At 37.7% G+C, this 125412-nt stretch overlaps 1 protein-coding gene across 9 annotated transcripts; it reads left to right on the plus strand.

The window, feature by feature from the left end:
* The first annotated feature begins 1332 nt into the window (after positions 1 to 1332).
* Positions 1333 to 99514, plus strand: ntrk2a (neurotrophic tyrosine kinase, receptor, type 2a). Of its 9 annotated transcripts, none has more exons than XM_041999443.1 (21): positions 1333 to 1859; positions 4254 to 4328; positions 5371 to 5442; positions 5973 to 6041; positions 6820 to 6968; positions 12293 to 12426; positions 14878 to 15010; positions 15526 to 15597; positions 15756 to 15983; positions 16274 to 16303; positions 16484 to 16492; positions 16771 to 16782; positions 28145 to 28188; positions 28485 to 28584; positions 68800 to 68988; positions 77758 to 77888; positions 83227 to 83399; positions 83523 to 83678; positions 84144 to 84234; positions 92347 to 92505; positions 94550 to 99514. In XM_041999443.1, exons 1-21 carry the CDS (start codon positions 1606 to 1608, stop codon positions 94733 to 94735), a joined length of 2466 nt encoding a protein of 821 aa, XP_041855377.1. In that variant the 5' UTR covers positions 1333 to 1605; the 3' UTR covers positions 94736 to 99514. The 9 variants fall into 9 exon arrangements, with proteins under 9 accessions (XP_041855377.1, XP_041855379.1, XP_041855378.1 ...); XM_041999445.1 differs by having other exon boundaries at positions 84144 to 84228; XM_041999444.1 differs by having other exon boundaries at positions 16771 to 16777; positions 28140 to 28188.
* Positions 99515 to 125412: the final 25898 nt, after the last annotated feature.

A 125412-nucleotide genomic window follows, 5' to 3' on the forward strand; every position in this document is an offset into this window, starting at 1 on the left:
CATATTTGAGCTGCACACGGGGACAGGACATTGAAGAGGAGAGGAGAGCACTTCTCACATGTTGTAGTGTGCTGGGATTGTTGCTGCTCACAGGCAGATGTGCCGTCATTCCCTGCCTCTCAGTTGCAAGGTGAAAGATTGAGACGTACTGTATCGCTGTCCTTTAGTGGCTGAGCAGTGTTAAAGAGAGATCCACCCTTGTTAGAAATGCAGCCAGCAGAAGGAGATGCATAGCTGAAGATTGACTGGCTTCCAGTTTTGCCTCTACCCTGAGATGACATATGATTGATTCAGGTCTAGTTTGGCTGGAAGCCCCATATGATTATAAAAAATATGGCCTTATGATTTAATAAGGTGACGCATTGCCTAGTACATGCCAGCTAAACACTTGATGATTGGTGATTACTCCATCTTTCTCAGTTTGTCAGCCTCTCTTACCTACTGTGTGCATTAATTTAAGCTTGGGTAAGCTCAGATACTGATGAGGATCTAAATGGATTTAACAAGAAATTGCAGGCATTTATATAATTTATGTATCTTCTTTCTCTTCCAGCTACAAGACTTCAAAAATATGCTTAAGTCAATAAACAATAAGCCTCCTTCAGACAGCTTTAATTTTCATTGATTAATTGTATACAGGTTTAGGGATGCCCAACATGGCAACCTTTATAATTATAATAACAACCACAGTCTTGATGAGAATGATTATGACAATTAGAGCCTTCAACATCTCATTCAAGCAATGATTTAAAGGCAGCGGCCAGAAATATGAGGTAATCTCTTCAAGGCATCATTTTCCACCTCTGTCAGATAAGGACACTAACACCTTGTTAAGGACTCAAGGCAAGGCCAGCACAGCCTGTCAAAATGGAGAGCAAGTTAAACCCTTCATGGTACAAACATTAGGCTACAAATTGCTGGTAGTAATTGTCTTTCAAAAAACATGACAATTTACCTATTGCACGCGATTTGTTGATGTGCCTTTATGCACAAAGGGCTTGGGATCTGCACCTGAATCCGACTTCCTGATTTATGAAAGCACCCTAATGAAGATCAATGATGTTTCGCGTTATACATGTTCTGCTTTGACGCGGTACCCGTCTTCTTGCTCTTCTCTACTCCCCTCTTATCATCGCAGCCTTTATCCCTGTGAGCCGCGCTTTTTGTCCACCCACCCAGCACCAGCATCCTACAATCATCCACACACAGAGAACATTGTGTTGAGGAGGTTCCAGTCAGTGACATCTGAAAGAGAGAGAGGGAGAGAGAGAGAGAGAGAGAGAGATCCTCCTTGGCACACACCGCCTCTGAGGCAGAGATTTTGACTGACTGTCTGCCTGACTGGAGGATTCTGGAGGGAGCGCACGGCTGGGACAACGCACGCTCCTATTTTGTGTTTTTTCACCTTTCTTATCGTCTTGTCATTCAACTTGGAAAGGCGGCCAATGGTTGTTTAGCCTTGCTACACCGCGTGTATCCACCTCAGCATCGGATTTGGCTTAATTTCTCCGCTTCTTGACTGGGTTTACCGGGGCTGATTCTAGCCAACCTGGGCCGGGCCGTGGGGCTATTCCGCGAGCCTTACAGCTGAAGTTGGCACCGAAGATGAACGCCTTGAGACCCGGGAGCTGGGTTCTCTCCTCACTAGGGAGATGGTCTGGGTCGTGGCGATACTTTTGGTGGTGGGTTGTAGCAGTCGGGGTGACAGTGGGCTCTGGAGATCCGTGGATGTCCGCGGAGGCTTGTCCATCGTCTTGCTCCTGCAGCAGCACCAGGATCTCTTGCGTGGACCCGGAGCGGGGTATCAGTAGTTTCCCCGTCCTGCAGAGCGAGGCGGAGATGGAGAACATCACCGATATGTGAGTATCTCACGTGAACATGGCTTTGCAGAAGATGGGTTGTTGAAATTAAACAAAATAATTAAATAATTTATCCCGCTTTCGACATATTATAGAGGCTACGTTTTTACTACAACACTTAAAGAAATGTCATCCTCCATCCTGATGTGTGAAGCTGATAGACAGTGAGGAAAGATCCAGAAGGAGTGCGCATTTTATTTATTCTTTGCAGTCAGTCATAATCTAATTTTTAATTTCTAAATGCTCCTCTTTTCAGAATCCCAAAGAAACAGACCGATCGGCACAGTTTGGCTCTGACGAGCATCATGTCTAACCTACATTGCATAACACACTCATTGCCATCATGGGGCACATCAGTCTTTTAGCATTGGCGTGGAGACACTCTATAAAAATGAAAACAGCAGAAACTGATAGACTTTATACCGGGGGAAAAATACAGAGACAGTAAAACTCAGATTGTCTACTGGCACGTGCACACGCGTGTGTATCCCCCGTGTGTTCGCTTGAAAGTGTGTATAACCGCGTGTACTCTCATCAGACACCACAGTCCAAATATTAGCACAGACACTTCCCAAGATGGCTTGTGTGAGTTGGTTTTAATGAGCCAGAAGACAATCTATGCTCTAGAAAAATCAAGAAACGTTTTTTTTTTCTATAGAGTCAACAATTTGCTCGCACTTGAAGAATGGTTCGTCCTTTTCGGACTGCAGATGATCACGCAAGATGACACAAGCCTCAACTTGCATGTGCACCCCCTTTCCCCCGCTTACAATAAGGTGTCATTTGCCTTGAAAAAGTAGAGACACGTTTTTGGATGACCGAAATGGAAGAGGAGATTTAAAAAACATGTACTTGTGACATCTTTGCTGGCAAAGTTAAACGTCCTTGTTGATAACGACTTTTGTCAGAGATAAACAGCATTTATCACCGGCCTTGGAGAAACCTTGGAAGCGGTTGTAAATGAGCCAGCAGTCCGCTAAAAAAACATTAATCGAGCGCTTGACTAATATAAACAGACAAATTACTGATGATCGTGCGAAGTCTAATTCTTAGTATCCCCCTGAAAAACAGAGGAAATTGGTTATCTTGTCTTGTGCTTCTTTTAATTTCTGTATATTTTATTAGACATACATCTGCACTAAAGTTTCAAGAATTAGTCAGAATTAAATGGTTGTCTACGCAATTTAATGTGAGATAAATGCTTAGATACACTTGATTTTGATGTAGTTTTTGCCTTACAGGCTGATGTGTAGTATCAGAGCTGAGTCAAAGATTTTTATCTGCTAATCTAACAAGATTTTAATCTAAAGTAGCCTAATCAATACAGTGAGAAATCTCCCTCCCCCTCTCTCTCTTTTTTTTTGATAAATCAGAATTAATTAATGACTGAAACTAGTACTTTCATCACAACACTCTTAGAGTTTCTCCAGCTTATTTCAGTAGGGTAGTGTCCTTCTCGTTAAAAAAAACATCAAGTAAAGAGTTAATCAAGCATATATTTATCAGTTATCAGTGTTTCTACCTGAGACTGGTAACACTAATTCACTCATGTAGGCAGATTTTCATCATTCTACTAACATTTTGTAAAATGTAAAAATTGTTTTGCATTTTTGTTTCCATTTGAAAGATTTTTGAAAAAAAAAAAAAAAAAAAAAACTGTCCCAAATTTAACTTTGGGTAAATCTAAGCACTTAATTTAATAATGATGACATACATCTGATGGGCAATGAAACTGGAGAGACAAATGTTTTCTATCACACTAACTCAGAATATATGTTTTAAGAAGTAATACTAATGAACTAGCTGGATATCCATTCATACATACATAATTTAAGATGTAATTATTGTTGAATAAACTCTGAATACAGAGATTTGGAATGGTGAAAGGAAAGGGTCCTTAAATTTGGTGAGAGTTGTAAACATGCAATAGGAATGAGGGTATATGCCACACAAAGAGTTCTGCAGTGGCTCTTACAGTGTGTTCCCCAAACAGAAGATATTGTTCTCTCTTCTCTCCTAGGGGATTGCTTATCTTTAAATGTTCCCAGACATCTGATCCCAAAGCTGGAATATTTTAGAAATACATATAGTGCTTTTTAAAATACTGTATGCTCATGCAGTTCTTTTCATTCACACCAGGGAATTGCTTGCAATCATCTCCAGCTGGCCTTTTAACACAAATAGGTGCTTTGCTCAAGTGCTGAGGAAAAAGAGGCTAGAACTGTGCCTTTTTCCTCCTTTGGAAAACTATAACAGTATAGCTACACATATGCAAACATAATTCAAAAATATATCCATCCTGAATGGGCTTACAGCTTAATGTGTTCTTGACATGTTGATGCTTCATTCTGTTAAGAAATGAGCCTACTGACACAGTCTTGTATCTCCTGACAGTTACATTGCAAACCAGAGCAGCTTCTCCTTCATCAATGACAAAGACCTGAACTACTACAAGAACCTCAGGAACCTGTGAGTGTTTCTATGGCTTGCATTACCAGAAAATGACCTAGGATACACACTGAGCTTCTCTCAATAAGTGTATTTAAAAAACCATGTTATGTTCTTGCTCTGTTAATGACCCTAATAAACAGGTAGTATTTTTACATTACAACAGTATTATTCTACTTATTTGTTTTGTTATGACTCAGAATATGAGAAATAGTGATTAAACTCTGCTTTTCATTATTACTTTTATTGTGTGTCTAATTTTATTTGTAACAAAATCGTTTTCTTCAAATAAGAACTTCACTTACAATGTGAAAAATCTTTTATGTGGTCTCTACCTGCTTTCGCAGCAAATATTCAGTTTAGTTGACAAATTACTACCAAACACATGATGCACTGCTAGTATATGCTTTTAATTGTGGTTGGACCAGTGGGAGCAAAACTCTAAATTCACAAAAGGTTCAGTGTCTGAGATATGATACTGCTTCAAATTTTGAACATATCTCAGTCCTTAACAGGCACTGATCAGTAACAATCCAACATCCCAACTTCATGTCTCACTGCCTCATTTCTAATAGCTGATATGGAGCAAAATTCCTGTGAGCTTCTGGTTTAAGTAATGCTTAAAAATGACAGTTTATAGAAATAGTAAATGTTCCATATTCTTTAAACGTAAAGTTAGACATTCTCTAAACTAAAATATGGGTCCAATGAAGGATAATTTGTTTATGAACTTAGCGACAACCCAGTTAGACTGATTATTGTGATTTTGTGTGTTTATTCTACAGGATCTACATACTTATACAACATTAAAGAAACAAAAAAACTAATTACAAAACTTTTAAATGATATTTAAAGCATTTGTTAAGTTGTGGTTTATGCTATGGTATTAATGAAAGCATAATTTGGGCTGTGCTGGGATACGTCTTGCTTTAGGATAAGTTGATCTGAAATAACTAGCCCTCCCTGTGACCTGATGTCAGGCTTTTACTGTTGTTGATCATTTTGATATTAATGCTATAATGTCCATTAAGACTGATTGTGCTGTTGTGTTATTCTATGTCAGAACGGTGACCAACAGCAGGCTAACACACGTATCAAAGCTGGCCTTTGAGAGCAACATTAAGCTACAATACCTGTGAGTAGAATTATTGTGTTTCTTTTTTTTTTCTATTTATATAACAGTGACTAAAAGATTATTGTTGTTTTTTTATGTACATTTTCTTATTTCTTTGCCTCAGCTTGGTAAAAAAACAAAACATTATCATCATTATAAAAACTATAGCTAAGCTTTGATTATCATTAATATCATCATAGTGATTGAGGAAATTAAACATATTTTGTTAAATGCACAATTGTTATTAATAACATTACTACATTAGAAAAAAAATCATGTAATGGCCAAGAGACTAATGGACAATAAAATACATCTCAGGCTAACAAGTTTATTATTGATTGTTAAATCTTGATAAATGATGATGATTATTCAATTTTAATTCTACTAAATATTAAATGAATGTATTCTGCAGCAGGGAACTTTTCAATCATTAAAAAATATTACAGATTTGATAAACAAACATGTGACTTAGATTTTGCAACAATAACACAATACTTTGTTGTAGTGTCATGAATCTAACCTTATTCCTGTATATTCAAATTCTTTTTCAGGAATTTTAAAGATAACAACCTGTCATCCCTGTCCTGGCAGATATTCAAACACCTCAACATCTCATATCTGTGAGTCCAGATAAATCTTCAGTATCACTGTCTCTCAATTTCTGTCTGTCTGTCTACTTTCCTACCAGCCTTACACACACAGATACCTATAGTGTCTATTATGTAACGGTTTATTTTATCACAATCTTTCTATTTGTACAAGAAAACAAAGAAGGAGAAATATTATTTGCTCTCTTGTGGAGAGTTTGATGGGAAAATTAATACAATTTTTACATTTTCTTTTAATTATGTACAAGTTTAGCTTCTGGCATATAAAATCTTATTACACATTTGGACAGTGCTAGAAAATGGTGAACGTATTATATAGTTTTGTATACAGTGAGTGATTAGCTTAGCCTAAAAAGTAGAAAGAAGATGAAACGTGTATGCTACTTAAGTGAGTTGAGAAGGTTTTGCTTTTGACCTGGAAATAGTTTTGATTAACAGGTACAGTACAATCATTTTTCACCTCTTTGGGCTTGTCTATATTAAATGAACAAGAAATAATGTTCCTATTAGTGAGCTTTACAGATGTATGGGGCTTCCAGATTTTACCCCAGTAAAAATAACATACTTTTGGCTAGAGCCTTGTATAACACTTACAGACAGTTAAAACGGTATCACCTTATTTTTCTGGCCATTGACAAGCATCTGTCTGAAATGTTGAACCATTTATTTAAGGCGCTTTAAAACCAGAGACAAGAAAGCTTATTGTGTTAGATTCTCTTGCTCGGCCACTCACTGCTCCTCACAGTTCTTGACTCTGTGTGTGTGTGTTTGTGTGTGTGCGTGCATCTAGGATCCTGTCAGGGAACCCTCTACACTGCTCCTGTATGAACATGTGGATCAAGCTGTTGTTAGGAGAGGAAGCAGACACTCAGGAGCTGCGCTGCATTGAGGATGGAGGAGCACGTAAGCTGTTGTCGCAGCTGATGCTGCCTAACTGTGGTAAGAGCACACAAACACATGCACACATACACAAATATGCACACACATTAAGGAGCTTGGAAAAAAACATTCAGAAGATGTGCAGAGTACAAAGTATTGAAGCATCTAGAGGAAATAAAATTATGTTAATGAGTTAACCAGCAAATATTTTTTCAAATCCTTGATTTGATTGTGTGTTCATGCAGAGAATGCTGCATGCACTTTGTTTCAGGTACACAGAGCCATGCTTAGCCTGTGACTTCTTATGTCCCTACACACCATGCAGTTTAGACAGCCAGTCTTACACATTAACAAGCAAACAAATGACTAAATGAAAGCATGCATGCACATGGAGAGTCCTGCTTTATGAGAGAGGGCTTAAACACAGTTCGGTGTCTACTGTGTGTCACTGAAATGCCATAAACGCTAAAGAGGTTGACATATCTTTGTGCTGTTGGGATTTTCAGGATAGAGAAATCTGCGATAGACATTGCAGTATTGTCTGTGTATGTATGTATGTATGTATGTTGGGATCTTATAGACTAGTTATAACCATCTGAGACAGTTGCTTGTTAGGATAGAAAGGTTACTGTACATGATGTTATAGAAGCAGCAAGAGATTGGGAGGGATTTGGATGGATGGTATATTTTAATTCAAAACATAAATGTGTCTCAAAGATGGTGAAAATGAAGAATTAAGTAGAATAAAGACCATCTGCAATATGTCCTAAAACACCAGTGGCCTGCTGTCATGAAACAGACTTCATTTCCTTTTTCTTTAGTCATCATGTTTTGTTCATCAAAGAAATTCTCACAGGTGAATGGAAAGCTGCACAGAAATATTCATCACCAACAGCAATAATCAGTTTCTGAGCAACGACAGACGTTTTACACATGCATAGAATAAGTTTGTTATTACTCCAGGGCAGATTTCTGCACAGAGATGCCTTATATGTATGTCTGTAAGAAAGTGTTTCCCAAGCTGAATGTAAAAATGTCAGCAGTTAATTGACATTTTATTCCTCTCTTCTTTTTATCCACTGCATTAATTTTTCATGAATCTTCTATTTTGGACTCTCTTCTGTTCATAAATGGGGTCACATTACAGCTTGACCTGTCTCTGAATGTCTGAGAAGGATTTGCTCTTGTTTTTTTGTGTGTTTGTTGGCTTTTAGCTGGGTATGTATATCTAGGTGAGACTGATGTTTAATAATAATTTAGAGTTTGAGCTTCATCCAAGTACACAAAAGAAATTTGTTGCACACTTTTGGGGGTGAAGTCAAAACAGCTTTCCCTTATACTAAAGTCTAATCTGCTTATTAAAACAATAAACAAAAATATTCATTTCAAAGGATTTTGCCATCTCTGTTGTTGACAGAGCAAATGATGTGCTCAGAAATAGCTTGGGGCAATAGGGGCACTCAGGATGCAGGCAATGACTTAGCTTGGAGGAAGCTCACAATGTCATTGATAACTCCTATTGATCTGTCCCCTCTGCCTCCCCTCCATTAGCAGAGGTTATTTTTGGTAATAACACAGTTACAGCAGGGCCCCTGGAGAGGTGGGCAGGGGACCCCCTGTCGGAGTGACATATGAGTGGGAGGGCATGGTGGGGCAGCGCAGGGGTGCCAAATGATGCCCTAGGGCTAACAGTGATACACCAGAAGACCTCTCAGTCTGGCCAAACTGCTTGTCGTCACGTCTCATCTGTATTTCTCATTTTCCATCTGTCTGTCTGATTTGTGTGTGTTCTGAGGGTCTGAATATTTCTGAGTGACATTATAAGGGAGGCACAAAGCAGAGGAAATGCCCAGCGAAGCCCTGAGGCTGACACTGATCTCTCTATCCGTTGTTGTTGTCAGACTGCTGAAGCTCCACCCAAAAAAGCATGATAAGCAGATTGTTTCTACTGCTGACCAGTACAATACATTACCCAATACTGCCTCTCTGATGTTAATGCAGTCCCACTATTCCAATACAAATTTGTCAACTATGTCACTCAGAAACAATAAAAGAGTCATGCAAAAACATATCAACTTGTCACATTGCATGATTTGCTTTTATAACTCTTCCTTAAACTGAAAAACGTCTATGGAGCCTTGCATGTCCATGTAAAAATCAGGAAATTTAGGCTCTTTATACATATATATATATATATATATATATATATATTCATGCATATAAGAAGAGTGAACATTTCTCTAAACATCCACGGGGATGTGTGTATTGTGCCCTATAACAAGAGCCGACAACAATGACACTTTCAACAATGATGCTTAAGTATGTTGTGGCAGATTGTGCGGAGGTTTCAACCCAGAGGGTAGATGATGTTTTCCTTTTGAATATGAGTTGTGAGCAGTTATTCAGAGTCATGTCACCTGGACATATCTTTTATGCTGTGCTTGTAATTCAGAGTAGATTCACAGTACACACTCCAGGTGAATAATGACAATATGGTTTAAAAGAGTAAGTAAGTGTTTAGGAATTATACTTTATACATGATTCTATTCATATTAATACCTCAAAGTTTGATGGGTTAGGTGTTATGGTTTCAGTTTTGCACATTTCTCTCCTGTTAAGTCATTAATGAAAGACGGGGTACTCCTTCTCTGCCAGTGACATTTCTGTAAAAAAAAAAAAAAAAAAGAAACAAAAATCTAAAGATGGCAACCAGCTGTTTTATTACTTGGTTTGTGGTTCATTTCACTGATCTTGCAAAAACAACCTGGAAATGGGAAAAAGGAAAAGCAAAAGCACCAGAAAAAACAGTCGACATATAAAAATCCCAGATAAATAACAATAACAAAAACTCCATTGAACTGGGGCAGTGATTGGCGCACCACTGCCACATATGCAACTGACAAATCTGCACTTCGAAGAATGGATTGGGACACAGCTGTGGTCTCAGTTTTGTAGTGATACTTTAAACCATGTAGTGTTTGAAGAAAAGCAAAGTAAAACACACATACAGTGGTTTAAAAATCATTATTATAAAATTAATGTATTATATTTTTTATATTACATTTTAAATTATATCTTATATTTATAATATACTTTTCTTTTAACATTTGGTATATTTTCCGTATATTTGGTATATTGTAAATGAATATTTCTTTATGAGACTGGCAAATCATTCCATTCTGTATTTATTTGTTTATGTTCCTGGAATTGGATCGGGAATAGTGAAATGTATAAGCTAGTTGGTCAGCTCCTACTTCTGTCTGCAACTGCACCAAACAGAACATGCCATGGAGTGATGCAAGAAAAGAATTAGATACGCTATCTACAGCTAAAGAAGTATTAGATAGCTAGTGTGAAAGCCTTTTGGATTTTATCAGAACGTTGGCCCAAATTTGCAGAAACTGCTGGCCGTACAGACAAGTAGCAAAACTTTCAAAATACAGGTGGTAAAAATCAAGTTTTTAATATTGTTAAAATGCCCATATAATATTTGTTTACTTGGAAAAACTCTATCATAAGAAAAACATTCAATTTACCACACTGGTAAAGCTCTTTGCCTTGGAGAAGCAGTGTACGAGTAGCCCTAAGCAGACTCAAAACGTTACATGTTTTTTGAGGGTCTGGAATACCTGGAGAAAAAAAGAAAAGCATAGATCCACAAGGAGCACATGCAAACTGCTTAAAGTCATTATAACCCATCACATTGTCTATATTTCCATATTTCCATAGTGAAAATATAAAACAAATTCCACTTGTAGTCAAACATGTTAGAAATGATTAACTCCATTTCCAAACGAAGTTGAGATTATTAAAATACAAATCAAACACAATTGTTAATTCAATAGTTCTTTTTGTTTGTTTTTGTAAAGCAAACACAAATACTGAGGTAATGATTTCCACTAGCCCACTTTACTGTATTTGAAAATGTAAACAAATCTTAAAAATCTCAATGGCATACTTACATGTCAGCAGTTATACCTCAGTTACCACTGAGCAAACTCCATTTCCAAACTCCAAATTGATTTATGAAAAAAGCTACAGATTTCTCTCATGTCTGGCAACCTTATAACTGCCACGAATGTTGTGCATTAGTACAGTTCTGTGTTGCTGATTGCCCCTTTGCAAACACTCAGCAGTCAGTGTTCTCCATATGCTTACAACTGGCTGCAGATGAACTGCAGTGCAGGCCAAACACTGAAGGACATACAACTGAAACTTCTCCAAGACTTTGTCACAGACACTGGCTATTCTGCTAATTACAAGAAATTCCCTTTCAGTTCCACTTGTTGTTTTTGTGTACATCCACGCAGTGAAAGGATTATAACTGCAGAGGGTCTTGGGTAGTTTGACTGCCAAAGCTTTGCTCATAAATAATTGACATTGGAATAATTTTCTTTTGCGCACTGGTTCACAACTACGGCATTCAAACCAACACCTTTTGCATAGATTACGTTCATATTTTCAAAGCTCATTGCAGTGGGAAGTGTGTATGTGTGTGTGTGTGTTTGCATGTGTGTACTTTGATCTGCAGTTAGTGTCAGTAGAAAGTTGATTAACTGGGAGCCTGTTAAGATATGGGATTTTGATATGGTAGCTGGCTTGCCACCACTGAAATGACTGTTTTTTTTTTCCAGCGTCACACAGTGATTGAGTGGGTTGCCGTAGTGATAAGTGGGTTGCCCTGGAGATAAGCATTCTGCCTATGGACAGAGAAGGTTTGAAGAGAGGGGGACAGTTGGAAAGAGGAGGGTTTGATAAGAAATCTGGCCACTTTTATCAGCTGTAACTGTTGACATCCTTCTCTTCTCTTCTCTTCTCTTCTCTTCTCTTCTCTAATGTTATTAGATGAGGGACGATGGTGGCAGGGTTCAGACTGAGTCTGATTGGTCATGCTCAGGTCACCTCTTGGTCAGCTCTGTAGACACACATTGACACAAATGCAGACACACACAGAGTCACCAGTGTCTTTGCTTTGACAGAGGCTTTAGACTGTGTCCAATCAATTTAGTGCTTGGGCTGCTGAAGACATGCACTGGTAATCAGTGTAACCATCACTGTGTTTGAACTCTGTCTCTTTGTCTTACTGTTTGATTGGAACGAGTGTGCTATAATGGTAGTGAAAGAAGAGAGTGGGGGACAGGGAGATTGAATTTGAGGTGTTTCTTTGTGTGCCTTTATTTCACTCTGTGGTGTGTGTGTGTGTGTGTTTGCCTGCCTTTCCCCTTTCACTGTTTAGGTTGTTACGTGCCTTGTATTTTAACTGGAAGGACAACCGCTGGCCATGAATCCTAAGTTTGCTTACTTCCTTTCCGTACCTCCTTCCTCCTCTCCCTCTCCCTGTCTATACTCTGTTCTCTTTCTTCCTGCTCCCTGGTTGTATGTAGAGGTTCCTATGGCAACGTTGAGCCCAACCAAAATGACTGCAAAGGAAGGGGAGGACATGGAGCTGTCTTGTACAACCTCTGGTGTGCCTTCGCCTGAGCTGAACTGGAAAATGGTTCTGGTCACTACCAATGAGGTTAGATTACACCAGTCACACACATTTTAAAGCTGAATGTAGTTAAAAATTAGTTGTTACACATAAATGCAGACCTTTTTCATGATATTTACAGGGTTTTATAAGATATATGCAAACTTAAAATGATTTTCCAAACCTTCAATAAATGGCATTTAATATATTTTCTTTTTTCAAACAACATGGAAGTTATAAAGATTATTTATAATGTTTAAATTTTTATCAGTTTAATTTAGATTTTTAGAACCATAGTTTGTGGTGCTTGAATTGTATTGCATTAAATCAAATGGCCTAAATGTGTCTCATTCTAGGCTCATTATTGTCTATGGATCAAATAAAATATGAATAGCATGTACAGTTAGGACATCTCAGTTCTCAACCGAGCTTATCTCATTAGAAATAGGGCTGGTCAGTGATGATACTTGTACTCAGCCCAGTCAGTTTTATAATCAAGCAATAAGATGTTGGCTCAGACTAAAGGAAATTCTGGTGCTTATGTTCAATAGGCAAGGCAAGGCAGTTTATTTGTATAGCACATTTCATGTACAGGACAATTCAAAGTGCTTTACATAAAACAAAGACATTACAGATATTTAGAATAATAAAAGGCATCAACACATAATCACAATAAAATAATAAATTACATTAAAATGATTAAAAGCAAGATAAGTTAAAAAAAAGTTTCCGTGCAGATTTCATGCATAGGCGCACGAGAAAAGACATGTTTTTAACCTGGATTTAAAAATGTCTATATTTTGGTGAAAATTTAATCTCCACTGGCAGTTTGTTCCACTTGTTTGCAGCATAACAGCTAAATGCTGCTTCTCCATGTTTAGTCTGGACTCTGGTTTGGACTAGTTGACCAGAGTCTTTGGATCTAAGAGCTCTGCTAGGTTTATATTCTCTGAACATATCACAGATGTATTTTGGGCCTAAACCATTCTGGGATTTGTAAACAAGCAGAAGGGTTTTAAAATCTATTCTGTGACTGACAGGAAGCCAGTGTAAAGATTTCAAAACTGGTGTGATGTGTTCAGATCTCTTAGTCCTGGTTAAAACTCTAGCAGCAGCATTCTGGATGAACTGCAGAATACTTTCTAACATTTGCAGAAAACACCAAAGACAAAACAGAAATTAATATGTACAAGTCTCACACCATTTACCAGTATGAAAAATTTGGCTCCAAAAAGTGGTGATGAAAAAGTCAGTTTTCTGATAAATTTCTTTCAATGTATGTTTACAAAACTACTTTATTCTACTGCCTGTTTTTTCAGCTGTGATGCTTTCTAAACATATTTAGATTTGATGCCTAAATCTATTTAAATAGTGACTGAAAATTAAAATAATGAAAGCCTTACAAACAGCAAATAAGGCAGTGATTTCTACAAATTAGGGCGTAACACGTTTATTAAGATTAATTAATTGCAGAAAAAAATGTCTAAAAAAATAAAGCATTTAATTGCAGTTTGTGTTCCAAACAATGCGGAACGTTTGTTAGTGCACGATTTCCCAGTAAACCGATACTGATTGATGCACTCGGCAGAGCTCGGCTAACACAATGTTGCCATGTTAGCTACTTTGGCATCGACTTTATTTAAAATAGAGACTACTGACAAATCTAGTGACTTTTTTGGTGTTATCTGAGGCTTTTGTAAACTGATGTGAAAGCATGTACAATTTACTCTTCTCATTGAGCCGCAGGTGCTGCTGCAGGCCCTTCCCCCATCCAAAAGCGCTCACTAGAGGTCCTCACACAGCAGCAGCACCCAGCTCCAAGCTGCATTCAGACCTCCATGACCAGACTGAAAATAAAACGTGTAAAGTTTCAACTGACTGATGGCTTTCTGTCAGATATTAATGCCTATTAATGAAAAGTGTGGACAAAACATTTAAAAAGTTAAAAGTGCTGTAACATGTTGTAGACTCTTAATTAGAGTTTACAACAGAACAGCCAGAGCTGTTCTTTTTGTGCATTTTTCCAGACATTACTAGAGCTTGACTTTACAATAAAATTGTCAGTGTTTATTATTTGTTTCAAGCGTGCACTAAAATCCCTTTAAATAAAAAGAAAATGTTGCTTTTTCAGGCAACAGTTTTTGTACGATTGAAATGCCATTAATTGAGATTAATTAAGTATAAAGCCTCTAATTAATTAGATTTTTTTATTGAGTGCCACCTCTACTACAAACAAAAGTCTCATATAAACCATGAATTCTAATATTCTGGGTAAAAGTCCTGTGACTGCACCTGTCTTACCTCCAAATTTGTATGTTATTGGTCTGCATCATTTGAACCATGATCACATGTCCATTGCTTAAAAGCTGAAAACTGACGCTCCATTTGCATAGTTTCTGTGTTACTTGTACATTATTTTAAATATCATGTACTGCCACGATGTACTGCATTGTTAAGAGGTCATGGGCTTATTTTCATGTATTCTGTTTCACCTCACAGATTGCGACATCAGGCCAAACTTCAGTGTTGCGGCTGTACAACTTGTCATCATTGGATCACAACAAAAAGATCAGCTGCATTGCTGAAAACATTGTAGGAGAGAAGGAGTCTTCTCTGCAGCTGGATATACTATGTATGTATACCCTCTGGCAAACAGCCATAATTCAGTGTAGATTAAGTGTCCATCCAAGCAGCAGTACTCTTAAAAACAGATAATTAAAAGCTCTAGAAAACAGCAGTCACTCTTATCTTTTAACTCCTTCTTACCAGACATCCCATGAGTGAGACATGACAAATAAATATGTATTTTACTCAGTCTCCCTTCCAAGGACCTACACATGTTATACACCATTGGAATGCTAAGATTCTTAAGATTTGATTTATGTATACCATTCTAAGTTATAATCATAACTGTAGATTCAGTAAACACTTAATTCAGACCTGTTACATATAGAATTTATATTTGAAGCTCTACTGTAGCCTACTTCAGTAGCACATGATACTGCAATAAAAACGTTCTTATTTTAGCTGAGAATGGAAGAATTAAGTTGATTAGTATTTTTGCATACTTTGCTTGTTTAGATTCTGCATTTTCTCTTGGAATTTCACATACTTTCTCTAAAACTCAAAATTCTGTTCTACACTCAGTTTCACCAAAAATCACGAAGTTGAGCGATGCAATCTCGGACCATCACTGGTGCATCCCCTTCAGCGTAGAAGGTGTGAGACACATCCATGTACAATAATCTCATTTTTTAATTTTCAGAGATCTCAGTGTAAAATGCCTTCCCTAAATCAGAGCAATGACCCTGCAAATATGATAACAAAATTTGTAAATATGATAATGAGTTTTATGTTTTGTTTTGTATTATTTCTAGGAAACCCAGCGCCAGTTTTTCAGTGGTATCACAATGGTAGAGAGGTTACAGAGGGGGAATACATCATGACCATGATCCACGACTACACTGACAGAGAATTTCATGGCTGCCTGCAACTGGACAGCCCCACACACGTCAACAATGGGCGGTACACACTTGTGGTTAAAAATGAATATGGGTCTGATCAAAAGGACGTGGACGCTCACTTCATGCACAAACCCTGGGACGGTGAGGAGCAACACTGCCATATTTCACCCTGTTTTCACACCATTGTGATCGAGTTGCAGTTACACTGTTGAAAGGCATGGAAACAAATGTGACTATCATTTACATACAGAGCTTAAACTGATGACATGAATTTACTAGTAAGAGATTTAACTAGTCACTGTTGTCATTCATTTCTTTATTTCATTCATTTTTAAAGAAAATTTTCTATTATCTGTGTCCACGTTACCATCATGTATTGAAATACTATATTTAAAAAATGACCAAATCTAACTTTTTGCTTTTGTCCCAAGATGCAGAAGGAACTGACTCCACCTATTATGGTAAGTGATCTTTTTCTTTTTTATCAAACGTAAAACTGTTAAATGAAACATATCAGCTTGAATTCGTAGTCTGTTCTTTGTCTGTGTTTTTAAATACATATTTTATGTTTAACTTTGTCCTTATCTGTTCAAACAAATTACATTTTAGAAATCTTTCTCTTTCTCTTTCTTTCTGTCAAGTTGCTGAGGGTGCGTTATATACCGACACAACAGTGCAGCTCTTTTACATTCAGATGTTATTTTCTTTCAGATGTTGCATGCTAAATATGTATTTTCTGTTGGCTTCTGTCCTGTGTGCTGTGTTTGTGTGATGATTGTGTCTTTGAAAGAAGCTCAGAGAACAGGCATGGCTGACATTATTAGGTGTAAAGAGCTGCATGTTGAAAATTTGTGAGTGAAATAGGTTTTTGTTTGGATATAATTTGTCTCTGTCTATCTCTTCCTCCAACACACCATCCCACTGGCAGAGCTAGTTACAGGTACAGTGACATCTTTACTTTGCTCTTTCTGTTATTTACAAGCAACCCAGCTTTGTGAACTGTACACAGTCGTTTCAGTCAATTCTGGCTACAATGTCAGATTTTGTTTTTTTTTACCATATATAGTTAACAATAAAAGTGGATCTATTTTTTCCAGAAATTAAAAAAAGAGAATAGTTACTGAATTTTAGAGAGTTCAATAAAGCAGATCATTTAATGTTAAAAGCAAAACATTTGTTATTAATATATTTTAATAATAATTTTTTTGCAAAGCTCTTTCTAGATGATTAGATAACCCCTTCCATTATACATTCTGACCAAACAAGTTTTATACAACAGACAATCTTCCATTAACACATGCAGACTAATTAATATTATAGACTACTCCACCATTAATAATTTGGAAACAATAATTATTTCTTTACATGCAGAAAAAGCATGACAGGGTAAATTGGAATTTTTTATGGACTGGATAAAGATACTATATAGCTCTTCAAAGGCCTGTATGAGGACAAATGATCAAACTTTTCCAAGCTTCGGTCTACAGAGATACCAGACAGGGTTGTCCACTTTCACTATTTGAATTTTTTTTTAACTTCTTGCAGCTGCTTTTGGGTATAATAAGGATATTAAAGACTTTCAGGGAAAATGTACAACATAAGTTGCAAGCACTTTGCAAGAATCTGAATATTACAAATTCAGATAGTGAAGACCTCTGCAGACCTAACCTTGGTGGAGGTAATAATTGTTTTAAAAGCATCAACATTAGCTCCTCTCTGACAGCCTGGTGGAGATTCCTTAAAAATTCCTCTTCACTCTTCCCATGCAAGGGTACACCCATCTGGAACAATCCTGACATCCTGCAAAACAAAAAAATATTGAACTTTTCTCAATTTAGCACCAAGGAATAACATACTTACAAGATATGATTGTTAACAGAACATTCATATCATTTGACATGCACACTGTACAATATGGAATTAACAAATTTGTAGAATATCAGCAACTAAATTTTGTAATAAGTAAAAACAAATATACTGAACCAAACAGATTTGCAACATCCTATTAGGATAACAGAGTTTCTTAATATTAGCACCCTCAAATTACTATAAAAAATATACAGATTAATGTCAAGAACAGATGAGACACTCTCTTTACCAACTGCAAAATGAAAGTCTGAGTTATCCATCAACCCTAGTCAAAATTTCTGGTCACAAATATGCTTAAAGACCTTCACAATGATTAAACATCTGAATTTACAACTTATACAATGTAAATTTCTTCACAAAACACATTATAGTGGAAAAAGAGTGTTCCAGATGGGTCTTGCACAAGCTAACATCTGCCCACCATGCACTTATAAAACACCTGATGACTATATGCATGCTCTGTGATTTTGTGCACCAGTACAAACCTTCTGGCATGAGGTGTGCAAAGATTTATCAACATGGCTCAAGTTTACAAATCTGGTGTCTAGGAGATGTGGAGCTCTTGTGATCTCTCGGGGTGGGGTTCTGGGCTGGACACTGTGGGGTATTGTTTATCTGTTTTGGATGTTGGTGCTGCTTTGTGATGGTGGAGCAGGGCTCCTGGCGGGCCAAGTCGGCACCGGCACTGGCTCCGGGCTGGGGTCCTCTGGCGTAGGCTGGGTGGGGGGTCCTGGACCCTGGTAGTGTAGGGGTTGCACCTTCCCAGGGTGGAGTTTTCCTACTTGGGCAGAATGAGCCAGGGGGAACTGGGTATGGGGTTTGGTGGGTTGGGCTGTGGGGGGAACCGGTGGTGGTGGGGTATGTGAGAAGTGGGGTAGATGTTTGTGTGTGCCTCTTAAGGAATGGCCTGGGTAGCTGGTGGGTCTTGGGTTCAGGATTGCCCAGTGGTGCTGGTGGCTGTCATCTCTGGCCCCCTTGGGCCTATGTTTCATGGCTGTCTTCTGGGCAGATGTGTGGCCGTTCCTGTGGTGGGCTGATTGAGATTCATGCTATTGGGTGGCTGCTGGTTTAGCTCGGTCTTGGGTGCCCCCTGGTCTGCCTCTGACTTTTGGAGGGGTCCGGTTGCATTCATCACTTATCACTATTCATTCCTGATATTTTGCCCTACATTCACTAACCTGCATGTTGATAGAGTTACTGTGTTGTCCTGTGGGCTTAATCCCCAATAACTGCAGTCATGTTCATTTTTCTTTGTGTTGCTGATTTTTGTTGTAATTCATGATTTTTTTTCAGCTTGTCTGTATTTTCACTGGTGCTCTCAGTGATTGTCGGCTTTGATTTTCTAGCAAATGCTGTAGGCTGTTTTCTGTTTCTTTAAGGGTGTAGCTGTTGTCTGGTTTTTCTGTTGTGATTGAACAGCTGAGGCTGTTGCTTTCTATTTGGTGTATCTTTGTCCCCCTTTTCTTCTCTTCACTCTTTTTCTCTGCTGTTTACTCTTCTTTCTTTTGTCCCCACCCCCCTTGTCAGGTCCAGCATTATACTAAGGCCCTGTTTACACGAAGATACTGAGACAATAAAAAGCAAATGTTTTGTTAAGTTTTGGCCTCTCATTCACATGGTAAAAGAGTTTTGGGTAGACATTACCACAAAAGTTTGAGAATGGGCTCTAGAGGGAAATTTTCTTAGAACGCAAGGTGAGCAGAAACTGGAATCTTTTGGTGACAATGACGTACGTCATCTTGCATTTGTGCACTCAGGTCCTGTTTACACTCGACAGCACAACAACAACAATGGCAAACCTTTTAAATCTTTTAAAATTATCTTCTTATATCTTAAAGCAAAACTGGCTTTTTTGTGCAAGATTTATGGTGTCAGAAAAGATAAATAGATTACATGCGTTAGATCAGTGGTTCCCAACATTTTTTCCTTGGGGACCCCCTTAATGCATATACTAAAATTCTACGGACCCCCTGCTCCACCCTGTGCTGAAACCATGCTTGGTTTTAGGCTTTCCAAAGTGAGATAATAACCATAAATAAAGTATTCTGGTTGAGCCTGTTCTTTGATAAAGTCAAAGTTAGATGAACAACATACAGCTTTATTTTTATTAATTAAAATAGGGACAATTTGTGGCCATGAATCACAATGGCTCTAATGTTCAAAGCCTCAGGGACCCTGCGTGCTCTTTGGGTGATCCCCTTGGGGGTCCCGGACCCCAGGTTGGGAACCACTGTGTTAGATGACCAATACACTTCTATACAATCAGTTCAAATCAAATCAAACAGCACAAAGTACTTTACATAATAGGAACAACTATTTAAACAACAAAAACACAAGGACACCCAAAGTTTATCACAAAACAAATCAAAGCATACACACTTTATCATATTCTCTCACACACAAGCTAAACGGACATTCAGTCCCACCCCCACCCCTTGACCCTACTCTAAAATAAACTGTCTCTAACTAAAAAATAACAGTATAAACAAACATATGTCCTGACACCAGTTGAAGAAACTATATCTTAGGGGTCCATCCACACCAAGAGCCAACCCAGCCTGTGACCAAAAAGGCCGTCATCATGGGAATGACCCAGATCATTGCAGACTTGACCCACACCACAGCCATAAGGCTGCAGTGCAGGGCCCCGACTACCTCGACAAGTACAATCGCCACGATAACAACCAAACTGTCAGAGCAGGCATAGCTCCCAATGCAGAGAACCCCTATAAGGAAAACACTGGAGTGGAAAAAATAAATGAATAAAACAAAGCTCAAATCAATCTAAAACTGTAACAACAAATAAGACCAATAAAAGCCGAATTAAAATAAATAAGTAAACAAATAAAATACAAAGTTAAATAACTAAGTAAAAGGTAAAGATAGATTCATTTAAAGTGAATAATAAAGTAAAAATTAGTTATGAGGTAGGTCTTGAGCCTTTTTTTATAAACATCAATAGTTTCTGCAACTCTGAGGCCCTCAGGCAGGCTGTTCCATAGATGAGGACGGTAGTGATGGAATGAGGCCTTGCTGGAAGTTTTAGTTCATACTTTAGGAACAACCAACAGGTCAGTACCAGAGGACCTCAGGGTCCGCGAGGGTTCATAATTTAAAAGCAGGTTCATCAGAACACATGCAGCAGAGTTCTGGAGAAACTGTAACCTTGAAAATATTATTTTTAGGAATACCAGAGAGCAGGGCATTGCAATAATATATTCTATTACAATCAAAAGTAGGCATCAGCACCTTGGTGCTGGCAAAAGAGAGAAATGGGCGGACTTTGGTGATGTTTTTAAGAAGATAAAATCCTGTTTTTGTTAAATTTTTAATGTGTGGAATAAAATCCATCTTAGAGTCAAAAATGACACCCAGATTTTTCACACACTTAGAGGATTTGAAATTCTGCAGTTTGGATGAAATGATAACTCTTGTCTACAGGATCGATAATTAAAACTTCAGTTTTGTCCTGATTGAGCTGTAAGAAATTCTCTGCCATCCATGACTATATATGTAAAATACAGTTTAAGTTTATTGGGCTCTAGGTCATCAGGAGACAAGGCAATGTAAAGCTGCATATCATCAGCATGTGAAAATCAACACTGTGTTTCCTGATGACATCTTCAACATGTACAGATTAAAAAGTAGTGGGCCTAAAATTGATCCTTGGGGAACCCCGCATTTTATTTCATGGATTCTTGAGAAGTATGTATCCATACTTACATAAAACCGTCAATCTGTAAGATAGGAGTAAAACCAGTACCTGAGAGGCCCACCAGACTTCTAAGTCTGTTTAATAAAATGTAGTGATCAACTGTATGTGCTCAGATCCAGTAGAACCAGGACTGAAAGTTTTTGTTCGTCCAAATTACATTTGAGGTCATTAACAGTCTTAAAAGGGCCATCTCTGTACTGTGGTTTGTCCTAAAATCAGACTTACATTCTTCCAAGATATTGTTTCTGTTTAAGAACTCAGTTAACTGAATAAAAAGTCAGTAATTATTAAATGATTAATATTAAATTCCTCTTCTTCAGGATCACCATCACAGTTTTTAAGGCTGATGGGAAAACACCCGTCTGAAGAGAATACTTTTTAATATGTATGAAACCATAAAATGTTTTTTAAAACATGGGAATTGGATCTAAAAAGCAGGTTGTTGGGTTCAGTTGGGATACAACTCGACCAAGCATCTTTGCATCAACCAGGACAAAACTTTCCAGTGTTTCCTCAGGTAAAAACAACAGTTCAGGGGCCTTATTTTTAAAGCTTGCGTAAGAACAAAAACCGGCGTACGCCAAATATAGTCAACTTTTGCAATTTATAAAAACCAAACTTGCCGGGAAAATGTTCCTACCTCCACGACAACTCTGACCCAGGCATACGCACATAATCTGGGAGAACGGGAAACTGCTACAACAATGGTACAGAATAAAACATTTGTGCACAATCCACTATTACCTTTCACATCACATGTTAGATATTAAAGCTGCAGAAATTAATAAAGACGCACATTGGATATTAATACTCCTAAAAGCGCATGCTCAGGGGAAAAAAACAGGATGTTCAGGCAAAAAGGGAGATGATATTAATAACAACTTCAACCACGAAAATATGTTCCTTTATTGTGAAACAAAACTTCCATTTTATAAAGTCCATCCAGCTAAATAAGGTGGACAGTCTGCTGCCAGCATGTAGCAGTCAGTGTGAAGAGTAGCTTTGGTCCTTTATTTTAGCAAAGCCGGGACACAGACTGGAGGCTGGACGTCTAGAAGTGATGCAACACTATTGAAACACTTAAGAAGTGGATTTCCTTTTATTTATTTATTCTTACACAATGCATTTTTAAAATTGTTGTCCCGATTTCAGTCCAGACAGTCTTTATTTCCTGCAACTCCTTGTCCAGCATTAGTGATTGTGTCCCTCTGCTCCGCCCACCCGGCTGGAGCTCCCAGCGAGAAACAAATATTACTTAACACTAAATAAACTGCTACTAATCTCAGATGTATCTGCACATATTTATTTTATAAATTAAAAGAAATCACCAGTATCATTACTGTAATTTACCAGACGCTTTTCACCTGTCTGGGAATCGAACTTCGGCCTCCCGTATCGGAGACGGATGCTCTACCAACTGAGATATCCAGCCCTGTGTTCCAACTCCACTGGAATGTCTTGTGTTCTGACACTGCGTTGACAGGATCAGCCACTCGCTACCACTATTCTGCCTTTCTGACACCAGTAATGCCCACGCCATGCCCACCAATTAATCAATGTGGTCCATCAGGATCTCTGTCTTACAACCCTGAAAAATTACACTTCTTAACTCCTTTTTCCTCCCGAGCAATCATGCAAACGATGTGATGAATATGTATCATGGGTGTCCACCTGACCATTTATAGCCACCATGTGGGCATGGGAAGGCGTTCCCTCACGTGCAACCGCTTTAGAGTTAATTCTGAATTATGAACCGAAACAAGTGTAGGACATACGTGCACAGGCTTTTATAAATCTGAAAGTAGAAGTGCACAGCATTTGCTTTTTGCGCGGCAGATGCCACCTGTAGTTTGCTTTGCTACACACAGTTTTCTAAATAAGGCCCCAGAAATGTTAAGATCAACATTTGGTTGAGATAATAGATTGGATCTAATAGTATTGATTTTATTTCTGAAGTGGTCTGCAAAGCTCTCACATGCAGTGTCTGATGGTGGCATGGAAGACTTGTTAAAATCAGCATTTATTAAAAGATCAACAGTTTTAAAAGTGAATTTGGGATTGTTCTTATTGTTAGTAATGTGATTTGAGAAATGAAGTGTTCTTGCCCATTTTACTGTGTTAATATAGATTTTGAGCTGTTCATGTAAAATTTCATAATGAATTGTTAGTTTAGTTTTTCTCAATTTCCTCTCTGCTTTCCTGTGATGTCATTTTAGTTCTTTAATTTCTCCACGGTGGGTTCAGTTTGCTCTTTACAATTTTTATTTTAAGTGGAGCTGCTGAGTCTATTGCTGATTTTAATCTGTTGTGAAAATGATAATGATAATCATGTGATAAAAATCACATGATGCATGTAAAATCTGAGCAGGAGTTTGGTTAAAAATGTCAATAAAATTTAAGCCACTTCAGAACTAATATATTGTGTCCTCACAGTTCTCACCAGGGCCTCTTGTTGGATAAACTGGTGATGTTAAAAAACACACAGTAGTCTGACTCAGTCAAGTCAACAACAGAGGACACACCAGTGGACAGGCCATAAGTTATGACCAGGTCCAGGGTGTGTCTTCTGTTGCGAGTAGGCTTTGTTACATGGTGTTTAAAGCCTATACTGTTTGTTATGTCTTGGGGTCTGATGAGGATGTAGTAAACACGTGGGGTGTGCTGTTTCAAAATTTCACCGCCCATTACAAACCTGGCATGTACCTTCATTGTTTCCAGTCTTATTTCCAGTCTTATTGTGGGGTTTTGCATGGAAACTTTGTCGTATGAACAGAGCCTAATTTAGAAATAAACAAATAATTCTTAAGCATAAAGAGGAGTGTAGCCCACCAATATCCTTATTCTTGTATGGGCCCTGAGCTCTTTATATATATATATATATATATATATATATATATTAGTGTGTTAACGCAACGCTTAATTAACGGCATTAATGTTTTTTAATCGCGCATTAATTTATTTATTTATTTATTTTTTTTTGCTGGCCGCTGGCTTTGATGACAGAAACATGGTGTCCATGTCTCCCTTCCCTGCTGCAGCGGTGCGTCTGACGTGATCGGGAGAGAGCGGGTTCATTAAAATAAAGAGATGATTTCTGTCTGGAACAGGAAGAAGAAAAAAAGAACCGACGTTTCACTTTGTCAAATTACATGCAGATGGACAGACCATTGTAATTTTTGGATGGGAAAATTTTTTATTATTATTTTTTTAATAAATGCGGTTTTTATTTATGCAAGACAGCAAAGGTAAGACATGTTTTCTGACTTTTACAAACGTAAAGCATAAATTCGGTCTTCTTCTACCTCTGGTTCGGTGAATCTTGGTCATAGCGAGATGAAACTTCCAGCTGTGGACTCTGTGAGATGTGAGCTTTCAGTAGAGGAGTCGTTTGTTCATGATCATGCCGTGGGGTGGACACGGGGAGACATAATTTGTGTTTACATATTTTTCGGACTTTGTGTAGCTGCTCTTTAAATAATTTGTTGTCTTAACTGTGTTTGTTGGTGATAGAAATGGTTTTACTGAGCTGGTAGCTGAAATTCTGGACTTTCTGTGGATACCACACATGTTTAGAGTTACATCTACAGACCTGACGTTACACCCGAAAAACGAGATGTTAACCCCTTAACTCCCGGTAGGGGAGTTAATTATAGAAATTATAGGCCAGAAATCTGGATAATGAAGCACTGAAGGTGCATGGATGGAAGTTATTGTGCATATTGTGAATATTTCTCTCTCCTCACCATCTAGAAGCTGTGAGATTCTAATCCTGCTTTCTGTCTGTTAACCTGATGCTGATATTCATCACATATTGTTCCTTCTGTGTTTAGAAGGAAGCAGCTTCACAGCTTTAAATTCATCCTGCTGACTTTTTACCTTTTTGTTAGTAAATCCTAAACATTTCATCATTCTTTTTCATAAATATTTGGTTTTATAAATATATATGAAGAAATATTTTATCTGAAAATTGCTGCTAAACCTGTTTATGTGTTTAGTGCAGGGATCTGCAACCTTTCCAATCCAAAGAGCCATTTTTCCCTCAGCCAGCTAAATAAAACTACTTTAGAGACGCAAATGTTACGAGACTTTTCAAAAAGGCAAGTTAATATATATTTTTAATGAAGAGCCACCATAGGATGTTTGTTATTTTTGAAGAACCACATTTTAATTTCCATTTTTAAGGTTTTAAAATAAAGAAAAACATAAAATCTTTATTAAAAAAAAGAGGATACAGACTTTCTGCTAAGGAATGTCGATATTTGTGGAAAATGATGTAAAAGAAAGGAAAAAAAAGTCCCTGGTTTCCAACCTAATGAGAAGAAAGATAGATTTAAAGAAAAAATTTTAGCCACGTATTTAGAGGCATTGTGGAAGGTCCAGAGAGACACTTGCAGCTCCAGAGTTGCAGGTTGGAGACCCCTGATGTAGTGTTTGTAAACCAAAACTTACTGCATTTTCTTTTTATAGCTGCAGGCCTTTTTTTAAAGGAAACAGACATTTTGTGCGTAACGATGCGATTAATCGCGATTAAAAATTTTAATCGTTGCCCAGCACTAATAAATATATATATATATATATATATATATATATATATGATGTGTACTATAAAACAGTAAAACATTGCTTCTGGTCTCTTTTTAGTATGTTTAGGCTAACCCCTTAGCTTATCTCAGAATAATCAGGCAGGTCACTGGCAGGTCTGTTTAGTGTTTTTTCTTTTTTGTTTGTTTTTTTACATATGTACACTGAATTAAATAAATACCTGAGCAGTTAGTCTCTATACCTCAGTGTCATTCCCAGGAAATGAATAAGAAATGAACGCAGATATGAACTTAAAGAACTTTATCTTGTATTTCAACAGTTAATTAAATGCTAAATAAACCGACCACTCTATATTACTTTTCAATTTGAAATGAAATACAAGAACTCACCAAACACACTTAACTAGATCCGGCATATGATTTATCAAATATTTAGAAGAGAAAAATAAGTAAAAGGTGCAGGCCTGAAGCGTTGCTCGGGAGCGGTGCTGCCCAAAACTTTATGGCTGGTTAGAAGCAATAAAATAAAATGAGAAACTCTCTTTTGCAACTGGTACCAGAGAAGAAGCTGGAAATGATGGATGCTGGTCCCAGGAGTAGCTTGCTCTGTACAGACTTTGATCTCCAAACTTTGTCCTTATCTGGTCACGGTGACAGCTGCTAGATTTCCTAAGCGTCCACTTTGGAAGCCTTGAATAATGCCTGATGGAAGCTGGGTTAGCTTCTGGGGCTAACAGTCCTCGACACTGGACTAGTGTTGACTAACACGCACACTGCAGCTTGACGAGATGAAGCACTCTTGGAACAATTGTGTTAACTTTGAGTGGAAGTAGCATCAGCTGTCCAAAACAGATATTCAGTGTCCTACTCACGACTGACGAGAAGAGAATCTAGAACACTGGCTACAGATAATGGAGATAAACTTTCAGACAGGTCTTGGGGCGGCAGTGGCTCAGGCGGTAGAGCAGGTCGGCCAATGATCAGAAAGTCGGCGGTTCGATTTCCACTCCCGCAGTCATCTGTCGTTGTGTCCTTGGGCAAGACACTTAATCCTCCTTGCCTCCAGTGTTGGCATCACTGGTGTATGAATGTTCGGTGATGGTCGGAGAGGCCGTAGGCGCAGACTGGCAGCCACGTTTCCGTCAGCCTGCCCCAGGGCAGCTGTGGCTACACATGTAGCTTACCATCACCAGGTATGAGTGAGGAGTGGATGAATAATGGATTCACAATGTAAAGCGCTTTGGGTGCCTTGAAAAGCGCTATATAAATCTAATCCATTATTATTATTGTCATAAAAATCCTCCCTTGCTTCTGCTTAGACTCCATTTCTTTCCGTCTCTCTTTTTCCTCTTGTTCTGTCCACCAATCAACAACCCGCAAAGGTGTCGCTCACTCAGTACTTCCTGTTACCAAGTCTTTCAAAGTAAAATAGCATACAAAGCCATGAACTTTCAAAATAAAACAAATGCCTTAAAATCATGAATTTAATTCTCTTTTCAAATCATTTAACACAGTTACAGTTTTTACAAAAACATTTTTAAGTCTTCATTGTTTTAACCCTCATACTTTTTAAATTACCATATAACAGTAAAAGACTATATTTTGTACCTAGTTACAGGAGTTTTATAACCATAAAGCGCCTCTTGGCAAAGCAAATTTTATCTGCACAACACAGCAGCCAGGCAACCATTCTGCTTGCTATGATGCTGGGTAGGACATATTGAGAGAGAGGGGGGAATAAAACAAACAAACAAAAAGCGCCAAACAAAAAAACAACTTTTAACCATATTCCTCAGAATTTTGAAAAGAATCTCTCAATTTTTGTTGCAGTCCAATTTTCCCATTTATCTCATTTACATAAACACACACACACACACACACACACACACACCAAAAAAGTTAAAAATTCGACTGTTATATAGGACACTGAAGTTTATCTTAAGGCATCCAAAGCCTAATGTGCCTGCTCAGTCAAGTAAAGACTGGACAGTTTCTGTCAATCAGTGAAAGGCAAAATGTTGGCTACCTTGAACCAGCTGTACCTATTTAACAAGCAGTTTAATAAGTCAGATCACTGTTACGTTATGTAGTCTTACTCAAACACAAAAAAGTCTGTATTATAAACAGCAATTGGCAGCAAATCACTCCTTGACTGACTGGTCTGTTTATCCCTACAGCATCAGACACTCCTCCTGTGAACCCTCCTGAGGATGGGGTTGCTGTAAGTCACCTTTCATTCTTATCCAACATTCAAGTTTCATCACCTCTTTGTGTGTTTTACTGCTGGTCCACCTTTGACATTCTTGTATTGCCTTTCAAAAAACACAAGCTGATAATCTTAGATGGAAGTGTATGACCCCAGCACACTGAAGATTGAAAATCTGTTATTCTCCAACAGAGATGTAAACACAGCCTGTGGACTGTACCTTATGTCATACTGTGTTGCCTTTGCATAGCTGTCAAAAGTCTTAGCTAGCACTTTCTGTAGATTCATAACTCTGCTTTGTCATTGTACAGGTGTACGTAGTGGTGGGCATCGCAGCTGTGGCCTTCACTGGTTTCCTTCTTATGCTGGTTATTCTTAAGTTTGGAGGAAACTCCAAGTTTGGCATCAAAGGTAAGACTCCTGACTTTTATCTCAGAACAGTGCCATCTTTTGTGGGAGAATGAATTGTTTAGGAAAAATGTAGAAAAAGGTGGCTGTTGCCGTCTCTGGGGGCATAGATCAAACATGGTTGGCTTCATTGATACATGAAAAATGCAATTTTAAAGACTTACTCCAAAATACCAGCACCAGAAACCGGCATCAACACTCATATAAGATAGAGTAACACATTTTGAAAAATACATTGATTTCTGTTTTCTGATGTTTAACAAACTAATTTATCTGAGTTGTCATGCACACTATGCTAGCATCAGATGGTGGAAACATAATGCATACATGGTGCAGCTCTGATTTATGTTTAGAGTTTAGAGGTACAAGTTTAATAGTCAGGAATTTGGTCTAATCTTGGCATTAAGAGAAAATAAGTTTACTGTTCATGATAAAATAAAAACAACAACATAGAATGATTTGAGCACCTTGATCTCATTAACATGCAGATCATCATGTACCAATGAATCCATCTTGTTTAGGTTGAAACTGATAGTTTTGTGTTGGGGAATAACATGCATGCTCTGTAGCCTCAGCTTAACTCATAAGTCTTTGGCACATTGATAAAAACCTGCTGTTGTAGCCATTGTTGAAGCACACACACAGAAACACACACACATAGGCATAGACATTCACAATTTACCACTATTTCCAAACACATATTTAGCACAATGACTGACTTCTGCAATGGCTACCGGTGTGACTAATCTATACTGACTTACTGGGACAGATTTGTCTCAGACATTTGCCTGATGTTTTCTTACTCTTTGTGCACTAACAGCAACAACTTCAAACAGTTCATTTTGTACATGGAGCAAGATTTTGAGTCTTTTATTTTAAGACGTGTGTTCAGTTTATAAAGCAGGATTAAATAGAAAGAAGTCAGATCTCATTTTCTTATTTCCTTCTTGTGGTATGAGTAGTAATTCATGTAGTCACCGTGGCTGAGAAGTGCAAAACTACATCTACATTTCAGAAAGTACATTAACAAAGTCGAAAACAAAATTACGTGTAGAGGACCCATTTACATTTCAGGAAACAAATTTCCCAAATAAAACATTTTTTGATAACTGGACAATGTTTTGCCCTTTTTGTGGAGTCATCAAAAAAGTTAATGAAACAGGTTTCTTGCAGTTCTTACCCTCAAAGCATCACAGCTGGCTTCCTGCGTGTAGCCGAACCACAAATCACTTGTTTGTACTACAAGATGAGGTCATCTCTTTTCCTTTAATAGCCGTCTTTTGTTAATTTCTTTTGGAATTTGTATTTGTGTTTTTTCACTTGTAGTTTTGTGTAGGATTATTTTTTATTTAAATTGGTTTCCTAAATGTATCTTTGTTGTCTTTTTTGTTAATGTGTTTTTGAAATGTAAATGTGTTTTGGACTTCTCAGCCACCATATGTAAGAATGGTTCAGTTGAATATTCAGTTTTGTTTCAATTCCGTTTGGTTGGAAATCCATAATACATCCACAACAATCAACCCTAGAATTTATTGTCTCAAGGAAATCATTTAATGGTGTTTAAAGATATGGTTGTGTTTGTAATTATTAACTTTTTGGCAATGTTTAAACAGCTACCTCTTAGTGCAGTGAAGGTTCACATTTGACTTTCAAATAAGCAAATACAAAAGTTAATGCAGATGTAGAGACATACTTAATGAATCTCTTAGCAAGTGTGTGTGCATGCATTTAACTGTTTGAAGTGGAATATTTTGCCCTTCAATATGGGAAGACAGAGCATTTTGGTTGTGTGTTTGTGCATTTATAGTTTGATTTATTTTTTCTCTTGGAGACATAGATGAAGATGCTCTGAAGAAAGTGATCTCTGTATGTATATATATATATGTGTGTGTGTGTGTGTGTGTGTGTGTGTGTGTGTGTGTGTGTGTGTGTGTGTGTGTGTGTGTGTGTGTGTGTGTGTGTGTCTTCTTGCAAGTCTACAAGGCTAAGCATTTTTACATGTGCTTGCACTTGCACTTCTACTCGTGTAGGAGCTTAGGTCACATTACAGTTTTTCTCCTTCAATTCTGATTGTTCCCTTTGAGTCTTCACCCTCCTCGATTTCCACTTTTGACCTTCCTCTTTTGATGCAGTCCCATCTTTATCCTCTGCATACATCCAGCTGCTTTATGCTCTGCAGATTGCTGACATCAAGGAGGTCTGTGTTTAAGGAACTAACTGAAAGACTGTGGTGTCAGTATGAACATTAGTCAGATGAAGACTTAGGTGGCTGTGAGTCTTCCACAGCAGCAATTGTGCCCACAAAATGCTGTTTCTTTTCAAATTTTACAGTTTCCCCTCTATACCAATGACCTAACGTCCTTTGAACATCAGAAATAAAACGACAGATGGGAGAACACCACTAGTGCTAATTTAAAACAAACAGCACTTTGTCATGACAGCATGGTTTTTTAAATCATAAGCATGTGCACGCACACACACTCCCACAGGAATACAGTCAGTGCTGACGATGATGGTGAACTTGCGATCAGAAAGTGTGAAGAGAGCATGTCAGGCCTTGTGTTTTGTTGAACAGGTGTGCAGTGAAAAAGCACAATCCACCTCACTGACCCTGTTTGAATTGCTGACCGACTCTTTCTCTCTTTCTTTTTCTAGCTGAAAAAAGAAATACTGTAGCACTTTTACATTATTCATTTTGACTGCAATATTCTGCTCCTCGCTCATCAATAACACATGGGCAACATTTGGTACAGGTTTCCTCACACAGTCTCATTGCTGCTTCTTTCCTCACGTAGGATGATTTTATGGTATAAAGTAGTTGCATGCAACCTTATTTTTGGCAGGTTTGAGCAGAAAAAATAAAATAGAATTTGTTTTTAACAATTTGGATATTGACAGTGTTGAGATACTGGCCTTCAGCTTAGGATATCTATAATACAGGGCTTTGTTTCTTTGTTGTCTTTGTGTCTGAGATGTTAAACCTTTTTAACTCCATCAGTCAGGCTCAACCTACTGTTGCATACATCACAATGAAAATTTAAGTTATAGTGAACAATAAATCCAGCAGAGTAATCCAATTTATAAGAGACATATTTTTGTAAAAATAATATTTCTATTGGTTGAAATACAATTGGTTTAATATTAGAAAGCAGAGAATATGCAGTAAATCTTGAACTCCTTGGCTTTACATTCCTGATGTTATTTCCTCTTCTTTGGATTGTGCCGATTTGACAGTACACTAGCTTGCTTCTTCTATTCCAAAGATTGGTTTGCTCCAGCAATAAGCCAGTTTGGGGCTGTAAAACCTTTACACCTTGTTCAAGGATTCAAGGATTCAAGGATTCAAGGAACTTTATTGTCATACCAGCTCACATTTACATGTTTATGGTACGAAATTAGAACTGAGGTCCCGGTTTGAGCCATAAGAAGGAGGGCAATAAGTGAAATAAAATAAGACATGAAGAAAAATAGAAATATAGGCTAAATATAAATAGAATATAAGCTAAATACAATAGAATATAAACAGCAAAATTTTTTAAATAAAAATAACAGTAAACACTAAAGAGCCCAGTTTGCATGTGCAGCCTAGATAAATCTTGTTGTAGGTTATGCTCCTACTCTGACTCCATCCTGTAACTGCATTAGCTGAAAAGGATTATAAGATACAGCATTTATACTGCAGCGTGCAACGACATGCAAATTCTTAAATACCTGTTGTAGCAGTGCATTGCCACTTGGGGGATTTGTGGCACACTCGGCAACACATGCTCATTAATTCAAGCTCCTGTTTGTGCTATCATTAGTTGTTTTGGCTGCCATTGCTCAGGTTAAATATATAACAGTAATATATGACTAACAGTGTTTTAAAAACTATGTAATGACACTGGGAAGCCATATTGCATCTAGGTTTGTTGCTTTAACAGCCACAAGCAATGCTTACTTGACTGAACTCAGCCTCAAAGCCCCGGAGTGACATGTTATTGGCTTGTTGGAGAACTGCTTGTAAATGTGCCAGTAGGCTCCATGTTGGTTTAATTCCCATAATCTTTTCCTTCGTGGTCAAAGCGTTTTACAAACGGACACAAATGGGTCTTAATTACTTCTGAGTAAATGTAGTGCTGTCAAACACGAAGTAAAGCCAGTAGCCTAAAGGTAATAGGATCATTTTTGTATCTGGATTTAAGATTGAGACACTGAACAGGGGAGTTTATTTCTGTGGTTTTGTCAGCACTGTTTAAGATCCAGCCTGCTCCCAAATAAGACTAAACCTGCCTGATTAATACAGCCCCAGAAAGAAAGCAAATCAGGTCTGGTGTGACTAATTGTGTGGTCTGCCTGAGCGTCAGAGACATGGGCCCCGAATACCACACTAAAGTCTGGATTTCTTGTTACAAATTTTGAATTGTTTGAATTGGCTGGAGGCTAATCTGTTTTAAAGCATTTATAAAAATGAATGAGAGCTTCCAATTAACCTATGTTGTCAGTTAATAATTAGTAGGGGTTTTTATAGAATATAAATTAATGAAAATTTAAATGGAAAATCAGGATCAATTTTACAAGATGTTATGATTGCATGCACACATAATCACAGTCAAGGAAGTGACACACACACACGATGCTGAAAGAATGAAAGCCTAAAGATGTAGACCCTTGGAGACAGAGGGAACATAATAGCAGGGCAGTTAAAAAACAATTTGGATACAGTAGGTTTCACAAAATTGCTCATAATAATCCTAAACCAAATCCAAACTCCTGAAAGCTCCTGGTTCACAAAGAGAAGACTGAAGCTGCATCTCTTTTGATGCCCTTGAAGCACCTGCAGGAGGGTTGTGTCAATATTAACCCCAGTTTTGATGCAGCAACAGCATAGAAATGTCGAGGCAGAAAAAAGAAGAAATAAAACAAGTGATTGAACGGGAATCAGGAAACGTGATAGGGAAAAAGTAAAAGCCAGATGGTGAAGAAGAAGGGAACAAATGCTAAAACTGACATTTGACAGTCAGAGAGGGGAAAACAAGAGTAGGAAATGTTTACCAAGCGAAAAGAAAGATGAGATTAAACGATGGAGAAAGAAGACACAGTAAGGGTTAAACGAGGAGGAAAATTAGATAGAAAGAAAGAGGTGAGAGGAAAAAAGTTATCTCCTGGCCACTTATCAATGATTCATCATTAGTGATTCATCAGGTTTCAGTTTTCTCCGTGTTTGGTGGAGTTGTACGCCTCCATCTTTCTCTCCACCTCACATGCACACATAGCTCTTCACTGTCAATCGATTGAAATGACAGCATCAAGGTCAGCTGAGCTTCTGGGCCCTAGGCTTTACAGAGCATGCTCAGCATGACCACCACTACCTTCCACCTCCTTCTCCTCCTCCTCTTCTTTCTTAGCTTCTTGCTGAAAGCAACATTTTTCCTCCGGCTCTTAAAGTTTTCTATGAGCACTGCTCCCCCCAAAACAAAACACGTGAATAGTTTCGATCTTTTAAACTAGTGGTTTAAAAGGTCTGAAACTCCCACATGGGGGTCCCCCAAAGTGCACAGGGGGTCCCTGAGGCTTTAAACATTCAGATTGGAATTAATGTTCACACATTGTCCCTATTTTAAGAAAAAGAAAGTAAGGCTATGTAGTTAATTTAACTTAACTTAAAACCAAGCAGGTTTCAGTACGGGGTGGAGCAGGGGCTCTATGGCTTTTTAGCATTTGCATTAAGGGGGTCCTCTAGAAAAAATAGGTTGGAAACCACTGCTATAAACCACTGATCCGTAACTGGTGGCCCATGGTAAGCCACCAATAATACCTGGCCTGCCAGGTTACATTGATTAAAAAAACTGATTGCAAAAGAGTGTCAGACATGTTGCTATTTAAAGCTGTGATAAAAGGACAGTTGGGCCCCTTTAAGGTTGCATTAGACAGGAGGAGGAGGAGGAGGAGGAGAGAGAGAGAGAGAGAGAGAGAGAGAGAGAGAGAGTTGAATGTTGTGCTACAAGCTTTAGCGATAAACACCACACAGCTCTTCTAGTTACAGTAGAGTCCCCTGTTTGCTTCACCACTGCTGGGTAAAGTAAAGGGGGTTAACCCTGAAGCTAGCTGTAGCTTTACCCAGAAGTAATCACCTTGCCTCTACCTCCCAAACTCAGTTTGAAAGTAGAAAAGTTTACCAGCAAGTTTTCCTGGATAGTGGAAGATATAGACTAGAGTGGGACGGTTACTAAACCCTCACTGAAATGTTGCGCTTCAGGAGCAAAAGACCAGACAAAAAGACAAGGAAAACTAGCTGATTTTGTTGTCGCTAAATGCTCCTGTGGGCGTAGTGTTTAGTTCACCTAGCATTGCAGCGGCCTCACAAACACAGCCACCCCAGGTTCGATAACATTGTCTCCCTGACCCACTTTCTCATCTACCTGCTGAGCAATGAAGAACACTAGTTCAAACAGAATGTTAACAATATAACAAAGTAAATAACGGTCGTGTCTCGAGCACACACATCATATGTTGCAGCCTGGAAGTATTAAGGCTTAATACATTCTAATTTAGATATTGTCCAGGAGAAGTGTTTCAGCAATGTTTATTTTTCTTTCTTTTTATCATTCATGTGAGTTCTCATTATTTGTTCATTTGTTTGTATTTTCTATTTTATTTGCTGCGGGAACATTTACCAATTGTGAGCTACAGTACATCATCAGCCTGCACACACCAAGTGTCTGCGTGTGTGCAGCGTGTGTGTTGCTGCTAGGTCAGTGTGTATCGTTGCCTCAAGAATATCCACATATTAAAATAATATATTCAGTGTGGGGCAGCTATGTAAACATAGCTGCTGGTCTGAGATAAACAATAGCTACATGGGACCTGGATGAAAAGAAACTCATCCGTATTACCACAGACAACGCCACACTGGCTGCCTAGCTAAATGCCTAGCATCTCTCTCTCTCTCTCTCTCAATATATATATATATATATATATATATATATTTTTTTTTTTCTTCTTTCTTTTTCTGCTCAAAAAATAAAGGGAACACTAAATGGACGAATGAAATATTCTTATTAAACACATTGTTCTTTACATATTTGAATGTGCTGACAACAAAATCACACAAAAATTATCAATGGAAATCAAATTTATTAACCCATGGAGGTCTGAATTTGGAGTCACACTCAAAATTAAAGTGGAAAAACACACTACAGGCTGATCCAACTTTGATGTAATGTCCTTAAAACAAGTCAAAATGAGGCTCAGTAGTGTGTGTGGCCTCCACGTGCCTGTATGACCTCCATACAACACCTGGGCATGCTCCTGATGATGTGGCGGATGGTCTTCTGAGGGATCTCCTCCCAGACCTGGACTAAAGCATCTGCCAACTCCTGGACAGTCTGTGGTGCAACGTGGCGTTGGTGGATGGAGCGAGACATGATGTCCCCGATGTGCTCAATTGGATTTAGGTCTGGGGAACAGGTGGGCCAGTCCGTAGCATCAATGGCTTCGTCTTGCAGGAACTGCTGACACACTCCAGCCACATGAGGTCTAGCATTGTCTTGCATTAGGAGGAGCCCAGGGCCAACCGCACCAGCATATGGTCTCACAAGCGGTCTGAGGATCTCATCTCAGTACCTAATGAAAAGAAGACCAACAGTACTGAGGTGATGTCTGTGTTTCTGCCTGAAGATCTAAATACCTTTTATGCCTGCTTTGAGAGCACTTCTACAGATACAAAGGTACCAAAGGCTCAGGAAGACCACTGCCCACCTGTGATAACCAGGACAGACGTGTGCAGAACTTTAAAAAGGATGAACACACATAAGGCTACTGGACCTGACAGCATCCCCAGCAGAGCTGTCAAGGTGTGTGCAGACCAGCTGGCAAATGTCTTTTCAGACATTTTCAATATGTCACTGCTACAGTCTGTAGTCCCCACAGTCCCCAAGAGAACTGAAATCCTTTGCCTGAATGACTACCACCCAGTAGCACTTACTTCCACCATCATGAAGTGCTTTGAGTGGTTAGTCAAATCATTCATCACTTCCTTCATCCCGGACTCATTAGACTCACTTTAATTTGCCTACAGGCCCAATTGGTCAACTGAAGATGCCATCGCCTTCACCCTCCACACTGCACTTTCCCATCTGGATCAGATGGACACATATGTGAGAATGCTGTTTATTGACTACAGCTCAGCATTTAACACCATTGTGCCCTCCAAACTTGTCACCAAGCTCAGAGACCTTGGGCTCTGTGACTGGATCCTGAACTTCTTGACAGGCAGACCACAGGCTGTGCAGATGGGCGGCACCACATCCTCCACCCAGACTCCGGTGTAGGAGGAAGGCCACCAAAATCACTAGGGACCCCAGCCACAATCTGTTTTGTCTGCTACCACCAGGCACAGGGACAGCTTCATACCACAGGCCATAAGACTTCTAAATACTGTCAGCAGCAACGCCACCTTTAAATAATAGCATTTTCTATTGCCTATTATTTATTTTATTGTATAACTTATTTGTAGTATTCTTGCTTTTTGTGTTCAACTATTTTTATTGTGGTTTATATTCTTTTTTTTTTAGCATTGTTAGGAGAGCCCGGGATCTTAGAATTTTACTGCCAATGATTATTGATGTAATTGTGCAATGACAACAAATTCATTATTACAATGGCAGTCAGGCTACCTCTGGCGAGCACATGGAGGGCTGTGCGGCCCCTCAAAGAAAATGCCACCACACACCATTACTGACCCACTGCCAAACTGGATGTTGCAGGCAGCAGAACGTTCTCCACGGGGTCTCCAGACTCTGTCACGTCTGTCACATGTGGTCAGTGTGAACCTGTTTTCATCTGTGAACACCAGTGGCAAAGTTACCAATCTTGTTCTCTGGAAAATGCCAAACATTCTGCACGGTGTTGGGCTGTAAGCACAACCCACACCTGTGGACGTCGGGCCCTTTGAACAGACGCATGCACATTTGTGGCCTGCTGGAGGTCATTTTGCAGGGCTCTGGCAGTGTTCCTCTTGCTCCTCCTTGCACAAAGGCGGAGGTAGTGGTCCTGCTGCTGGGTTCTTGCCCTCCTACGGCCTCCTCCACGTCTCCTGATTTACTGGCCTGTCTCCTGGTAGCACCTCCAAACCTTGTTGCCACAGCTCGGCTTGATGTGCCATCCTGGTTGAGCTGCACTACCTGAGCCATTTGTGTGGGTTATAGATTCCGTCTCATGCTACCACTAGAGTGAAGGCATTGCCAGCATTCAAAAGTGACCAAAACATCAGCCAGAAAGCATAGGAAATGAGAAGTGGTCTGTGGTCACCACCTGCAGAACCACTCCTTTATTGGGGGTGTCTTGCTCATTGCCTATAATTTCCCCCTGTTGTCTATTCCATTTGTACAACAGCAGAAATTGATTGTCAATCAGTGTTGCTCCCAAAGTGGACAGTTTGATTTTACAGAAGTGTGATTGACTTGGAGTTACATTGTGTTGTTTAAGTGTTCCCTTTATTTTTTAGCAGTGTATATTTATAGCTTGAACAATGAACAACTGTGTTAAATAATCAAGATATCAATTTAATCAAAATTATCGTGATTATCATTTCTCCCATAATCGAGCAGCCCTACTTTCTTTATACTGTTTTTTCTTTAGCAATCATACTTAGTGGGTTATTTGATGTAAACAGTCCGAAGTCATTACTCTGAGTTTCTGAAGGACCACCTTGAAACTGTAATTGAACGGCTCTAAATTGGTTAAAGTCTACTGAATTGTAGTCATTGTTTTTATTTTCTTCTTGTAGCATTTACAAAAGTAGTAAAAACTACTTTTGTACCTATTTAAATAGAATATAAATTAAATCAGTTATGTTTTCTGCAGTGCCCCGCATGCAACATAAACAATCCATGATACTTAACATGAAATAATAGACAGGGAAGGAGGCCCCTGATTTTCTGGTGTTCATTGATACATTCCTGGGTCATGTTTTTCAAGAAACTGTTAACATGTTTACAAATTTCAATGTTAAGAGCTGGAGGATGAGACACTTTAATGCCTGTGGCAGATCCTGGGGGCAGTGATTGTTTAAAGTGCTCTGAATATGTAAGCTGCTCTTTTCCAAAGTGAAACATTGCCTGAAGACCTTGTCTGCACATTTGCCTGACTGACGCTTTTCCTTTTGTTCCTGCTGCTTTCTATGAGTAAAGTGAAAAATGCTTATGGAGACACCTACTCTAGCAAAAGCCACCACAAAAACAGCTTTTACTATGGCAGTTGTTCCTATCTGTGTTTCTGCATTTTGCCAAAGAAGATGATGCCATGACTGAGTAGGATGTAGTCAAGAAACTTTTCAAGTGTGTGGTTGACATGAAAATGAAGCTCATTAAAACCTTATGGGTTGTAATGCCAACATACCAACAGACATTCGGCCATTCTGAGTTTAGTTCTGTAAAGCCAGAATGAAATGTTGTTAAAAGTAATGTAACGCATGCACAAAATTTAAAATCTAATTCATCAAGATTAAAAATGACAGTGTAACACTAAGAGGGAAATTTTAGGAAAGGGGTCCCTGTGCTCCCTAAAAGACTAATCATGTGAATCTTAAGTGTTTACACTATCTTGTACCCAGCTGGACCAACTCTGCTAATACTTTTACTTATGCTGAAAAATAAAGAAAATAAAGATAAAAATGGCAGCGTTTTCAGAGATGTCAAATTTCTGCAGAAATAGATGGCCGGCATAACAAGATCACAGGAAACTTATGTGGGTTTGTTATGATGTAAACTGCTTCTCGTAAGTTCTTTTTTTTCATTTTCTGCAAGGATGTGAAATCATGTGTGAAATCCAACAGAAAGAATAACCAGAAGGCTGTTAGAAGGGTTTTCAATAGGGGAAAATGCTGATGGTCAAGTGTGTCACAGAACTTCAAGATAGTCACTATGAGTTAATGGCTTTCTTCTCATTTCTATTAGGGAGTCCTTTGTGCAGCTGTATATCATTTCCTGTCTTGTGTTGGTCAGCCTGACCTTTGCTAACAGTCAAGGCAGTGAAAAATGAGATGAGTAAAATGGGGAGTGCTGTGTTGGAATGGGATATTGTGTATATATATACAATTTGAGCGTGGTACTGAGGAAATTATTACAGACCAGCTGAGTCTTCAGAATTTGTTTCCATTTTGAGAAATGGGGGGTGGGGGGTTAAATTAAATTACATGCCTCTTCAAAAAGGGAGCACTTTGAAATGTTCAGTCTGAGCTCATTTTAAATTACAGAGAACATAAATGGACTTTAAATGGTCCTACAAGGAAACCAGGAGGTTGTGACACTTACACAGTGCATATTAATCTAATGTGCATATTTAGAAATGTTAAAGCAACCAAGGTCTGGGACATTAAGTCTTTTGGCGGCAGCTATAATTTATTAATGCAAATATTTTTTCCTTTAATATTATTTTCAGAAAGTTGCTTGCCCTGGAAGATGGATCAGATTAGACAGAGCTGTGTGATCAGTATAAAACAGACACCCTAATTTGAGCCAGAATGAGAAAGTATCAGTGCAGTGTGTCCTGATATCCTCTTGGCAAGACAGCAGATACATTTAGTGCCACCCTGCGATCCCCTGTACCAGCAAGACAATTTATTTATTTAGTTCTTTATTTGTCTGAGTAAAGAAAGTAATTAAGAGGTCAGATTGTTGTGATTCAGAACAGAAAGGTTCTATGCTTGTTTATGTGAAGCCCAGTAGTTGTACCATACCAAGCATCCTCCTTCGAAAACCTTGAAAGGACTTTTGTCTAGCACATGTTCTCGTTTCATTCTTCTTCTGCTTATTTGTTCCCGTCCTGATTCTCTTCTTCTTCTCTGGTTTGTTTCTTTCGCTGGTTGCATGTCAGCCATTCAGCTCAGCACTGCCCCCACAGTTTCCAGTGGTATTGCTCTGTCTTCTGCAGCAAGTGACGGATAGCTAAGCTCCCTGAAAATGGACCAAATTAGGTGTGTAACCGATGTAGGACATGGACGAAACTATCCATCTGTCTGCGTATTCGTCTTCTGCGTTGTATAGTCGCATATCGTTAACTTATAGCTAAGTTGTCAATTATCTTAGCTTACCACAAGTAGACCTGGTCTTGGCTATATCTGGAGTCAAATCAGAAGCTCAAGTCTTAAATGGCTTTAAATGACGAGTATTTGTTGTTTTTCAGGCTTTTCATTTATATCCACTGGTAGTTGTTTGGGATTAGACCTGCAGAAATTTGGAGTCAGTACTGAACATTGACAGGACCACAAACTGTGGGCATCATGTACGTATGCAATGTGTAATTACAACAAATTTCTTTGGTTGAAGAACAATGGAAAACTTTCTGATTTAAAAACAATCCAATTTATCGTCTGTATAATTTGCTTAATTGACATCAAATTATTTGAGGTTTGAGTTGTTTTAAATGATGGAATTTTGTTCTTTTTATTCCCCTTTTGGAGAAGTTGTTTGCTTAGCTCCACACTGTCAGGATTCCTTTCTGATCCAGGTTTTCTTTCAGGTTTTTATTAAATTCAGAGTCATGGGATTTCAGTCATTAGACATGAAACCAAACCACTAGAGTTCATACCTCTAGGATATGCTCACACAGACATATTTACTGTGTAAACATGTACAACATGTCAGTGTGAAATTTTTACTCAGTGTTGTCTCTTAAGGCCCCACTGTTTGCATTGGAAAGGTCTTTGCTGCCAGAAAATGAGTACATGTTGCATCAATGTGGCTTATTCTTGGCAGTGCAGTAAATTTCTGTATGACAGGGTCTATGTTAATGAGGCTTCAACTATCAATCAACACTTAGTCTTGCTGCATTAAGGCAGATACTTAAGTAGCCCAGAGACAAAGCACTCACTTGTCTTGAATATGTATGAGAGTTGGCAAAGATGCATGACAATATCATTTACTACGTCTAGCTGCTTTTCTGCTCTGTATTGTGTAGCATTTGTTCCACATTGAAGGATGGAGACAAAGAAGGTGGAGGACAAGGAAAGCAGAAGCAGCACTGAGCAACTTGGAAAAGCATTATAACACAGATAGAAGTGTATTTATGGTTCAGTTGATCGCTTGCCTGTCCAGTCTGAGCCAGGATGCCGCTGTCTTTTTGGCCTTGCTTACTCGTTACAGCTGAATGCTAAGGTCAGCAGCTCCACTCAGCATTTTGTGTGTGTGTGTGTGTGTGTGTAAGGAACAGGAAGATATGTGTGTGTGAGCACCATGGTCTGAATTGTAGAAGAAAAAAATAGATAAAAACAGTAAAATAAAAAAGAAGTCTGAGTGAAAGTACTAATTTACTAGATAACGGTGTAAATATATGACTGCATGTCTTTGTGTGTACATATAAGAGAGGCACAAACTGTCAATCAGGAAATAATTACTTCTTGTATCCTCCTAATACACGAGCACATTTTCATTCTTACAAAATGCTTCACAAAGTCTTAATTTTCAGAACAACAGTTCTTTATCCTGCAGTCTGTGTGCTTAACACAGCAGAGCAACATCACACCACCTCAATTTATTACTGTTTTTTAAAGTCCAGTCGATACTCTCAAATGAACCAGAAACAACCAGCAACGCTCACCTTTACAGAAACAAAAAAATAAACAAAGTACTTCCTAAAATATGATAATGAAATAAAAGGATGTCCCTAAAACTTTAGTCACAATGATGACAAAACGCATATTTTTATTTTTGTTAAAAACAGTGTTGCACTTAAGTTTATGTTTATTTTCTAAAATATATTTACAGTGAGCAAATATTTTAATAAATTACTACAAACACAAAAACTAAACTTAAAATTTCATGAACTATTTTTGCTCATGGCATTGTTTCATCGAAACCCTCCCACACTTTCACACTCAGTCTTTACCACCATCAGTATGCTCTCCCTCCCATGTGTTTGCACCTCTTCTTAAATGGCCTCATTAAAATTGTAATTAATAATATCATTGTCCTCAGTATTTTCCATTCATTTATATTAGCAATTATATATATATACTACCGCAGTTCTAACAATTTATTGTCTGAACATCCATCTAATTGTCAACGTTCATCTTTCACTCTAAATTAAGACAAACAAGATACAAATCAAATAAAAATTAAATTTCCCTCATGAGGCTTTAAGTTACTGTCAGACAAATTACAGAAAAAATCCACAAAGCTATGTATTGTTATAAAACAGGGCTATAAAACTGGATGATAGCAACATGGGGAGTGACAGAGGAAGTGTGGCTGTGGTCAGGAGGCAAACGATCTCCATGATGTGCCATGGGCTACGGCTCGAATGGGAGAGATCATCAGCACATCCGGTAACCCAATCTCATGGCAGAATGTATAATGGTTATATTCAGAGCACAAAATGTTGTCGTTTCACCATTAGGGCTCAAAAATTGAACAAATGACTGTGTTTTCCACTCTCATTTCCTTTTGTCTACAAAGAGGCATTAAATTACATCTAATATTCACCCATATCTTCACTAAATAATGTTGTTTAACAGCCGCATGTTGCTGCAAGTTTGCAACGTTCACCTGTGTTGTCTCGTTTCATGTCAATGCGCACTTTGCTGATTTGTGGATACACTGCCCTTTTCTATACACTTATCCTTGAATTTGTTGGTTAATTACAGGTGGTATAAAAAATCCTGAAGAAAGATTCTTCTCCCACTTACCCTGCTGTCTTCATATTTATTTAAATGAATCCCAGTTAGTACAACTTTGTTTAATCAAAATGAAGTGTCACTTTGAAAGCAATAAAACAGTGAGCGCAGGGAATTGTGGGAACACATAATCTCTTCTTTTTTCATAAAGGAATATCCACTGTTTCTAAAGCTAAAGGGGGTAATAAAGGGGCATTACAGCTTTTTCCTTGACATTTTGGGAATATGAGCTGCACTTATCATTGCTTCTGTTCAGATATTTGAATTACTTTACCCAGTTAGTATAAGGTTCCTAAAAAAAAGGACTATTTGCTTTTCTGTTTTTTATAAAAAGAGGAAAAGGGGTGAAGGATGTTATCAAATAAATATTCATGGTGCAAAACATATACATGGATAGCACATAAACATTTTAGTATTTAAGGATTGCAAATCAAATCAAATTTTATTTATAAAACACTTTTCACACATAAGTAGCACAGAGTGTTTTACATAGTTAAATACATAACTTTACAAATTAATACATACTTAAATACATAAATACATCTGGACAGGCCGGGGCCAACACCACAGCCATTTGCGCTGTAGTGCAGGGCCTTTAGCCACCGAGACCACAGCCATCCCCATGGCAACAATCCTGCAGACCAAGCATGCAGTGGTCCCAGGGCGGAGGGTCCCTATGAGGAATACATTGGAGTTAAAAATGTTAAAAGTAGAAAACTAAATAAACCTAAAATCAATAAAAACAAATAAAAACAACAAGTAGGAAAGTTTAACCAAAGGAGCTCATATAAACAATGTGCCTTAGTAAAAAGTTAAAAAAAAAAAAAAAAGAGTTGAGAAAATTACAAAAACAGGCAGTTTTTAAATAAATAAGTACATGAATAAGTAAAATAAAATAAAAATAATAAAAAAATAATAAAATGAAGTAGCCTAAACAGGATAAGATAAAAACTCAGTTAAAAGCTAAATTAAAATGGTATCTTAAGACTCTTCTTAAAAGCATCAACAGTCTCTGCAGCCCTGAGGTTCCCTGGAAAACCGTTCCATAGACAAGGCCCATAGTAGTGGAAAGAGCCCTTGCCGTAGGTTTTAGTCCTGACTTTATGAAAAACCAAAAGGCCGGTACCAGAGGACCTCAGACTCCGCAAGGGCTCATAATTTAAAAGTAGGTCAGACTAATAAGAAGGCCCAAGACCATTAAGACATTTATAAACAACTAAAAGCACCTCAAAATCAATCCTGAAACACACAGGGAGCCAACGCAGCGATTTTAAAACTGGTGTAATGTGTTCCCGCCTTCTGGTCATTGTCAGAACACGTGCTGCTGAGTTCTGAAGTAATTGTAGTTTTGAAACACATTTTCTGGGAAGACCAGAGAGCAGGGCATTACAGTAATCTATTCTACTAGATATAAAACCATGCATCAGCACCTCAGTGCTAGTAAGAGAGAGCAATGGGCAGACTCTGGCAATGTTTTAAGATGATAAAATCCTGACTTTGTGACATTTCTAATGTGTGGAATAAAATCCAGATAGAGTCAAAAAGGACAGCCAGATTTCTCACACACTGAGAAGGATTAAAATGCTGTTATTCTGATAAAATGGCCTCTCTCTTTTGTCTTCAAGACCTATAATTAAAACTTCTGTTTTGTCCTGGTTAAGCTGTAGGAAATTTTCTGCCATCCATGTCTTAATACTAAAATACAGTTTAAAGGGACATTAACTGGCTCCAGGTCATCAGGAGACATGGGGATGTAAACTTGCGTAGTTGTGATGCCGTGTCTCCTGATGACATCCTCAAGAGGCAACATGTACAGATTAAAAAGAATTGGGTCTAAAATTGATCCCTGGGGAACCCCACACTTGACTTCATGGATTCTGGAAGAACTTGTGTCCACACTTACAAAAAATTGCCGACCTGTGAGATAGGAGTAAAACAATTTTAAAACAGTACCTGAGAGGCCCACCAGACTTCTCTCGTGATCTACTGTATCAAACAGGGCACTAAGATCCAGTAGAACCAGAACTGAAAGTTTTTGTAAGTCCAAATTACACCTGAGGTTGTTAACAACCCTTAAAACGGCTGTCTCGGTACTGTGGTTTGTCTTAAAACCAGATTTGATATTTTTCTAAAATATTGTGGTTATTTAAAAACTTGTATAACTGAATAAAAACAACTTTTTCTATAATTTTTCTTAAAAACAGTAAGTTGGATACAGGTATACATTCCTGTCATGGTAAAGTTATGTAGATCCTCCCCGATATAAATCAACAGCCTACAAATTCATTTCTATCTCACAATATGTTACCTTGAATTGTGAAAATAAAGTCTTTTTTGCATGTAGACAAATGTACAAATGACATATTTTCTTGTGAGATTGGACTGGATCCGGAGACAAAACCTGAGTACTACCTTTGCAAGAGGACTCAGACTTTGAATTAAACTAGTATGTGCAATGTTTTTACTTTTTTAATTTACTAACGCTTTCTATTTAATAATGTTATTGGCTATTTGGGTTACTTTCCTTCAGGTCTACCTGGATGGTTTTTAGGATGCACCAGGCAATCACAGTTAAGTGCTAGATCTGTATAGCATCGAAGAAGATCGAACTGGATTATTCATCTCTGGTAATGTTTTTCATAAGAATTATACATTAGATTTGATTGAACTGTCTTTCAGTACATCCCACACTGTGGTAGAAAAAGGGAGAGAAATGTGTTGTATGCAGTTAGCATTCAGATTGATGACACCAACCACATGACTGTGTGTGAGTGAAAGGGTGAATCTTAGTGTCCAAGGAGTAGAGAAAAAAAACAAAGAAATTAATGCCATTGATAGTAAAGGAGACGGTAGCCTCAGTTTGTATGTGTTTGTGTGAGTTGAACCATCGCCATCTACACCACAGACTGTGTTTGCAGCCTGAGGGAGCAGCCAGCACGATTTATGGCTATGCTTCCCAAAGTCCTGTCCATGGTCCAGCGCCAAGACCTATGTTTTTGCTGAGCTGTGTGTGTGTTTTCTAGCTGACATAAGACAACTGACAAAAAATACTCACAACTAAGCAAGAGCTGTTTGAAGCTGACATGCACAGAAAAGCAAACAGACACCCTGAAAAAATGCTGATAATAAAGACTGATTTACATCTGCACTCCGTGTATAGAGGAAAAAAGTACATTTATTTGTCCACATATATGTGTCTGTGTGTGTTATTTTTTGTTAACATCAGTGTAGTTACAAAGAAGAAGCACGGCTGCAGTTATTATAATAATCTTATTTTCCTTTTTTCTGTTATAAGTTAACTATAAGGTTTAAAAAAATTCTGAAAGGGGTTTAAAAACAAAAAAAGAACTTTAATTATACTCCAAAATCAAGTGATTTTTTTGGTCAATTAACATCAGCTTTAATGCAAATGTTAAAAATTAAAAATAATATGCTTTAACAAATAAATGGCAACACAGAATCAGGACACAGCTAATCATTTCTCAAATTTTGAGAATCTGACTGTTGCTAAGTTAGACAAAATGACAAGAGAAAAGAGAAAAGATTACCCAACAACAAGGTTACGTCATAGTAAAGTACAGTGTGCAGATGCTTCTTTATTCTTAAAGGGAAGGCGAAAATGAGACATGTTCCTGGGTGCAGACTGTGTGAAGAGATGTGTGTGTATGTTTGTGTTAAATTGAGACGCATAAACAGCACAATATACAGACAAAAAAATGCCTAAGCAGTATATGTGTCTATAGCTGTCAAAAGATCTGCAGCGTAACATGGTCAACTTCCGTTACCCATTGCATGCTGTTGCCATGGCAACCTGCGTCATTGCCAACCTGTGCTGCTCCAAAACTAAATTCATCACTAGCTGTGTCTGAAAGAGGAGTGACTCACTACCTCAACACATACACACACCAACACACAGTCAGATGCAAAGGAACGAAGTGACACCTGAGACTAACTAAAGTTGGGAGTCAAGATTAAAATGGGAGCAGACAAAAGAAGTTAAACCTTAAATCCAGAGTTCTTTTCAGTAGGATGCTGTATGAAGCTGAGACATGCTTTGCACCAGTTGCTGGCTTTGTTTATGAAGTGAGTCATGGCAAGAATAAAACCTTTTTCACTCCTAAAAGGACAGACAGTGATTGGCAGCCAGACATGATAACAGTTTGAATTCTTGCGGTAGAAACTGTAACTTTGACGGTGGGTGTTGTGCTTTAGAGACGTTTAGAGACACTGGGACATGTCGAGAATCTGACACATGTAGTCTTGAAATGTGTTTTGTTTGAATATTTAACAGCAAGTCAAACAAGCGGCTGCCGGCATAAAGCTCTTAAGATGTACTTTAAAAAGTCCCATGAGAGAAAAATGCCTGCTACAAACATTCATTTAAACTTATTATTTGAGAGCACCAGACTTACACTACTCATCATACATTAGAATTTAAAAGGAAGGAAATATTAAAGACGCACTACAGAACTTTTGCAGCGATGGTGCCAGAAATGCACATAATAGACGTCAATGTGCTATCAAACAAGTCCATAATGCAGAGTTTTGAGGTTGGAAAGTTACGCAATGTGGGTTTAAGGCAGCAACATACTGTTTATGCTTAACTTTTGATAGTTACTTGTTGAATTTTATACTTGCAAACAACACCCGGTGCTGTTTAACTTAAGTGGTAATGTTTCTTCTTGCCAGTAATAAAACTGTCTAACTGACTTGTTCTATTTGTTGTAATTTTATGGCATTAAAAATGACTTTACATTCATTTAATAAGAAATTTGACTGATGATGATTGCACTTTTGTAGTTGAGAGGGGGACTCTTATCTGGCGTTGCTAAATGCATAAACCATAACATAGAAACGTCCTGTGATCCCAATAAACTCCCCTGATGTTACATTCCTGTGCTGCATCCTGGGATTGTTAATTCACTAAACTTTCACTGTGCACGAGCACAACTTTGTCTCTGGATCATTGTGTCTTAGAGATTAGTTGCAAATTAGTGCCTCTTGTGAATTCTTATCCTGTTGCTGTGTGACAGCAGCACAACAAAGAAGCAGAAGAATCTCTCCTCCGTTGGGAATTGCTGTGTGGTTACTGTCTTTATGGTCACTGCCTACTGCTAATAAAGTGAGCTTGTGTTGTTTACTTTCAGTCCATTGGCAGTCTGCAAATTTCTCTCTCAGTATTCACAAAAAGAAATGACAAAGCCAGCTGAAGAGGGAGAGCAAGTTGTGTTTTTTTTTTTTTTTTTTGGCTCCGATCTCCCTGTGCTTCATCATAAAGTGTCAGCTGCCTGGGAAGGTTTTCTCCTTTACTTTTCCATCCTGACAGATGCCTCAGCCATCACCTTGCTGCTGCTGTTGCCTAGTCTGGCTTTAGTGCTACTGGTTAAACTTACCAATTTCATTGCCCTCTTCTTTGGACATGTTTTGGTACAAGACTTGACAAGCAGTTCCTTATGAATAAAAAAAAAACATCTGGATGTACTCTTCTCTAATATAGGTTTAATCATTAGTGCCTTTTTCAGTAGCATTAAGGTACCAGGGTACCATAATCAAACTATCCTAATCCCTCTCTTTAATTTTTAGATAGCAGCTACAGGAGTCACATAAATTATTTCTATTTCACCTATTAGATTTTATCCTTAGTTGATGCAGAATTATAGCTATACCAAACACTTACAGATCATACACTTAACGCAGCAGGTAGGGGGTTGAGGAGGTGGTTATATGCATGAAGAACATTTGATAACAGAGCTATGCATCCACTCTGATATGTGCGGTACATGCTTCATTGCTGGATATCTTCTGATTCTTGTTCATAAAATAATAGCCATGCACATTGTGAAATTAAAAATGCTGGGGCTTTGTGGACTGAAAAATCAAGTTTCCATAGTTTTTTTTTGTTTTCCTACTAAGTTAATTACTTGGTCTTATATATAATGACTATAACAATTTCCCTCTGGGTGATGCCTCCAAATGTCTTGTTTCGTACCAATCTCAATTACTCAAAGATATGTAGTTTGCAATCTTATAAAATGCAGATAAGTTGGAAATCCTCACATTTGGTACTGGAAATAACAACAATCAGCATTTTTGCTTATATAAGTATATTATTTTAATTATTTCTAAGACAAAATTTTGAGAATGAAATACTCAGATCAGCTTTTAAAATAAATGTCTTTAGGACTTACATTTCATACATTTTTGACTAATGCCACAGAACTTTTCGTACTTTTCAAACATTATATTTTTCAACTCAGTTATGCCAGTAGTTGCATAACCTGGAATTACCTTTCTTTAAAAGTGAGTGGGAAGCTATAAAACCAAAAATATGCAGTAAAAATGATTACAATCTGAAATGGATGTTGTGCTCAGTAAATGTTGGTAACAACAGTGGAAATGTGAGGCCCAGAGATTGTAAGGTTATTACATAAAATTTCATTTAAATTGCTGCTTTGTAAAACCTCTTTTAATCTCATCTCCATCTCCCTCTCCTTCTTTCTTTGATGTTCCACCAGACAAGCTCTTTCCAGCGGCGTTTTCTCACACCACCTTGGCCACATATTTTCTTTATGACATGTTTTTTTTCTTTTCTCTGAGATATTTGGCATGCCTTATAGCCTTAATGCCACATCCAGAAGATGAATTTTATTACTTTTTGCTGGCTCAGCCTCTGACAGGTTGGTAATGTAAATCTAATCCTCCATAACAGATAAGGCGGTAACAGACTCCTCCTGTGGGATGCCAGGTGTTGGTATCAGTCTGCAATTTTTTTTTAGAAAACCATGCAGTTAATTATCTATAATAAGTATATATGTGGTTGCTTTTCTATGCATTGATGTGATCCAAATTTTAAAAGCTGTCTTTGATAAACAGCAAATTGTGCTGTCTGGTTTGAGGCGTGATGCCTTTTTTATTGTTCTGATTGTAGAGGGAAGGTTAAGAAACCTTAAGAAAATTCCATTCATGTGAGATCAGTGGCTTTGTTGTTCCTTTTTGGTGAAAGGTCGGTTGCCCCACCTTGCGGATTTTTTTTAACTGTTCTCAGGAAAGTTGCTTCCTGTGATTCTGTATGAAATTTTAGAGTGAGTAAGACCTTTCCAGTATTATTGATTAACAAAAATCCTTATAACACAGTATGGAGTGAGTGTCAGTTTAAGTTCTTGACTTTTTGTTGTGCAACATGAGCAATCTTTGGTGTAAGGTTAATTGTTAGTTACACTTATACACTGATATCTTTGGCTGCACATTAGTGTCATGGATAGGTGAGTTGGTCCACTGTTTGGGTCCACACTAAAGTATCTATAGACTATATTTGTTAAACATAAGTTACCTTATGGATGAATAAGGTCATTCTGCTGCTCTGTTTAAAAGCCACAACTCAGAGAATAGACCAAATAGCAATACACAAAGCATGTGAGTAGAAACAAGCTAGTTTATTTAGATCAAAGTGTTCCATAAATGGTGCAAATCCCAGTCAGATAGACAAGGATAAAGTTCAGTTAAGGATTCAGGGGAGGTCAAAGCTGGCAAAAAGCAGACTGGAATGCCAAGCTCAAAGACAGTCTAACAAATAATCAGTGTTAAACTGCTGATATGCCAGAAAGGCAACTAATTAGGCAAGTGGAAGTTATAAGACCAGGGCTGCTTTTCATCATTTTAACTGCCTCTGTGCCTACCTCACTACTTCGCCTCATTCCGTCTTAGCTTCGCCTTGCAAGGATGTTAGAGATAGATGCAGGAGAGAGATTTAAAGGTAGAGGCACCTAAACTGTCTCATGAGGCATCTTGGCTCCTTCTCATGTGTTTGAATCAGTGCCAAAATGCATGCAGCATGCAGCAAGTATAGGATATGTACTTCACACCAATTGGTTAAAAAAAATATTATTCCAGGATACACCTGTGTTTACTCACTCTATTTTCCTCCAGATGCCTCCCCCTGTTTACGTCTTGTCTCCACAGTGTGGATTTAAGGGGTTGGAAAATCCTCGGTGTTGGTAGAGAAGAACAATTTCTAGGTTGCAATGTAATGAAAGCATCCCAGGTAATCATTCCGACAGGAAAGCAGGTCAGAAGGCCATATCTACATCTACACACAGTTTCTTAAATAAAACTGCAAAATAAAATGATCTCAGTCCAGAGAAGCATTTAAACAGCCTTTTAGAAATAATCTCAGCCAACATGTCACACTTGCTAATGCTTGTTTAGCCCATGTCTGATCCCATGACAGAGCATATTTACATTTGTCTGCACCACAAAATGATGCACTTTTACAATAAAGGCAGAGATAACACTGCAGGAAAAAGACACCACACTACCAAACTTTGGCAGATTTTCACACTTTGGCACCTAATGGAGACTATTTTAACATGCTGTCTCCTCTCTGAACTCTCTCCAGCCAGTAAAAGACAGTCCGATGTTGACTCTTTTCTAATCTCATGCTCTGTCACTTTCTCTTTTTTTTTTGCTTGCTTCCTCTGAAATTGTCGTCCTCTTGCATTGCTTTGCTAGATATGCCATGAGGGGCATTAATTGTGTTGAAATACAGTAACTGGCATGTGACAATATGCATTGGTCAACACAAAAATATTGGTCACGTGATGCCTTGAGATAGAAAAAGAAAAAGACAGACATATGTATTACATGTTTTGGGGTGAGGCTGGATTTTGTGACCAGGAAGCAGAGAGTTGGTTGCTTAGACGTGATAAAGATGTGATTAGAGCACAGTCACTGGCAGGACCCAATCAGGAACAACAAAAAGAGGTTTTTCATTCAGAGGGACATTCAGATATAATAAATGCAGCTAGCAAACGGACATTAAATGGACAAATCTGTTGATAAGAAGGCAGTACATGTTGAGCCTGCTGTTGATTGCTGCCTCCCTTGTAGTGGCACAGGCAGGCAGGTTTTTATGAGCTTACTATTTGAACACTGCTGCTTCTGATGGTTCACACGAACAGTCATTAGAATAAACTGTAATTTATGTGAATATTTAGCCATACTTGATCTTGAACTGCCAAACATAATGACTATAAAAATGTCACTGCTCTGCTTTGTATATCTTGGCAAATTTACTAAACCTCTGCTCTAACACTCAATTTTTAAAACGTCTCTCTCGCTCTCTTTCCGTATCCCTCTCTCTCGCTCTGTCTCGCTCTCTTTCTGTTTTACTCACAGTACATTTAGCTAAATGGAGGGTGGACAAACAAAACAAGGTTGTTAACATGTAGCTGCATTTATTAGATTGGCTCAAAAGTCAACAGAATATTGCTCTTCTTTGCTGGAAATGATCTTCTTAGAAATACAAGTAAAAACTATTTTAATTATATTCCAAAAGTCAGGAAGCCTTGTGCACTTTTTCCATCCTGCAACATTAGAAAATAACTTTAATAACAAATACTAAACAACAATTCTAAGACTGACATCAGTGGTGGCAAAACCTTTTATGTAAATTGTGAGTGTAAAAAGAGTCCATATTATTATTATTATTATTATTATTATTATTATTTGTAGTAGTAGTACTAGTAGTTGTGCCATATCTTTTGTTGTTATTGTTCTATTTTGTTTTGTTTTTGTCATCATTTATGTTTTTTGTGTTTCTCTTCAGGCTGTGTGTTGTTTCAGAGCATCCCCGTGGAGGTGGTGTCACGCTAACAGAAAAGGACACACAAGAGACTAAAAGAAAGACAGAAAGAATGCTTGTGTGTGTGTGTGTGTGTGCGACCGCGCGTGTGTTTGTGTATAATATATGTGTGTGAATGATTCTGAAATAGTGTTGCAGGGAAACGAAGGGAGGAATAAAAAAAGAAAAAAAAAATAAGAACAAAGATAAAGGAGAAGGATTCTATATATCCAAACATCACAACAAATAAAAACATGCTGAGTGAGAAATGGAGTGGATTCTGTAGAGGGGTTAAAAAATTGTACAAACACACACTCACACAAACAGTTTTCAGGTAGTGTCCATTATCATCTCTAAAGGTAGTAAGAGCAGGTAGAGCTCTGGGATGCTGCAGCCTGATCAGCCAATCAAAGAGAGCTTTCTGAGACACATAAAAGCCTCCCTTTGGATGAATTATTCAGATCAGAGGGGCAGAGATGACCATTAACCTACATCTTCCTCAAATATGCCTCCATCCATCTTACACACCCAAGCCTCCCACTACACATACAAACATGGAAAGATGTGCGCTGCAGATTTATGCTCCTGATTGTGTCACTTACCACTCAACCCCATGCTGTACATGCAGCTTAACCAGATATTTCTTTATACAAACAATACAAACACACAAACTCTGTCCATACTTTGTCAGAGAGACAGTTTATAAGTTCCTTGTTGGCCTTGTTTAAATTCAGACCATCCTCCCTGCTTAGACCCTGGGGAATGCCAAACCCTTAGACAATCTGACTGACGCTTAGAGATCCTACTTAGCTGAGAGAACATCAGCAAGCAGTTAAGAAAAGAAAAAGTTTCAGAAGCACATGAGGAAAGCTATTTCTTGAGATGAAGTGAGTTTATTTCTGTTTGGCAGCAGTTTCCTGTTAATGTAAACTGCACTGCTGCAAGCTACATTTAGAACAAGTAATACAAGTGATCAGAACTATTGGAACAAGTGTGAGAAAAATAACTTGCAATAACCTTTTCGTTTTGTGCAGCAAAAGTTAAAAAGGATAACTTCATGATGTGACATTCAGGAATCTGCAAGTTGTTTGGCAGAGCAAACTACTTTACTGTTTGTACTGTCAGGCTGTCGTGTAACCAACAAATTAGTTTTGCAGGTGCTCACCACACCTGTCAAAACATCCTTCATGAAGAGCCAGCAGCTCTGTTGAGCAATTCATTGCTCTATAAATCAATGGATGATGTTGTTGTGTGTTTGTTTCACCTTTTTAAATTTTTATTTTGGATAGGTGGTGTACAGTACATGATTCTGAAGATGTTACCTGATTATCTGTAGCTAATGAAAGAACTTGCGCCCTGTCAGCACTGAGCACTAACACATCCAACATCCTAAGTCTTTGCTAAATGGTCCTTGACTCTGAAAGACAGAGGCAGTCATGCATGCACACCATGCTGTATAATAGCTAAAACACATGTGCACACACACTGTCACACAGTTGAAATAAAATACAGGAACAATTATATTGTAAAAAGAAAACTGCACTGGCCTTGTCTAAGCAAGAACAACCTTAAAGTACTTTTTCATTGTGTTCCTTTTGTGCTTTAGATCTGCAGAACCTTAACAAATACGCTCTGTTAAATCTCAGTTACATTAAGGTAATAGACAGATGCATACATTAACAAATGCAGACATGAATTAATAATCCCATGCACGTGTCAGCCCTCTGCAACCCTCTGCAGAATAGTAAAGCTAATGGATGGAAGTGTATCATATATGTAACACTTTACTGCATACACTCCACCAAATGTGCATACATGAACTCTGTGGATGACTCTTACAAACACACACAGGAAGTCAGAGGCGACATTGGCTGAGCTGGAGGTCAGGGCAGGTGTTTTGGGGATATTTGATTAAGAGGGTTACAGGGTTAAAACAGACACTCGTGCTGATGTGGAAAAAAGATTTTGGAGGTGATTCACCATTTAATAGAGTACAACCTTGTTTATTAAAAACCCCAGACCACTGAACTGGAGGGCAAATTTAATCAGAAACAACAAAAAGAAGACAGAAATGCTCAGATCTTTTTTAAATCAAATTATTTTAGAGTGTGCACTTGAGTAGCTACTGCAGCCATTATAAGAAAAAAAAAAAAAAAATAAATACATGGTTGCTCTTACACTAATGTACAAAAATGCACATTTTAAGTGGTGGTCATTGACCATGTTACTGCAAGTTGTAACACTGCACATCATGTTACTTCCCTCATACTTAGGCCTAAGGGTCCATCCATTTACTATTTCAACGATGTTAGACGTATAAACTGTTTGAGCTTTTGCTTGCTATGATGCTGGACAGGACAGGTAAAAAAATAAATAAATAAACTGTTTGAGCTAGTACAAATGGAACTGGTTTTAAAATCAGAAATCATTATAAAGTATACTCCCATATCGTGTGATATTGATTGAAAAAGAGAATTATGGAGTATCAACAAATTTGATTGAACAGTGAAATCATAGAAATAGTGTCGAAACATTATGTGCAGAGTTACAGCGTGCAGTAACAGTTTACAGTTAGGTCATTCTGGGGGTTTTGTGTGCGTAAAAACAATTAATTCTTAAAAGTAAAGGAAAAATGACTCTCCCTTAGGGGCTTAAAAGAGAAACATGTAATCAAATTGTAAATGTGAAATTAGTTGTGAGACACAAAATAAAATTGGAAAGATGTGATTAGCTTGAAAACCAAAACAAATAAGTAAAAGAATGTAATTAAATTAATTTAAAACCCTTGAGGCAATAAATGATTAAAAAAAATAAAGGAAATTAATGGGAAGATTTAATAAATATGTGTAAGAAAGAAAAAATGTGACTCATTTATCTACAATTTTGCAGCTTCATTCGCAACATGAATGTGAATGTTTACGGTCAAAATGTGTCTGTTACTATAAATGTGGAAAAACATGCAGTTTAACTGAAGCAATGGTAAAAATTTTATATGTACGATACTACAGCCTGATAGCTGTAATTATCAGGTTGTATTTTTATGTGAGACGTGTTCATATCTGTTTAATGCAAAAAGAAAAACTGGAATAAAGCACATCTGTACATATCCTGGTGCACTTCATGCACATATTGGTAAGTGAGTTTTAGGGTATTTTGTAGGTGGACATTGTTGGGGGTGGTCAGACTAGGACTTCATGCCAAGCTAAGTAAATTTAATTGTCACCTGAGTGCAATCAGTTTTCTCATCTAACTTTCTGGTGTTGTACTTTTGTACATATCAGCAAAGCGAATATATCAAACAAGTTAAATTCCTTGGATTTTTTGTTATTGATATAACACAATACAACACATTGCAATCCACAAACTATCTTTTTTCTTTTTTTTTTAATCAGTGACTATTAATAATTATGCAAATTTTTTCTTCTTTGATAATAAACATTGTATATATATCTTATGACTGACATATTTCCAATTTTATGTGAGAACTGCTTCAACTGAAAGTTTAAATAAAATTTTAAAAAATCATAGTAACAAAAAATTATATTTGATGTTATCATCATATCATCTGTTATCATTTAATTTGGCCTTGTTTTTTATTTCTTTTCTACACTTTGAAGTGTATATGTTGTTATATAAGTGAGCTGTTACAGAGAACCTTTTTGTGTTTGAGACAAACGGTCTGAGCTCATTTCTAATGTGTTTCCATCAGAGATGATGTGGCCCCAACATTGTCAATCCTAGACTGATAGAAGCAGTAAATACAGGGGATTTTACAGTTAGGACCTCTGTGACTTTCAGCCATCAGGATACATGAAAATTGCTAAATTGTTTCTTGATATATTTTGATTAAAAGAGCAGACCTAAACTAGAAAAACATGCTACATGTAGAGTTATGGTGACTGTTAGCTTGTGTGGTGGCATTTAAAGCTGTTTTTGTGAAATAAGGTCTCTTTTAGTTCTCAGTACAAAACACTCAGTCAAGCACAAAATATGAAACTGAAATTAAACTACATCTGTGTCCATTTTGCCTGTGAAATCAATCTTGGAAGTGAACTTCCCCTGCCCTTATCTACAGTGCAAAAACAATTTTCTTCCTCCTGCACTCTGATTTTTTTTAGAAGAGTTTTAAGATGGGTAAGACTTTTATTTTGTGATTAAAGTTGTTGGAGGAAGTCTTCTGATCATTTACTCAAGTAGAAGTAGCAATACCAAGAAAGCTTTCAGCAAGAATGTATTATATAAATATATATAAATGATTTACAGAGTATATTTACAGTAATAAAAACAGTAAACATTGCTGCACACTTTTGAGTTAATGGACTTTGCATTTATTTTTATGTAGTTCACAAATTCACTGGCTGGTGTCATATTACCAAAACTCCAGAGTTATTCTTCTTAGGATCTTTATGAGGTTTTTAAATCCTTTGGTTTTTGTGTGTTTATAAAATCTTAAGCTTTAAAACATTTGCAGAGCCTAAAAGGATACAAGTACCCCCTACCCCCTAACATATAACCCTTTGAATAAACTACCTACGCGTTGAGAAAAATGTCTGTAAAAAAACAGTTAATGTCTTGGCAGAAAATTACCAAGACATTTTACTGTTAGCTGTACGGACACTTTTTTTAAAAAATGGAAAACTCTGTACTTCCACATTGTATGCCTTGATGTATTCATGGACATTTCTGTTTATCTAAAAACAGAGGGTTCTGTACTTTTATTGTATGTGCACAACTGCATTCTCAGAACAACACCACTCTGAACACAAGGAAGAATAACTGAACCAAATAATTGATTTAGTACAATTGATAACAAGTGACTGAAATTCATGAGCCAGTTGTGTTGGTGAGTGTCTCTTTCTATACAGTCCACTACGCTCATGCTGCCAACTTTAAGATCCAAACAGAACTGAACATCCCAACGTTGACTAACTGTAAACATAACACAGGACGTAAGGCACCTAACTCAAATTTTGAGGGAAACAGTGATAAAATGTAAAACTCCTGCTGAGTATAAACTTCCCATGAGCTTTTGTATTCTTTACATAATTGGTAGTGTGGAACTATGAGTCTGAAGTAAAGTATACGTCATTAGGATACTACAGATAGGTCTGACTTAATTGTTCTGAGAGTAGAAAACTAATCTCAGGTGACTCCAGAACAAAGGAATCCACATATGTTTAGCTTTGAGAAGTGTTCTTGTTCCCAGTGTGCAAATTGAAATAAAACTACCAATAAGGTTATTTTTACGGTACATTTGACAATATTTTCATGTTCCCTTGTACGTGTGTATAAAATCCTTAAAGCTTGCTGTATATGGAAGATGGATGTTACCAGCGTTACATCAATCTTTGGACCCAGAGGTGATGTTCAGGGGGTGGATCTGACAATGAGTTCATCATGTACATCCATTGGCAGGTTATCCTGTCAGTCACCTGTCACTACGTACAGACATTCAGTACAATAGGATAGTTTATGATGGTTGATAAGTTCCTCTGTGTTTTGTATGTGAGATTTAACTTGATTAGAAACTGATGTGCAGTCAGTTGTGCAATGAGATGAAAATATTTGATCTATTTGGCTAATTTCCCTTCACTGAGCTGGATTGATTAAACATGTTGAGATTAAAGCTTTATTTAATATTTATCCTTTTTTCGAACATTAAGCAACTTTGTCAGTCACTAAACAGTTTGAAACAGGATCAAAATAAAAAGAAGAGACGTGAGGGTTGAGCTGTGGTTAATTTTATACTTTCCTAACTGAACATGTGTTTTACATTATTCTGTTCACATGCCTTGCAGCATTTTTTTTTTTTTTACTCTGATGACAACAACAAACTCTTTGTCATTCTTACGTTTTAACTTTTTTTTTTCAAGTTGCTTCTTCATTTTCACATCTCTGACCAATGCAGCATGCTTTGAATTAGAGAAGCTGGTCTTCCAGCGCGTCATCGGAGAAGGTGAATGTGGGTTGAATATTACAAAACAAAAAAAAAAATCTGAGCATGGGGGCAAGAACCAAGAAAGACACAGGAAGAGAGGAGGATGTGGGAAGCAGAGAAGAAGTGCACGTAAGCAAGCGAGGTGGTAGACACATCATGGAGATGAGAAAGCCGATACACAATGTGAGAGAGACAGGAAATGTCTATTTTTACTGGTGGTTGGAAAAGAAAAAAGGGGAATGTGATAGGTGTCTGCATTAGGCAAGAGGATGAAGAGGAGGAGGAGGAGGAGGAGGAAGATTTTGGCTTGCTCACTCATTCATATGGACATTTACCGAACTGAATTCTAGATTAAACTGCATCCATCTCACTGTTTCACCTTATTTTTTCCCTCCATAATTTCTGTGGCATGAAATGGGTCACTTTCTAATACTGGAGTTTATTATGTACAGGGCCATTTCTAATTTTTCCCAATTTCTTTTCTTGTTTACACTCATCTTGAAGTAAATTGAGAGATTTCTTTCTCATTTTCTTCAACACATTATCCTGCACTTACTCAACTAAATTGGTTTTCTGGTCTGTTCAGTAAATCTGCTCAAAACCAGGATTGAAATAACCCATTTTCATAAGTATTCAGACACTCGCCTCAAGCCTTCTTTTGTGTGATTCAGGCTCACCTTTCATTTGGAAATTTCTCTCTGAAAATCTCTCTGTCAGAGGTGTTTGAAGCTGGTCCACAGCATTCCTCCAGAGATGCTCTGCTGTGTTCAGGTCCAGATTCTGGCTGGATCACTTCAACACTTTTTCCACTTCTGTGTTTTCTTCCTTCAGGGAATTGCGTTAAATTAAGGAACTTTCCCATTTTGATTGACATTTTCTGAATCCCTCCATGCTGTGTATTATTCCTGTCTCCCAGTTCCTGAGGTTAAAAAGCATACTGTTGGCTTGATCTCCTGTCATCATGTTTGACATGAGGTGATACTCTGTTCATACACAACATCAGGAATTATGATCACATCGTGGTACCATATAGGGTCAGGACAAGTGAAGAGGTAATACATTGACAGCTTTACTGTGCAGTCACTTCCATTTAAGCATGATCAAATAAATTCATGACTCTTCTTCCTGGCTGATCAGCAGAATCCAGTGGAATATGAATACTCTCACACACTTAAAAAAACTTACTTCCTACTGTTCTTAGTCCTCTGTTATGTAGCTAAATTGTATAATTCATGTTTTGGTTTTGTATGATATTTTAAAGGGGCAATAAAAGATAATCATTATTTCTAGATTGAAGGAATTAAAAAATAGCTATGTGAAGAACTAGAGGAGGGATTTCTTCTGGAGTATAGCATGACGTCACACACCGTTTCTCTGGGTTGATCTCCAGCCCTGTGTTTACCAGCCGGTCCGGCTGCACCTTCATGAAGGATCAGAACTAACTTCGAGGATTTATTTTATTTTTTAAGTACAGTAAAATGGCTGAAGAATAATTTGAGAAACAGGAGAATTAGGTTAAGTTAAGAATTAGGAACTGTCTGATCTATATTTATGATAAGTTTATGAATAATGGTATAGAAATTTATAAAGCAAAAGGTCAGCTTCTGCAAGTGTGTGTGTGTATAGATATATATATATATTTATATATATCATTCATTCATTCATTCATTTATTCATTTATGTGAATCGTCGCCTCCTCTCTCCTCTTGGAGGCCTCAGCTCTCTGAAGTGAAATGGCGGCGAGTGGAATGAAATGTTCACCTGCAGGCAACCATTACCTCTAAAAACAAACTAAGGTCATTGGTGAAGAAGTGATCGGATAAAGAAAGGAACATGAACCTGGATTAACATTGGCTTTTTATTTCTAAAGCGGGGAGCACTGCGAGAGCTAAAGAGACAACAATCGGACTCAGAGTTTGTCAAATTGGAGCAAATAAATGCCTCAGTTTGTCATCAACTTTATTCAGAAATATTAGCATTATTATTGATATTATATCACTGAAAACTAAACAGTTTTGTATTTTGGTTCAATGATTTAATAAAATCAGATTTTTATATCTTCGTGGTTTATAATTTTATTTTTTTATAGATAACAGTGAAAATAAAATGAAATGGATGTTTTTTGAATACACACAGTCACACACCAGATTTTAATGCTGATCCTCCACTAGAGTATACTATATCACCCTTTTCAGGTGACCTCTACCTTTAACCAGCGGGAACTGAGTTAAACAGTCATATGGAAATGTCCAACCACATTCCTCACAAACAAAAAGCTGAAAAGAATTTGCATTTTAATGCCTATAACCAACCACCCTGCAGTAAATCAGCAGCTCCTCTTTCCTCATGCAATAATCTTCCTCCCCTCTCTCCTCTGTCAGTCTCTTTCCACTGAATCCTCCATTCCTCTTCCTCCTCGATCAATAGATTACTTCCTGTGTTCAGCAGGGTGACAGCGTCATTTAGAGACCATTGGGTTCATGTTACCAGTCATGTGCGAGTGTGTATTGGTGTGTTTGCAGGGATTGTGAAGGGCTTTAGGGGGTCACAGAGGCCTTTTGGGTCAACAGAGTCGACAGGCCTGTCTTTGCCCCAAAGCCTGACTGACAGCTCCGCAGACTGCTGCCTGCTTTAATAAAACAACCATTAAAGACAAACACAGAGTGCTGACATGGAGGAATTTGTTGACTTTTAAACTTGCAATTAGTCATTTTGATCAAAAGACAGATGCTCATGTTGCAGCCATGGATTTATGTCACTGATACAATATTACTGCGAAAACTGAGTCAGAGATATGATGTAGAATTGTAAAGAGGCAAGATTCAGGGAGTGAATGCACCAAATGGCTTCACTTCAGAGAGCTAACAAAGGTGTTACCTGATATCTACAGGTAGATGTGGCTCCTCTTGAGCCCAATATTTCAGCAATCTTGTCAAATCATGAAATCGACTATGATCTGCTAACAACTGGCTCTTTCTGGGCATATGGCAACCAAGTTGTTCTAACAGACTGACTGACAGGCCGTGATGTCCTTAAATCTTATAATAGCCTCCCTACACCTATTGCCCTGGGCACCATGCAGCAGTAAATGGCTTCATTTTGTCTGAGGTGTACTTTGAAGAGCTGAAGAGAGATCAATACAGTCACTCACCATCATTGCTTTATCTCAACTCCAGTGTGATCTCTTGCCATAAACCTCCTGCTCCAGTCAAGATCCCAAACCCCTGGGCTCCCTCAGCAAGACTGTGTCACACCAGTGATGTGAGCAGCTAAAGAATGGACGGTCCACATGGACATATTCGTAACTGTATAAAATTATGTCTAACTCACAGTCACTGGCGTGTAGTAGCTCCTGCTGCTCTGTCATCACCATTCCCCTGGCAGTGGCTGAAATAACTGAATTTCTGCAGAATGCCTCAGGGCTGCTTTTTGGCCGAATAGTTGATTTAATTTCCAGCACCCTTTCCAGCATGCTTCACTATACAGACTGCAAGGTTGCTGGAAAAATGAGCAACAGCTATGTTTCTCATCCATAACTTAGAAAACGTATGCAACAAGATGTGAATCCATGAATTTCAGTGCCAGCTTTTTACACAATGCGGTGCTTAGGTTTTTATTGTACCTCTGTTTTTTCGGCTTTCTTGACAAGGACAAATACTTTATGATGACAGGCTACATCTGCCCAGTTTCAACAAGTATTTCATTTCAAGCAATCAAGAAATACCTGTAATGAAGTAGACTGTTTGGACAAAACGTTTTTAATTAAACAGTGTCATTATTTACGAGGTCTGCTCTGACTGGATGGCAGCATTGACTGTATTCTCTCTACAGAAACAACTGTTTAACCAGCTTCATGTCTCTTTGTGGCAATGCACAAATCTGATCAAAAACAACATGCAAAAACCCCACCATGTGGCAAACCTGAAAGGGGTGTTTGAATAGTTATTTTTAACTTCTCATTTACTTCTTATAATTAATTTAATGACAGAGATTTGTGAACATCAGTACTATAGGTGGGTTTATCCTAAAAAGAAAGTTAATTGTGGCCTCACAGCTATTTTCAATATGACTAGTACAGTTACTAAGTGGAGTGAAAACACAACCAGGTTCAACAATCCTCTTAGTTTTGTGCAGTTAATGCATGAATAAAGTTTAACTGTAATGGCCCAAACTAGAAAATACAGACGGATATTGAGAACCAGAATTGTAATTTTAACATGAAACCTTTCAAACTTAATTCTCCTCATAAAACAACATTGTCAGTTTTTAAAGCTATTCTTATTTTTGAAAAATAAGCAACCTCTAGCAGTGAGTTCAAGAACAAGGAGATTTCTTTTCAAACCTAATCAAACAGTAAATCAAGTCAAAGTAAAAAAAAAGATTGGTTACTTCTTTCACCTTTAAAAAGACCACCTTTATGTTAAACTCACTTCAGATGTATAAATGCTCCATTACCTAGGATTGAGAATCAGTCCTAGGATTTCAGAATTGCTATCAAACAGCTCAGTTACTGTGAAATAACTGCGAAAATACCCATGTGGTTCTCACGCATTTCTAGCTTCTCAACCAAACTCAGTGTAATTATCTTGTTTTTAAAGACTTTAACTTTGTCAAATGAGGTAAACCTACAGCCTTGCAGTCTATAGAGACCCCCCCACTCTCCTTCTCCTTGGGACTTCTCTATCACCTCCCTCTAAGGCTTTGTGTCTCTTTTTGAAAGTACAAAAGTTCATAAATGTTGTTTCAGGAACCTTTATGTGGGTCGTATCTGACAGCTCAAACCCTTCGCTTTGAATCATTTCACCCAACAAAGCTTTTACTCTGCCTGTTATTACTACATAAATGATAGACTTGAAACAATGACATACAGTTTCTGGCAGTTTTAGTGCTCATCTCCATGCCACCCACCTCTCTGTCATGACCTGCATTTGGAAAGCTAGACGTTGTAATTTATTGACAGTTGTGAGGAGCATCACTCTACACCAGTTTAAACACCAGTTTCATGTCTATTAACGCTGTTGGGTCTTGACCTGACCCCACTTATACCTTCACCTTTGCTGTCCATCTCTTCATGCCTCCCTCCGCCTCTTTGCGCCATATCTTTTCATCCCCCTTTTATGCAGTCACTCCCAGTGGAGGCTCGGCCACCTCTCCCTGTCTCCACGCACAAACGCATGCAGGCTCCTGTCGGCTCTCAGCCTAACGGTATTTATAACGATCTGACCCTGGGACCTCTCTGTGTTAATGATCTGCAGCCCCGCCCAACCCAAACACACACACACACACACACACACAGATGCTGACAGACAATAACCTGCACTTTTGTGTGCATCATGTTGTTTTAGGTTTGGCCTAATGCTAGAAATGATTAGTTTCAAACTTATAGCTTCATTCGCTGGATGCTTCGTCATTTCTGAAGTGACAGAAATTTGGAAACCATGTCATCATTGATCAGCTCATCAGTAAGGACTGTAACAAAATGCTTTCTTTGCATCTTACAATGTTTGTTTTAGTTTGTGGAGAATATACCCAGTAGTATAATTTGCTTTCACTAAAGAAAAAAAATGGAAATCAAGCATGACTTACTAATGAACCCTTGGAGGTTTATTGCTTGTTTAACTTGTTCAAAGCTAATCCAAAAGCATTTGAAGGGTCCATGTTTTTTATCCAATACTACATCAAAGTTTTAGTGTGACAAAATAAAGAGAAAAAAGGCTTCTGGTGCCCTACCTTGTTTATATTTTGGTAAAAAGAATTATTTGTGCAGCACACATACACTTTCAAGTCTCCACACACAGAGGAACAAAATATTGTGGTCTTTTTCATATGCTTTTTTTCTCTCAAGGCCTTTTCTCTCGTCAAATGGTTCACCAGTACAGCGACAGAGGAAACAAAGTTGTCAACCGTTATTATAATTCACTACACAAGATGGAAAAAAGCTTCTTATTTGGATTTCCTGCTAATAGGAAATAAATTTCAGCTCAAATTTTTGGGTGTGCTGCTATCTCAAGGAAGTGTGCTACACTGCATTCCTTACCTGTATGTGTGTGTGTGTGTGTGTGTGTGTGTGTGTGTGTGTGTGTGTGTGTGTGTGTGTGTGTGTGTGTGTGTGTGTGTGTGTGTGTGTGTGTGTGTGTGAAAGTGTCAAAGCAATTCTCTGTTCTATAATGAAACCCATGCTGTTGCTTGTCTCTGGTATTATTTTTCTTCAGCTAACACCAGGCTGAAGGCCTGGTGAAAGACTGGATGGTTGCCTCTAATTATGCTCCCTTAGAGTATATGGAAACACATCTTACTGCTCACACCCCTGACAGAGTAAATGCATAAATAAGATGACCTCACAGAGCTAGAAGCATGACTTATACATTTACTCACCAGCTTTTATTGCTGTTCTTGAGGGAAAATAACTCAAAGGAGTAATTTACAAACCTCTTTATGTACCTGAGTGATTAAGATCATTTGCACACATTGCTGGTTGTTATTAGGACATTTTGTGTTACTGCTCGTGTCTCGTTCAGTTGTCAGCTGAAAGAGGAGAGAGATCTGCATGTGCTTGCTGATGAAAAGCAAAACAACACAATAAACAAAGAGTGTATAAGTTGTAACCCACTAACATTTAAATTATGAGAGTGAAAAGTGACCTTGCATGGAAAAACTTCTGTAACAAAATGAATGGTTCCCTATTGTATTCCCAGGCCTAGTAGGTGTTTGCAGAGCTGCCGCACCTCTTCACTGTTCAAGGGCTCTTGTACACCAAACCAACATGACAAACTGGTATCATTAAGCAACATATTGTCATTATCTGTTCAAAGAATATCATCAAAAATGTATGCATATTTCATGGATTTGCTATGTATTTCCAGTAACACATGAGATCAGTGCACCTGTGTGTTGTGTGTGTGTTTAAGGTTTGTCAATTTACAGCTTAAATCTATCCACCCATCCATTTTCTTCCACTTATCTGGGGTAAAAAAAAATCCAACAGTCAATCATCAGGTTTTATTCAAAATGATCTGATGACGTAAAAAAAACACATCTATGCATAGAAACGATGCCATTAGAGAACAAAATTTTAATAGTGTAGCCTACCAATGTTAATCAGTAAAATTATCATATTAAAAAAAATAAATAAATAAAAAACCTTTCTGCATTCTTTGCATCTTTTGTTATTGTTTCAGAACCAGAAATGTCCTGCACATAACACAAGCACCTCCAGTGACTTGGACACTGATTGGCTCAGAATTTGTACGAATGTACGAATATCTGTGCTTTATTTTCTGTAAGAAATAACATAAACCCTTCATGAGAGCAGCCTGCATCAAGAGTGTGAGGTGGATGTTTCAAGGATGTCAACACAGTGGCGAGACCATATCTTTTAGCTAGCTTGGGAACACTTTGATTACATTACAGTCACTTAGCAGACGCTTTTATCCAAAGCGACCTACAGTGGTTAGACCGTAGCGTTAAGGGTCTTGCCGAAGGACCCAACTGGAAGCTGTTAATATTCATTCCCTGGGGGAAATCGAACTCTGGTCTCTCGCATGGGAGAGCGGTGCTCTGCCAACAGAGCTATCCAGCTGCTGTGATAAGCTTCCATGACCTGAACCTGGATAATTAGAGGAAAATGGCTTATGAATTTAGCATTTGTTCCTTTCTTCCACAGTCTTCATTTTGAGTCAGAACAAGTGGGCTCTCACTTCATTGCCAGTTTCACCTTGAGGACCATTTATAGTGACCAGCACTGCTTCATTATACAAATATTTTTTTACATTCTTATACTGCAACATGAAGAAAAGAAAGTCGGTTATTTCAGTTTATACATATTAAGCAGTGACAGGTGAAGGTTTAAGGCATCATAAAAAATGAGAGAGAGCATTAGGGTGTCAGAAAGAACTTGCAAATGAAGTGGCTATTTAGTGACATTGTGTGATGTTAAAAAAAAGACAGATGTTTGTTTTGATTTCCAGTCTGTATATGCAGAAAAATCAGCAGTAATGTCATTGACGTTTACTGTTGCTGACCTACTTTATACACTGTTTTTATTGTGTTAATTAGAAGCTCATCAAACCTTTATTCTCTTGCCAAACAAACCATTTTTCTCTAACAGAGTTGGACTTGGTATTTGACTCATGCCATTTTGCCCGTATACTGTTTTCAGTGGCTTTATTTTATTGCTGCTTTATTTTTTCTTAACTTTATTTATGCACACAGTAGGAATTCATGCATTTTAATATTTAGTGACAGATTTCTGAATATTGATTTTTTTCTTCTTGGTTTTTACTCCGTCTCAATCATTGTTATTTGTCTTTTTGATGGAATACATTAATCTCCTCAGCTTTGGAAAGATAAATACTGAGAGCTGTCTTTCCTTTACTTTATCATTCATTTACTTCATCAAGCTACAACATGAAAGCAACAAGTGCTATTAAAGTACACATGGCAGAAGGATTCTCCCAGCTCAGCCTTCCAATCTGACACCTAAAGGGTTTTGCCAGCTGTTTACTACATTTAACCATTTGCATTAGCCAAAAAAAGTTTCTTCTCATTCATATTTTCTCTGTCCAGTTATATTGTCAAGGCAGGTTTAAGTCTTCCTCCTGCCATGCTGTTAACCGATACTGTTTCTCAAAGAATGCACCTCCACCTAACCAATAATATTAGGTGTGGTTGTATCTGACTAATTATGGGAGGTGCAGTCATGGGGTTTTAGAGTGAAGTCTGTTGTGTTGGCTTGGAGACTAAATCAGAGTTTCAATAAAGTTTGTCATCACAAGCTTATATAGATATGGACTAGTGCTTGTTAAAATAAAAACAAAAAACAACTGAAAACATTCAAGGGGGAAATGTTTTCAGAGCAGAAAAAATAATGGCCACTGCAGACAGGTAAAACCTGAGAATGATGCAGATGCCAATCCCTATTTTGAGAAAACAAACCTGTGTGTTACAACCCAGCATAGGGGTATGATGGGTGCAACAGAAGAAATGTGAAGAGAGCAGATGAAAGTATATGAACAAGCAGTTTTTATTGTTAAGAACAGAAACATAGGACGCCTACAAGGGTGGTAAACAGCCAGTGTTGGGGTTAGTGGGACTGCTTAAAGAAAATCCAGAATTACAACCACTAGAGCTCAAATGCTTAACTTAAAGTCCAGCCAGATAAACCAAACTCCAGAATGTTCAAAAGGGAAAACCAAAAGACTAGAAACAAATGAGTAAACAAATGAGTAGCAGTCCCAATAATATAAGAAAGACGTAAAACAAATGGTGCTCAACTTAGCTAGCCTAATCTGAAAATAGGGAAAATTAACTAAAAGCTTATGCAAAACCCAACAGAACACAAAGAGCTGGGTTCTAATAACTTGCCAAAACCAAACACAAAACGAGTAGTTTTAACACTACCAAAATCCCTAAGTATTACAAAGGCCAAAGTTACCACCACTGAGACACAGCAAAACACTAAGTCACAAAGCCACCACAAAGTCCAACAAGCCGAGGGCAAACCATCACACAATTTCTCCCCCCTGACTGAGCAAATACAGCAATCTTTTATTTCCGGGATGCTGGCGATCAGTGCAGGGATTGGCGGGGAGGTGACCAATCAGAGGGAAGGAGCCGAAGGTGTGCTTTGGATAGCCACTCCAAACAGGCAACTGCCAGCTGACATTTGCATGGAGAATAGGCCTCAGGTGTCATCAATGAGTGACGGCCCTAACACTGTGGATTTGTTTGTATGGTCAAAATGGAGTAGTTGTATTAGCAAAGCAGCAAATCTTGAAAGAGAAGTTGAAATCCTGATTACTTTCTCAAATACCCTAACAGTTATTATCTGAATTGGGTAGGACTGTAGATGTCTGTTTGATACTCAGTCCCACCTCATCATGACTTTAGAAACATGTTTCTTTTCTTCACTGTCACTAACCTTTCAGTAGTTGAATAACATTTCTTGAGTTGTTGAGCTCAGTGTTTGTCTATCTCACAGTGTTTAATCAAGTCATCCTGTTCCCTCAGGACCATCTTCAGTGATCAGCAATGATGATGACTCAGCTTCTCCTCTTCACCATGTCTCCAACGGCAGCAACACTCCCTCCTCCTCAGAGATGGGCCCTGATGCAGTCATCATTGGCATGACCAAGATCCCGGTGATAGAAAACCCTCAGTATTTCAGGAGCACCAACAGCCTGCTCAAGACTGACACATGTAAGTAGAAAATAAGATAAAAATTCTTTATCTACAACAAATACTTGCATGGCAGCTTTATTTTAGTGTAATTTCAGAAGTAAACAACAGAATGTGTGGCACACTGAAACTGCCATCTTTCCTTCTTCCCTGTAAAGATGGTGGCCTTAGAGTTTTTAATTCCTGTGGAAATATAGGTAACAGAAAGCCAAGCAAAGAGACAGTGGTGAAAAAAGAGTGAAGAAGAGGAGAAAAAAAACTGAGAAGAGAAAGAAACTCAGGGAGAACAGAAGGAGAGAGATAGCAACAGACAAATAGACAGAGAACACACAAGGATATTTACCTGCTCCATCAACATGACATTATGATTATTGGCAAGTAATAAAAGCCTCTCCTGGCTTTGGCCTTGTATGGTAATAAATTATGGAACTGTGTATGTGTGTGTCTTTCTGTTGAGAGTTAGGTTTAGGAGGTATACTAATGGGGAACTGGAGGTTGACCTCTCCAGTCCTTCAATATAACTGAAAGACTGACCATGATTTACAGCCCAAAGACAAGAATGAAAGCACCAAGGATCAATAGAAGTCAATAACATACTATGGTGTATGCGTATGGGCCTGCATGTGTATTTTTTAGAAATATTACAGCTATTACAATCATTATTCTGTGTGCTTCTTTGAGTCACAGACAGGCAACATAAATACTGAAAAGGTACCTTGCTGATTATTTAGCAATCTTGCCTTTTCACACTGGTACAAAAGCTTTTGATAGAGGCAGTTTGAGAAAGTGGCACTAGGTTGATCATGGCTTCAACCAGCTTGTCTAATACGTAGTCTACACACATTACTATTTAAATGATTACAAAGGCCCCTTTCTGGCATTAATGAAGCAACGATTACTGTGTAGAGATTATGGATCTGCATGTAATCATGGAAAATCTTGACTCTGTTGCACAGCTTTAGTGGTGCACCTTTCTTCTAAAGTGATAACCTCACCAACAATACTAAATCAGAGGACACAGGATTGGTGGAGAGCATAGCCATACATTATTAAACAGTAAAATACATGCATTACTACTGTGTTTATGATTCCCCAGTTCCTGATGTGCATGCAGTCAGTTTGTTTCTGTGTACACGAGCAGGATGTTAAAGAAAAAACTTTAAAGAAAACTATGTTTTTCATCTGTTTTCAGTTATGACCTCCACAAAGCTGGAGGTTATGTTTTCGGCAGCATACATTCGTCTATCTGTTAGGTACATAACTCAAAAATTAATGGACGGATTTTGATAAATGTTTTTAGGAAATCTCATTACTGGCATAATGAACAACTGATTAGATTTCGGGGTGTTCAAGATTACTACCTGGATCCAGGATTTTTTTATTTATTTTTTATTGTAACATTAGAACCGCCAACATTCCAGTACCCCCTAGAACCGCCAGAGGGGGTCATTTTGACACTGTGCTGACTCAGCATAAAAATGATAAATGTGGAATTTACAGAGGCCAATTTTTTCCCCTCCTTTAAATCTTTTTTATCATTCAAAAGTAAACAAAGCTTCAATAAAAAAATTAATAAATAAATAATTGATTGTGGGATTACTTTGGGCTTGCATTTCAAATAGAAAATGTCAAATACTTACTACCTCATAACATTCACCTATTAGCTAACATATAACAAAATGAAGTTAAATTAAATTAAATTAAATTAAATTATGCTTTAATGCTAAAGTAAGGAAAGAGAGTGCTGGATGTCAACTGATATTGATTATTGTATTACACATCTACAGCTCAGTAATGAACACATGCTGGGTCATTCTAGTATTGGTGCAGCTTTGGTGGAGGACCCATGCATTCAGTAAAGCAACGTTCAAAATGTTATACCACAACAGCCCATCTTCTGGTTGCAGCTCCAGATAAATACTGCTTGGCAACTTAGCAAGGATGTCTGCTGCTAACTTGCCCTATTGTAGTAAGAGGAGTTGATCATTTCTCCTCTATCTGAGTTTCCTCAGTGGAACATAGCCAAAGCTTATTCTGCATTCATTATTCTGCTTCTGTAATTTTTTTTTATTATTATTATGTTTTCAGTGGCTGTCTGTTAGCAACATGACTCAAAAAATTATGGACAGATTTTCAGGAAATGTCAGAAATGGAATAAAGGAATAAGTGATTAGATTTTGGGGGTGATCCGGATCATAGTCTGCATCCAGGAAGTTTTTTTTAAAGGATTCTTTGCTTACATGAGAGATGTTGTAATCCGACATGTTTGATCCAAATCATGTTAATATTCTGGATCTGGTGGGGTACTGGGTGAGACGAGTGATTCTATGGCTTGGGGGAGGTCTGTGCTCTATGAGTGCTTCTGGTTTGGATATTTTATCTATAGCTTAAGCTGAATATGTGTAATATGCTGAAAAAAAAGAAAGAAAAGAAAGATAAAACTCTTTCTGTGGATATGGAAAACTATTAAAGTTAATTAAATTCAATTCAGCTTTATTTGTAGAGTGCAAAATCTAAATGAAAAATAGCCTAGCTAAGGAAGAGTAACTGTATATCCTCAACAACAGTACACATTAAATTATTTCTATTCCCCTACAAGATGACATAACTGTCCAGGAAACATTTTGACAATATCCCTATCCATAGTAAACAAAGCTGCCAATCAATAACTGATTAAGTGTTTGACATCAAATATAAAACATAGCTTTGATAACTTTGATCATTTGATACTTTTTAAAATTTACAAGAGGCTTTCAAGTTCTGCAACCATGATCCAACCTGCAGGAAGTAAAGACAGAATAATAAACAATAGGAATGTCATTTAGTGTCAGTCAGGATGACCTTTTAGCTATTTAACTTTATCTTTTTACAATTGACCTACAACTCAACCATGTGGTAAGATACGACTTCTAGCCACATTTCAGTTTGAAGGCCTCAGCCATCACTGCTGGTACTTTTTGGTCAGGATTCCCAACATAGTGTGAACTTTTTTTTTTACTCTTACTTTTAATAATTTACTCTATGAAGTGACTGTTGTGAAACATGTAGATTCTGATAGTGCAGCCCTTAGCCAGCAGTCTCCAGTACTGCAGATCATATCCGTGTTCATAATGCCTTTAAAGTTTATACTAACATGTTCTAAAAGTATTTCTCAAATAACACCAGTTTAAACAGATTGAGTCAAGATAATAAAAATTGGCTTACTGAATATCTAGAATGTGTAAGTCTGTCTAATGTAGTCCTAATGCTTATGCTAATGCTTCTGTTTTTGCAGTTTAGAAAAAAAATCTATTTCCCTTTGGATAAATAAAGTATTTTTCATTTCATTTCCAGATACTAACTTCTTTGTTCCCAGATATCATTTAACTAAAACATGGACCTGCCTCTGTTTATTCTCTTTATCTTCGACTTATTACACTACCCCCTTCATTTTATTTGTAATACAGCATTACTCAATTCTTCTACAACAGCTATCCAAGCAGATCTCATGGGGTTTATATTTTGGTGTAACCAGGGAATGGGGATTAGCGTTGTTCTGGAAAATGTTCTACATAAGTAAACACATGTACACTGTCTTTACACTTCAACACTTGCACACACACTTACACACTTGTGAAAATTTAGCTCACTAGCAGTCACACCTTATGACGAGAGGGCATGTGTGACAGTGGAAAACAAAAGGGAAAGTCAGAGTGGAGAAGTTTGTTGTTACTGGTTGTCCTCCTCTCAAAGCCCTTGTCAAACATAATTGTGTATTTGACCTACTGCATGGATTGGTTCCAGAAAGGCACCATTTCCAAGCTGTTCAAGCTGTTTTACATCTGCACACAGGGTGATGGAGAGATTTTGGTCAGATGATTTAAGGAGGAGAAGAAGAAGGGGCAGATGGCAAATAGGCAGCAATTGCATCCCAAGACATCCATTTTTAGTTGTTTGTAAGGTGCTGATTGAAGAGAATAGGGCTGGTGTGCAAAGTGGTTCGTTGGGGAAATGTGGAGATATCTGAAGAAAAAAAAATTTAAATATATTATTAATTAATTATTAAATTAATATTCCTGTTAATGTTGGTGTGGTAAGTCCTATCATAAACATTTGATGTAAAAAAAGATTAATGGTGCAACACAGTGAAGGAAGAACTTGTGTTAAGAGAGGCTTATAAAAAACAGATTTTTAATCACTGGTTTATCAGCGGGGGGCAGTTTAGATAAATAAGTAATGGTGCAAAGATATAAATTAAAGAAGTGGGAGTATGATAATGAGAATGGACGAAGAGATGCTAAATGAGGGGAAAATGAAAACAAGTATTAGGGAAAACATTTGAGCATTTGAAAAATCTATTGAACATAAAATCTTAATTAAGCATGTTGCAGCTTAATCATGAACATAAAGTGGATTAATACGTGCACACTTTGCTGACTAGACAGCTAAATTCACAACAGATAGACATAAGAATAAAATCTATTTTAGAAAGCATGCTAGTCACAACAATGATGTAAGATGCAATGTAATGCAATGACACATCTTATATCCACAATAAATAAATAAAAAATAAAATAAATAACTACAGGGACAGCTAGGAGAGCCAACAAATTTTCCTGCCAAAGGGGAAGAAAGCAATAAGGGAAGCATTGGTTTGCACTCTATTTGCCATTTGAGGGTGTTAATTAAGCAGAAGTGGTGCGAGGCGTTTTCATGGATGAATGCTTATTATACAACCGTAGGAGGAAATGGTGCGGTGAGGTAATTAGCTAGTTAAATGGCAGGGTGGTTGTCTTTTGGGGCTTTGGCTTTGTGTGTTGCTGTTGCATGGAGAATTATGGGTGATCTTTGACCTGTTACTGCTGTTATTAAGATAAACACTGAATACCATTAGCAATATATTTGAAAATGCAATCAATACACACCCTTGACTGTAGCCACACTAAAACACCCCTTATTCACCCTAGAAGTCACTATAGGCTTTGTGTTAACATGCTACTGTTCTCCAACAGTAAAAAGAAACACAGCAGGTTTCAAACATGTTTTTTTTTCTTTCTAATCAACATAATGATTATGATTAATGTGTTTTCCAAATACATTAAACATATCTGGAAAGCTGTTGGTGAGAACTTATTTCATATCTGTATTTGGAAATGACCGGAGAACATTGGACTTGACATAACCCAAACTTGGACTGAAAAGTTGAAAGTTTTATTTACAATTGTAAACTAGTTTCCTAGGATGTGCAGTCCAATAATGTAAATAATGTAAACTGGAAAAAGAAATTTACCAGGGGGGTGCATATTCTGGCAGAGGGGCATGCCAGAATAAGCACCCCTGCTTTTCATGGCAGGGGTGCATATTTAAGCACAACATTGAAACTGTGCTGATGCCCGGCGGGTGCCAAAGGGTTATGAGCGTCTGTTGCCAAGTAAAGGGAGCAGCATGTTTAAAACACTCTTCCTCCTAATCCATAATGTACAATGAGTAAGAATGAGCTTGGTGCAAACACAAGAACTTTCTGGTTTTTTCTGATGTAGGTCTGTAAGTAATGTAGGAGCAAACCAAGAACAGCTTTGTAAGTAACTAAAATCTAAATGTTAAAAAGTCAGTGGAATTCCACTATAATTTCAGCTCAATACCTTATTGGCTGTTTGACCTAAATAAAAAAAAAACCTTGAGTTTTTCTTTTTTGCTTTACACCACAAAATGAAACAAATCTAGTGCATTGAAGTTGTTTTTGTTTAGAGTTATTAGTTGTAATAGTTACATACTTACACAGATTAAATATTAGGGCTGCAACTAATGATTATTCTGATAGTAGATTAGTCATCGACTACTGAAACGACTAGTCAACCAATCGGATTCTGTATCTCATAAGTATTAAATGGCTCTTATTTCACTTTCAGCTTTTAAATCTTGCATGAGGTTGTTATGCAAGTCTGACATGCCTCCTCTTTAAATGTTCGAGCATTGCAGACGTACTTCTGTGGTACACAAGGTCCGCTTTACAAATCTCATATGTATTTAATTTATTTTGTAAGTTTAACGTGAAGTTACCCCAGACTTTTAATGTCCTCTACCGCCATTTTGTTCCATGGTCAGCCACCATATTTTTCCCCTGGCGGATTTTATTGTGCATGTGCAACACTCAGCAGAGATAGGATCAGAAGATGTCTCACTCTGTAGGTTTTTTTTTTTTTTCCGTTGTCGACTGTTTTTATTGTTGGCTATTGTTGACAACGTCGACTAATCGTTTCAGCCCTATTAAATATACTCATCAAACAGATGTAAATATCCCATGGTGGGTTTGTTTGCTTGCACCTTCTTATGCTGCATTCAGAATACCTCAGAAGTAGGAAGACAGAACTCCATCTTCATGTTCACAGTGAGGAAAAAAAGACTGCCTCCGGATTGGATTTGCTGTAAATAACCAACAGTTTGTTAGGTGCTGGGTACTTAGTCAAATCTTAATAAAAATAATAATAATAAAAATAATAATAACAGAATAAAATGTGACCCTCTAACTACTTAATTTAGCATTCTATATGTCCTTATATGTCTGAATGCAGCATCTCAAATATCTCAAATTTTCTCCTTCTATCTCTATATCTGTCTGTAATATTGGGTTATGTTGGACCTCAGCAACTTACAGTGTAGATCGATGCATCTACTTCTGTTGGTCTTTAATGTGATATTCTAAATGTGGACAGCTTTTCTTCAAATGCACCACTTAATGACATCACACATAAATCCCAGCTCTTGGTGTCTTCTCTGTGTATTTGTGTTTGTGAGTATTTGTGTGGTTTAACTTTAAGGAAGAGCATTGTGGTGTTAATCCTTCTGTGGAATTAAACCTTGTGTCATAAACATGGTGAGAAGCCATATTTTCCTGAAATCAGCTGGCATGGAGTCACAAGTTACTTAGCAACAGGAAGCAAGGTTGTCAACTCTGATCCCGCTGTGTGTGAGCATACAGGAGGAAGCGATTACATGCATGAAACAAACAGACACAATTCTCAAATTTACATCCAAGGAAAACCTGAATGAAATTAGCATATGGTATTACAAAATTATTGAATTTGTGAATTATATTAAGCATCTATAGTAAAAACAGTACATAAATCATAACATAAAAGAAACAGGAAAATAAATCCTCAGGCACATAGTATGAAATGATAATCTACAGAAAGAAAGGTCTGAAGAGTGAGTCTGTATATGCATTTGTGCACATATTTTAACTAAAACTGCACACTAAGACACATAATCTTCATAATCTCCACTCCTGCAGCAAAGCTTTTGTTAAAACAAAAAAAAAGAAAGAAAAGAAAAGAAAAGAGAAACAAATATGGTTTACATAATTAAGTGTAATATAAATAAAGGTACTAATAAACAAGAAACACATTTTAACTTGTGCTTAAAAAGTATAAAGTAAACACAACACAATAATCTAAATTAGGTATTTTAGCCATGGATTACATTTCTGGTTAACAACAGTGACATTTTGAGTAGTGGTTTAAGCCAATCTTGCCCCAACTATGTAATTATAGAACAGCCACACATTACATAAGAGCCCTCAAACCTTATCATTACTTTATAATGCACAGAGAAAATTCTCGGTGAAAGAGTCTGGGTTAATTACAACTACACTCCAGGGATTTATGATTGTGTCTTCCTGTGTGAAATGGAAGAAGGACAAGGAGAGAAATGTGGCTACACTCACATTCTGCACTGCAGCAGCTTATCATGAACACGCTGCTGTAAAACAAAGAGGAGGACAGGCTATAACATAATATAGTCATAGAAAATAGCATAGCTAGAAGTTGGATAAAACTTGGCTGTTTCTGTTAATTGAGATATTTGGTTATCATCAATAACCAAATACTATATCATTTTCTTTTTTTTAAAGATTTCTTTCAAAAACGTACAAGATCCAGCTTTACTACAACAGGTAACATTGCACAAGCATTAAAAACTAAATCTATTTAAATGGCAGAAGCAGATTTACGGTATAAGTCTTAAGTGTCTAGTATTTTAGGGACGGAGCCATGGCAAGAACTGAATGGTTGAGTTTCAGTGCCTAAAACTAAACATTCAGTGTAAATTAAGACACAAAATGGCCCCTTCTCATTTACAGTTTGTCACATATATTGGGATTGTTGATTTTCTAAATGAAAGTTGGTCTGATAGATCTCAATCGAAGTCTCTTGACATCTAAACACAATATGCAATGAGGTTGGAATTAGCTTTACTGGGATGTCACTGTCAAGGACACTTGATTATAGGTATATTGTCATTGTTTGGGGTGTCCTTTAGCCCGTCTTCTCACCAACCGGTAACTGAAAATGAGAGAATTTAGCAAAAAGAAAAATAAAAGAGTGCATATTCTTTAAAATCCAGGGTCAGATCTCAGACTCAGGTCTCCTGGGTTGAATTTCTGACTTGTTCCTCCAATACTCCTCCAAACTCCAAACGTGAGCCTTGGTACTAACTTAACTCTGGGTTGTTGGAAATTACAATGCAGATATACTTACTGTCTTCAGATCTTGTTCTCTGATGTTTCCTGGCCAGCTGTCAGTATGTACTGTAAATGACTAGGATGATGAAAAATAATTAAACTAATGCTTCAAACCCCAGTCTGTCAGTGTTTGTGTTAATACCATTGCTAGTCAAATTCTTCCTCAGTATACTCACAAAATCACACAGATGACATGAAAAGCATTTAAAAAATTGTGTGAAGAGTAATCTGCAGTGTTTTTCCACCAAAATGGATGAAAATTAAAGTTTTTTCTCTTTGTTTCAACCTTTCAGTTGTCCAGCATATAAAGAGACACAACATCGTGCTGAAGAGAGAGCTGGGGGAAGGAGCCTTTGGAAAAGTCTTCCTGGCTGAGTGTTACAACCTCTCACCTGACCAGGAGAAGATACTGGTGGCTGTCAAGGTAATCTCAAGGTCTAAAGATGTCATTTTTCAGTTTTCCAAAAACCTATATATAATGCAGATTCCTGTTCATTTGTAGTACAGTATTGGTTAGATGTTGTATTTTCTAATGAAACTTAATTTATTTATTTATATTTTTCTTTCATGTTTCCCTGCAGCTAAGAGTCACACAGAGTTTTCTCTGAATGTGTTTATTTTTAGTGAGATTTTTTTATGCTTTCTTTGTCTGGAAATATGCAATTACTGTGATTGACAGCAGGGATTGTAAGGAAAGCTAAATGGACCACTCATCAACACACAAACTTTTTTTTTTTTTGTCATTTTAAAAAACTAAACTTCAGACGTGGAGTAGAGGATAATCTCTACAAATACATCCTGTTTTTCTTTAAATTAATTTCTTTCAAGTCTAGTTTGAAAACAAGTGATTTTATGCAGCCCCTGATCCTGCAGAATTAGATTTACAGCTTAAAATATAATATTAATGGTGTCACAGAAGGTGAAATTATTGCTTTTTCTACAATATTTAGAAGTTGTATTTGATCCCTGCAGAACATCCAAATTATCGACCAGTTTACAGCAGATAATCTTATGTTGCTAAAATGGATACATAGAATTCAATCACTTCTATGGTGTTTGTACAGTATTTAGAATCTATGATCACCTCTATTTCTTCAGCCATGGTTAGAATGCCATTCCTTTCCTTCCTTTATTCTCAAGAAGAATAAAGGTGGGGTTACATTCAAAAACCGCTGACTTCCGGATCAAATTGAGTGGCTTCCCAGGGAGCATCCTCTTGTCACATCTATCTGCCCATCAGTCCCCATCAAGACTGCACTGCAGTGAAACTAGATCTGAATGGTTAAGAAATCTTCATTAACAATACATGACCTGTGACAGACCCCCCCCCCCACACACACACACCCTTTATCCTTTACAACCCATTTCCTCCGTCCTCCACACCTCTGGCTTTCACCTGCAGGACTTACTCATCATCCTGCCTCCGTTCCTCTTCTCAAATCCTCCACCTTCTTTTCTCTTTTTGGACTTCCTATTTGCTTCCAGCTAAGCTCTAAACTGCCTGCTGACGCGGACTGCCAGCTTAGCTTTAGCTCAAGCTAAATGCTCTGCAGAAAAAAAATAAATAAATAAACACCTAAAAAGTCTTGGAAAGGAAAACTCTTGCAGAGTGTGTTAAATCCAAACACTACAGTAAGCTTCTCAAACTATCCACTAAATGCGGTTGCATGTAGATATGATGTAGGTGTTAATATAATAAATCAATATCTTTTTTTCTTTTTTAACTCAAAATAATGTTTAAGCCTAAATCAGAAAATGGTGGGACTGTATGAAACAAAGACAAATATGGAAATACATTTCTTTTAATTTTATTTCAAACTCAAAAAATGTCATATTTAAATTCTTCAGCTTAATTTAATTTATGAATAAACATTCCTGAATTTTAGACTTGCAACATATACCACAAAAAAAGCAAAAGATGTTGAGATGGGGATGATTTAAGGCTATGCTGAAGTCAAATAACAATGCAACAGGCGATTTTTATCTGGGATGCATTGTGTTCAAACACACAGAAAAATATATAAAAAAAATAAAACAGATATACTATATTCATGTGGAACATCTTTTCCAAGGGTCTCCTGAGGAAGAAGGTACTGGGAATGGACTGACCTTCCTGCAGTCCAGATGTGGCCCAGTAGAAAATAAGAAGAAAAAAAAAATGCAACAATGGCAACCCTGCACTGTTATACAAGAAAAAAACAAAATAACACTTGAAATGTTCCATCATCTATAATCTTCAGTGAAAAGCTTTAAAGTGTTTTGAGAAGGAATTGCAACATTACAAAGTGGTAAACACTTTACACTCTCAACAGTTTTTGAGTGTTTTGCAGGTCTGACATAAAAAAGATGTATATTACTAACTAAATGAAGCTAAATGGACACAACATGAAATATATGGTTTCATACTGTCTGAACAAGTTTTTTTTATATACTTTAAAAATCATTGTTTCATTTATATGGGCCGCAGCCTCACAGCAAGAAGGTCGCTGGTTCAAATCTCTGCTGGGGGAAGGTTTGAACCTTGAGGGCAGTGGCCTTTCTGTGTGGAGTTTGCATGCATGCATGTTAGGTTAATTGATGACTCTAAATTCTCCCTGGAGTGAGTGCGAGTGTGAATGGTTGTTTGTCCCTGTCTGTGTTAGCCCTGCGATGGACTGGTGACCTGTCCAGGGTGTACCCTGCCTCTCACCTGTCAAGGCTGGGATGGGCTCCTTACCTGCAAGGAAAGTCTATTTGTATAGCACAATTCAACAACAGGGTGATTCAAAGTGCTATATAGAAACATTGAAACATAAAATAAGAAGCATAATTTAACATTAAAAACAAAAGAAAAAGGAAAAAGAAAAAAAAGTACATTAGATAAAAACATTATTAAAACATAATCAAGTTTAAAAATGGCAGCTGAAAGGAAACAGATGCAGAATTGATTTTTTTAGGTAGACCCGTAAAAACTGTTACAATACTCAAGGCGACTAAAAATTATGAAAAGCATTGTTACATATTTTAATGTGAGGCTGCATGGACTGCTTCCAATAACACACTCATCATGTTGCTTATTATTATTGCTGCATTAACAACAAGATGTATGTTGATAAGAACAAACTTTTTAAATAGATTTTCTACTTGGAAGTATCTTCACACAAGTTACAAACAACGTATCAAGGATTTTTTTTTTAATATTTGCAGAAAGACATTCACAATGCAGTCCTTGGATAATCCAAATTAATCTACTTCTGAAAAGAAATGGAGGTTGTGTGTGTTGATACAGTAGGATCACAAACAAAATTCCACTCATCTCTGTTGCTTAGGGATAGAAGCTCAGACTCAAGAGACTGATATCTCACAAGTTGGAACCAAAACATAAAACTTGCATGGTGTTTGAGTAGATGACACAGTGGTGTGTTTCTAGTCTCTGCCATGCAGAAGCTGTACTTCATCAGTCAGAAAACAACGGGTAATCACAAACCCAGTTTCTGAAGTTTTGTATAAAACTTGCACAATTTGATACAACTTTATTATTAAAGTTCATGAAGCACCTTGAAGACTGACACAGTATCAGTATCTTCACTGTTGATGAGCATGGGGAGATTGAGCAAGCTGTAAGATGTTTATATTTCTAATATGGTAAATGGTTTGCGTTCATATAGTGTCTATTAATCTTTTTGCAAAGCACTCCACAGCATTTATTCACTCTTCATAGAGTAATACACTAATCACAGCAGAACATTCATGCAAGATATAGTTTATTAGTAGACAACCCCACTCCACAACCCCTTTCAAATTTATTATACTGTACTTACATTGACTTCTGTCATGCCTACTGCATTACAGGAACATGTTCTTGATTGTAGATCACATTACAACAACCTGCATTGGCCAAGAAGGCCTAATGATTCTGGCTTGGGAGTGGACCATCAATCACCCAGTCATCCATTACACAGAAGCTAGTTTAGCTGTTTCTATGTATTAAACACTGAGGTGCCGTTGATCAAAGAACACTGTAACATGTACAGATATGTATAAAATGCATGTACTCACATGAACACAAAACATTATTCTCTTGTATCTCATCAATCATCAACACCGAGGACTTTCAATGATGTTGCCTTCACACATGTAAATGAGCCCCTACGTTCGCCAGCTGGAGGCTGTTGATTGTGTTTTATTTTTCCACAGACCAAAATGCACTCAGACTGGATGACTAACAATGTATTATTGTGGCTTTTGGCCTAGGAATTAAAGCGGCTTTAAGTTCAAAGAGTGAGAGTCTGATTGTTCTCCTGTAGATGTTTCTGTCTCACTGGGAAGTCTCTGCTGTAACAGCCCTGAATTCAATATTAATATGCTGTGCTCAATGCGGTGATTCATGTTTGCTGCAGTGGCTATTCGATGCAATTTGATGATTGAGCACAGAAAGAAAAAAGAATAGGAGTTTTCTTGTTTGTTTGGTTGTATTCCAGCAGGGGATCCAATGAAGATCCTCATAATCAAATAAGGATAACAAAGGAAAGTCATCATGCTCTATTTAGTGGCATTTTAGTGCGGCTTTAAAATAGATTTTGATATTTCTAAATGCTTCATTAATTGTTAACAAATGATCTACTAATGCATTATACAATGAATTATAGGCTCACGAGGGCAAAGTTAGTGTTAACATGCCGTTTAACCTCTCCCAGCATCACACTTATCATCACGGATAATCTCTGGCTGCCTTCTACAGAATGGAAAACTTGTCAAAATTGATTCATTTCTAACTTTTGTCATTTATCCCAAAACACTAGACTACTCATTAGCCTGCCAACTCATATTTCCTATACATGTTTGATATCACATTTCAAACTGAGGCTGGAGAACAGGCGTCCATACTATAACTATATTGTAATAGTCCTCTAAATCATCTTCATGCAGTATCACATTGCAGTCTATAATCTAAATGACCAAATCCCTGTTTCCTGATATGTGACTGGTTGGATAGAGCTGGATGGAGTTGCATTCAGTCTCATTTTCTGGCATCTCAGCATTCTGAATTAAAGGTCACAGGTCATTTACTTCTTCCTGGACTTTCTTTGTGACTTCTCGTCCTGTAGGCCTGTATTTGTAACAGGAGCTTCTGTCAGGTTTGTTAGTACACAGACAGAAAAACAAAGATACATCCATAAGTGAAAAGCTCACATGTATCCATGTCATATGCTGTAGGAAGACCATCAATTATTCATGTAGGAAAAGAGAATTTTTTTCTATATATTTTATCTTTAGATGTGATATTAATACAGAGCACATATCACTTTCATTTCCTGTTACTCAGTCTCTCTTTCACACACAGACTATCTTTTTTTTCTTTCTCTGTCACAGATGCTTGTGTTACACAACCTCCGTGACAGATTTCCTGATTCATGGAAGGAAGATAAAGATTAGTTTCAAAGGGAGCCAGGAAATATAATGAATGTAAACAGTGCTGTGCTTTCTAATGACTTACATTAATATAAAATGCCCCTATTTCTTCTGTTCTGTCAGTGAATCGGTCTTTCCTCTGTGGCAGTAATGTCACACTGAGTGTGACAGCTGTGCTGCTGTAACTCACTTTTACAAGGCATAAGATTTTTTGTTTTTTTCATAGTGTACATTAGCTAAATAAATTAGATGAGACTGGATCCGTTTTGAAAATGACTAATTGGCCACAGTGTGCAGTGCATAATGTGTGAGTTTTTCGTCACTTCATTAAAATGTCATGTGTATGTGTTTGTATTTGTGTGTGTTTGCAGACGCTCAAAGAAGCCAGTGAAAATGCTAGGAAGGATTTCCACCGAGAAGCAGAGCTGCTGACCAACCTGCAGCATGAACACATCGTCACTTTCTATGGAGTCTGCGTGGAGAGTGACCCTCTCATCATGGTTTTTGAGTACATGAAGCACGGAGACCTGAACAAGTTCCTCAGGCATGAGTTTCCTCATTGTTACATGATAACTCAAATCAAAGCCAAATGTAACTGGATGTCTGCTACTGAGAAAGAAAATCCACCAGAAAAGCATTTAAAAACCCATCACTTGCTCCTTCACAGGGCTCATGGTCCAGATGCAGTTCTGATGGCAGAAGGCCAGACCACCAGACCTGTGGAGCTGACCCAGTCTCAGATGCTGCACATCGCCCAACAGATTGCGTCTGGCATGGTTTACCTGGCATCACAACACTTTGTGCACCGCGACCTGGCCACCAGGTGTGTTCACTTATGCCATTACAACATCAGGAAAGCATCATTGTTTAAACACATTTAGTGAGACTCCTCTTACCTGCTGACAAAGTAAAATCAGGTTTGATAAATAATACAATGTTATATCTGTAAATGAATATTTTTATTTTTGTCATCTGTGAGATTTCCACATGTTTCCACAAATTCAGTCCTTTGGACAACATCTATAAATCTGTTAACCAAAACTTTCACAAAGTCCTATTAAATCGATCAGTTTGACGATCAAAGGGGTAAAAAACATGAAAAAAAAATCACTGAGAAAAATATGTAAACTTTAGAGGAATCCATCATCTGTAATCTGATTTATGCCTGATTCAATCTGCAATAGTGAATAGTTAATTCCAAACATGTTAAGTTTCCAAACCTATAACTCAACTCAAATTATATGACACATCCAACATCTTGTACCTTTGTATGTATTTTGCTCAAAAGGAACTGCCTGGTGGGAGAGAACCTGCTGGTAAAGATTGGAGACTTCGGCATGTCCAGAGATGTCTACAGCACTGACTACTACAGGGTAGGTGTATGTGTCGATATCTTTTCTTGCCCTTCTTTAAGCTTCTAGCCTCCCTCCTCCCTGCTGCATGGATCCCTCTGCCACCCCACCTGCATGGGCATGACTGACTGACGGAGTTCATCAACTGAACGTTCACTGTGGTAGGCGGTAGAGAAATTACACATCTGTAAATAACTGACTGCATGTACTTAATTAAACTCAGCAAAGGGGAAGATAAATGTGTTTTCTTTTACTTTACATGTTTATTTGAAAGAGACTGAGGACAGAAGAATACTTTAAATATGGCAGATTTAGCCAAAGGGCTAATTTTCATCTGCTTCCCTTGGCCAGGTTTATAAAGGCTTCCTGGAATAAGAGAAAAGAGAATCAGAAAATTGTGATGAAAACAATTATCTGTTGATCCAAAACTATTAGTCAATGACATAAAACTGATCAAAAAGTGATAAAAAAAAAAAAAACAAAGACAAGAATTGATAATAACATGGTTAAAATCTATGCTCCATAGAGACACAGTAATGAAATCACAAAGCAAAACAACTACATAACAACAAAAAGACGAATACAAACATCCATTGATCTACAAATATATTAACCAATAAGCTAACACTGATCAAAAAGTGTAAAGCAAAGACACAGTTAATAGAATTTATTATAAATTGTTCAATTTTGATTCTAAAAATTGCTATTATAAAGAAATCTACATCAAATCACAGCTTTGTATGTGATGCATGGACATGCAGCAACTTTGCTTTGACTGTCAAGATAAGTCAGGAGAAGAAGAGTCAGCTAAAAGCGTGTCTGTAGGTTTTCTTTCTTTTTTGTTTGTTTGTTTTGTTATGTTTTGTTATGTTTTGTTTTGGTTGTTCTGTTGTGTAGCAATCTGTTACCTTTCCAAAACGCCAAATCCTAATAAATTGTATTGACTGATCATTAGTGACTGTTCATTTTTCCAGCCCTTTCTTTCATCCTCTGAGACAGACTGACATGACTGACAGTGACAGATAACTCAGAAGGGGCGGAAGAAGGAGGTAGAAGTGGAAACGGCAGTCATTCAGTGACAAGAAAAATCTTTATTTGGGCTAAATAATGACCTAAACAATGACACTGAAAGATGATCATTTATAGGACATTTGATGCATGTATCATTTAGTAATGAAGCTGACTGATAAGTTTTATTTCTGATATAAGATCAGCTCTTCTTGTGTTGAATCCAGTCACTAGGAAAATAAATGTTTAGTCTTGTTTAGTTGATTTGGAAAGGTAGTAATCTAGATCACAGCTGCATTCTGATTTAGCTCTCTTTTATTTTTCATTACATGCCTATATTTAAAACATCAGTTTATTGGAAAGGATAGTGCATCATGACCATGAGAAGACAACTTCAGGTTTATTTTTAAAGAAGTTTATCTCAGTTTTCCAATATGTAGATGCTTTATGGCCTCAGGAAATGGTTGCGGTGTTAAAAACAAAACTAGATAGACATATGAGATAAATTTTGGTAGCCTATAATTATGTATGCATGACAAATTAGATTAATAACTCTCCTCAGTGGTATTCTTTTGTACTGTCTGTGTGACGACACAACAACCTCCCCACTTGTCCTCCTCCACCTCCTCCTTCCTTCCTTTCACCCCTCCGCAATAAAGCTAAGTGCTGAGGCTGTAGCCATGGCAACGGGTGAAGGCAGTGGCGGTGAGCCTCGGAGTTGAATCCAACGTTTCTCAGGAAGAAAAGTAATCAGACAACTTCTGTTTAGTATGCTGAGGCAGTAGTGGAGAAAGAGAGAGGGAGAAGGGAAGAGATGGAGGCAGGATGGTAGCAAAAAAAAAAAAGATGAAAGAAGGAAAGACATGAGGGAGCAGCAGGAGGAGAGAAAGAAGAAGCAAAAGAAGTAGAGTGACAGGAAGGGAGACAACAAAACACAAATAAAGATACAAAGGAGAGTAAAGGCAGCAAGAGAGTGATGAAGGAATATACAGTATGGTGAGGAGTGAGAGGAGCGGTGCGGAGGCATGGCAGCCTGTGGAGACGACATCTTACAGGAAGAAACAAACAATACGGGACATGCAGGTTTACACAAACAGTGCAGGATATCAGAGACAGACAGAAACAATGAGAAATGACTAGAGAAACACGCAGAAGTAGACAGGAGAAAAACAGCACCCCAGAAAAAATAGCTACAGGATGGTGTTTCAGCATCCAGGAGAAACAGAAACAGAAGTGTATGTGTGCACATGTGTGTTGGTGTGTGCGTAGGAAGGTGTAGGGTGTAGGGACCCAGTCACGCTTTTGCGTCAGACGAGAGCAAAGATGAGTCATAGAGGAATTGGAGCTCACCCCCCCCACCTCTCAGTGCGTATGTATGTGTACATGTGCATGTGTGTGTGAGTGTTTGTGTGTGTGAGCTTATGGAAATAGAAGCAGAGACGATAGACTGAAGGCGCTGCAATGACGTCACTGAATCCCCTGTTACACAATGAACCTGACAGGCGCTTCAGAAGACAGACAGGATGCCTTGAATCAAACCTTGAGCCTCTCCATGCAGCCAATTTTTAGTGTGTGTGGGTGTGTGAGCAGAGTCAAAAAGGGTATAAAAAAAACATACACACTCAATAAAGTACAGTACATTTATTATTTTTCTCCCCAAAGTGATTTTATGTCCAGAGAGTTGGATGAAAGACACTCAATATTTTTGCTGAATTGTTTTGTGCTGCTGACGCAGACTGTAGAAAACCACTGGCCAGAAAGCAGAGCTGAACAGTCCCTACAGACTTCTTGAGGGAAATAAATTTATCTTAACCAATGATGTGAAAACGCCCAACAATTTACAGAGAATAACAATATAGCTAGCCTTACTGGTATAACTGACTAATTGTTTTGCACGGTTCATTGGACTGTTGACACTTTCCACTGAGAAACATTTATTTTGGTGTGAGCAACATATTTACTTGAGCTGTGCACATGGAAAGTTTCCAAAACCTTCTGTGGAAAAAGGAGATGGAAAATGGACTAGATCCATACAAAAGAGTTTTCTTTTTTTCTTTTTTTTTTAATAGATCCAGTCCATTTTTTTCTATAATTAAATCTACACACAAGCCTTTATATAAGAAATGGATGTGGCCAAGGTGACATCACCCCAGGCTGGTTTTGATTCTGGAATTAAATATTTGGACATTCCTGTCCTGGTTTTCTTGTACTCAGAAATAACTGCATTTGGCCAGAACATTTCAGCTACCAGGGATCAGACCACCAGAGTCCCAGCCTTTGACCATTGCTTCATTCTGAAGGCAGAAAGGAGCAGGAGACTGATGGGAAAAGTGGTGTAGTGTCTGCAGTGATGCGGACATTGTACAAGTATGTTGTGGTAATGTCAGCAGGCGAGGTGTTACAGCCCTCACCTATGATCCTGCGCTGTGGATGGTAATTGAAAGATTGAGATCATAAATACAAGTGGTGGAAATGACCTTTGTCCAAAGGGTGCTTGAGCCAACCCCTGGGGATCAAGTAAGGAGTTTGCTCATCTGGAAGAGACTCAGACTAAAGTTACATCAAAAGGGGCCATTTAAGGGGGGTTTAGGCATGTGGTCAGGAAGCCTTCCAGACACCTCCCAAGGGAGGTTATTTGGAGATGTCCCACCGAGAGGAGGCCTTCAGGCAGATCCTAGACCGGCATGAAAGTTTACATGTCTGAACTGGGAATGGCTTGGTGTCCTTTTAGGAAGAGCTAGAGGAGGTAGTGGGAAGAGGGAAGTCTAGAGATATCTGCTTAGGCTGTTGCCCCCACAACCAGGAACCAGAGGAGAGGCAGAAAATTGCAGTATGGATGGATGGACATGAATATGTGACTGGAAATGAATACTTGAAACTTAATTGGAAACATAATTTATCTTTAAAGCCTAAAATTTAACCAACTATGGAATTATTTACAGTAAGACTTAATCCATTATTATGAATTTACTTATTATTCACTGGAAAATTGACACTTTGTATTCAGCCCTGATAAATACTGGCTATGTACTTTATTGTACTTTAAACCACTTTCCTGTCACCTTCATGTCTCAGGCCTGTTGGCTTTGATATGCAGTCTGTGAACTGTGCATGGTGCTCCAAATTACCAAAGGAAAAACAACTTGTTTGACAGACAGACAAAGAGCGACAGCGAGAGAAAATATATTAAAGAAATATCTCATTTATTATTCTGATATTTTTAAAGTAACCTGAGTTGCCTTGGCAAAAAATCCCCAAAATGGGCACGCATTGCCTTTCTGTATGTTTGGTAGAAACCTCAAGCTGACTGGGTTAGTTCTCTACAGAGAAACTCTCATATGTTCAGGATCGGACTCTGGCTGCGTAACTCCAGGACTTTCACAAAGTTTTCTTGGGCCTATTTGTGTGTTATTTTGAACATATGCATAGTGCCATTGTCCTGATATTAAGTAAAGCTCCCAGCCTGAAGTCCTCAACACTGTTTTTACTCAGTAAGTCTGAGTAAAACCTTCTCCCTATTTCCCTCTATTGAACCTGTATAATTTGTTTATGAATATGAATATTACAACCTGTATCATCTGTTTCCTATATTGACAGTTTTAGTGACGTGGACCTCTGTGCCTTGTATTCTCTTTCCACACTGAGACAAATTTAGGGCTACTTATTAGGTCTTACTTTTAGGTCTTATTAGGTCTTACTTTTATTTTCCTTTTCATGTTTTGAAATGTATACATGTATCTTTTGGCAGGTTTACAGCATGGTAACTAATAGGTGGAGTGCTGCATCAATGGTTTTGGGCTATTTTTTAGTTCTTCAGTTTGCTCATCTCTACAAATGTGCTCTGGATTTTATTTGATGTAACCACTGGCTTGTTGGTTACAGTTTAAAATGCATCTAAAATATCTGAAACCTTTCCATCAGCACTGCAGATGCCAGCCTTCATGGAAATAATTTTTTGTTTCCATAGCAACATTGGAGCTGATTAAGGTACAATTTCCTGTGTAACAAAGAGTAGGTGGGGTCAGTCACATAAGACCCTCCTACATCACCTCCCATACGGTTTTAACCAGTGCAGTTGCCATGGATACCACAGCTTCCAGGAGGTCACTAAAGAGAGCTCACATCCTTCCTCTGCTTTATTTTTTTTCCCCCATTTTTAAGGCTTTCCTGCAACACACAGTGGTCTAGCTGAAATGATGAATATTTATGAGACAGTGAGGAAGAGTGATGGACAAACGGGCAGAGAAATGCTAAAGAAAGGTGAGAACGAGTGAGAGGAAGAGATAAGGGAGCAGCAAAGACTGTCAACAAGCTGCTGACAGCAAAGAGAAAACGGAAAATGAGCTGATGACCGACAGAGGTCAGTGAGGTGTCCTTGCAAGTGTTTGGTGCTTCACTGTAGACGCAACTTTCTTAACATGTGACGATGCCTCTTTCTTCTATGACCAAAACATTTCATTTGAAGTTTCCTTTTCATGTTCCTTTATGCATTTTCAATTCTCTGTTTTATCCTTAATTCAGTTTATTAGAGCCTTTTTGAAGCAACTTCCCTTTACTAATATACTCTGCCTGTACAAAGACTACACTGAAGCACACACACAAACACACGTACACTCACATCTAAAAGCAAAACACAATGTAGCTCAGCAGTTCAAAAGCACAATATTAATATTTCAAGGAAATATTAAGAGAGCATCAGGGAAAGTTATCTGCCATGATGAATAAAACAAAAAGACTAATGGATATAAGCAGGTTCAGATCCATCAGCGATCTGTCAGCAATCTATCAATAGAGCAGAATAGAAACACTCATCAAAAAACAACCAGGAACCAACTCAAAACTGATCAGTTGATTATTCGTTATTAATATGTCTGCGTTTTATTAAAACAAACAAAAAAAATACAAAAACAAACCCAAAAATAAACAGGTAAGTGTTTCAGAGTTAGCAGTCTTTATTACAATTCATATTGATTATAAAAGACAATGTCATGCTCTCATTTTGTTTTTTGTTTTTTTGCTGTTGGTGCAGCTGTATTTGACACATATTTAATTTAGTTTTAAATGATTTTATATCTATTGAAATAGTTTTTGTTCTGTTTATACTTATAGAGTATATAGTGCACTCACTATTGGCAAACTCAGTCTTACTAAATTAGTTTTCACCCACCTGCTTAATAAATAGAAAATCAAAAACAGCTATATGGTGTTTTTTGGCAGAAAAGGAAGGTTCTGGTCATAAAGAGTAAAAGCTGCAGAGATAGAGGCAGATATGTTTCCACAGACGTAAAAGCGAACCCGATGGCTATCTGTGTGACCGTGTACATTTTATGACTGCATTAAATAACTCGCTGACTAACATATAAATAGGCAAAGTGTGAGTGCCAAGCCATTAATAATGAGCATAAACCTGAGAAAATGAATTGTTCTTGCTGTGTTGTGCAATGGAGCAAAGATTAATTGGCAAATTCATGTTCTGAGGAGAAGAAAGAGGAAACGGGAGGTGCAATATGAGGAAAAACAGCACATAGCATTAGCAGACTAAGAGGTTACAGAGTCAAAAAAGTGAGGTTAGGTTTTGCTTGACTTCGACTTAAAAAAATTTATTATTGTTCTAGTTAAGATGTTTAGCACAAATGAACACAAAGGATGTTCCTGCCAAAGTATAAACTATTTAAGATTTAGAATACTGTGAGTTTGGAGGGAAGCAAGCTTGCTTTACTATTGTAGACTTTTATCTCATTTTCCTGTTTAAAAAGAATTTATAAAAGTTGCAGGTCTTATCCTTCTCATTCTTCTGTAAAATCAGCAGATACCCCCTCATTTTCTTTTTGAATTATTTCCAAGTAGTATTTATACACATTTTATGTTTTCAGCATTTTTATCAAACTGATCTGAATGTATCAGACAGTGTTAGCCAACCCTGCTCAGATTAGTCTAAATTGAGGGCAGATTAACTTTCAGTCATGCAGATCCCAACCCACAAAGCAATGTTTGTTTTTCTGTGTTAATTGTTCTGCTTTGGGTTGATGAGGCTCGACGAAGGTTAGGTATTGAAAGCTGTGTGACGACTTTTTGGCTAAGTCTGTTTTAAACAAATACATATATTTTCTGTAATTGCTTAACAAGACTGTATCCAAGTGTCACAGGGCAAACCTTATACAGAGAAACTGTTTGTTCTGTTTGTGACTCAATGAAACTAATAAATCTAAACAAGTTGATGAACTCTGCATGATGAAGGTATTCACCTTCTCATTATAGAACTTTTTTCAGAACATTGAAAGGTCATCCTCTGCTGTGAAACTAACCCAATCCATGTCTTTGTGAATCAAAATAGTGTGTGAGAAGCTTAACTGCAACTAACAATAAAAAAGTCAAATAAATAGAAGTTTTGCAGGCTCTGCAGGCAGAGTTCTGATTAAAGCTTAATGAAATGACCAATGTCATTCAGTATCTGTGAGTTCCTGTGTGGGATTAGCTGATCATTTTTGCTTAAGCATCATTGTAGTTCACTATTTGATGCTAAAACTTATGGTCCAGTTGCATAATTATTTGATTCAATAATATTCTCTGACATCAAAAATGATCAGTGCACATACTTTCAGCTGAAACAACATATTTTGGATCAAAAGCACATGACATTTGATTGCTGACAATTAATTTGTCACATTTATCTTATAACTGGGTTCCCTGGACAATGGGTTTGTACATTCCATGTGACCTCAACAGCAAATACAGTATGAATGCTCTCTTTGTTCAAGGAAATACTGTATAAAGCAACACTTTCTCAACAGTATACCCTTCAGCTAAACAGAATTATCAGGATAAGGCATGCTACAGCCACAGATATAATGCAGTTTGCTGCACCAAACCATCAAACTCCATTCATTGAAATGCCTCAGGCAGCAGATACAGAAGGGAAAAATGTTTGCAGCACTGCTTTAAAATGTATTAAAAATCCAGAGAGTGTGAAGTGAAAAGCTGCATGACAATACAAATGAAATGAATGATGTTGCAGAACAAAACAGAACAGGATGGAGATGCCTGACAGCCAGCTAAATCTTCATTCTTTTATCTGTTCAAAGTACTCTATAATAACTTTCACTGTGTGTGTGTCTGTGTGTGCTTTCAAAGGTGGGGGGTCACACCATGCTGCCCATCCGCTGGATGCCGCCTGAAAGCATCATGTACAGGAAGTTTACAACAGAAAGTGATGTTTGGAGTCTAGGAGTTGTCCTCTGGGAGATCTTCACCTATGGAAAACAGCCTTGGTATCAGCTCTCTAACAATGAGGTACAGAACAGCCAATTTTAACTAACATGGCAATTTTAGTTATCTCTAAGAAATAATAATAAATCTCTAATAAATTTAAAATACAGTGGTGTCACGGTAAAGATAGTAAGGTTTTACTTTGTCTGTTGTTTTGTATAAGGCAGCATTCACTTGACCTGTTTACACATTAAAGCAGGGACATGTAACATCTTTAGAAACTGAATTTTTTTCACTTTTACTTGCCTTTATCATGACACTGCTTTGTTTTGTGCTGTGGATCAGCACTAATTTTCCTGTGAAACTGCACTGCATTAGACACATTATCAAAGTTAGATGAGAGCAGGCATCAAGGTTGTGATGGTAACTCATCTATTACAAGGGTGTATACCCCACAATACAAAACAAAGCAACAGATCTGTAAATCCTACCTTGGAGGCAGCATCAGCTTAATAAGTGATGGTGAACAAGATGTTGCTGCCATAAGGTTTGAGAAAACAACCCCTAAGTAAAAGTAAATATAAATATTTTATCAGTTTTGGGTGCAAAATCCTCACAGGTTTGCATACAGTGAATCTATGGTCCTGTATTTTATTATTATTTTATTTATTGTATATAAAACTAAGTCACACAAGTTAGAAGCTCTACAAGTTGTTTATAATTTTATTGTCTTTGAGACTCAGATCTGAGGATTAATCATGAAAAAGAGCACAACTGGAGTTAAATCTCACCCTGTGTTTTGCTGGTTCTGCTCTACTAACCATTCATAGTGTAGCAGAGTGGAAGGTGCTGGGATCAGAGATCCAAGATTAGAGCTGATGTGACTTTAACATATTTTATTAACATGAGTGAGACTAAATGTACTGGACCAGTTAATACAGAACCAAACTTAAATGATAAGTCATCTGAAATTTGTGCAGGAAATTACAGTGATTATGATGACACCCTTGGTGAAACAGCAGCATCTTGTAGTTCAGTGAAGAGCTGGAACAAAACAAAAATAATACTGAGTTTGCAATTAACTATACAGTTCACCTACCCGAATGATGTCAGGTTACTAACTTAAAAGGATGTAAACCCAACCTAATTTTGATGTAATGCTGAAACATACTATGAGAGAATAAAGAAAATAAATCTGGACCCACTTTATGAAAAACAGCCATGTCACCACCCTTCAACCCTTCACCTAAACTCAAGGTGAATGTAATGATGCCTTCATCTCCAGTTACATCCAATAATTAACCTCTAGCCCCCGTCACACTCTTTTTTTCATGTGAGCATTTATCAATTTTCTGCTGTTTCACAGGTCACTCACCTCCTGACCTAAATCTGAAATAGATCAGGTATCTTTTACATAGGACATGGAGTTCTATTCCAACATTAGACACCAATTACTTATCTACTTGCACAAACTGATAGCAATCACAGAATGAGGAGGGGTAGGTAGCTGATTGCTTGCCAAAATGAGAACTCTCTAATAGATTGGATCCTTGATATGTAGCAATTTGTAAGACACAGCTGGTTCTGGAAGTGTAATAAAAGCCATTAATTGGCATTCATTCAGTGAACACAACGGGATGTGCTTAACGTTTGAGGAAATTATAACAAGTGTAATTATATTGCAGGCTAACAATAACAGATATTTTCTAAATGGCTGTAAGAAAATGAGATGCATTGTTTGTGGTCTCCTTCAGCAGCATTTTTTCATCCATATATAAGAGTTAAGTTTTCATGTGAAGAATTCGTATAAAAAAAACTTGATGCGTGCTGACACACTTCTTGTAAATGATGTGAGGCGTAGACTCACACTGGTAAAATTAAATTATATCAGATTGGTATGGATAAGTACTGCATGACTTGAGGAGTTTAGTAAAAAAAAAATATTCCCTGTGACATTTCCACTGTATGCCACTGCAGCAAGGTGACACAGCTTTACAGAGTAGATACTCCATCATTTTTACTGAACTTTACACACATGCCAAGTGTTTAATTTTAGCATAAGTGGTGCAAGAGTAGTGATATTAAAGGTGATGTCTATATTTCTTTCTGTCTGTTTCATCCACTGTAGGTCATAGAGTGTATAACTCAAGGAAGGGTGCTGCAGCGCCCTAGGACCTGCCCTAAAGAAGTGTATGACCTTATGCTGGGATGCTGGCAGAGAGAGCCACACATGAGACTCAACATTAAAGAAATCCATGGTCTGCTCCTCAGTCTGGCCAAAGCCTCACCTGTATACCTGGATATACTGGGCTAAACACAGGAGTAGGACAAAGAAGAGTTTTAAATGTGTGTGTGTTCGATGAATGTGTGCATTAAGGTTGGGATATATCTGAGTGTGTATGAGTATTGCATGCACGTGTGTGTGAGATGGGCTGGGTGTTGTGACACTTCTGATTGAAGTGTGTGATGCTCGTGGTGGTGTGTGTGTGAGGAAGGTGCTGCTGTACAGGATGTGATGCTCTCTTCAAGGCAATTGAAAAATTCTTGAACATATCCCTTCCCTCCCAGCCAATTTCCTCTCCTTTGTGCATTCCAACTCCTTCCCTACCTTACAGAAGACATTTAAGAAGAGTAATTTACCTTCAGAGGGGAAAAAACAAGCTTCTTGTTTCTTTTAAAATGCTTTAAACTCCTTGAAGCTAAATTGATTAAAACCTGAATATAAATTAAATAACTCATCCCTCGCTGCCTGTTGGACAGCAGGACTCGCTTGAACATGTGCAGAGCTTAAGGAGGGGCAGCGAGGGCAGGATTTCCAGAAACGCCAACCTGATGTATGTAAATATGAGACTGATGGGACATTTCAGAGAAAATGGCTCTGGGAGATGTGGAGCCACGAAGACACTGTGTTTTTCCCTTTTATCCTGTCAGTTTTTCTGTCTGTCTGTCTGTCTGTCTGCCTTGTGTCTGTCTCAGAGCTCTACATGAGCTTTCCTCATCCAGGCTACACAGGTGATGATAAAGACACTGGTGCACATATGGTAAAACAATGAAGGCCAGAAAGGAGGAGAGAGGGAGGTGGGGATGGGAAGCTATTTGCTTCCCACCATGATAGACAATTTTAGGAGGTACAATGAAAAGATGAAAAGATCATTTCTGGTTGGCAAATTTTTCTGGAACAAAACAAAATAAAAACAATCAGTGACAACACAGCACCAACTAAAGCTTAACTCCAGTGGTGAGAAAATAATTCAGCCATGTAGGCTGAGCTACTTTCTTAGATGACTTTGTGAGTGTGTTGTGTCTGCATTCTGTATTTTATCACTTTTTTGTGCTGCATATTATTTTACTCAGGCTGGACTGCACTGTCACACAGCACATGGTAATGCAAGGAAAACCTCCACCCAATCCCCAAAAGTGACAGATGCTTCACTTGTGATGTCAAGCGCTTGTGTCAGAGGTCAATTGATTCATTTGTCCACAGCTGTCCTACAATCAAGAGATTGTGGTGTTTGGGGGGATAGAAGGTTTGGGGAGGGGGGCTTGTAAAGGTTGCTTGGGGAGTGTGAGTTTTGAGTGGTCAGATCATGGTCAAATGTGTGGGTGGTGGCATAGTAGAAGGTGTGGTTCATTTGGTCAACCCATATTAAATCATCAAGCCTCTCAGCACTCAGACATCCTTGAAAACCACATCTGCGCTAGAGGGGTTAAGCATGAAGAAACCCACACACACACACACTATATACCTTATCCCGTCATCCCTCCATCTCTACACACACACACACATACACACACACACACACACACACACACACACACACACACTCCTACTCACTGAAAGACACTCAAAACGGGCTGAGAAGGAAATTGAATTGTACATGTTTTATTATTTGAGCGGTGCAGTGCTTTAGCCAGGCCCCGTCCTCTGTAATGGTGTAATGTATATTTCATTACAGCCTAATGGGCTCCATTAGCACAGTCTCCTCACAGACATTCAAGACTTATTGTTTTATGGCTGAGAAGGAAGGATGGAGGGAAGGAGAGGATAGGAGAAGTGAAGTAGAAGAAAACAGTGAGGAGTAGTGATGACGAGGAACACAAGCAGAGGTAATAATGCATATTGGAAAGAAATGGAGAGGAAGACATCAGAATAGAAGCAATGAGGTAGGAAGGAAGAGATTGTAAAGGTAGGAATGGGTCTTATGGAGAAAGATGATGGAGAGGATAGCGGAGTCAGGCGGAAAGAGAGGTGTGAATGTCCTCTGGGAGAAAGTGAGTGTGACCATCCATCATCACTGTGGCCAGCAGATGTTCTCTAAGCCACAACTTCAACTTCATGTTCCCATCACATTCCTATGGCTGCCCTCAACCACATACACTACACAGACACACACACACTCTCCACTTGCATTTTACTGGCAGCCCAGCAACTATTCAAACTGAAAATAAACTCAATAATGTACCACACATCCCCATTACTGAGAACCACCTCACTCACTTACAGCACAGCTCTTGCTTACAGACATACTGTATATACAGATCACATGCATGCAGGAAAACACAGTTAAAGTTTGGTTTTGCATTTTGCTGGTGCATACTTTACTAATTACAGAATTATGAAAAAGTCATTATCACTTCAGTATCACTAACTGCCATTTTAACAAGATGTAAAACATCGATCTGGATTTTTTAGGTCTTATTTGTTTATTAACAACAGCATTTGCTGGTATTGATGTTTGTGAATTTGAAAATGTTGATTTTATTGATTTACGGTACTATCGTTTATAAATTTAAGAGCATTTTGTACATTTATTTCTATATTTAAAGTTGCCTTTTGCAACAACATAATGAAATGAGAATGAACACTGGTTTTGTTGATTCTGTTTTTGCAAATATGTAAGATAATCTTGAGTCTATATGTATTTTTATGTCATGCTCCCACCTAACAGCTACCAAGCCTGTCCTCATGTATAGTGTGCTCTACGGTAGGGATGGATATCTCACCACTCTGTCACATTTGTAAGTTAAATTTGGCATATTGTAAAAAAGTCACCTGTGTAAGTACGGGACTGCAACGTTGACAGTGTGTCCCAACGAGGTCCTATAAATTCCTCCCTGCTGTACAATTAAGTAGAGCTTGCACTGAGTGAGCGTAGTCAAACATGTTTCACAAAACTTGCCTCACAATATCTCTGTGCAATAACAGAGGACAGGGTGAATGAGCTGGAAAAAACTGTGAGAAAAAAACACAGTGCGTACGAACACCTCTGATGTCAAAAGAGTAGCGTACGTCAAAGCAGCTTCCCAGCTGGCGGCAATGTCTGTGCGTACCTGCTGTGTTTCCTTTTTTTTTTTCTTTTCTTTTTTTAAATAATTTTCTTTAAATAACAAACTGTGTTAAGTTGGGCAGTGGTGATGTTTTTGACGGTTGTGGTACAAAAAAAATGAGAGAGGGATGTTCGTCACCGTGATCAGCCATCACAAATCGGCTGTTTTCGCTTCAATGCCTCTGATCAAAGATGCTGGTCAAAGATGCAAAGGAAAAAAGGAAAAACAACATCTGCTGTGTGACTGGACACCTCAGACAAGGAGGGACTGACAATCACAGACTTCTCTCTTTCTCTCTCTTTATCAAGTGACCTACTGTATAATAGACTATTCAACCAACTTTCCTCTTCTATGCTGCATATACTGTATGTGATAGTCTTAAACTCTGGTCTTTAGAAGTGCTACTTTTACTTTCTTCTTTTCTATAATTAAATAACAGCAAGAGGAATGAACAAAAATACATGTAAAAAAATGTGAATAAGCTGCTGGAAGAAATAAGCATTGTTAACCGCTGTGTCCAAGATGGTGTCAGTTTCTAGATAGGACTAATTTCTTCTTTCATCGGAGGGCTGAGACAGAAAGCTTTGTGGGATTCAGTGAATACACAAAACGACATACAGCAGCCCTCCCCGGGATGCTAAGTGATGTTTGCTTATCCTGTCGGGGCGGTGTTTGTGTGTGTGTGTGCGTGTGCAAAAGCCTGATTGATACTAGTTTGAGTCAGGGGGGATCTGTAGGCTGCGTTTAGACTTTAGCCAAGCTCAAATGCTGTGAGATTCAACACTACAATCAGCAACCGATTTGTTGTTGCTGCTTACCAATACAAGATGAATGACTTTATCCAGTCGTGCAAGACTGCGGTGAGTTTTATGGCAGCTAAAATTTATGAATTTAATTAGCTTCTTTATTTACCACTCCAAAATCAGCATTCTTCTCCACACACAGGCATATCAGCAATATGATCAGATATTTCCCTGCTGCCTTCCTTTAATGAAGCTTGGGTTAAAACATGTGGCCGGTGGACTGAAACATGTTCCACATACAGTAGATATACATCACACCTCTCAGTGTGTTATGATCCGTATCACATTTAACCTCCCCCCTTTCTCAAAACTTAAACATCTGTCTGAGTTACGAACTGAAATATATCAAAGGTCATCTGTGAGATTACTTTTGTGCTTGGATACTTCTGGAGCCCCAATGCCTTGATGAATGATAATAATATTTTTTAAAAACATTCTTTTCTGAAAGAAAAAGGACAAATGAAACTGATTTGTTTTTCACAGTGTCTCTTTGTGGTATTTGTCTTTTTGATTTTGAAGATTTCACCGCTCACATGGTGTCAGAATAAAAAGAGAAATTTGGATATTTTGTGGATATTTGGTTTATTGGCAAATATACTATGTTAAGGATGAAAGAGATGTTAAAATATGAAAAATCCTAATGAAATCTTTAGAAACATCTGTATTTCAAAGCACACAAAGTAATGAAAAGATGAAGACATTTTAATGATGCAACTAATGTTTGTCTTTGCAGGGGGTCGGTAAACAGTAAAAGTTTTAACACCATTCATCTGTGCTTTGCTGGTGAACACATAAACACACACACAAACATGTGCCCAAGAGGAATTGTACAGTCATGAACTGGCGTGGTGGAAATAGTCATAGTGAGTCATGATGGTAATGAGGATGATCATGTGACTTTTCTCTGAAGGTGGACCAGTCTGTTGTGATACAATGTAATTAATAAAAAGTGTTATGTCAAATCAAAGTTCCTGCATGTGAATATACTGAAAAATGTGAGTTGTGTATGCTTGGATGTGTGTGTATGGTTATGACTACATCACCAGAATATTTAGTGGTTTAAATGCCACCAAATTAAATTTGTTGATAGAGCTGAAATGTTTGAGTGATGTTACATCTCTCCCACTCTGTTAATCCTGACATAAATCCTTTGTCAGGACCTGTAATTCTCAGAAAAACTAAAGCCTGACCCTTACTTTCAGGGTCCTGATTAGTGTGAGGGGTCAGATGTGAATTCACATTAGGTTAAGGCTAATGCTGAATTACTCAAAATGAAGGTTTAGGTTTCTGTTTAAGTTCATGTTTGTGTCAGAGAAGGACATCCATTGCTAACAGGAAGGGGAATTAAAAAGAGCATTTGGGAGCTTTGCAAGAAACAGAGGAAGACATCAAACACACTCAGGCATTGCAAGAAAAACAGGAAAATTTGCCAAATTGAATGCACTTATAGCCCTGGAGTGTTTGAGCGATGCTAAATCTCTCCCATTCTATAAATCCCAACATAAATCCACTATCTTTTAAGTACAAAAGATGCTTGGTTTGTAGATTATGAGCAAGCTGAGGGCTTTTTGCTGGGAATTGTAGAAGCAAATTGGTCAGGAGGGTTTGCCTAAATCCCAGATGTAATTAAGCAACAGCTGAATTAATATGTTCTTTTTTTTACACAGAGCTCTGTCTACAATTTATCTCCTAATAAAAACAGCATTGGATAGGAAATGAGAAATGCACGAGACGGCACAAAATTCACCTTTGTGTCAGGGTTGTCTTTGTGTGGAGAAGATGTAGAGGAAAGCAAAGCACTCTGATTCAGCTGACTGCCTGTGTGTTTAAATGAGTGTAAGAAAAGAGAGTGGTAGTAAGTTCTTTCTTTGGAGCACAGAGAATTCCTGCTCTAGCTGCTTCTAACACTTTTAATCAACAGGCACACACAAATACACTCACAGTAAGTTAAAAGAAAGGTGGCAAAGAAGTCTTCAAACAGGAGAATTGATGTAATTCTTGTGACCCTGTGTGGCATTTTGGTCAGTCATTTCTAGAAATGTATACATGTCTTGAGTTGTAAATGCTACCTAATATCTCTAACGTAGCAACATGTCTGGAGGCTGTAGTAATACACCCTTGATCTCACTTAATACTTAAACTAAAGGACATTAAAGTTATTTCATTTAGTAGTGTTTAATCATTTTTTAAAAAAATTGTTTTATATAAACATTTAGGTAAACCTAAATGTTATCCCCTTAAATTGATTGCAAGGGCACTATTTCTGTTTTTTGGGTTTATTTCTGTTAGAATAATTGTGATTTGTCCTAAGAAATGCACAACCTACTATAATGTTTTGTCCCCGATATCAGAAATGGTCACGCAGCCAGACAAGTTGAAAATTAGTGCAATAATAAAAGTTGAGTTCTGTGAAAATGAGAACACTTTGCAGGCCACACATAAGTGTGTAGGATCTATAGAAGATATGGTGTCACCACATCCCACTAGAAGAATCTGTTCTTCAATATCAAACTCTGAATAATACATCATTATGCAGACTGAAGGTTAATATTCCAGGTAGCATTGACTGACTTATTTTACACTGCAGGGGGTTTTAATTGCATGTGTTTGGAAGTCTGGTAAAAGTAATTTGCATGAAGCACTTAATTATTAATGTGTCAAAAGGCTGCACTAAACCAACATGTAAATTATATGTTTAATGACAACCCCATCTTATGAGAAAAGCTCGTGTGCTCCCAAGAAATCTCATTATAGAAAAGAGACCTTGCCAAGGACAGCACTGGCAGGGATCCCGCCTTCAGCATTGCCAGGGATGCTAACAGCAGGTAAACAACAAACACTGGTAATTAAAACAGAAAATATACAATATAGATTGAAAAATATCATTTTCATGAGAGAGGTTGTGGCAGTAATAACTGCTCATATGATACAACATATGATGCATGATAATTGTTTTTATTCAGTCTAACCAAGCAAACAAATTAAAAAAAAAAAAAAAAAAAATTGTCATTAAAAATCCAACAGCAAATTATTCCCCAAAGTATTTTAAGTGGAGCTTAAAACTTTCAAATTACCTCAAATGACAAGTGAAGGATCTTAAAGGATGATTCTTTGTAAGTGTACAGACTTTTTCCAGTGAAGAAATAAATGGTAGCCAAACCAAAGTTTTAAGTGTCTATCCAGCAAGCTGTATCAAACCTTCAGTAATAGTAATGCAGCCTTGCCTGTGCCTTAATAATAGTATCTTTAAGTGCTATCCCAAAGAACCAGATTTAAGAACCAGAAGGAAGAAATTTGCCTTATTTACAAAAACATGACCAGATATCAGAGCAAGTGTTCAGTGGAGGCAGAGACAAGGCCTGCTGGAGCTGACTTTTAACAAGGACTAATTAGAGATGTTTAGGGCAGTGACAAGTACTTATTAGTGGTTAATCCCTAACTGCTGCACCTGCATGATGACATCATCTCAACCACAGGATTTGTTGCATCTGTTTCTGGGAGTGATTCATGGTTGTTTTCTATTCCAAATAAACACACAAAGCAAGAAGATTCAATGAAGCATGGTGCTCGGTTAACACTTTAACAAAAACTATATGAAGATATCTCATTTTTATAGTTTGTATTTAATAGTAGAAGATATGAGATGTATTTCTTCAACAGCAAAAATGTAACACGTGCTACCAGCTCACATTTTATATCAACATAATTAAAAAGACAGTGCACCCAAAACTGTGGGGTTTTTTTTAACTGTAAACAACACAGTATTACTTAATTGTGATGAAAACCACATATACTGTTGATAAAATTAGTATTTTTTTGTTCATTTTTAAAACGGGATTTTGTGGGTGAAAAATGGTTCATAATGCCCTCTACAGGCTAAAACCAGGTTATGTTTTTCTTGAGATAAAAAGTTAATCTATGTCATGAGAAAATTTTAAAAACCCCACACTCCCTCCCTCCAGATGCAGATAGACAGATCCTCACCATGCAGGCATAGAAAACCACGTCCACCAGTGCATATGAACGGATGTGAGCTTATATGGTGTAGATTTGCTAGTTTCAGACTTCTATACTTTCACAAAGTTTCTGAAGAAATATTCCTGCAATGGGACAGATTTGTGCTTTTGAGGGGTGTAACAGTAACACCAGACTTTTTTCGTTACCTGCTGATCCTCATCTGGCGACAGACAGCAGCTCAAATTGTAGCAGTGGCAACTTACAGCGGATCTTCCTGCAGCTGCCACAATCTGCCGCGAGTCTCCACAGCTTTCCAGAGCTGCTGGAGCTGCTGACAGGTCAACGCAACAGCGCTAACAGCTCAGACTGATACGGTTCAGGGCTCATTCTTGTGTAGCTGAGGAGAATAAGGAGGAGAAATAATTGTGTTCCTTTGGTAATTTATTTTATTTTTCAAAATCTGTATTGACGAGTATCACAGACGAGTAGCACTGACGAGTATCCCTGCCTCAGCACCAGAGAGAGTATCCACTAAAGGGAGTAGGGCAATGTGGTAACCTGTAGGGACCAGTTGTTGCATAAAAAGTATCCAGACAAGTGGTAAATGTGTGCTTTGTCTGTTTAAAGGTAAGCTGCATATTGTGTACATCACAGAAGTGTAATGAGAGTCACAAGATCCGATAGAATATGGGAGTTAGCAACTTACCCGTATTTAGTTTGTGAATATTGTTTTGTGGTTTGCACCCATGCAAATTAGCTGCAATGCTATCAGTTAGCAGCTAAAGCAAACTCCCATGCCCCTTCCAAGACCCTGAAGAGAGTGTAGAGCTGGTTCACTGTTAAATGACCGAGACAAAAACCACACTGCTCCACCTCAATCCGAGGTTCAACTTCCCAACGGACCCTCCTCTCCAACACCCCTGAATAGACCTCGCCAGGGAGGCTGAGGATTGTGACGTCCCTGTAGTTTGGAGCACACCCTCCAGTCTCCCTTTTTGCCAGTCCAGGGAAACTGTCCTCAATGACAATGTGATGCTGCAGAGACATGTCAATCAAGACAGCCTAACAGTATCCAGAGCCTTAAGAAACTCCGGGCAGACCTCATCCACCCCCGGGGCCCTGCCACCAACGAGCTTTTTAACCACTTCAGCGACCTCAGCCCCAGAGATAGGAGAGTTCACGCCAGGGTCCCCCCACTCTGCTTCCTCTTCAGATTGGGGATTGAGGAGTATTCCGTCCACCAACCCACATCGTCCTGAGTCAAGGTCAGCAGCCCCCCATCCCTACTGTACAGAGTGTTGATGGAGTACTGCTTCTCCCTTCTGAGCTGCCGAATGGTGGATTAGAATCTTCTTGAAGCCCTCCGGAAGTCATTCTCCATGGCCTCTCCAAACTCCTCCCATGCCCGAGTTTTTGCCTTAATGACAGCCGAAGCCACATTCCGCTTAGATTGCCTATATCCATCAGATTGATGTTTTTATCTCTTTTTTTTTTTTTTTTTGGCATCTGCTTTGACATATCCTAGATAAATGTAGTCTTTGGTATTTGTGTGTGCAACACATTTACAAATAGCAAGCTGTTGAGGAAACTGTATGGCCTGCAGAAGATCTCCAAAAGTTTAGCATGATTGACTGGTTTTCCTGTAGATATCATCAATAAAAGATGCTATTCTTTTTTTGTAGGTCTCCATTTGCACAGCGAGCTAAAACAGAATCACACCAGACACACTGTAGGCCAGTCCAGGACATACAGTTTTGTTTTTGTGTTTTTACACTAATGCGTTGGCTTAATGTTTTTATTTCTTTTTTATTTATCATATTTTTTGGCGCCGATTGCCCAGATTAGCAGGAAGATAAATATTAGCTAATATCACTGTGCTAAAACTAAATTACCACAGTATTTTTGTATGTATTCATGCTTTTCAGTATTGTTGTCCTACCTGTACAATAATAAACCATTCAGCTTTAGGTTCCAGATAATGCAGATGTTGACCTTGATTTTTACTCCATGTAAATGACATTACTATTTGGACAGATGGACAAATATTTTAAGTTGTTGCCTGTACACTCCGCACATAAGCTGTTAACTTGCCAGAAAAGATTTGTCTCTTTAAGTTTGGTCATTTTGTAAAAAGGAGGCCTAATAACACAGTAGAAAAATAGAAAAGTAACGTTTGCAGAAACGAATCGTGATTATTTTCTGTAAAACACATCGTTAAGTGCATGCAAATGAAAACTGTCCATGATTTCTGAACTCACATTTATACACATTGAGGTTTCTCGTTGTATAGGTCAGTCATTATATCTGGAAAATAACTACAGAGATCACCTTAAATAAAATTTGAATTGGTTACATTCAAAAAACAAAAATTATTTGTGTCACTCGATACAGGTCAGATTACACACAACAGCTCTGCAGATCAATCAGCGATTTCTTTGAAAAAGGTGCTCTGAATACATGAGAATGCTCTTTCCCAGAAGACACAGCAGAAAAACACTGAAAAAAGGGCAAATTTATGAACAAGAGCCATTCCTCATCTTCCATCTCCTCCTTCTCCTGCGAGGGTTTCTTGTTCCCCCGAAACGGAACAGCCAGTGGCTTTATCAAGATTTATGAGCTGAATCATCATTGGAAATATAAGACACTTGTTGGGGCATGAGGGCAGATGGGAAAGAAGGGAGCAGGCACACAGAGAGAAAGATGGTACAGGCTGAAGGGGAAGACAAGTAATAAGGAGAAAGTGAATGCAGAGTGAAAGAGAAAACAGCAGAGGCAAAGAAAGAAAGAAACTCTGAGAGGAAGACTTTTGCAAAAACAAATATCTAGACTTGATCAAAAACCCAGCTTCATTCCTTTTATGCTCTTGCTGTTTTAATTTAATTTCAGCTTTTATACCAAAAGTGTCTTGTTTTATTCATGTAATTGAATTGGCTTGTTTCAGTGGGTACTCTCATTTAAGAGAACCCACTGAAAGAAGCCAATTCAATCCTTATCCATTGCTGGTAGTAGCATATTTACATTCAGTTCTCAGAGAAATAATGAATACTGAGCTGAAGTTACACCCAATTACTATTACTAACCGCCCAGAAGACAAGTCTGTAAGCTCTAACAACATCAGAGGGATGGCATTGCACTGTATCCTGCAGCCTGACTGATTAGCTTATATAACCTGCTCCTATTGCAGGTTTGTTTGATGTGAGACAAAATGGCTCTAGTTCATAAATTGGGACCAAAGTAGTTCCTGTTGGACATAAATAATTTGTGTAATGTCTCAAAAAGGTTCAAATTTAAATTATTTGCAGATGATAGTTGCAAAGATAATTGCATCTGAAATCACAAAAGAATTATACAAACTCAAAGAATGGTTTCATAGAAACAAAGTATCATTAAACGTATGGAAAATAAAAAGAATATTGTTTGGTAAATTTAAAAGTGATGTGCAATTGCAAATCAAAATTGATAATGTTCAGATAGAAGGAGTAAAAAAGTATACGTACATTTCTGGGTGTGAACCTCAACCAAAATGTTAGCTGGGGACGACAAATAGATAACATCTGCTGTTTAGTGGCAAAAAATTTTGCTATAATGCCAAGTGTGGATCAAAAGGCTCACTTCATTCCTTATCCTATTTCAGTTATTGTTTGGAGGTCTGGAGAAATACCTATAATAGCCATCTACAATTTTTTTATAAATAAAATAGGTTATTAAGGTTGTGCACAATGTCGGGTACAGGGATCATACGAATACACTCTCTTTGAAATCAAACACTCTGAAACTTGATGATCCGATTAAATCAAAATCGCTGTTATTAATATATAAAGCTAGAAATAACCAGCTCCCTAGCAACATCCAACAAATGTTTGCTAATAGAGAGAAGAGATGCAATTTAAAGGGAATGTATGAACTACAGTGTGTTCGTATTACCCTAAAAAGTCGATGTATAACTTGAAGAGATGTCTGAATCTTTGGAATATTTTAGAAGAAGACCTAAAAGTTGTTACAGCAATTTAAAAGTCATCATAAGAGAAGTGTTTTTGAGAAATATGCTAATTGTGTGGTTGTCAATGTAATTTAAAAAAATTCTAATTCATTAACAGGTGGTTGTGTGTATGTCTGGGTATGGAAAAAGAATATATTCTTATTTTTTCAATACCAGAAACAGGCCCTTGTAGGCAGTGGATATGCATGGGACTGGTTATGGATAATATATATATATATATATATATATATATATATATATATATATATATATATATATATATGTAGACGGGCACTCACACACAAGTGTGTGCATGTGCCCAGGTATGACACAATCATTTTGCACAACACGGCACTGTACATGGTTTTGTACCTGGACAATTCAGGAAGAAATAATGTAATTTATCTAATGTCAGTGTAATGTTAAATTGTATAAAAATGAGATTATGTTATTGCTACTATTAGTTTCTCCCTATAAACAGCTGTTTAAATGTGTTTCAGTCATGTCATTTTCTTGATGTGGATGATATTGTTAGGATCCTTTTCCATTCAAAGAAAGTTTGTTTTCAGTTGTTAATTGTTGTTGATATGGTCATTATGTTGCATTATTGTGAAATGCATTGAATATTGGGGGTAGGCGCATATAAGCTTGGTTGCTTTGGCTTACTCCCTTTGAACCTCCGTTATTGTTTAATGATGTGAATTTTGGAAAGGATAATACTGTGAACTGTGCAAATAAACTAACCTTTACAAATTAAGAATACAGTGAATCTCAATTTTCTTGGCTTGAATTTACTTTATTGGAAAAAAACACATTTTTAAAAGAAGTAGACTTAAAAAGAATTAGTCAATAGTTAAAAATAAAAAAGAAACTAAAAATCAATAAACACACTCCAGCTAAGAGCATGGTGACAGCATCAGAAATGGTACTCTCAGTGCAAGGAACACCAGGGATGCTTCATCCACACCTTCGCAGGTGCATCCAATAAATCTAATTAGGACAATGAAGCCTGTTCCCCACAGAAAAACTTGCACTGTCATTGCAAGGCCAGTGATGATGCATACAAGTGTAAAAATCAGACCTTGTACAGACAAAGATGTATATTTTGATTTTTCTTAGTGTTTGCACACACTCTTTTTGAAATGAAATGTTTTGGAAAATGTCTTCCAGGATGGAGACTTTTCCATTACTCTGTCTGAACCTTTACACATGGTCAAGAAAAACTAGTGTTGTGTCTTGCAACATCAGATTGTGATTATCAGATTACCTCCTTGTTTTAACATTAAAAAAATCTCCTGTTTACACGGCGACAGGTATTATCCAGAGGTTGTCCAGTTTCAGGCATTCTTGTAACTTGGATTTCTGTGCTAGGGTAAAGGCTACATTCACGTCTTAACTGCTAGATTCCAATCTTTCTCTGAGTATTTTTAATTTTATTTTTAAATGGTTGTTTATATTATAATTTAAACGTGACCTCCATCAGACTCCAGAGTGAACAGTGTATGACCCTAAAGTGATGTAAAAGTAGGATAAAATGTGGCATGATCACATAGACTGAGGTCACTGGAAACAGATATAGATCTGGATGGATTTAGAGCAGGGCTACTCAATTCAGTCCTACGAGGGCCGCAATCCAGCAGGTTTTCCATGTATCCCTGTACCAACACACCTGAGTCAAATTAATGAGTCATTGTGTAGCCTAAGCCTAAGGCTAACTGGTACAATGCATCAAATGGCAACATTTGTGTTTAAATTGTACATGGTCCCTTTATAAATATGAATAAATGAAAATATAAAGAAGAAATTTTTTGGGGGGGCTTAAGTGTGTCATATTTCTACAATATATACAAGCTTTGAGTTTACTTCCTCCAAATGAGAATTATTGATGTTATTAACTCTCTATCCAAGCCATTAAATATTTTTCAGTTGCATTCTTATTTTTATTCCTAGTACTGAATATTTAATGACACCCAACCTCTGCAACCATCTTTGCCAACTAAATCCTGGCCTGGTGAATTGATGATCTCAGGGACATACATCACTAAAAACATGATGCCTTAGTCTTAAGAATGAGGGGGACTCCTGTTCTTTGAATATAAACACCAAAACCTGAACCTATCTGAAAGATGAAAATCACTTCCCTAATATTCAGTGTCAGTGCTACACAGCTGCACACTTTCTCCCTTTTATTATTGAATAGTTAGTGCCTGATAGTACCTGCCTGCAGCATCAAAAGACTGACGTCAGTCTTTCCCTTGCAGCACCTGTCCCTCTTCTCTCTACCTCTTCCTCATCATAATTTAATTATATACTGTGTTATGATTGGTTGTCAGATGTTTAAGGAAGTTTTTGGTGTTGCTACAACACTTCTCTTTCTTCCCACACACATCACACATCGCACTGTTGCTGTTCAGTTCCACATGTGACGTCCTGAGTGAGGACTGACTGAGAGGCATGCTGCAGTGCCGCTGTGCTTTCCTTATCTTCATATGACTATGGCAAGCTAAAGAAAATGTAGTTCCTACCAACGGGGTATAATTTAGACAAGATCATAATATTGTTTACTATTTTATTTTCCACTGTATACCAGTTTGTGATAAAACTATACATTAACACCGAATTAGTAAAATATCAATATTCTAACATCTACGATTCTAGAACATACGATTCAAGGCCGGTATCAAAGGTATCGATATTTCATCGATTTGCACATCATTATCGACACTTTGTTAGTAATTATTTAACACATTAAAGTTCATGTTATATTTTTGTGCTATTAGAAGTGTATGAATACATTCTTGTGCATGTATTCACTGTTAAAACTGTTTTGATGTGAATAAAAAAAGAAATAGAAATTTAGGTCTAAAAAGATAAATATTTGAAGTACTAATGGTGCGTTTCAATTGTCTTGGAAAAGCAGACGAGAGTTGATGACGTCATTTCCAGATAGTTGGCATTCCAGCTGCATCAACTTGGAAAAAATGGACGTCTCCAAAACAACCAATTTGTGAGCATCTACAAATGCATATAAAGTCAAACCCATTGTTAAAATGTGCACCATGACAACAGCAGACATTTTTGGTGATAATGATTTATAAATCACATACTGATAACAATTTTCACGAACAAACCTGCCGTAACAACATAATTATCAATAACAACAATTCACTGCTGTTTGCACTAGAAACTTAACAAATACAAAATTTATTATAAAGTATTTTAATAAAGACAACAATGGACTACAAGTGGTACTGGGTGCAGCCATCTTTAAATCTGGAATCTTGGGGTCCCCTGAAACTCATGATTTTGCCGCTCGGAAAAACGAGATCACTTTGTCATTTCCAGCAAAAATCTGGAGTTCCAAGTACATCTGGAACGCACTATAAGTATGACAATCTGTTGATTTTTACTAATGTGTTATGCATTGTTGTGCAGTGTTTAAAGATGCCCTACACTACTTTTGTAATTTAAGCGACATGCTGCCTATCATCAGTTAATTCTGCATCCATCTTGCGTCCTACCTGTACTGTGAAATCTCTCCAGCCAGCATAAAACAGTCTTATCTTGATTCATCTTCCATTCCTTTCTCCTTTTATTTTCCTTTCTTCCTCTAATAATGTCTTAATGTGTTTCTTTGCTGAATCAGTCATGGTGCACTTTCAAAATGGCAGGCATGTTTAAATCTGTTTGCTAACATGTGAAGCAAAACTTGGCTACAATGTCACGCGATGGTTTCTCAGCCGCAGGACGCTGCGATGGTTCTAGAAATGTGCATGATAGATGTCACTGTGCCGTCAAACCAGTCTGGTACGCTCAGTTTCAAGGTTGGAAAGTTACATGGTGCTTCTTAAAAGAGAAAGCAACAAGTGAACAGGAGAACTCCATGCTGGTGTTTCACTCTTCCCATTATTACCCATTTTAAGGGCACAACATGGAAGGTCTAGCCAAAATAGTGTGAGTGCTAACCTTGTTAACAGAACTCTGACAACTATATTAAGGAACAGAGGAGGAAACTCCTACATGAAACAAACACTCTACTGACACACCCCATTGCCATCGTTGCCAGACCCGGTTGATCCCTACATGGTAGTATGGCTTTTGTGAATGACATATTTTAAGAGATTTAATATTTTCATGGTTTTTGCTGTTGATTGGCAAAAGAATGTTGTATGTAAAGTGCCTCACTACGGCATTTGACATGACTAGTTTGCCTGAAGGCTAGAAATTAGGGATTATGTGTTAGTTCTGTTGCACTAATTTAGTAAAAAAAAAAAAAAATTAAAATTGAAAAAGTATTGTGTTATTTAACCTCTTGTAACACTAGTATTTAATTCTATGGATGCTTGTTTAATACAGAAGATCTTTTCCCTTTTGTCTAAGCCTCATCATCTGATGTTTGGGCTTTGCATCCTCTAAAGCTTCATCTCTCCTGATTCTTAAACCGGACCAATTAGTTTAAAGTGTAAACTGAAGGTTTAAACTATAGTATATAAAAAGTTCTGGGTCAGATAGGTGCCATGAGTCTGTAATCTTGAATGTTCTAATTTGCATGCACACACACACACACACACACATACACACACATATATATATTAAAAAAACAACTAAACTATTTCAAATAAGAAAGCAAGGAGGAGAAATTCATGAATCAATCATTACAGTTTCATGAAACTCTGTAAAGCTGTATTGGCTTCTCTGTTGGTCCACCTCAAGAAGTTAATTAACGTTATATTGGCACTATTTGTGTAGTGCCATAAAAGTAATTTTGATGCATTACACCATCACATTCTGTGATATGAAATAGGTTGTGTTTATATCCTGTTTTACTATTAACCTTATATTCTAATTCATCCCCCTGCTGGCATCTGCTGAATTAAATCTAAATTCAACCTGTGAAGTGCTGCCTAAATGTCATCCCTTATTATTCTGCAGCCTGTGCCATCTTAATGAGCCTTAGCTTCTATCCGGTGAACAGAACAACACTTTATAAAATGACTGCTGAGCCATGTGTTTCTGCAAATTGAATCAAGTGTGTCTGCAACTGCCTGATTTTTATATGACTGACTAATGAATTGATTTAAGTGGTGCAGTGAACCAAATTGTCTTATTTGCCTTCCTCGATATTTTAGCGATAAATTCTTGCCTATTTTGAGCACTGAGATTTAGAGGTGTTATATAAGTAGTACAAGGACATAATGTGTCAAGGGACATAGAAGGGTGATAATGAAATACTGCAGGAAAACATGCAATAAATGAGAAAAATTGGGGCAGAGAAAATATCTTAACTGTGAAGAAAATTGAATAAAAACAAGTAAGAGAATAATGACAAGCAAGAAAAAAAAAATCCAGTGCAGACAGTGCAGTCAAACATCAGGAGCCAACAAAAGGAAACACAAGGGACACCAACACAGGGAGAGGCAGCAAAAGCAAGCAGATCGTAGCCAGGGAACAAGGGATGGGCTTTTGATGGAGTCTCAGCTGGAGTGTTTATGACGAGGCAGCGCCAGCAACGTAATGAGTTGACTGATCAATCTCTCCTCCTTGCCCAGCTGGATCAATAACACTGTTTTGACAGCCTACATTAAGCTCTAACTAATTGCCAGATTGCTAAATGCTTTTAAGAAGGAAAGAAAAAAAAAAAAACATATCCAGGGCAATCAATAATGTAATCACACAAGCAACTCGTCCTGCCAAGGGAGGAGGGATACTGGTCTATGTTTGTTTGTATGTACGTCTGTCAGCGTGGTGAGTGTTAAGGGGCCAAATGGTTGCCTACTTCATGGATTGTAGGACTTGTGGATCCTTTTTGTTTGAGTAGGGCTGAAGCAGCTGGGACTTGTGGTCAGGGGAGAGCAAAGCAAAACGGTGGTTTATTTGGGGTTTAAACCTCTGCAGCCTCAGCGGGACAGTTAGTTGACTTGGCTCACAGCTCCAAGGCTAAACCACCATGACTTTACAAAATAAAATTAAACTCATCAAACCCACTGCTGATATCTGGAAATACACTATTTCTACAACTACGTGTGAAGGGGATGAATTAACTAAACAGCTTTTACTCAAGCATAGTACTTAGCCTGGTTATAAGCCATTTTATCAAGAAGTAAAGTTTAAAACAGAGGGACATGTTGGGAAAAATAAATCACTGAGCACTACCTGTATCCAACAGCATACAGTTTGAGGTAGAAAATAGCTGGAGATGTCAGTGCAAACATTTCAAACCTGTGTGATCTTCTGACTGCTCTTGTTTCTTGCCCCCTTAAGCCTTGTCTAAGCTAATCCAACAACCAGCCCATGGGATTAACAACAATAAAGTTGAATACAGTGAGGAAATTCAAGAAATGGGTTGGTGAGTAAAGGTGTGCAAGTTGAGGTGTTTTTCTCCAGGAGTAACAAGGTCAAGAAACCATTGCAGGACAACATAGAGTGACATTCTCCATTCCTTTTTCACTTCAATAAAACAGTGGTAGTGGTGGTAATAGTGTGTGTTGAGGGGGGAGGGGGATCTTTTAATTTTTCAGACAAGTAATGCTCCTCCAGACTGAAGAGCCTCTCCTGTACAGTTTGCTCATGCATTTTTAACAAAGAGAAAAACACCAGACAAAATGCTACAAACTGAAAGTGCAGGTATAAGAGTAGCTGACCTGGTGACTTCTTATTTTCACCATTCGCACACTTTTCACAGCCTGATGTGAGAACCAGAGAATCATGCGGAGAACTGAAATGGTGCTTTGAATGAAAAGGACCAAACAGAGAGAAGGAGGATGCACATAAAAGTGGACAACACCCGCTAGCAGAGCTTTTTGGTTTGGGAAAATGGCCTTGAACAACCCATCTCTATTATGAAGTTCCAGCCAAGCTGACATAAAATTCAGTGGTGATTGTTGGTGAACTTGTTCTGTATCAAGTCTGATTAAACACAGTTAGTCAAATAACTGAACAACTAATTGTTTTTTGTTTTTTGTTTTTTTTTATCACTGATCACAAAAACTATATTATTATTCATGGACTCTCCCATGAATTTACTTTTGTTGGTAAGTGGTGCTATATAAATAACTGAACTATAATAATTGTTTAATCAATGAGAACAAACTGAAACATATTGACAACTATTATGAACTGTGAGTTATGCATATTCAAGCCAAAACGTCAACAAGATTATAAGTAAACTAAGTATATTCTTGCTGCACTCAGAGATGAATTCAACAGAATAAGGTCAAAGATCATCATGATCAAGTCCTCACAAAGAAGCACTATGTCACTTTCTGACCTTAAAGATATGTGCTTATGACTATGATTTGATGGCACATTTGGTGACCTTAATTATGCACCTTCCTGGCGCCATCGCTGCCCAGCAGCATCCCAAGGCTGAGAAACTGTACTTTGCAACTTTGAATTCCAGCCTGGAAACAAAAAAGTTTCCTTTCACAATGATCTTCCCTTTTTGCACCAAATCACACACCAGCAACTGGATATCAACACACTGGCTGTTTTGAATGTGCACAGTGGCTGATTCGTCAAAAAAAGGCAAGCGGACATTTTAGAAGGCCAGAGAAAAGGAAGCCAAAAAGAGACAGAGCAAGTCTATGGTCTAATGAATTGTGCTCCACATAAAATTCATAGCTTCTCTGTAGAAATATCTCTATTTGAAACATGGATTTTCTTTAGTTAAAAGAAAGAAAGGCATATGTTCATACACTGCAAAAGCAACATCAGTGCAGTTTTAGATAAACTGACTTTTAACATGTACAAGCAGCACATGATTTAGATAAGTGTTCATTTTTATCATAACTATTAGCAAAGAAATACTTTTCAGTATCCACAAGTTGCCATCTAGTCTTTATTTCCTATCTCTTATCATTTAATTCCTTTTCTTCCTGATGTATTCTTCCTTAGTCTCTTCTCCTCTTCTTCCTCCTATGGCCCCACCCTTTTCCCTCTCTGTTCATTTTCTCCCCTTTTGCATATCTGCTGTTAAAACAACTAAATTATTAAACCTGTAGTAATAATCAATCAATACCCCTCTGTTATAGAGACCACTTAATAATGGACCTAAATGGAAGGGACCAGTGGCCCCAGTGAGCATCTTTGTGTGTTTATATGTTTTTGTGTGTGAATCTGTATGTGCGGATGTTTTTTAGAAGGCTCATCCTTTTGGATCTGTAAGCGCCTGCATGTGGTTATTGTTTATTTTGATTGAGGCAAACGTTATTGAGGTAGACTGGCTCTGATGAGGGTCATGGAGGACTGATTAAACCTTTAACTCAGATTCCTAGAGAATCAGGAAAAGACAGCCATCAAGGGATGTAATTAGAATGACTAAGGCACAGGTGCAAAAAGGGGTAAACAAACACATCGCATGCTACATCTCAAGACTTTCAAATAGATTTTCTTCATTCAGAAACTGATTAATGTCCTTAAATAATTTACTTTAATTCCAGAAATTCAGAATTTAAGCATATGTCTTTCTGACTTCATTGCTTTTCCATATAAACATGCTTTGCCCTCTCCTTATAAATTTCTATAAGACTGTCAAGATTGTCCTGATGTAACCTGTAAGTGTGGATAAAAGTGGCCCAGTTACCATGCCAATTTCTGAACAGATTAAATGTCTTTACTTATGGTCACAAATTTCACTAATTGGATTTTTTATTGTTATTATCTTCTAAGTTATTGCCAGTATTAGATCTTGATATTGAAGCTTCTATTGACTTCTTAATTTCTGAAAACCATATACCATGTGTGTGTGTGTGTGTGTTTCCTTTTTTTTAAATCTATTCCTTGCACATGTCCATTTTCAGATGAATATAAAGTCCTTCACGGAATCTGCATTATTAGATTAGATTAGATTAGATTAGATTCAACTTTATTGTCATCAAACATGTAATACATGGCGACGAAATGCAGTTTAACATCGAACCAGAAGTGCAAAAGCAGCAAGTGCAGATATAATAAATTAAGTATGTACATGGTATGTTATGCGAATATTTACAGTGATTTACAGATGCAAAAGGTCATTAATGACATCTTCTAAGCATATGATTCAGGTGACTATGTTGTTTTGGTTTTGCTTGATTTAACTGCTGTATTTAACAGTAAATCACAAAATTTTACTTTCCCACTTGAATCAACTTGTGGGTATTCACAACACAGCACTTTATTGGTTCAAGTCTTATCAGGTGAATAGGTCTTTCTGTGTCAATATTTTACACTCTGTATAATCATGTGCTCGCCGTCATGTGGATTCCCACAGGACTCAATTTTAGGACCACTGCTTTTTTCACTTTATTTATTGCCTCTGGGTCCCATCCTAAGAAAGCTTGGAGTTGCCTTCCATTGCTATGCTGACAACCGCCACATCTACTTACCGCTAAAGGAAAAGAGGCTGTTTGGAGGATATTAAAGCTTGGTTGACAATGAACTTTTTAAATTGTAATGAAAAGAACACAGAGGTGACCATGTTTGGACAAAATGGCCCCTGTGAATCCGCTTCTGTTGATTTGGGACCCCTAAAAGAACATTTTTAAAAAACAGCTACCAACCTGGGTTTTAAGCTGGATAGTAATTTTAAATTGGACAGCCAAATTAGAGCTGTGGTCAAGTCATGTTTTTATTATTTAAGGTGGTTGGCAAAGATTAAATCTTTTCTCTCCAGGTGCATTTTGAAACTGTGATTATCTGCTTTTATTTAATCTCAGTTAGATTTCTGTAATGGACTTTATGTAGGAGTGAGTCAGTCCTCATTGTTCACATAAAGCCGCTGCAAAACGTTTAACAGGCACCAACAGAAGGGAACACATTACCCCCGTCCTGGCTTCACTCCACTGGCTGCCTGTGCATTTTAGAGAGGATTTTAAATGTCTGTTTGTTTTTAAGTGTCTAAATGGCCTTGCCCCGCCTTACCTCTCTGTGCTTCTTCATCCCTATTTGCCTTCTTGATCCCTGAGGTCACTGACCCAGGTCCAGGTGGAAGCTCAGATTGTGGAATAATCAGCCTTTGACACATCAGAGAGGCCATTTCACTGTCCATTATTAAAACTCATCTAAAAATTATTTTTTATTCTTTGGCTTTTAACCCCAGCAATACTTTGTTTTTTTATTTGATTTTATTTATTTGTTTCAATTGGTTTTTATTGTGTTTAGCTATTCTTATATCTTATGATTCTATTTGTATCTATATTGATTTTATTTGTATGCAGCACTTTGCTTTAGCTGTGGTTGTTTTAAAGTACTTAATAAATAAAGTTGGTATTGTATGGTAATCATACCAGAATAAAAAGGGCACATAAATGATGAGCTCAACGAGTGTTCTGTTTCTACACATAACAGACAAGTTAGCAAAAAATTAATGACAAAAAGTATTTTAAGCCATTAGTTTCATGCAGTTTGTTGCAAACTTATTCTCTTTCTTTTTTCTTAAATGTGTGATGTGCACATTGTTTTTGATTTTTTTTTTTTAAGAAACTGGGCAAATAAAGGGCAAATGAGTGGTGGATCTACAACACCATCTACAATAGTATTTGAGAGCTATGCCTTTTAAAAAAAACCAGCAAAGTCCTGATACAGAAAGGGAAACAGGTAAAAAGGCTAAGATATCCCAAAAGACACAAGAAGTGGACTGAAAAAAACCACAGGATTACTTTTGCAACAACACATCATCCCTAGTTTAACCTGTCTCATGATGGTCTAATCTCAACACACGTTCCTCCCAGTGGACCTTCATATTACTGCATGTGTGGGATCATCTTGACAGAGAGAAAAGAACAAAAGGCAGCCAACAGACGTTTGGAAAGTCTTTCAAGAAGCCTATTGAGCTGTTTTCCTACAGAAATTAAAAAGGAAGCTTTTGTAGCACTGTTTTTCTATATATTCCTTTTTAACAATGCTTCTTCTGCACCCAGCTGCAATGCTTTTAATGTTTTATGTAAAGTACTTTGAATTGTTGTGTACATGGTCTATACGAATAAACTTGCCTTGACTATTAAATGTTATAAACTGTGTCAACGTTTACGCTCATTAGAAATGCATTTTTTATGTTATGTACCTTATAAACTTATACTTATTTCCATGTTGTTTGCACATTTTCCTTTTTTGTTTTCTTAGCAATATATGACGCACATGTTGAAAATCACTTTCTATACCTCAATAAGTCAGTTTACAAGTGGAACCATTTAGATTAAGATTTTCCAAGTATTGTTTTCAAGGAAACACACCTGGGAGGGTTATATGAGTTAGCTGGAATGACTCCTAAACTAGAATCTAACGGTGAATATCCTTTTTGATGTCCATATTTTTCATGTTTAATGACATGTTTTGGCTCCTGTGAGTCTTTGCTTTTAACATTCCAAAGGCTTCTTTCAGTCAGGAATTCACTTAATTCATCTCTGTCTTTTCCATCAATAACAACTACTCTGTCAAGTGCTTTAGTTTGCTTCAATCCTTAACTTACCCTCTAAATCTTAGAAAGATGTCACACAGCGTCTCTCCTGATGGGATTGAAAGGTTCCTTATGCCTTAGGGTAGGTCAGGAATACTAAGGACCTTATAAGTTTATCACCCACCTGTCACATCACCCTGAATTCCCACGTGCAAAGACATAATCCGTTAACATATTTCTATTTTCCATCTCTTTTTTGCAGATCATGGCCTATTTTAGGGGTCTGTTGTCCCCATAAAATGTTCTTAAGCCCCCTAAATAAATCATACCTTTATTGATTTCATTATTGGCTTTAATGATTGAGGTGTTGGTGATTTTTTAAGCCGTGTTCAGAGATGTCTGGAACGCAGCACAGTGAACTTTCCCATTTGAAGCCTTGGCAGTCAAATCTGGTTCATTTATCAATGCTCCAAGTTTTCATTCCCACCTTTCACCCTGACTTCAGCTGCAGCTGCATGTGACATCATCGAAATGGGGGGAGTTTTTAGTTTGTTAGTTTGTTTGTTTTTTAAAGGTGAAAGTATACAGTAGTCACTAACTCCGGCTTGTCAATAGCTAAAACCTGGTTATTATTGATATGGTGTCAGATAATTGGATTGATCCACCCAGTGCTTGTTTTAGCTTCAAGTCAGACTGTGATGGCCGCCGGTCTGGTAACCTTTTATCTTTTTTTCAGATAATTCAATACACACTTTATTTGTAATACTTACCATTTCTTTTATATTTCACATTTTTATTAGCAAGTTTGGCTGGGGTGGTTAACTAATTGGGTGCACACTTTTGGTTGACTCATACTTGTCACCTTGTTAATTTGGTTTACTTTCAGTTAAAATGTATTTTCTTTGAGTTACCAGTTCCTGGGGAAGTTGCTGTGTGTGGGAGGCCTGCTAAGAGTCCCAGCTGAGGTGGAGCTCCCTGAAGAGGCTGCAGCCTAATTGGACTCATCCATTGCACAAGAGAATAGTGGGAGAGGGGTTTCGGTTTTCTATTTTTGTACTGTTATTCTTTACATAGAATTGTGATTATTTAGATTTGTTTCCTCAATGAGTTAAGAGTCTAAACTGTTTAGGTTCTCTTATGAATTAGTTAAGTTTATTAAGTTAGTTGGAGATAGTTGTTTTATGTTTTTCCTCTTCTGTCAATATGGTCTGATCAGCCAGTGTATATAGTTTCCCTTGTGTGTCAGTTAGTTTTCAGTTTCTTATGTTGATGTTCTGTTTAAGATGTTTAACTTGAGAATTTGATTACATTTCAGTTATTATCCATGATGGAAAAGTTCAAGTATCTCAGAAGAGTGAGAATAAAGCAGGTTGAGTGCAGCTCATCCAGAAATGAGGTCACCACATTGTACATTAGAGCTAATGAGAAAGATGTATCATGCAGCAGAGTTCTTCATTCACAGGTTGGTTTACATCCCTTTCCAACCCTCTAAAGCCACAAACTATGCAATGCCCAAATAAGAAGTCTAAAAAACTCTAGAGAAGATAAGAGTCCATTTTGAGAAGCTCCAGTGGAAGAGATGCAGGTACTTGATAAATATGCCACCCAGGCACTTTCTGTAAGAAGTCTACCAGCATGGCAAGATGGTCAAGGCACTCGGATTAACCCAGGAGTCACTGGAAGTTTTTCCCTGCTGTCATTCATGTGGCAGGGTATCCTGCTGGGGGAAAATTTCAAGAGACAGTCCTTGGCATTTTGCTCCTGAAATGGATATATAATACTTTCTAACCTGATGCAGCAGTTCTTTGTTACATACCCAAGAGCCATTTGGAAGGGAGGGCTCTTTAAAAAGTAGTTATAAGGTACTATAAGTAGTATGTGATTGAAGAAGGTGTCTGTCTTACACTGTCACAAGCAAACTTTCGCTGATCAGCTCTACAAAGTTCTACATAACTGTAGACTGATGTGAAAAGGTACCATTATTGACTCCTAAAACCCACTCAATGCTGCCATCATAGGAAGAACAAAACAAGTAGACTTACACCTTGCACCTTGCAAAGATTGCAACCTCAAGCAGCTTTGGAATAACATTGAGCCGACTTCACAAAATCTAAGTTCATCCAAGCTCATAAAGTGATTCCTTGTCCAAGGACTTCATAACAAGAGGAAGCTTCTGAAATTTAATAATAGCTTATTTTCAGAAATTTGTTTATAATGTATTTATTTATATTTGTTCACTTTGCCCAAGAGCAATTCCAGGATTATTCCAGTAACGAGTAAGTTTCTGCCACACATTGTCTGTTAAATTTGGCATTTGTTGTCTCTTTCTTACAAGCTTTCATTCTGTGTAGTTACATCATTAAACTTATTTAGTTACAGTAGACCTTGCAGCCTGTTATGGAGAAATCTGTTGGGATAGAGAGTTGTAACTGCTACACTAATATGACAGTTTTACTCTCACATCTTAATGACACTCATGAAACAGTGTGTCAGTCTGTCTGTGCTTCCCTCTGTCATCAGCAATGACTGTGTTTATGGTAAGACTTAGAGTCCTGGCCTGTCTCACAGTATTAGCACACTTTGTGTTTTATGTTGTTTTATGTAGACACATGCATGGTGTGGAAGTCTCTGTGTTAAGTTGAAGGTTATGACTGTTGACCTTGCTGGCGTCCATCCATTGACTTCCTGCAGTCGCATTGGTCTGGGATCTGACTGGACGCTGACTAAGTACTATCAGAGGAAGCTGTCTCTTTGGTATTCTTTTCTTTCACTGTCTTGATCTGGCAGAAGGCTGACATGAAATTGATGTGTCATCCTGTCCTTTGCCCATTGCCCAAGAAAACATCCATTTTCTTCTTTTTTGTATTCAGTGTTTTTTATTTTTGGTCTGTTTTTGGTCCTCTGCCATATCAAACATGTCAGCTGCATGAAAGCTTTGAAGGGAAATAAATGCATTTGGGATTTTCTCTAAAATTCTGCATGACATGCAAATGACCCTAAAGAACGGGGCATTCTATAGTGTATGTCAGGCACTCTAGTGTTGTTGGCAAATATTTTCTGTCTTGCACTTGCTGAAAAAAGGTTGACTTTATGCCAAATTGAAGTCATTCTTAAATCTTTTGCACTTTCGTACAGTAACACAGCAGGGTAATTTAGTGTATTGCATATGTGTGTGTGTGTGTGTGTTTTGTCCCTCTAGTATGTCAAAAGTTCAGTCTACACAGCACTATATACTTCCTGTTTCCTGCTTTGTCAGCCAATGATAACTTGATATACCCTGGAGAGAGCTGCGGGGGCAGCGGGGGGAAGGACAGAAAAAAAGAAATCAAATGATGAGAATAGAGAAGAGAGCAGTATTAGGGCAATGTTTGAGATTAAAGTAAATAAAAGTGTCAAACAATCAAAATGAAATTATGGAATCAGTCTTGTTAATTGCTAGTAAACAAGCAAAATATCTCTGATTTAACCTTTAACCTAAAAAAAAACAAAAAAAAAAACACACATTGTAATTGCTAGTTCCATTGCTCCTCTGTGTGGAGTAAATTATAAAGACATTAGAAGTTGTGTCAGTGGACCTAAGCTACTATCTCATGCCAGCCACTTAAGGCACAGTGCTGTTCGTTATTCAATTCTTTTAATTGGTGTCAAGTCTAACTAATTTGCATATGCATGCCAAGAGGACATCCTATTGGAGGAGAGGTTGGGAATGGAAATGGGCTGAAAAGCACCCAGAAAGGGAGGAAGAGACGGTTGTATAAAGGCAGGCTTAAAAGGAGGAATGAATGAACAAACAAGTGAATAACAGATGCGATGTGAGTAAGTGCTTCTGGAAAAATCAGTCTCTCTGGTTACCACAGCAACGAGAGGTGCAAGTTGGCTCTGCTCCCCATGTAACCAATTATGTGTGTGTATGTGCATGTGTGTATGTGCATGTGTGTATCTCCTATCTCGGACTATTGATATGCAAAAAAGAAATCAAGTTCATGAGAGCGTGTGTAAGAATGTTTGCAGGCCATTTGATTTTAACATGAAGTGTTTGCATCTGTTATCTGTGACAAGCTGTCTCTTGTCACTTTATTACCAACCATTTCTTTCATCTAATTGTAAAAACAACCGAACAAACCCTACGATGTTTGCACTGTAATATTCTTCGACTGTGCATACTGAGCTGCAGGTCTCAAGAGCACAGGTAGCACCCTGGTAACTATAAGAGATATCAACTATTGCACTGTGTTTCACTTTTACATTTTATTTATCTTATATATCTTATTTGAGAGATGGCAACACCCTTGTTGATGGAAACTGTAATTACCTCAAGACTCATTTAAATATTTTGACATATTGGTTTTTAAGTCTTTTCAACTTGCATTCCTTCCTTTTTCACTCTGGAGCTCATTTTTTCTTTCTTTTTTTCTTCAGATTAATTGGAAATCCAGTTTGATAAGAAGTACTAAGATGTTTGTGTCAGTCAAAACACACCTGCATGTTTCATATCTAATACCCAGACTGTTAAAAAAAACTACATGAACAGAAACCCATAAAGAAGTCTCAGTTGAGAGATTTAGTTCTCAGTTCTCTATATTCAGTAGTGTTGGAGCTTTATAAAGAGCTGTACAAATTAGTTAGGAACAAAATGGAAATTAAATGGAAATTATTATCACTACTGAAAATGCAATAAGGAGTGTTTAAATCCAAATTCTCTCACGGACTCAAAATGTAACTGTGATCAAATTAACTGCTCTCAAACTCTAACACTGCAACAAAACTCTGCTAGCAGCTGGTGGGTCAGTCTACATACTAAAAAAATATATTATTAAGAAATCATCCATTTTGGATATTTGAGATGGCTTTTCCAGACAGTTTCCACGGTTTCAGTAATTAAGCTAGTTCAGGCAGACATCTCGAGCTGCTGGGCTGCATCCCGTGTGATCTACCTCAGACATTCATACCACATATCAAACATACCCATTCAAAATGGGTGGTGTATTTAAACACACTTCCTCCCTCGCTCTTTGCTTCATGCTTGCAGCTGCTGTTGCTACTGCCATGATAACTGCATATTAGCTGCTTTTGTTTTGAGACCCTCCACCACCCCAGCATCCACCTTTAAAAGAAAAAATATTGTTCAGCATTCACTCCGATATTTAACTGATTCAGTAACATTCATGCATCACTCACATAATTTCGAATTTATTTAAACAGTTGTTTACAATAAAAACCACATCCTCCTGGAACAATGTAGAGAAAGACTCCAGTTTATTTTAAAAAGAATTTTTGTAAATACCTCTCTTAATTTATGCATTCACAATGAATCCGGTTTATGCTCTGTTGCTGCATGATGGTTAGTAATACCGAACCACTGTTTGTCGCCTGCATGGCTTTCATCATGTAAAATTGTTAAAAGCCTCCTGAAATCAAACAAGATAATTAAATGTTTTCATTTGATCTTTTTTTTTTTTAGTATACATTACACAATATGCACCAAAATTTGGTAAATAAGAAGAAACATTTGTAATGTGGGAAGGCTTAATGGAATTTAAAAGTTTTTGAAAATAAATTGAAAATCTTTGTCCTAAAGTCGTACATTAACTTTATTTTCAATCAATAAAATGGACGTATTTAGAAAGTGTTTCTAAGAAAAGTCATAGCAGTTATAGGACCTTCGTCATTTCAGTATTTGAAGTGATAAACAGAGCAGAAATCAGAGTTTGCCAAAGTTTGCTAAAGTTTTATTATTATTATTATTATTATTATTATTATTCCAACAACCATCAGGCTGTCAAGCCGAATAAAAGAAAACAAAATAGCAACAAGGCACAAAACTGATAATCAATTCAAAATCCACCATTAAAAAATGACTAATGATATGGTCACATTGGTATATCTCACCTTTTTGATGATTGTTTTTGACTTTGTGTTTGGTGCTCCCTTCTTTTGATACTCTTTTTCCATAAAAAATATAAAAAGTATTAATGTTTGTGCCCTGTGAAACAATGTATAGATTTATTTACGTAACAGTTTGAGAAAAAAAACCATTGTCATGAGAAAAAACACAATATAGATGAAAAACTGCATGTATTGTGTGCCAGGGTGAAGTACTTGCAACTGCAACTTTATTTATAATGCATTTTAAAAACAACAAAGTTGAACAAAGTGCTACAATGTGCTCATAACATTAAAAACTATTAAAATAAATAGCATGAAGTTGTAACTTTCATCTATTTAACCTCCTTTTCAAGCAAATATCCTAATATGTGAGTTATTTTACTCTTTATTAAGAATTTCTGCTGCTGAAATTCAAATGAGATCAAACACACATGTACTCACACAGTTATCCTGTCCATGTGTGCTGCAGTGACACGCAGCCTGTACACGCACGTCTTTGTCCAACCGTTCTTTGTGGACTTGTACCTTTTCAGGGAGCCATTCTGTCCCTCTGTGGGACCACCAGTGAGCTACAGAAGCTGCCAAGTCAGACTCTTGCACTAATTGGCTACACTATTAGACGCCCACAGAGCCACACTTTGACTACCGAAATGAGCTCATCAGTGTGAGGATGGAGATTGGGCATGGTGCCTGCGTGAAAGTATGAGACAGAGGCAGGCAGAGGGAGAGAGATTTCTAATTAGGGGTCCCTGATGAACATAAGAAACCTACAGATGTTCTTCAAAACCATCCGTTCTGCAAGACTCACATATACATACACACACAATATTCACCCTTTAACCAGTGTGCTTAATTGGTTGGTTGGTACTGGTGTTCGTGGCAGTGGTTGGAGGGAATAAGGTGGTCCTTTGTGTGATGCACTTCAGCTGCTCTGATTGACAGCAGGGACAGGAAGTGAGGGCGTGGGGCTTAGAGAGGAAAAGAGCTTTTCTCTCTACGCTGCCTTCCTCAGATTAACATTCTTCTCCACCTCTCCAAATACTTCTCATCCTCTTCTCTGCTTTCACTCCTCTTTCTCTGCATCTTCCAGTCCACTTATGTCCATTTACGCTGAGCATCATTTATTTATTTTCAGGACATTTGTACTGGCTTTTTTTGTCACCCCCTTCTTGCCCTTTTCATTTCCTGGGAAGCAAAAGATGAAGTTACTCAGGGTACTTAAGAGACGGAGGTAAACTGCTGAATAAATGCTTATACAACTGTGCTGCTGACATGGGGAGATCAAGCATGTACTTATGCTCTATTAGCTGAGGAATAAATCAACTCAAACCCAGTGCTTTGCACACTTGAACAGGAAGTGCTCCAGACACCTGTTACGCTACGTGTCATAGATTAATTGTAGTTGTCTTACAACCGATGACACAATTTCAATATATAGCTGCTGTATGTAGCTGGCGGCAGGGGGGGAAAAAAGCTTTATCACCTAACAACGTACATTTGCTGAAGACGTTTCATTTTCCCTTCTGAATGTCTGACCAAAATTCTTCACGGATACAAACTGTTTATTTACATTTTTTCTGATAACTGCAAACTTTTTTCTCTAATAACAAAAAAGGGGACAAATAATGACAAATTTTTTAGCTAATGGTCAAACTTTTTTTTAA

This window comes from Melanotaenia boesemani, chromosome 11 (assembly GCF_017639745.1).
Source record: "Melanotaenia boesemani isolate fMelBoe1 chromosome 11, fMelBoe1.pri, whole genome shotgun sequence".
In the NCBI taxonomy this organism is placed as follows: domain Eukaryota; kingdom Metazoa; phylum Chordata; class Actinopteri; order Atheriniformes; family Melanotaeniidae; genus Melanotaenia; species Melanotaenia boesemani.

What these genes read in the sequence shown, in the direction of transcription:
- ntrk2a (XM_041999443.1), top strand. Translation starts at nt 1,606, where the DNA reads ATGAACGCCTTGAGACCCGGGAGCTGGGTTCTCTCCTCACTAGGGAGA. An exon ending in ATGGAGAACATCACCGATAT is followed by an intron (nt 1,860 to 4,253) that starts GTGAGTATCTCA and finishes ATCTCCTGACAG; the next exon opens with TTACATTGCAAACCAGAGCA. An exon ending in GCTGATGCTGCCTAACTGTG is followed by an intron (nt 6,969 to 12,292) that starts GTAAGAGCACAC and finishes GGTTGTATGTAG; the next exon opens with AGGTTCCTATGGCAACGTTG.